Source organism: Vicugna pacos, chromosome 1 (genome assembly GCF_048564905.1).
Source record: "Vicugna pacos chromosome 1, VicPac4, whole genome shotgun sequence".
Classification (NCBI taxonomy): Eukaryota; Metazoa; Chordata; class Mammalia; order Artiodactyla; family Camelidae; genus Vicugna; species Vicugna pacos.
The window spans coordinates 766984-911162 of NC_132987.1; the positions used below are offsets into that span (position 1 = coordinate 766984).

The window sequence follows — 144179 nt, forward strand, 5'->3', positions numbered from 1 at the left end:
CACATAGCTTGAACGGAACACAAAGTTTCTTTTCAGTTGCAAACTCCACTCCATACATATATATGGGGAGGTACCAGCTCCAACTCGGTTTTATAGTGAAAACGGCAGGCACTTCAAACCGGCACTAGGAAACAGTCTGAGAATGCAGAGTCAGTGTTTCACCTGCAACCCGTTCCCTTTGTGCTGGATGAACGAACGTCTCTCCACATGCTCAGTTCTGAGAGATAAGTGTGTGTGAAAGCCGTCCTTCACCTAGCTTGAAGGGAACACAAAGTTTCTTTTCAGTTGCCAACTCCACTCCATACATATATATGGGGTGGTACCAGCTCCAACTCGGTTTTACAGTGAAAACGGCCGGCACTTCAAACCGGCACTAGGAAACAGACTGAGAAAGCAGAGTCAGTGTTTCTCCTTCAACCCGTTCCCTTTGTGCTGGATGAACGAACGTCTCTCCACAAGCTCAGTTCTGAGAGATAAGTGTGTGTGAAAGCCGTCCTTCACATAGCTAGAAGGGAACTCAAAATTTCCTTTCAGTTGCCAACTCCACTCCATACATATATATGGGGAGGTACCAACTCCAACTCGGTTTTACAGTGAAAACGGCAGGCACTTCAAACCGGCACTAGGAAACAGACTGAGAAAGCGGAGTCAGTGTTTCTCCTGCAACCCGTTCCCTTTGTGCTGGATGAACGAACGTCTCTCCACATGCTCAGTTCTGAGAGCCAAGTGTGTGTGAAAGCCGTCCTTCACCTAGCTTGAAGGGAACACAGAGTTTCTGTTCAGTTGCAAACTCCACTCCGTACATATATATGGGGAGGTACAAGCTCCAACTCGGTTTTACAGGGAAAACGGCAGGCACTTCAAACCGGCACTAGGAAACAGACTGAGAAAACAGAGTCAGTGTTTCTCCTGCAACCCGTTCCCTTTGTGCTGGATGAACGAACGTCTCTCCACATGCTCAGTTCTGAGAGATAAGTGTGTGTGAAAGCCGTCCTTCACCTAGCTTGAAGGGAACACAAAGTTTCCTTTCAGTTTCAAACTCCACTCCGTACATATATATGGGGAGGTACAAGCTCCAACTCGGTTTTACAGGGAAAACGGCAGGCACTTCAAACCGGCACTAGGAAACAGACTGAGAAAACAGAGTCAGTGTTTCTCCTGCAACCCGTTCCCTTTGTGCTGGATGAACGAACGTCTCTCCACATGCTCAGTTCTGAGAGATAAGTGTGTGTGAAAGCCGTCCTTCACCTAGCTTGAAGGGAACACAAAGTTTCCTTTCAGTTTCAAACTCCACTCCATGCATATATATGGGAGGTACCAGCTCCAACTCGGTTTTACAGTGAAAACGGCAGGCACTTCAAACCGGCACTAGGAAACAGACTGAGAAAGCAGAGTCAGTGTTTCTCCTGCAACCCGTTCCCTTTGTGCTAGATGAACGAACGTCTCTCCACATGCTCAGTTCTGAGAGCCAAGTGTGTGTGAAAGCCGTCCTTCACCTAGCTTGAAGGGAACACAAAGTTTCTTTTCAGTTGCAAACTCCACTCCATACATATATATGGGGAGGTACAAACTCCAATTCGATTTTACAGTGAAATCGGCAGGCACTTTAAACCGGCACTGGGAAACAGATTGAGAAAGCAGAGTCAGTGTTTCTCCTGCAACACGTTCCATTTGTGCTGGATGAACGAACGTCTCTCCACATGCTCAGTTCTGAGAGACAAGTGTGTGTGAAAGCCGTCCTTCACCTAGCTTGAAAGGAACACAAATTTTCTGTTCATTTGGAAACTCCACTCCATACATATATACGGGGAAGTACAAGCTCCAATTCGGGTTTACAGTGAAAACGGCAGGCACTTCAAACCGGCACTAGGAAGCAGACTGAGAAAGCAGAGTCAGTGTTTCTCCTGCAACCCGTTCCCCTTGTGCTGGATGAAAGAACGTCTCTCCACATGCTCAGTTCTGAGAGATAAGTGTGTGTGAAAGCCGTCCTTCACCTAGCTTGAAGGGAACACAGAGTTTCTGTTCAGTTGCAAACTCCACTCCGTACATATATAAGGGGAGGTAACAGCTCCAACTCGGTTTTACAGTGAAAACGGCAGGCACTTCAAACCGGCACTAGGAAACAGACTGAGAAAGCAGAGTCAGTGTTTCTCCTGCAACCCGTTCCCTTTGTGCTGGATGAACGAACGTCTCTCCCCATGCGCATGTCTGAGAGATAAGTGTGTGTGAAAGCCGTCCTTCACCTAGCTTGAAGGGAACACAAAGTTTCCTTTCAGTTTCAAACTCCAATCCATGCATATATATGGGAGGTACCAGCTCCAACTCGGTTTTACAGTGAAAACGGCAGGCACTTCAAACCGGCACTAGGAAACAGACTGAGAAAGCAGAGTCAGTGTTTCTCCTGCAACCCGTTCCCTTTGTGCTAGATGAACGAACGTCTCTCCACATGCTCAGTTCTGACAGATTAGTGTGTGTGAAAGCCGTCCTTCACCTAGCTTGAAGGGAACAAAAAGTTTCTTTTCAGTGGCCAACTCCACTCCATACATATATATGGGGAGGTACAAGCTCCAACTCGGTTTTACAGTGAAAATGGCAGGCACTTCAAAACGGCAGTAGGAAACCGACTGAGAAAGCAGAGTCATTGTTTCTCCTGCAACCCGTTCCCTTTGTGCTGGATGAACGAACGTCTCTACACATGCTCAGTTCTGAGAGATTAGTGTGTGTGAAAGCCGTCCTTCACCTAGTTTGAAGGGAACACAAAGTTTCCTTTCAGTTGCAAACTCCACTCCATACATATATATGGGGAAGTACCAGCTCCAACTCGGTTTTACAGTGAAAACGGCAGGCACTTCAAGACGGAACTAGGAAACAGACAGAGAAAGCAGAGTCAGTGTTTCTCCTGCAACCCGTTCCCTTTGTGCTGGATGAACGAACGTCTCTCCACATGCTCAGTTCTGAGAGATATGTGTGTGTGAAAGCCGTCCTTCACCTAGCTTGAAGGGAACACAAAGTTTCTTTTCACTTGCAAACTCCACTCCATACATATATATGGGGAGGTACTAGCTCCAACTCGGTTTTACAGTGAAAACGTCAGGCACTTCAAACCGGCACTAGGAAACAGTCTGAGAACGCAGAGTCATTGTTTCTCTTGCAAACCGTTCCCTTTGTGCTGGGTGAACGAACGTCTCTCCACATGCTCAGTTCTGAGAGATAAGTGTGTGTGAAAGCCGTCCTTCACATAGCTTGAACGGAACACAAAGTTTCTTTTCAGTTGCAAACTCCACTCCATACATATATATGGGGAGGTACCAGCTCCAACTCGGTTTTATAGTGAAAACGGCAGGCACTTCAAACCGGCACTAGGAAACAGTCTGAGAATGCAGAGTCAGTGTTTCACCTGCAACCCGTTCCCTTTGTGCTGGATGAACGAACGTCTCTTCACATGCTCAGTTCTGAGAGATAAGTGTGTGTGAAAGCCGTCCTTAACCTAGCTTGAAGGGAACACAAAGTTTCTTTTCAGTTGCCAACTCCACTCCATACATATATATGGGGTGGTACCAGCTCCAACTCGGTTTTACAGTGAAAACGGCCGGCACTTCAAACCGGCACTAGGAAACAGACTGAGAAAGCAGAGTCAGTGTTTCTCCTTCAACCCTTTCCCTTTGTGCTGGATGAACGAACGTCTCTCCACAAGCTCAGTTCTGAGAGATAAGTGTGTGTGAAAGCCGTCCTTCACATAGCTTGAAGGGAACTCAAAATTTCCTTTCAGTTGCCAACTCCACTCCATACATATATATGGGGAGGTACCAACTCCAACTCGGTTTTACAGTGAAAACGGCAGGCACTTCAAACCGGCACTAGGAAACAGACTGAGAAAGCGGAGTCAGTGTTTCTCCTGCAACCCGTTCCCTTTGTGCTGGATGAACGAACGTCTCTCCACATGCTCAGTTCTGAGAGCCAAGTGTGTGTGAAAGCCGTCCTTCACCTAGCTTGAAGGGAACACAAAGTTTCTTTTCAGTTGCAAACTCCACTCCATACATATATATGGGGAGGTACAAACTCCAATTCGATTTTACAGTGAAATCGGCAGGCACTTTAAACCGGCACTGGGAAACAGATTGAGAAAGCAGAGTCAGTGTTTCTCCTGCAACCCGTTCCATTTGTGCTGGATGAACGAACGTCTCTCCACATGCTCAGTTCTGAGAGACAAGTGTGTGTGAAAGCCGTCCTTCACCTAGCTTGAAAGGAACACAAATATTCTGTTCATTTGGAAACTCCACTCCATACATATATATGGGGAAGTACAAGCTCCAATTCGGGTTTACAGTGAAAACGGCAGGCACTTCAAACCGGCACTAGGAAGCAGACTGAGAAAGCAGAGTCAGTGTTTCTCCTGCAACCCGTTCCCCTTGTGCTGGATGAAAGAACGTCTCTCCACATGCTCAGTTCTGAGAGATAAGTGTGTGTGAAAGCCGTCCTTCACCTAGCTTGAAGGGAACACAGAGTTTCTGTTCAGTTGCAAACTCCACTCCGTACATATATAAGGGGAGGTAACAGCTCCAACTCGGTTTTACAGGGAAAACGGCAGGCACTTCAAACCGGCACTAGGAAACAGACTGAGAAAACAGAGTCAGTGTTTCTCCTGCAACCCGTTCCCTTTGTGCTGGATGAACGAACGTCTCTCCACATGCTCAGTTCTGAGAGATAAGTGTGTGTGAAAGCCGTCCTTCACCTAGCTTGAAGGGAACACAAAGTTTCCTTTCAGTTTCAAACTCCACTCCATGCATATATATGGGAGGTACCAGCTCCAACTCGGTTTTACAGTGAAAACGGCAGGCACTTCAAACCGGCACTAGGAAACAGACTGAGAAAGCAGAGTCAGTGTTTCTCCTGCAACCCGTTCCCTTTGTGCTGGATGAACGAACGTCTCTCCCCATGCGCAGGTCTGAGAGATAAGTGTGTGTGAAAGCCGTCCTTCACCTAGCTTGAAGGGAACACAAAGTTTCCTTTCAGTTGCAAACTCCACTCCATACATATATATGGGGAGGTACCAGCTCCAACTCGGTTTTACAGTGAAAACGGCAGGCACTTCAAACCGGCACTAGGAAACAGACTGAGAAAGCAGAGTCAGTGTTTCTCCTGCAACCCGTTCCCTTTGTGCTGGATGAACGAACGTCTCTCCCCATGCGCAGGTCTGAGAGATAAGTGTGTGTGAAAGCCGTCCTTCACCTAGCTTGAAGGGAACACAAAGTTTCCTTTCAGTTGCAAACTCCACTCCATACATATATATGGGGAGGTACCAGCTCCAACTCGGTTTTACAGGGAAAACGGCAGGCACTTCAAACCGGCACTAGGAAACAGACTGAGAAAACAGAGTCAGTGTTTCTCCTGCAACCCGTTCCCTTTGTGCTGGATGAACGAACGTCTCTCCACATGCTCAGTTCTGAGAGATAAGTGTGTGTGAAAGCCGTCCTTCACCTAGCTTGAAGGGAACACAAAGTTTCCTTTCAGTTTCAAACTCCACTCCATGCATATATATGGGAGGTACCAGCTCCAACTCGGTTTTACAGTGAAAACGGCAGGCACTTCAAACCGGCACTAGGAAACAGTCTGAGAACGCAGAGTCATTGTTTCTCTTGCAAACCGTTCCCTTTGTGCTGGGTGAACGAACGTCTCTCCACATCCTCAGTTCTGAGAGATAAGTGTGTGTGAAAGCCGTCCTTCACCTAGCTTGAAGGGAACACAAAGTTTCTTTTCAGTTGCAAACTCCACTCCATACATATATATGGGGAGGTACAAACTCCAATTCGATTTTACAGTGAAATCGGCAGGCACTTTAAACCGGCACTGGGAAACAGATTGAGAAAGCAGAGTCAGTGTTTCTCCTGCAACCCGTTCCATTTGTGCTGGATGAACGAACGTCTCTCCACATGCTCAGTTCTGAGAGACAAGTGTGTGTGAAAGCCGTCCTTCACCTAGCTTGAAAGGAACACAAATTTTCTGTTCATTTGGAAACTCCACTCCATACATATATATGGGGAAGTACAAGCTCCAATTCGGGTTTACAGTGAAAACGGCAGGCACTTCAAACCGGCACTAGGAAGCAGACTGAGAAAGCAGAGTCAGTGTTTCTCCTGCAACCCGTTCCCCTTGTGCTGGATGAAAGAACGTCTCTCCACATGCTCAGTTCTGAGAGATAAGTGTGTGTGAAAGCCGTCCTTCACCTAGCTTGAAGGGAACACAGAGTTTCTGTTCAGTTGCAAACTCCACTCCGTACATATATATGGGGAGGTAACAGCTCCAACTCGGTTTTACAGTGAAAACGGCAGGCACTTCAAACCGGCACTAGGAAACAGACTGAGAAAGCAGAGTCAGTGTTTCTCCTGCAACCCGTTCCCTTTGTGCTGGATGAACGAACGTCTCTCCCCATGCGCATGTCTGAGAGATAAGTGTGTGTGAAAGCCGTCCTTCACCTAGCTTGAAGGGAACACAAAGTTTCCTTTCAGTTGCAAACACCACTCCAAACATATATATGGGGAGGTACCAGCTCCAACTCGGTTTTACAGGGAAAACGGCAGGCACTTCAAACCGGCACTAGGAAACAGACTGAGAAAACAGAGTCAGTGTTTCTCCTGCAACCCGTTCCCTTTGTGCTGGATGAACGAACGTCTCTCCACATGCTCAGTTCTGAGAGATAAGTGTGTGTGAAAGCCGTCCTTCACCTAGCTTGAAGGGAACACAAAGTTTCCTTTCAGTTTCAAACTCCACTCCATGCATATATATGGGAGGTACCAGCTCCAACTCGGTTTTACAGTGAAAACGGCAGGCACTTCAAACCGGCACTAGGAAACAGACTGAGAAAGCAGAGTCAGTGTTTCTCCTGCAACCCGTTCCCTTTGTGCTAGATGAACGAACGTCTCTCCACATGCTCAGTTCTGAGAGATTAGTGTGTGTGAAAGCCGTCCTTCACCTAGCTTGAAGGGAACAAAAAGTTTCTTTTCAGTGGCCAACTCCACTCCATACATATATATGGGGAGGTACAAGATCCAACTCGGTTTTACAGTGAAAATGGCAGGCACTTCAAAACGGCAGTAGGAAACCGACTGAGAAAGCAGAGTCATTGTTTCTCCTGCAACCCGTTCCCTTTGTGCTGGATGAACGAACGTCTCTACACATGCTCAGTTCTGAGAGATTAGTGTGTGTGAAAGCCGTCCTTCACCTAGTTTGAAGGGAACACAAAGTTTCCTTTCAGTTGCAAACTCCACTCCATACATATATATGGGGAAGTACCAGCTCCAACTCGGTTTTACAGTGAAAACGGCAGGCACTTCAAGACGGAACTAGGAAACAGACAGAGAAAGCAGAGTCAGTGTTTCTCCTGCAACCCGTTCCCTTTGTGCTGGATGAACGAACGTCTCTCCACATGCTCAGTTCTGAGAGATATGTGTGTGTGAAAGCCGTCCTTCACCTAGCTTCAAGGGAACACAAAGTTTCTTTTCACTTGCAAACTCCACTCCATACATATATATGGGGAGGTACTAGCTCCAACACGGTTTTACAGTGAAAACGTCAGGCACTTCAAACCGGCACTAGGAAACAGTCTGAGAACGCAGAGTCATTGTTTCTCTTGCAAACCGTTCCCTTTGTGCTGGGTGAACGAACGTCTCTCCACATGCTCAGTTCTGAGAGATAAGTGTGTGTGAAAGCCGTCCTTCACATAGCTTGAACGGAACACAAAGTTTCTTTTCAGTTGCAAACTCCACTCCATACATATATATGGGGAGGTACCAGCTCCAACTCGGTTTTATAGTGAAAACGGCAGGCACTTCAAACCGGCACTAGGAAACAGTCTGAGAATGCAGAGACAGTGTTTCACCTGCAACCCGTTCCCTTTGTGCTGGATGAACGAACGTCTCTCCACAAGCTCAGTTCTGAGAGATAAGTGTGTGTGAAAGCCGTCCTTCACATAGCTTGAAGGGAACTCAAAATTTCCTTTCAGTTGCCAACTCCACTCCATACATATATATGGGGAGGTACCAACTCCAACTCGGTTTTACAGTGAAAACGGCAGGCACTTCAAACCGGCACTAGGAAACAGACTGAGAAAGCGGAGTCAGTGTTTCTCCTGCAACCCGTTCCCTTTGTGCTGGATGAACGAACGTCTCTCCACATGCTCAGTTCTGAGAGCCAAGTGTGTGTGAAAGCCGTCCTTCACCTAGCTTGAAGGGAACACAGAGTTTCTGTTCAGTTGCAAACTCCACTCCGTACATATATATGGGGAGGTACAAGCTCCAACTCGGTTTTACAGTGAAAACGGCAGGCACTTCAAACCGGCACTAGGAAACAGACTGAGTAACCAGAGTAAGGGTTTCTCCTGCAACCCGTTCCCTTTGTGCTGGATGAACGAACGTCTCTCCACATGCTCAGTTCTGAGAGATAAGTGTGTGTGAAAGCCGTCCTTCACCTAGCTTGAAGGGAACACAGAGTTTCTGTTCAGTTGCAAACTCCACTCCGTACATATATATGGGGAGGTAACAGCTCCAACTCGGTTTTACAGTGAAAACGGCAGGCACTTCAAACCGGCACTAGGAAACAGACTGAGAAAGCAGAGTCAGTGTTTCTCCTGCAACCCGTTCCCTTTGTGCTGGATGAACGAACGTCTCTCCCCATGCGCATGTCTGAGAGATAAGTGTGTGTGAAAGCCGTCCTTCACCTAGCTTGAAGGGAACACAAAATTTCCTTTCAGTTGCAAACTCCACTCCATACATATATATGGGGAGGTACCAGCTCCAACTCGGTTTTACAGGGAAAACGGCAGGCACTTCAAACCGGCACTAGGAAACAGACTGAGAAAACAGAGTCAGTGTTTCTCCTGCAACCCGTTCCCTTTGTGCTGGATGAACGAACGTCTCTCCACATGCTCAGTTCTGAGAGATAAGTGTGTGTGAAAGCCGTCCTTCACCTAGCTTGAAGGGAACACAAAGTTTCCTTTCAGTTTCAAACTCCAATCCATGCATATATATGGGAGGTACCAGCTCCAACTCGGTTTTACAGTGAAAACGGCAGGCACTTCAAACCGGCACTAGGAAACAGACTGAGAAAGCAGAGTCAGTGTTTCTCCTGCAACCCGTTCCCTTTGTGCTAGATGAACGAACGTCTCTCCACATGCTCAGTTCTGAGAGATAAGTGTGTGTGAAAGCCGTCCTTCACCTAGCTTGAAGGGAACAAAAAGTTTCTTTTCAGTGGCCAACTCCACTCCATACATATATATGGGGAGGTACAAGCTCCAACTCGGTTTTACAGTGAAAATGGCAGGCACTTCAAAACGGCAGTAGGAAACCGACTGAGAAAGCAGAGTCATTGTTTCTCCTGCAACCCGTTCCCTTTGTGCTGGATGAACGAACGTCTCTACACATGCTCAGTTCTGAGAGATTAGTGTGTGTGAAAGCCGTCCTTCACCTAGTTTGAAGGGAACACAAAGTTTCCTTTCAGTTGCAAACTCCACTCCATACATATATATGGGGAAGTACCAGCTCCAACTCGGTTTTACAGTGAAAACGGCAGGCACTTCAAGACGGAACTAGGAAACAGACAGAGAAAGCAGAGTCAGTGTTTCTCCTGCAACCCGTTCCCTTTGTGCTGGATGAACGAACGTCTCTACACATGCTCAGTTCTGAGAGATATGTGTGTGTGAAAGCCGTCCTTCACCTAGCTTGAAGGGAACACAAAGTTTCTTTTCACTTGCAAACTCCACTCCATACATATATATGGGGAGGTACTAGCTCCAACTCGGTTTTACAGTGAAAACGTCAGGCACTTCAAACCGGCACTAGGAAACAGTCTGAGAACGCAGAGTCATTGTTTCTCTTGCAAACCGTTCCCTTTGTGCTGGGTGAACGAACGTCTCTCCACATGCTCAGTTCTGAGAGATAAGTGTGTGTGAAAGCCGTCCTTCACATAGCTTGAACGGAACACAAAGTTTCTTTTCAGTTGCAAACTCCACTCCATACATATATATGGGGAGGTACCAGCTCCAACTCGGTTTTACAGTGAAAACGGCAGGCACTTCAAGACGGAACTAGGAAACAGACAGAGAAAGCAGAGTCATTGTTTCTCCTGCAACCCGTTCCCTTTGTGCTGGATGAACGAACGTCTCTCCACATGCTCAGTTCTGAGAGATAAGTGTGTGTGAAAGCCGTCCTTCACCTAGCTTGAAGGGAACACAAAGTTTCTTTTCACTTGCAAACTCCACTCCATACATATATATGGGGAGGTACTAGCTCCACCTCGGTTTTACAGTGAAAACGTCAGGCACTTCAAACCGGCACTAGGAAACAGTCTGAGAACGCAGAGTCATTGTTTCTCTTGCAAACCGTTCCCTTTGTGCTGGGTGAACGAACGTCTCTCCACATGCTCAGTTCTGAGAGATAAGTGTGTGTGAAAGCCGTCCTTCACATAGCTTGAACGGAACACAAAGTTTCTTTTCAGTTGCAAACTCCACTCCATACATATATATGGGGAGGTACCAGCTCCAACTCGGTTTTATAGTGAAAACGGCAGGCACTTCAAACCGGCACTAGGAAACAGTCTGAGAATGCAGAGTCAGTGTTTCACCTGCAACCCGTTCCCTTTGTGCTGGATGAACGAACGTCTCTCCACATGCTCAGTTCTGAGAGATAAGTGTGTGTGAAAGCCGTCCTTCACCTAGCTTGAAGGGAACACAAAGTTTCTTTTCAGTTGCCAACTCCACTCCATACATATATATGGGGTGGTACCAGCTCCAACTCGGTTTTACAGTGAAAACGGCCGGCACTTCAAACCGGCACTAGGAAACAGACTGAGAAAGCAGAGTCAGTGTTTCTCCTTCAACCCGTTCCCTTTGTGCTGGATGAACGAACGTCTCTCCACAAGCTCAGTTCTGAGAGATAAGTGTGTGTGAAAGCCGTCCTTCACATAGCTAGAAGGGAACTCAAAATTTCCTTTCAGTTGCCAACTCCACTCCATACATATATATGGGGAGGTACCAACTCCAACTCGGTTTTACAGTGAAAACGGCAGGCACTTCAAACCGGCACTAGGAAACAGACTGAGAAAGCGGAGTCAGTGTTTCTCCTGCAACCCGTTCCCTTTGTGCTGGATGAACGAACGTCTCTCCACATGCTCAGTTCTGAGAGCCAAGTGTGTGTGAAAGCCGTCCTTCACCTAGCTTGAAGGGAACACAGAGTTTCTGTTCAGTTGCAAACTCCACTCCGTACATATATATGGGGAGGTACAAGCTCCAACTCGGTTTTACAGGGAAAACGGCAGGCACTTCAAACCGGCACTAGGAAACAGACTGAGAAAACAGAGTCAGTGTTTCTCCTGCAACCCGTTCCCTTTGTGCTGGATGAACGAACGTCTCTCCACATGCTCAGTTCTGAGAGATAAGTGTGTGTGAAAGCCGTCCTTCACCTAGCTTGAAGGGAACACAAAGTTTCCTTTCAGTTTCAAACTCCACTCCGTACATATATATGGGGAGGTACAAGCTCCAACTCGGTTTTACAGGGAAAACGGCAGGCACTTCAAACCGGCACTAGGAAACAGACTGAGAAAACAGAGTCAGTGTTTCTCCTGCAACCCGTTCCCTTTGTGCTGGATGAACGAACGTCTCTCCACATGCTCAGTTCTGAGAGATAAGTGTGTGTGAAAGCCGTCCTTCACCTAGCTTGAAGGGAACACAAAGTTTCCTTTCAGTTTCAAACTCCACTCCATGCATATATATGGGAGGTACCAGCTCCAACTCGGTTTTACAGTGAAAACGGCAGGCACTTCAAACCGGCACTAGGAAACAGACTGAGAAAGCAGAGTCAGTGTTTCTCCTGCAACCCGTTCCCTTTGTGCTAGATGAACGAACGTCTCTCCACATGCTCAGTTCTGAGAGCCAAGTGTGTGTGAAAGCCGTCCTTCACCTAGCTTGAAGGGAACACAAAGTTTCTTTTCAGTTGCAAACTCCACTCCATACATATATATGGGGAGGTACAAACTCCAATTCGATTTTACAGTGAAATCGGCAGGCACTTTAAACCGGCACTGGGAAACAGATTGAGAAAGCAGAGTCAGTGTTTCTCCTGCAACACGTTCCATTTGTGCTGGATGAACGAACGTCTCTCCACATGCTCAGTTCTGAGAGACAAGTGTGTGTGAAAGCCGTCCTTCACCTAGCTTGAAAGGAACACAAATTTTCTGTTCATTTGGAAACTCCACTCCATACATATATATGGGGAAGTACAAGCTCCAATTCGGGTTTACAGTGAAAACGGCAGGCACTTCAAACCGGCACTAGGAAGCAGACTGAGAAAGCAGAGTCAGTGTTTCTCCTGCAACCCGTTCCCCTTGTGCTGGATGAAAGAACGTCTCTCCACATGCTCAGTTCTGAGAGATAAGTGTGTGTGAAAGCCGTCCTTCACCTAGCTTGAAGGGAACACAGAGTTTCTGTTCAGTTGCAAACTCCACTCCGTACATATATAAGGGGAGGTAACAGCTCCAACTCGGTTTTACAGTGAAAACGGCAGGCACTTCAAACCGGCACTAGGAAACAGACTGAGAAAGCAGAGTCAGTGTTTCTCCTGCAACCCGTTCCCTTTGTGCTGGATGAACGAACGTCTCTCCCCATGCGCATGTCTGAGAGATAAGTGTGTGTGAAAGCCGTCCTTCACCTAGCTTGAAGGGAACACAAAGTTTCCTTTCAGTGGCAAACTCCACTCCATACATATATATGGGGAGGTACCAGCTCCAACTCGGTTTTACAGGGAAAACGGCAGGCACTTCAAACCGGCACTAGGAAACAGACTGAGAAAACAGAGTCAGTGTTTCTCCTGCAACCCGTTCCCTTTGTGCTGGATGAACGAACGTCTCTCCACATGCTCAGTTCTGAGAGATAAGTGTGTGTGAAAGCCGTCCTTCACCTAGCTTGAAGGGAACACAAAGTTTCCTTTCAGTTTCAAACTCCACTCCATGCATATATATGGGAGGTACCAGCTCCAACTCGGTTTTACAGTGAAAACGGCAGGCACTTCAAACCGGCACTAGGAAACAGACTGAGAAAGCAGAGTCAGTGTTTCTCCTGCAACCCGTTCCCTTTGTGCTAGATGAACGAACGTCTCTCCACATGCTCAGTTCTGAGAGATTAGTGTGTGTGAAAGCCGTCCTTCACCTAGTTTGAAGGGAACACAAAGTTTCCTTTCAGTTGCAAACTCCACTCCATACATATATATGGGGAGGTACCAGCTCCAACTCGGTTTTACAGTGAAAACGGCAGGCACTTCAAGACGGAACTAGGAAACAGACAGAGAAAGCAGAGTCAGTGTTTCTCCTGCAACCCGTTCCCTTTGTGCTGGATGAACGAACGTCTCTACACATGCTCAGTTCTGAGAGATAAGTGTGTGTGAAAGCCGTCCTTCACCTAGCTTGAAGGGAACACAAAGTTTCTTTTCACTTGCAAACTCCACTCCATACATATATATGGGGAGGTACTAGCTCCACCTGGGTTTTACAGTGAAAACGTCAGGCACTTCAAACCGGCACTAGGAAACAGTCTGAGAACGCAGAGTCATTGTTTCTCTTGCAAACCGTTCCCTTTGTGCTGGGTGAACGAACGTCTCTCCACATGCTCAGTTCTGAGAGATAAGTGTGTGTGAAAGCCGTCCTTCACCTAGCTTGAAGGGAACACAGAGTTTCTGTTAATTTGCAAACTCCACTCCGTACATATATATGGGGAGGTACCAGCTCCAACTCGGTTTTACAGTGAAAACGGCAGGCACTTCAAACCGGCACTAGGAAACAGACTGAGAAAGCAGAGTCAGTGTTTCTCCTGCAACCCGTTCCCTTTGTGCTGGATGAACGAACGTCTCTCCACATGCTCAGTTCTGAAAGATAAGTGTGTGTGAAAGCCGTCCTTCACCTAGCTTGAAAGGAACACAAAGTTTCCTTTCAGTTTCAAACTCCACTCCATGCATATATATGGGAGGTACCAGCTCCAACTCGGTTTTACAGTGAAAACGGCAGGCACTTCAAACCGGCACTAGGAAACAGACTGAGAAAGCAGAGTCAGTGTTTCTCCTGCAACCCGTTCCCTTTGTGCTAGATGAACGAACGTCTCTCCACATGCTCAGTACTGAGAGATAAGTGTGTGTGAAAGCCGTCCTTCACCTAGCTTGAAGGGAACACAGAGTTTCTGTTCAGTTGCAATCTCCACTCCATACATATATATGTGGAGGTACCAGCTCCAACTCGGTTTTACAGTTAAAACGGCAGGCACTTCAAACCGACACTACGAAACAGACTGAGAAAGCAGAGTCAGTGTTTCTCCTGCAACCCGTTCCCTTTGTGCTGGATGAACGAACGTCTCTCCACATGCTCAGTTCTGAGAGATAAGTGTGTGTGAAAGCCGTCCTTCACCTAGCTTGAAGGGAACACAAAGTTTCCTTTCAGTTTCAAACTCCACTCCATGCATATATATGGGAGGTACCAGCTCCAACTCGGTTTTACAGTGAAAACGGCAGGCACTTCAAACCGGCACTAGGAAACAGTCTGAGAACGCAGAGTCATTGTTTCTCTTGCAAACCGTTCCCTTTGTGCTGGGTGAACGAACGTCTCTCCACATCCTCAGTTCTGAGAGATAAGTGTGTGTGAAAGCCGTCCTTCACCTAGCTTGAAGGGAACACAAAGTTTCTTTTCAGTTGCAAACTCCACTCCATACATATATATGGGGAGGTACAAACTCCAATTCGATTTTACAGTGAAATCGGCAGGCACTTTAAACCGGCACTGGGAAACAGATTGAGAAAGCAGAGTCAGTGTTTCTCCTGCAACCCGTTCCATTTGTGCTGGATGAACGAACGTCTCTCCACATGCTCAGTTCTGAGAGACAAGTGTGTGTGAAAGCCGTCCTTCACCTAGCTTGAAAGGAACACAAATTTTCTGTTCATTTGGAAACTCCACTCCATACATATATATGGGGAAGTACAAGCTCCAATTCGGGTTTACAGTGAAAACGGCAGGCACTTCAAACCGGCACTAGGAAGCAGACTGAGAAAGCAGAGTCAGTGTTTCTCCTGCAACCCGTTCCCCTTGTGCTGGATGAAAGAACGTCTCTCCACATGCTCAGTTCTGAGAGATAAGTGTGTGTGAAAGCCGTCCTTCACCTAGCTTGAAGGGAACACAGAGTTTCTGTTCAGTTGCAAACTCCACTCCGTACATATATATGGGGAGGTAACAGCTCCAACTCGGTTTTACAGTGAAAACGGCAGGCACTTCAAACCGGCACTAGGAAACAGACTGAGAAAGCAGAGTCAGTGTTTCTCCTGCAACCCGTTCCCTTTGTGCTGGATGAACGAACGTCTCTCCCCATGCGCATGTCTGAGAGATAAGTGTGTGTGAAAGCCGTCCTTCACCTAGCTTGAAGGGAACACAAAGTTTCCTTTCAGTTGCAAACACCACTCCAAACATATATATGGGGAGGTACCAGCTCCAACTCGGTTTTACAGGGAAAACGGCAGGCACTTCAAACCGGCACTAGGAAACAGACTGAGAAAACAGAGTCAGTGTTTCTCCTGCAACCCGTTCCCTTTGTGCTGGATGAACGAACGTCTCTCCACATGCTCAGTTCTGAGAGATAAGTGTGTGTGAAAGCCGTCCTTCACCTAGCTTGAAGGGAACACAAAGTTTCCTTTCAGTTTCAAACTCCACTCCATGCATATATATGGGAGGTACCAGCTCCAACTCGGTTTTACAGTGAAAACGGCAGGCACTTCAAACCGGCACTAGGAAACAGACTGAGAAAGCAGAGTCAGTGTTTCTCCTGCAACCCGTTCCCTTTGTGCTAGATGAACGAACGTCTCTCCACATGCTCAGTTCTGAGAGATTAGTGTGTGTGAAAGCCGTCCTTCACCTAGCTTGAAGGGAACAAAAAGTTTCTTTTCAGTGGCCAACTCCACTCCATACATATATATGGGGAGGTACAAGATCCAACTCGGTTTTACAGTGAAAATGGCAGGCACTTCAAAACGGCAGTAGGAAACCGACTGAGAAAGCAGAGTCATTGTTTCTCCTGCAACCCGTTCCCTTTGTGCTGGATGAACGAACGTCTCTACACATGCTCAGTTCTGAGAGATTAGTGTGTGTGAAAGCCGTCCTTCACCTAGTTTGAAGGGAACACAAAGTTTCCTTTCAGTTGCAAACTCCACTCCATACATATATATGGGGAAGTACCAGCTCCAACTCGGTTTTACAGTGAAAACGGCAGGCACTTCAAGACGGAACTAGGAAACAGACAGAGAAAGCAGAGTCAGTGTTTCTCCTGCAACCCGTTCCCTTTGTGCTGGATGAACGAACGTCTCTCCACATGCTCAGTTCTGAGAGATATGTGTGTGTGAAAGCCGTCCTTCACCTAGCTTCAAGGGAACACAAAGTTTCTTTTCACTTGCAAACTCCACTCCATACATATATATGGGGAGGTACTAGCTCCAACACGGTTTTACAGTGAAAACGTCAGGCACTTCAAACCGGCACTAGGAAACAGTCTGAGAACGCAGAGTCATTGTTTCTCTTGCAAACCGTTCCCTTTGTGCTGGGTGAACGAACGTCTCTCCACATGCTCAGTTCTGAGAGATAAGTGTGTGTGAAAGCCGTCCTTCACATAGCTTGAACGGAACACAAAGTTTCTTTTCAGTTGCAAACTCCACTCCATACATATATATGGGGAGGTACCAGCTCCAACTCGGTTTTATAGTGAAAACGGCAGGCACTTCAAACCGGCACTAGGAAACAGTCTGAGAATGCAGAGACAGTGTTTCACCTGCAACCCGTTCCCTTTGTGCTGGATGAACGAACGTCTCTCCACAAGCTCAGTTCTGAGAGATAAGTGTGTGTGAAAGCCGTCCTTCACATAGCTTGAAGGGAACTCAAAATTTCCTTTCAGTTGCCAACTCCACTCCATACATATATATGGGGAGGTACCAACTCCAACTCGGTTTTACAGTGAAAACGGCAGGCACTTCAAACCGGCACTAGGAAACAGACTGAGAAAGCGGAGTCAGTGTTTCTCCTGCAACCCGTTCCCTTTGTGCTGGATGAACGAACGTCTCTCCACATGCTCAGTTCTGAGAGATAAGTGTGTGTGAAAGCCGTCCTTCACCTAGCTTGAAGGGAACACAGAGTTTCTGTTCAGTTGCAAACTCCACTCCGTACATATATATGGGGAGGTACAAGCTCCAACTCGGTTTTACAGTGAAAACGGCAGGCACTTCAAACCGGCACTAGGAAACAGACTGAGTAACCAGAGTAAGGGTTTCTCCTGCAACCCGTTCCCTTTGTGCTGGATGAACGAACGTCTCTCCACATGCTCAGTTCTGAGAGATAAGTGTGTGTGAAAGCCGTCCTTCACCTAGCTTGAAGGGAACACAGAGTTTCTGTTCAGTTGCAAACTCCACTCCGTACATATATATGGGGAGGTAACAGCTCCAACTCGGTTTTACAGTGAAAACGGCAGGCACTTCAAACCGGCACTAGGAAACAGACTGAGAAAGCAGAGTCAGTGTTTCTCCTGCAACCCGTTCCCTTTGTGCTGGATGAACGAACGTCTCTCCCCATGCGCATGTCTGAGAGATAAGTGTGTGTGAAAGCCGTCCTTCACCTAGCTTGAAGGGAACACAAAATTTCCTTTCAGTTGCAAACTCCACTCCATACATATATATGGGGAGGTACCAGCTCCAACTCGGTTTTACAGGGAAAACGGCAGGCACTTCAAACCGGCACTAGGAAACAGACTGAGAAAACAGAGTCAGTGTTTCTCCTGCAACCCGTTCCCTTTGTGCTGGATGAACGAACGTCTCTCCACATGCTCAGTTCTGAGAGATAAGTGTGTGTGAAAGCCGTCCTTCACCTAGCTTGAAGGGAACACAAAGTTTCCTTTCAGTTTCAAACTCCAATCCATGCATATATATGGGAGGTACCAGCTCCAACTCGGTTTTACAGTGAAAACGGCAGGCACTTCAAACCGGCACTAGGAAACAGACTGAGAAAGCAGAGTCAGTGTTTCTCCTGCAACCCGTTCCCTTTGTGCTAGATGAACGAACGTCTCTCCACATGCTCAGTTCTGAGAGATTAGTGTGTGTGAAAGCCGTCCTTCACCTAGCTTGAAGGGAACAAAAAGTTTCTTTTCAGTGGCCAACTCCACTCCATACATATATATGGGGAGGTACAAGCTCCAACTCGGTTTTACAGTGAAAATGGCAGGCACTTCAAAACGGCAGTAGGAAACCGACTGAGAAAGCAGAGTCATTGTTTCTCCTGCAACCCGTTCCCTTTGTGCTGGATGAACGAACGTCTCTACACATGCTCAGTTCTGAGAGATTAGTGTGTGTGAAAGCCGTCCTTCACCTAGTTTGAAGGGAACACAAAGTTTCCTTTCAGTTGCAAACTCCACTCCATACATATATATGGGGAAGTACCAGCTCCAACTCGGTTTTACAGTGAAAACGGCAGGCACTTCAAGACGGAACTAGGAAACAGACAGAGAAAGCAGAGTCAGTGTTTCTCCTGCAACCCGTTCCCTTTGTGCTGGATGAACGAACGTCTCTACACATGCTCAGTTCTGAGAGATATGTGTGTGTGAAAGCCGTCCTTCACCTAGCTTGAAGGGAACACAAAGTTTCTTTTCACTTGCAAACTCCACTCCATACATATATATGGGGAGGTACTAGCTCCAACTCGGTTTTACAGTGAAAACGTCAGGCACTTCAAACCGGCACTAGGAAACAGTCTGAGAACGCAGAGTCATTGTTTCTCTTGCAAACCGTTCCCTTTGTGCTGGGTGAACGAACGTCTCTCCACATGCTCAGTTCTGAGAGATAAGTGTGTGTGAAAGCCGTCCTTCACATAGCTTGAACGGAACACAAAGTTTCTTTTCAGTTGCAAACTCCACTCCATACATATATATGGGGAGGTACCAGCTCCAACTCGGTTTTACAGTGAAAACGGCAGGCACTTCAAGACGGAACTAGGAAACAGACAGAGAAAGCAGAGTCATTGTTTCTCCTGCAACCCGTTCCCTTTGTGCTGGATGAACGAACGTCTCTCCACATGCTCAGTTCTGAGAGATAAGTGTGTGTGAAAGCCGTCCTTCACCTAGCTTGAAGGGAACACAAAGTTTCTTTTCACTTGCAAACTCCACTCCATACATATATATGGGGAGGTACTAGCTCCACCTCGGTTTTACAGTGAAAACGTCAGGCACTTCAAACCGGCACTAGGAAACAGTCTGAGAACGCAGAGTCATTGTTTCTCTTGCAAACCGTTCCCTTTGTGCTGGGTGAACGAACGTCTCTCCACATGCTCAGTTCTGAGAGATAAGTGTGTGTGAAAGCCGTCCTTCACATAGCTTGAACGGAACACAAAGTTTCTTTTCAGTTGCAAACTCCACTCCATACATATATATGGGGAGGTACCAGCTCCAACTCGGTTTTATAGTGAAAACGGCAGGCACTTCAAACCGGCACTAGGAAACAGTCTGAGAATGCAGAGTCAGTGTTTCACCTGCAACCCGTTCCCTTTGTGCTGGATGAACGAACGTCTCTCCACATGCTCAGTTCTGAGAGATAAGTGTGTGTGAAAGCCGTCCTTCACCTAGCTTGAAGGGAACACAAAGTTTCTTTTCAGTTGCCAACTCCACTCCATACATATATATGGGGTGGTACCAGCTCCAACTCGGTTTTACAGTGAAAACGGCCGGCACTTCAAACCGGCACTAGGAAACAGACTGAGAAAGCAGAGTCAGTGTTTCTCCTTCAACCCGTTCCCTTTGTGCTGGATGAACGAACGTCTCTCCACAAGCTCAGTTCTGAGAGATAAGTGTGTGTGAAAGCCGTCCTTCACATAGCTAGAAGGGAACTCAAAATTTCCTTTCAGTTGCCAACTCCACTCCATACATATATATGGGGAGGTACCAACTCCAACTCGGTTTTACAGTGAAAACGGCAGGCACTTCAAACCGGCACTAGGAAACAGACTGAGAAAGCGGAGTCAGTGTTTCTCCTGCAACCCGTTCCCTTTGTGCTGGATGAACGAACGTCTCTCCACATGCTCAGTTCTGAGAGCCAAGTGTGTGTGAAAGCCGTCCTTCACCTAGCTTGAAGGGAACACAGAGTTTCTGTTCAGTTGCAAACTCCACTCCGTACATATATATGGGGAGGTACAAGCTCCAACTCGGTTTTACAGGGAAAACGGCAGGCACTTCAAACCGGCACTAGGAAACAGACTGAGAAAACAGAGTCAGTGTTTCTCCTGCAACCCGTTCCCTTTGTGCTGGATGAACGAACGTCTCTCCACATGCTCAGTTCTGAGAGATAAGTGTGTGTGAAAGCCGTCCTTCACCTAGCTTGAAGGGAACACAAAGTTTCCTTTCAGTTTCAAACTCCACTCCGTACATATATATGGGGAGGTACAAGCTCCAACTCGGTTTTACAGGGAAAACGGCAGGCACTTCAAACCGGCACTAGGAAACAGACTGAGAAAACAGAGTCAGTGTTTCTCCTGCAACCCGTTCCCTTTGTGCTGGATGAACGAACGTCTCTCCACATGCTCAGTTCTGAGAGATAAGTGTGTGTGAAAGCCGTCCTTCACCTAGCTTGAAGGGAACACAAAGTTTCCTTTCAGTTTCAAACTCCACTCCATGCATATATATGGGAGGTACCAGCTCCAACTCGGTTTTACAGTGAAAACGGCAGGCACTTCAAACCGGCACTAGGAAACAGACTGAGAAAGCAGAGTCAGTGTTTCTCCTGCAACCCGTTCCCTTTGTGCTAGATGAACGAACGTCTCTCCACATGCTCAGTTCTGAGAGCCAAGTGTGTGTGAAAGCCGTCCTTCACCTAGCTTGAAGGGAACACAAAGTTTCTTTTCAGTTGCAAACTCCACTCCATACATATATATGGGGAGGTACAAACTCCAATTCGATTTTACAGTGAAATCGGCAGGCACTTTAAACCGGCACTGGGAAACAGATTGAGAAAGCAGAGTCAGTGTTTCTCCTGCAACACGTTCCATTTGTGCTGGATGAACGAACGTCTCTCCACATGCTCAGTTCTGAGAGACAAGTGTGTGTGAAAGCCGTCCTTCACCTAGCTTGAAAGGAACACAAATTTTCTGTTCATTTGGAAACTCCACTCCATACATATATATGGGGAAGTACAAGCTCCAATTCGGGTTTACAGTGAAAACGGCAGGCACTTCAAACCGGCACTAGGAAGCAGACTGAGAAAGCAGAGTCAGTGTTTCTCCTGCAACCCGTTCCCCTTGTGCTGGATGAAAGAACGTCTCTCCACATGCTCAGTTCTGAGAGATAAGTGTGTGTGAAAGCCGTCCTTCACCTAGCTTGAAGGGAACACAGAGTTTCTGTTCAGTTGCAAACTCCACTCCGTACATATATAAGGGGAGGTAACAGCTCCAACTCGGTTTTACAGTGAAAACGGCAGGCACTTCAAACCGGCACTAGGAAACAGACTGAGAAAGCAGAGTCAGTGTTTCTCCTGCAACCCGTTCCCTTTGTGCTGGATGAACGAACGTCTCTCCCCATGCGCATGTCTGAGAGATAAGTGTGTGTGAAAGCCGTCCTTCACCTAGCTTGAAGGGAACACAAAGTTTCCTTTCAGTGGCAAACTCCACTCCATACATATATATGGGGAGGTACCAGCTCCAACTCGGTTTTACAGGGAAAACGGCAGGCACTTCAAACCGGCACTAGGAAACAGACTGAGAAAACAGAGTCAGTGTTTCTCCTGCAACCCGTTCCCTTTGTGCTGGATGAACGAACGTCTCTCCACATGCTCAGTTCTGAGAGATAAGTGTGTGTGAAAGCCGTCCTTCACCTAGCTTGAAGGGAACACAAAGTTTCCTTTCAGTTTCAAACTCCACTCCATGCATATATATGGGAGGTACCAGCTCCAACTCGGTTTTACAGTGAAAACGGCAGGCACTTCAAACCGGCACTAGGAAACAGACTGAGAAAGCAGAGTCAGTGTTTCTCCTGCAACCCGTTCCCTTTGTGCTAGATGAACGAACGTCTCTCCACATGCTCAGTTCTGAGAGATTAGTGTGTGTGAAAGCCGTCCTTCACCTAGTTTGAAGGGAACACAAAGTTTCCTTTCAGTTGCAAACTCCACTCCATACATATATATGGGGAGGTACCAGCTCCAACTCGGTTTTACAGTGAAAACGGCAGGCACTTCAAGACGGAACTAGGAAACAGACAGAGAAAGCAGAGTCAGTGTTTCTCCTGCAACCCGTTCCCTTTGTGCTGGATGAACGAACGTCTCTACACATGCTCAGTTCTGAGAGATAAGTGTGTGTGAAAGCCGTCCTTCACCTAGCTTGAAGGGAACACAAAGTTTCTTTTCACTTGCAAACTCCACTCCATACATATATATGGGGAGGTACTAGCTCCACCTGGGTTTTACAGTGAAAACGTCAGGCACTTCAAACCGGCACTAGGAAACAGTCTGAGAACGCAGAGTCATTGTTTCTCTTGCAAACCGTTCCCTTTGTGCTGGGTGAACGAACGTCTCTCCACATGCTCAGTTCTGAGAGATAAGTGTGTGTGAAAGCCGTCCTTCACCTAGCTTGAAGGGAACACAGAGTTTCTGTTAATTTGCAAACTCCACTCCGTACATATATATGGGGAGGTACCAGCTCCAACTCGGTTTTACAGTGAAAACGGCAGGCACTTCAAACCGGCACTAGGAAACAGACTGAGAAAGCAGAGTCAGTGTTTCTCCTGCAACCCGTTCCCTTTGTGCTGGATGAACGAACGTCTCTCCACATGCTCAGTTCTGAAAGATAAGTGTGTGTGAAAGCCGTCCTTCACCTAGCTTGAAAGGAACACAAAGTTTCCTTTCAGTTTCAAACTCCACTCCATGCATATATATGGGAGGTACCAGCTCCAACTCGGTTTTACAGTGAAAACGGCAGGCACTTCAAACCGGCACTAGGAAACAGACTGAGAAAGCAGAGTCAGTGTTTCTCCTGCAACCCGTTCCCTTTGTGCTAGATGAACGAACGTCTCTCCACATGCTCAGTACTGAGAGATAAGTGTGTGTGAAAGCCGTCCTTCACCTAGCTTGAAGGGAACACAGAGTTTCTGTTCAGTTGCAATCTCCACTCCATACATATATATGTGGAGGTACCAGCTCCAACTCGGTTTTACAGTTAAAACGGCAGGCACTTCAAACCGACACTACGAAACAGACTGAGAAAGCAGAGTCAGTGTTTCTCCTGCAACCCGTTCCCTTTTTGCTGGATGAACGAACGTCTCTCCACATGCTCAGTTCTGAGAGATAAGTGTGTGTGAAAGCCGTCCTTCACCTAGCTTGAAGGGAACACAAATTTCTTTTCAGCTGCAAACACCACTACATACATATATATGGTGTGGTACGGGCTCCAACTCGGTTTTAGGGTGAAAACTACAGGAACTTCAAACCGGCACTAGGAAGCAGTCTGAAAAACCAGAGTAAGTGTTTCTCCTGCAACCCGTTCCCTTTGTCCTAGATGAACGAACGTCCCTCCACATGCTCATTTTCATGTGTTTGTGTGTAATATTTTCCGTTCACTTATCTTGTTTAGACATGAAAAATTCTTTTCATTGGGAATGTACAGTACATTCGTATATATGGGTTAATTCTACCTCCTACAATATTTTATTTCGATAACTGCATGTAATTCTGAACGGTACTTGAAAACTGATTTAGTATCCTGAGTCAGTTTTTCTTCTGCAACCCGTTTCCTTTGTGCTACATGAACGAACTTCTCACTACATGAGTAGCTCTGAAATATATTTTGTGTGAAAGCCATCCTGCACCTGCTTCTTTGGAACACAAGTTTTTTTCAGTGGAATATACGCTGCATGTATATATATTGAGAGATTCTATCTCCAATACCGTTTTACTCTGAAAACTGCATGAACTGTAAACTGACTCTAGAATACCGATTGAGAACGCTGAGTAAATGTTCCTACTGCAAACCATGTCTTTTATGCTAAATGAACGAATGTCTGTCCACAATCTCAGTTCTAAGAGGTAAGTGTTTGTGTGAAAGCCGTTTTTCAGGTTTCTTGTTTGGAACAGTAAGTTTCTTTTCAGTTTGAATAAACGCTACATACTTTTATGAGGGTTGGTTCTATCTCCAACTTTAATTTAAAATGAAAACTGCATGAACTTCTAGCCAGCATTACGAAACATACTGAGAAAAGAGGATAAGTGTTTCAACTGCAAAACATTCCCATTATATTTGATGGTCGATCGCCTCTCCTCAGGCTCAATTTTGTGAATTATGTGTGCATAAAAGTGGTCTTTCACCTATCTTCTTGAGAACATAAAATTTCTTTTCATTTGGAAAACTGTACATACATATATATGGGGACGTTCTTGCTTCAACACGGTATTACAGGGAATACTGCATGTAATTCAAACCGACGCTAGGGAGCATACTGTAAAACCAGTGTAAGAGTTTGTACTGCAACCAACTAACTTTATACTAGATGAACGAACTTCTCTCCACATGCTCAGATCTGAGAAATAAGTGTGTGTGAAAGCCGTCATTCACGTAGCTTGTTGGGAACACTATGTTTCTTTTCAGTTGCAAACAACACTATTTACATATATTTGGGGCGGTAGTAATTCCAACTCGGTTTTACAGTGAAAACTGCATGAACTTCAAACCGGCAGTTGAAAACATACTGAGAAACCCGAGTACATGTTTCTACAACCCATTCCCTTAATGCTAGATGATCGAACGTCTCTTCACATTCTCAATTCTGACATTTAAATGAGTATGAAATGTGTAAATCACATAGCTTTTTGGGAACACACAGTTTCTTTTCTGTGCGAAACTGTGTGAAATTAATATATTTTGGGAGGTTCAAGCTCCAACTCGGTTTTTCAGTGTGAAGTACATGAATCTCCAACCGGCCCTAGGAAAACATACTGAGAATCCAGAACAAGTGTTTCTACTGCAACCCATTCCCTTCATGCTAGATGAACGAACATCTCTCCACTTGCACAATTCTGAGAGTTAAGTGTGTGTGAAAGTCTTCTGTCAGCTAGCTTGTTGGGAACACAGTTTTTTATGAGTGGGTAAATTCACTACATTTGTAGAAATGTGGAGGTACTACTTCCAACTCAGATTTACAATGAAAACTGCATGAACTTCAAACCAGCACTAGGAAACATACTGAGAATACAGTGTAGGTGTTTCTACTGGAAACCATTACCTTTATGCTAGACAAACGAATGTCTCTCCACATTCTCAATACTCAGAACTGAATGAGTGTTGAAGCCATCCTTTACCTACCTTGTTGGAAACCCAGAGTTTCAGTACAATGGAAACTACGCTTCTTTCATATATATAGGGAGTTACTAGCACGGACTTGGTTTTACACTGCAAACCACTTTTATTTGAAACCGGCTTTGAGAAACATGCTGACAACTCAGAGAATTTGTTTCTGTATATCACTTAACCTTCAATGCTGGATGAAAAACGCCTCTCCACAGGCTTACTTCTGACATCTGAATTTGTTTTGGAGACTTCCTTCACCTAACTTGTTGCAAAACCAGAGTTTCTGTTATAGGGGAACTGCACTAGTTACATATCTAAGGGAAGGAACTTGCTCCAACGTGTTTTTCACACTAAATCGCTTTTACATTGAAAACGGCATTAGGAAACATGTTGAAATTTTAGAGAGTGTGTGTCTATATTACCTCTGCATTTTATGCTGCATGAAGGAACTCCTCTGAACATGCTCAATTTTCATAACTGTATGAGTGTGGAAGCCGTAATTCACCTAGTTTGTTGGAAACCCATAGTTTCAGCCCAATATAAACTATGCTGTTTCCATATATATCGGGACGTACTAGTACGAACTCGATTTTACACTGCAAACTGCCTTTACTTGAAAGCGGCTATGACAATCATGCTGAGAAATCAGAGTAACTGTTTCTGTATGTCCCTTAACCTTCAATGCTGGATGAAGGAATGCCACTCCATAAGTTCATGTCGGATATCTAAATGTGTTTTGAAGCCGTTCTTCAAATAACTTGTTGGAAACGCATAGTTTCTGGTATAGAGGAATTAAGCTGCTTACATATCTAACGGGAGGCACTTGCTCCAACTTGGTTTTCCACAGCAAATCGGTTTTACATTGAAAACGGTGGTAGGAAACCTGCTGAGAAGTCAGAGGGTGTGTGTGAAGAATACCTCTGCATTTTATGCTGCATGAAAGAACGTATCTCCACATGCTCAATTTTCAGAGCTGTATGATTTTCGAAGGCATACTTCACCTAGGTTGTTGGAAACCCTGAGTTTCAGTTAAGGTAAACTAAGCTACTTTCATATATATAGGGACGAACAAGCATGACCTCGGTTTTACACTGCAAACGGCTTTTAGTTGAAACCGGCCTTGAGAAGCATGCTGAGAAATCGGAGTAAATGTTTATGTATGTCACGTAACTTTTAATGCTGGATAAAAGAACGTCTCTTCACAAGCTCACTTCTCACATTTGCATTTGTGTTGGAGCTGTCCTTCACCTAACTAGTTGGAAAACCAAAGTTTCTTGTATAGGGGCACTACGCTTCTTACATATGTAAGGGGAAGCACTCGCTCTAAAGTGGTTTTCCACAGCAAACTGGTTTAACATTGAAAAAGGCGTTAGGAAACATGCTTAGAAATCAGAGAATTTGTGTCTAGAATATCTCTGCCTTTTATACTGCATGAAGGAACGCCTCTCAACATGCTCATTTATCAGATCTGTATGAGTGTGAAAGCCGTTCTTCACCTAGCTTTTTGGAAACCCAGTGTTTCAGTCCAGGGTAAACTGCACTTTCCAATATATGTGTATGTACTAGCACGAACTCGATTTTTCACTGCAAACTGCTTTTACTTGAAACCGGCTTTGAGAAACATGCTGAGAAATCAGAGTACTTGTTTCTGTATGTAACTTAACCTTCAAGGCTGGATGAAAGAAGCCTCTCCACAAGCTCACTTTTGACATCTGAATTTCTCTTGGAGCCGTCCTTCACCTTACTTGTTGGAACCCCAGAGTTTCTTGTATAGGGGAACTAAGCTACTTACATATGTAAGGGGGGGCACTTGTTCCAACTTCGTTTTCCAGATCAAACCGCTTTTACATTGAAACCGGCGTAAGAAACATGCTCAGAAATCAGAGAATGTGTGTCTGGAAGTCCCTCTGCCTTTTGTGCTGGATGAAAGGACGCCTCTCCACATGCTCAATTTTCAGGAATGTAGAAGTGTGGAAGCCGCCTTTCACCTAGCTTGTTGGAAACCCAGATTTTCAGTCCAAGGAAAACTTTGCTGCTTTCATATATATGGGGACGTACTAGCACGAACTCAGTTTTTCACTGCAAACCACTTTTACTTGAAACCGGGTTTAAGAAACATATTGAGAAATCAGAGAACGTGTTTGTACATCTCACTCTGCCTTTTATGTTTACTGTGAAATGCTGGTTTCAAAGAAAAATCACTTTGCTTTGGTAAACTGCTTTGAATCGAGTTCCTGCGCTTTGATATGTAAATTGGGTAGTTCCCTTATTCCAGAAACTTTGGTTTTCCAACATGTTAGGAGAAGGACGTCTCCAACACAAATTCAAATGTCAGAAGTGATCTTGTGGAGAGGCATTCTTTCATCCAGCATTGAAGGTTAAGTGACATACAGAAATAGTCACTCCGAATTCTCAGCAGGTTTCCTAATGCCAGTTTCTAAGGAAGAGCGGTTTGCTGTGGAAAACCGATTTGGAGCGAGAGCCTCTGCTTAGATATGTAAGCAGCGAAGTTCCCCTAGACCAGAAACCCTTGTTTTCGAAGAAGTTATGTGAAGAATGGCTCCAACTCATGTTTAGATGTCAGAAGTGAGCATGTTGGGGGGCGTTCCTTCTTCCACCATTGAAGGTTAAGTGACATACTGAAACACTCACTCTGATTTCTTAGCATGTTTCTGAAATCCGTTTCAAGTAAAAACATTTTTCAGTGGAAATGTGAGTTGGTGCTAGTTTGTCCGCATATATATGAAAGCAGCGTTGTTTCCCTAGTCCAGAAATTCTGGGTTCCCAACAAGCTTGGTGAAGGACGGCCTCCACACTTATACAGATCTGAAAATAGAGCATGTGGAGTGGCGTTCTTTCATCCAGCATAAAAGGCAGAGTGACATGTAGAAATACATTCTCTGATTTCTCAGCATGTTTACTGACGCCGGTTTCAAAGTTAAAGCGGTTTGCTTAGGAAAACCGCGTTGGAGCGACTGCCTCCTGTTATATATGTAAGTAGCGTAGATCCCCTAGACCAGAAACTCTGGGTTTCCAACAATTTAGGTGAAGGACAGCTCCAACACACATTCAAATGTCAGAAGTTATCATGTGGAGAGGCATTCTTTCATCCAGCATTGAAGGTTAAGTGACACTGGAACACTTTGATTTCTCAGTATGTTTTTCAGAGCCGGTTGCAAGTAAACGCGGTTTGCAGTGAACAACCGTTTTGGTACTAGTGCATCCCCATGGATATGTATGTAGCGTAGTTTCCCAACCCCAGAAACTGTGGGTTCCCAATTAGCTAGTTGAAGGACGGCTTCCAAACTCATACATATCTGAAAATTGGGCATGTGGTGTGGAGTTCTTTCATACAGCATAAAAGATGGAGTGACATAGAAACACTAACTCTGATTTCTCTGCATGATTCTAAAAGCTGGTTTCAAGTAAAAGCTCTTTGGAAAGGAAAAGCCACCTGGAGCTTGTGCCTCCACTTATGTATGTAAGTATCGTAATTCCCCGAGGCGAGAAACTCTGGGTTCTCAGAAACATAGGTGAAGGTTGGCTTCCACTCACATGTGTTTCCAAAATTGAACAAGTATAGAAGCATTCCTTTATCTCACCTAAACAGCAAGGCTACACCTCAAGCACTTTCCATGATTTCTCTGTATGTTTACTTGAGTAGATTTAAAGTTAAAAGCATTTATCGCTCAGAAACCTAGTTAGAGCTTATTCCTGCTATTATATATATCGGTCGGGCAGTGCCCCAAAACCATAGTTCTGTGTTTCCAGCAGTGTTGGTGAAGGATGGCTTCCACACACATTCGGTTTTCTCTCCTCCTCACTCTTCTGCTTAGACATCAATGCAGGTTGTGTATTGTGGAAGCCAAGGAAATTTTTTTCATTTAGGATCAGCCTCGGAGAAAACTGAGACCTGCTTCTGCTTCTTTTCCCTGCTAGATTTCCTCTTGGTGCATTTCCAGTCCTCACGAGTGAGTTCCTTTAACCAAGTAATTATTTCAAAAAAGTGGGCAGGTTTCCATAGGGCCATTACTTCTTTTATATTCTTGTTTTTTAATACCTCTCTTCCATCTCTTTATCTCCAGGTGTCTTATTTCTATGTCCTTTGGTTTGGGCTGATGGCTAATCAGCATTAGTGTAGAAATTGTTGCTTGGTATTACTGATCTAGATTCTTTCCATGGATATTTGATTTATCATTGGATTTTAGGGAAGATAGTTTCTTTAAAAAAATTCTGGTAAGTAACTTGTGGGGGATTCTGTTTCTCTTGGTCTAGAATTATAATGCTTAATTTCTTAATAAGTGATACTTTCATAGAGCTCAAAATTCCAAAGGTTTGAGTGTCACCACTGTCCCGAAGCCTTTCAAACTTTTCTTTGGGGGCACTTAGAACTGAGTGTGTGTGTCCTTCTGGACTTAGTTTAGCCTGAAATGAGCAATGGCAAGTACCCCCCATTTTACACAAACAACAGACGACTTTCACAAATTGATACCTTTAAAAATATATGAACTGTAATGTTGTAGAATTTTACAAGAGGCAGTGACCTTCAGGGATGTCAGCAATGGAGGCAGAACAGTTGGAGGGACAGCAGGTGCTCGTGCTCAGTGGCTGAAGTCACACAACATCCATGGCCACCTCTGGTTAACCTTATATAGTTGGTGCTGTCTGCAGGCTTTCAAGGCTGTGCCCCCCTCCCCACCAAACATATATATTAGGAAAAGTGGTGAGCCTCAGTATGAGAAACAATAAAGAATTTGTAGGGGAAATTGAGTTTATTGTTTTTAAAAAGAAAAATTAGCATCCAGGTAGTTTAATTTCAGCTCCTAATAGACTGATGTGTTGACATTCACAAGGATGCGTAAACACATGCAAGATCATGGGGCAGGACCAGAGACTCTGAAGCAGCAATCACCACACACAACTTTCACTGCTGTCCTTGACTGCCTTATAGAATTACTTGATTAAGAAAAGGCCATAGATGTTAAATATCATCATTTTGAGAAACCAGTTCTTTTGAAATCTTATATACTAATGTAACTGAATTGGATAAAGAAATGCTAAATGTGTAATAAATTATTCAAAGAGGTAATGATTACTGAAAACACCACAAATTGAAGAGGACCACAGCATAATGGACATATATATTTTAATGATCTGGAAGAATCAGCTCAGCAGTGTATTCAAGACATCTACAGATGATGTCAAAAGGGGGTGTTCTTGGATAGCTTTTTGTGAATGTTAGAGTGAAGTCAGGGTCAGGTACACAAATTTAGTTTAAAAGCAAAAGGTGAAACAGATTTCTTTTCAAAAATCTATTGTGTCTGGTTAGAAATCATCAAATCCATGGGTCAAGGGAAGGAAAAAAAACCTAGTGACCACGTGACTGTTTCAGGAGCTGGTAGTAAAATGACAATTGACAATTGGGTAAATTAGATATGATCTTGATGTCCAACTGACCGAAAGATTTTTAGTCCATGTGCCAAAAATTTATCAAGGAATAAATAGTGATCTATGTTTTGTCAGCTCTGTTATCCCCCCTTCAAGCCTGCATTGTGATTGGGAAACTAAGAACTTTGACTGCACGGAGGGGGATTTTCAAAAATGGAGTGTCCTCCGACCGAGAAAATAAAGAAAATTTAGCCGTACACTGTAGAGACACAGGGAGATCTGTTGAGCCAGATGACACTTGCTTTACTGTCAACTAGTAGGAGGTGCAGGTTTTGATGACTTGGGTACCACGTTGCTGCCTTTCTTAAGATATTGCCCATGGCTCTTGAGAAGCGATTAAGTGGGGCTAAGGAATTAGCCTCCGAGTGCCCTTTGCCATGGACGTTGTCTCTATTGTCCATTTTTAAGTTTTAGCTTAGACAAGTTGCAGTGTCTTACCAAGTGAGGTACAGACATTAAGTGCATCTTGAAGCACACGGCTCTTTCCTCCTCACTGCAGCAGAGAACCTCTGCATTGGAGCATCCTGAGATGTCATCGATGGTCATTTTTCATGTTAGGAATCAGTAAGGATACTATGTCCACATGGATGAGGAGGGTAAGATTTCAGTCTCTAAAGTGGTAATGATGGGTTGACCTTTTCACTTAAAGAGTCTCACACCAACAAATGCATGTCTGTTCTGGACCAAGAAGAAACAAGTGTTTGAAATAGAATAGCTTGAAAGGTCAGTGGGACATATCAGGCATCTTCTTCATGTCTTCAAGTTCGGGTGTCAAACATGGGTTTCCTATCCTGAGTGATACTGACAATTTGCCGTGTTCTGTGCCTCATGTATATCAAAGGCTTTCCTAAGTAAAGTGTCTAGAAATGGTAACATTCTTGATATGTGTTAAACTGGGGGAGATGAAGGAATTAAAATTAGTCCCTAATGTGCATTGATTTTTCTAAAGACATCAATTTTGTAGAAACTTTTGAAGAATTAAAGTGACAGAAAATTGCAAAGCACCTTCTCCTTCTGGTAGAAAACTGTTCTGTTTTCCTTTTTTGATGAATGTGACATAGAATCAGTACTACAATTGTTTGTATTGTACTTAGTGTTTACAGAGTGATTCACAGATATTCTCCTATTTCATCTGTGCAATGACCTCTGGAAGATAAGATTTCCTAGTTATGCTTTTTAATGTCTATTTCTTAACTGTGTCTAAAAGCAGATTGATTGATCTCCATTTGCTCAGTTTAGAAGGCTGGACTGATTAATTGTGTCAGAACATTCCAGGAGGCAGAGGAAAGGAAGAGACATGGGTTCTACAATATGGAAGCTGTTCCTGAAATGATTTGACCAGCAGTCTTATCCCTTTTTCCCAAGGTCGGAAAAAAAACACAACCCAAGACAAGGAAAACAGGGAGCCCATGTGACTCCAGCCTTGTCACGTAGAGTCATGGCTGTCCTTCTGTGCCTTGGAGAGGAGGATGCTTTTGGTCTCTGTTCTACAAATTCTGTTTTGCTTTATCTCCACAGTGTCTTGTTTTATTGGCATATGCTGAAATGATTTACATTTCATAGCATTAAAACAAAAATCAAGATCTCTTTATCATTTATTAACTATTTGGTAAATAGTTTTTGGTGAATATTTAACTTTGTTATTAGGTCTTACCATGGCAATGTACAACACTTAGTTCTCCAGATAACAGCAGTGGCTTAAACATGCTAAAATTGTATTTCCCTCTTACATAAAGAAGTCAAGCAATCGGTAGCCCAGGGCTGGTTTGCATGATGGCCCCTGGGTCAGAGAACAAGATGCCTGTTATCTTCAGCCCATCAACCTGATGGCCCAAAGTGACTGCCTGAGGGTCAACCATCAGGTCCACATTCCAGGCAGCAGACAGGAGGGAAGAAAGGTGCTTCAGTTCCCTTTTGGGATGGTTCTGTATAGTCCCAGGTAGCTTTCCTGCTTTTATCTTGCTTTAGACAGAGGGCTGAGAGACAGCTTGCTATGAGGTAAGCTCAGTTGTGGACCAGCCATCTCCCTCAAGGGGAGGGGAAGGAGTGGGCGGGGAGGAACCTATCATCCTGCACGTGGTGTAAGACACCACGATGAGCCGCCGGGGACCTCTGCAGTCCGTCCATTGCTTCGGGCTGCACTGAGCGATTGGTAACGGTTGAGATTTTCACGTAGAGGTGCGTGTATGCTCGGTTCATTTAAACTAGTGGCTACCAGAGCATGTTGGAGAACACATTTGTTCTCACCTTCTAGCCAGTGACCCTCCCGGCAGGATTCTGTCCTGCTGTTCATTTCCACGTTATTTTCCAAGACTTCCGGAGGAAATGTAAGCAGCCTGATGCTCAAATGCTTTTCTGTGTGATTCCCCCCTTGTTCTTTGAAGGAACAATAAATTGCCTAGAGAAGAGTGGACCAAATTCCAGCCCTGCAATTCTTTAAAGCTCTGAGATTTGGTGTTAGAAAATAGAAGAAAATTCCAGAAACACCCTTAAGAAACATTATTTCTTTCAAATGTGATTTGGAGCAGCAAAGGACAATATATTTTATAGAACAATTTTTAAGACAACTGAATTGGCAGTAAGTTCACATAATGAAACTTCCAACAAGTCTTTATATTTCTCCTGGAAATTCCTTGGTTCTTGGTGTAAATTATTAATAATATCAGCTTTCTATTCTTTCTCTTCCTGTAGTTGTAGAGTTAACGTGAAAATAGCTTGTTGTGTCACTGAGAAAGCCTCCTGGTCAGCCTTCTAGTTAAACAGCTCGTGTGCGTTTCGGTGGCAGGTGTGCTAAATTGTAGTTTTCAGGCACTTGAGGGATGCCTATCACACCAGCACTGCGGAAGCCTATTTCTCACCCACGACCAGGTGAGACCCTCCTTTCCTCTGCTGCCTCACCCAGGACCCCACATTCTGGTTCTTTCTCATGACCCATTTTCATAAAGTTCACCCTGCACCAGCTGAGCAAGTCTTGGTTTCTCAAAGACCAGGATCTTAGTTCTAGGCTTTCTGTTAAAGGACAGTGTATAAAATCAGGCAAATTTATATGTCTTCTGAGGCCTCAGGATCTCTGCAATTAAAACAAGAACTTGAGTTACAATAATTTTCTTTTCCACTTCTGAATTTCTATAACTCCACACAATAGCTTTTTTATTAATTAGCTAAAATTTTTTCCAGAATATATTTTCCTAAGATTCACAAATATCTGTTAATTTATATTTAAAAATGCTATATTTAAGAAATGGAATAATTATTTACTTTTAAAAAGTAATTTAAGTCAAGAAATGTTTTATACTGAATGTTTACTATGAGTTCAAGTATGTAAGCTTCATTTTTGTGGTACTGTCAATAAACCACACAACGTGAGAGTTGTGGGTTGTTTTATCTGGGGCAAAATGAGAACCAGAGCCCAGGTGTCAGCATCTCAGAGAGCTCGGAGGAAGTGCTCTGAAGAGGAGGGGGAGCTCAGCATTATATGGGATTTCAGTGAAGGGGGATGTGCAGTCAAGTATACGTTAAGGCAGAGGCTGCTGCTAGTCGAGGAGCAGGTGTCTCTGTTAATGATTTTAGTGCTTTTCTAGATAGGAGGAGATGAAAGAATTTGGGCTCTTAAAATTTCCTGAAAATGTCTAACTATCTGAAGGCTTTTCTGCCCATTTTCCCAGAGCACAGAGCACCCCATTCCTGATCTCCACCCTGAAATACTTGCAGAGGGTGATGAAGGTCAGCAGCTGCAGTGGCTCATGACTTAATCAAATCAGAGGCAGATGACAAGTGCCAATTTTTAGTTGACAATATGTATATATTGTAGGAAAAAATGTTACTTTCCAACCCTAACCCTGTTTTACTTTCAGAGATCAACTGATAACTGTTAGATGACTTAAGTCAGACGAGGGGTGAAGGAGTCATCTCTTGAGCCGGCCAGTGCTCTGTGTCAGCCTCCTTGATAACATTCAATATTCTTTCTGTTCAAACAGCATGCATCAGATTTTATGAAGTTTGGAGCCTGTCCTGAGCACATGGGGTCTGGAGGTGGCCCTGTTCCTGTGGTCTTTGTTTATTCTGTGAATTATGGTGTGAATCTTTATGTGCCCAAGCTTCATCATAATTTCAAACTTTAAGAATTTAAATATGGGAGATGGATGCCAAGTTCTGGGAATAGATTTTCAGGATAACAGCCAGGATTGGTAAAAAGTAGGGAGAATGGATACAACCTTTAAAAAAGAAAGGTTATTTTACAATTTCTGGCAGGTAAATTAAAGTCCTTGTTGGGATTCTATCAGGAATGTTTAATTGGGAGACCTACCTCCCATTTTCATGAAATAAAATAATTTTATTTTTTGTTTTGTGCCTGCTGTCTAGCAAATAATTATCCCCTTTGCATATAGTTTTATCGTTTAATCTCTACAAAGATTCCCTGGAGAACACACGTGTCACAGGTGAGGGAGCCAAGATCATCCACGGTAGGTGGCAGGAAGGCAGATGGGCTGGAGGGCTTACCCTCCTTCAGGCTGAGACAGAGAAACCAAGGCTTACTGACAAGAGTGTTGCTGAAGTGGTTTATTTAATACTTTGCTTCCTTGATGAATTGGATCTCTTGAAATTGTTTATGACTGGCTTATCTTCCCCTCTCTTCTCTGCCTCAGGACTTCTCGTAAGTAGTATGAATTCAGCCTGAACTGATTCAGGAAAATCAGAAAATAAAAAAATTAGCCCACACAAAATGTCTGCTTGGCCCCCGTAATTCAGTACTTCCTAAAACTCTCAGAAACGCAGGGAAGGTGTGTTACCTCGGGGACTGAGTGCATTTGAAGTATGAGAAATATAAGTGTGATCTGCTAAAGGCACAGGCTCTATAGACAAAGATCCGGGTTTAGATCCTGGCTCCATCAAGTACAGGATACATGACCACCCAGAGCCTCAATTTCTTCATGTGTTAAATGGGCTGATGGAGCTCTCCTCCAAGCGGTCAGGTCAAAATGAGATGATCCGAGTGGCTCTCAGGCAGGATGTTTGGCAAAGTGCTAGCTGCTCTTGCTGCTTTATAATGTCTTCTTAGGTAATTCCGTTGTCCATTGGCTTGCGAATACCTACTCATTTGATTTAAGAAAAATAGCATGTCTTAAAAATTTTAAAAATAAGGAATGAAGATTTACTGATTAATACTGGGTGTATTTTTATAGGTCATTTAAAAAAAAACTAGGAGTTCTCTAAAGAGAATTTATTCAGTGTGCCTAGAATATGATTCAGTTAAAAATGATTTTCTTTTAAATACTTTTCAGAAATTTTCTGAGATATTTTTTCTTGAATAGTAGTTGAAGATTTCTGAGGAGGTTTTACATTCAGAAAAGTTTATTCTTGTAGCAATTGACACATTAAATAAATGATTCATAACCCTGGACAGCATAAAGCCCTGGCTTTTTTTTAATATATATAATTTTGCTGGTTAGTTCTATGACATTTTATTGGGTAGAAGTATCTCCCATTTCCATTTCACAGGCAGAGAAGATGAGTCATACAATACTCAGTATACAAGAGCAGCAGAGGCTGATTAATTTGGGCAGAAGAGTAAAAGGGTGTGGAGAAAAAAATCCTTGATTCTCAAACTGGACACATTCTGCGGTGTTGTGCAGCTGAAACGGTTTTGATTTTGCTTCTGGGTTATCCTAGGTTTCAGCGCATGTGCCTGGAAAGGTCTCTCGGGCAAAGATGGTTATTTAAGAAGGTTGTCATTGTATTTAAGAAGGTTGTCATTGTAAATGCTCTTAAGAAGATTAAACAGATTCCACAGCAAATAAATGAACATGTTTGGAAGGTTTTCCACTCTCAAGTAATTTCCAGAAAACAGACATGATTCACTTGCTAAACCAAACACACAGTTATAATAATGAGCCTGCCTCACATGACTGGACAGCACGGAGGGAGCCTCATCTATTGGCGGGGGTTATGCTGCAGGAACCGCAGCTGAAATTTTAATTAGAATTTATTTCCAGCGAGTGTTGCTTCCGCGTTTTTCTCCCCAAAACAAGGAATCGCCCTCCTTGCCTGGCCATTAGTCTGCAGAGCCCCGAGGCTAACACACTTCCCTGCGCATCAGGAGGCTGATGGAGCCAGTTTGCTTAGACACACTTAGCTACACTCGCAGTGGGGATTATCAGTCTCTTCTGTGTGTTGACCTCCACGTGCAGGGGAGAAAATCGACTTTTGCTGCCGATAAACGCTAATTGACTACCAGTTGTTTCAGAGGGACTGTGATGTTGAAAACTGGTGTCCCTTTCATTTTTATATGTTGGATGATGACAAATTGCGTGGCGACACCCCCATTGTAAGTACACCCACCAGGGAGGGGGGTGGAGTTTGGGTCTGTGTGTTTTAGTACTCAGATCCTGGCACTGGTCAGCTTTCAGTGTTCTCGCTGGGTTTGGGAGACTGTTTCTGGAGCGATTTCTTTGGCTTCCAATAAATTTGCACAGCCGTCTCCTTCAGTCGAGTTCTGATGAATTGAGTTGGGAGGGGCATGTGAAATTGGGGAGGGCAGAGAGGTGCGATGAAAACTAGCCACCATCTGGTTACCTCTCATTTTTTCTGGGCCAAAATACTTGTCTTCTTTTCTTTTCTCCTCCATCCATCCCTTCAGGTCAGGGAGTCGTCTTCAAGAATTTCGTCCTAAAATGAAAAGTAATGATGAAGGCAGTGTGTATCTGTGGTTGATTTCATTTGATTTGGGTTCATTGTTAAAGATTTTCTGGTGAGGTGTTTATGAGCTCTTAAAAGCTTGAAGAGCAGCAATACCAAGGAGAGAAAGTCAGAGAAACGTGTCAGTGGCCCCTGTGAGTTCTGGGGGACGAGGGAAGGAGGTGGGGCAGAGGCAGCACCGTGGCCTCCCCTGCAGCCCTGAGGGCAACGTGCGCATGTAATGCCAGCGTCTGTCACCATGTGTTCTAATAGGACTCCCAGTAAAGGAATGCGTGGAGATTTGGGGAGGCCTTACCTTTTACCCTCTTGTCAAACATCTTTAATGCTGACTGTATTTATTCACGATGACACAGAGATCACCTGCAGAGCTTGAGGGAGCAGTGCTTGCTTCCTGTCTTGCCCGCCCCAGGCTCACTCATCAGACTCCTGATTCTTGCAGGCACTGCAGTGTCCGTGGGGGGAGCTCTGCTCCTGGGGGTCTCTGCTCCTTTGGTGGGAGCTCTGCTCCTCGGGGAGCTGGGCACGGGAGAGGTCACATTGGAGCCAGTCGCACCAGCGCTGATCCCTCTCCACGTGTTGAGCCCTTTGTGTAAGTAGTAGAGGTGGGATCCGGAGTCTTCCTGTGTCTATGGAGTTCTCCAGCAAAGCCAACTTGGAGGAAAGAAAGAAAATGCCTATTTTTCCATGACTGTGTCCTAAGGGTTTAAAGTTCTCTGCGGAGCACATGTGAAATCTCATTCAGTAAATACTCTGGGTCTTGACTCTGACTTGTCATGAATTTGGCATTCTCATAATGTTATTTCTCTTAAAATATGTCTAAGCAATCATTTTTGTGTGATGGTTATGTGTGTGTAAGTGTCCTGAAGAAACTGTTGTGGATGGAAGATTGGGCATCAGTTGTACCAGAAAGGCTGGTGGCCCTGGGGGCTGCTTGAGCTCCGCATCATATGTTACCAGCAGTCTTTCATATTGCATCTTATTCCAGAGCTCACCAGGGCTCCCATCTCTCACTATGTGTCTTGAGAGAATATTTGTTCAGAGGGGAGGGGACAGGGTGCTTCCAAGTCTGGGTTTTCGGGTTCCCTGTCTAAAGGTGGAACTGGCACAAATCCTTTATTCATGGAGTAATGAAGCCCCCCAGTCTCGTGGCTAATTGGGCCTCCCTGTCCTTCTTCATGTGAGGAGCCAGAGGGCTTGGGTTAGGCCCCCAAACCTGTTTTTGGTGAGCTTTCAGCCCTATCACACAACCTGGGTTGTCCCGTTTCAGTCACATGACTTTGATTTTTGCAGGTTGATGTGACTCCTGGACAGTGCCTGGGACTTCCAGGTTTCCCCTACAGTAGGGGCACTGAAGAAAGTTCACCCCATAAGGTGTGTTTGGGGGCATCGAGGACAAGTAGGGACCCACAGACAGATGTCTGGATGGGTGACGATCAGGCCCGAATCTTGGAAGAACAGAGATTCCATTACTGTTTTAACAGTGAAATTGAGGGAGTAATTCTGGAAGGTCTGATGCAACTGAGATTAAAATTATTATATGGTTTTTATTGTTAGCAGTAGTGGTTTTTAACCCTTAGACCCAGTCCCCCCCATTTATAATAAATATTTTGTAACCTGTCGGAGCCAGCCGACAATCGATCAGGTCCAGAAACCTGTGCTGCAGGACTGAGAAAAGAAAGACAAGACTAAAAGGTGGGGTTGAGAGGGTCTCACTCTAGCCCGCAAGACGCTAGGTCAAGAGTGGACCTCGAGTTTATTTCAGGCGGTTCTTTTATATGATTTTAACCCATTAGTTCATACATTCCTGCACGTAGGCAGGGTTATTGTTTTAGGGTACGTTACAATGTATACTAAGATCATTAACTTAAAGACATCATTATTATTTACTGTTCCCAAAAAACCGGATCAACTGTTCCAAAAACCAGGATCATAAACCCAAAATCATAAACTTATGTATTGTTCCTCTAGGCTAACATTGTGACTTAAAAACTAGCATCGTGACTCGTGTATATTTAACTCAGGTAATTGTTCTTTAAGTAAAGATCACTAACTTGTGTGCCGATTGTATCTCTCTTTCCAAAAGTCTCTTGTGACTTAATGGCTCAGGATGTTCCTCAGGCACTTAGCGCACCTGGTGCATTCTTCAAAGGGGTGGCGGAACAGAGATTGTTCTGACTCAATTGACCTTTGAGCCGGGCGCCGCGCACTGTGGGAGTTTAGGCCCAACCTTTGTGCTCGGCAGCCTCAATCTCAGAGCCTGGCGCCCTGCACTTTGGGGTTTTACGCCCAGTTTCTGTGCTCGGCAGCCCTCCGTCACGAGTGGCTCCCCACAGTAACCTTTCTTTTCTGGTGCCCAGAAGTGAACGTCATAGAAAATGTAACCTAACTATAAATATGATAAACAAATAGACAGGTAGATGGAAAGATGTGGTACCTAAATTCTTATATTATGGGGTATTTTATATTCTATGCTAATTAGTAACCTCTCAGGACAAAAGGCACATACAAAGGGAGTCACTTCTAATAAACTATTTTTCCAAGACTTACCTAACTGGGAAACAAGTGTCTTCACAATGTTAGAGCACCTCCCAGGCCCCGGGGAAATCTCCTTGTCAGAGTTACACTTGCTGATGGTGTCCCGTGCCATGTGCAAGCAGATGCGGTTCGGAAGCTGCCCGGAGGCGGACTCCGGGGATTCCTTCTCCGTCGCAGCTGTGAGGGAGCCTTCTCTTTCCAGACCACAACCACAGAGGAGATTTTAAATCTCTGAAAACTGCCATACCAGCGTATATCACAACCCTCACAAGATATGTTGAATAAAGTAGAAAACTTTAAGTGACTCCTTTAGGATAGAACGAGGGTATAAAAGAAATAATGAATTAAAAATTCTAGTGCCCGAATAAGTGCTACATTACACTGGCTGCATTATAAGGTTAGACAACTTCATCACCAATTTACATACCACATCTTGTAGTTAGATTTTATTTATCTTTTTTTTCTAAAGGAAAAAATCATTTGTTGAGTTCTTGTGTCAGAGGTGACGAGCAGATAGCAAGTGTAAAACCGGGAATCGTGATGCTGGTCAGTCTAAGACCATCTCCGTCACTGCACAGATCATCTTTACTCATTTTACTGCACTTTTTGGAATCACCTTCTCACTTGGAAAAACCCCTGTGTCAGTTGGATTTGTTAGTAAAACAATTCTTTTTCTTACCTAGAACATCAGTGATGTTTTCAAGATGATAAAAAAAATTTATCCATGGCATTTAAACAGTTGCTTGTTCTTGTAATTCATGGATCACAGTCTCATATTTGTCACAATTGGAGAACTGTGTTTTCTGTGTGCAAATTCTCATTGCTTTGGTGACGCAGGGACATGTGTCCTTACTTGATGGAGTATGATTGTTGTTGTTTGCATTCTCTCCCTAAATCTGGAGTCCTGTGTTATGTTTCCTGTTAACTTAAAGAATAGGAATGTTGTTATTTGTCTAAATATCTAACCTCACACCAGTGATGCATATCAAATTGGTCCAAATAGGAATTCCAATATTAAATGAGACAGTAATTTCACAACCCACTTTCCCAAAAATTTGGATTCATGGTTCAATTATACCAGGGACATTACCTGTTTTAATTGAATCAATCATTGCTTTCTTCAATAAAATTTTCCATTCCATCTGCTCTTTTGGTTTACTGATCTTCAGTGTTTCATTTGCTTTCTTTCCCAAAAATATGTGATTTTGGCTTTTGTCATTGAAAATCCTTGCTGGTTTTGCTACCTCATGCTGGAGAGGAAGGCTTGTGACTGTTTTATAGTCACTGGTTTCATGGTTGTATGAGTGCTAATGCCACCTTGCAGGGGTGTGGAGACCTAATGAATTGTGTACATAAAAGGCTTAGTCTACACTGAGTGCAGGGTTAGTGTTCGCAGCCCATGTCATCAGTATCATAATTAATCCATTACAATCATCCTCTTTTAATCAGTGTTATCCTTCTAACGTCTCCAGGAGAGGAAATGTTTTAGTCTAAATGCAAATCTTTGCCTAACTTTCAGTCAATTCAAAACCTTTAAAGCTTTGCTGTCAATAGGACTGTGTGCCTGCTATCCCTACTTCTGCTCCTCCTGACCCAGGACGCGGTCCCCACGGCTGATGATCCACGAGACACTGGATTCTTGATCCCATGGCTCTGTGTGTTCTGAGACATCTGGAGACTTCAGCACTGTTTTAGGGGCATTGGGTCCCACCTCTTCATAGCATTGATGAGATGAGATCTGTGGGTCCACACTCATTCTTGAGTGTACGGTGCATTTTTTCTGGAACCAAAACTACCCCACCGTGGCAGCACTGCTTTGACCACATGCTGGGACAGTGTGTGCTTGTCAGTTCTTGGGTTTAAATTTTCTGTTCTAACTTCTAAAATGGGGTATAATGACAGATACAATCCATGTAAACAGAAGTTCTGTGGGGTTTTCAGCAACTTCTAAGAGCATAAATATTCCTGAAGCAACTAACCTTCCTCCCAAGAAGTGAGGAGCAAGCCGGCAAGTCCTGGGTGACTGTGGCGGCCAAGCTGTGCAGCCCAGGCTGCTCACTGAGGCGCAAGGAGAAAATCTTAAAAACCTACTTCCATGTTGTCTTTCACAGAATCTCAGAAATGAACGTTTTAATATCTAAAGAGGGGTGTTTTTTTAAATAAATTTCTTATTTTTTTCCTTTTTCAGTTTTAGTAGGTAGAATTAATACAGTTCAATTTCACATCCACATATTGCATGTAAATACATGTATAGAGTATACTGCATTTTTTAGTTTACATATATGTACTAATTACTGTTTCTAAGAACAGATTACAGCTTTAGATTTTTCAAATTACAGTTACCAGAGGAATAAGGACATCTACAAAAGAATAATAAACAGAATATGGTAATCCAATCACAAAGGACAGTCAGATGTGCTTACATATATTCAAGAAATCAAAATAAAATTTAGTTCATTTGTGGTCTTATTATTATTGCTATTAATTTTAGATTCCCTATAAATGAAGTCATGTGGCATTTTTCTTTCTCTTTCCACCCCACTTCACTTAGAATGACAGTCTTCAGGTCCATCCATGTTGCTGCAAATGGCATCTTTTATGGCTGAGTAGTATTCCATTGTATATATGTATCACCTCGTCTTTAGCCAGTCATGTGCTGATGGACATTTGTGTTGTTTCTATGTTCCTTGTTCTATGTCCCTTCTGGCAACAATTATGGATTTTAAATATTTTCGACCTTAAAATCCTTCCTGAAGGAGATGTGGTAACTGGAATCAAAAACAGTTACAGCACAGGATTTTGTGTGATGGGCACTGGGAGCTTGGTAGAAAGGTTGGCAGAAAGGATTTCAGATTCTGATCAAATGATTCCTCCTCTTGTAGCCCTGCTGACTGCCTCTCTCACAGCCTGCCCTACAAATCTGAACAGTCCCTTCTGTGAATCCTACTGTATTGTGCACAAATTTTCTCCAATTGGTGTCATCCAGCAGGGACCTTAATTGAGGCACCCAATCTCCTGTGTTGGTTTCTTCCATCAGCCCTTAACTTCCTTGGGAGCCAGGACTGTCTCATTTCCCCAAGGATCCCTAATGCCTAGTGAGATTCCTGATACAGCTGGGACTTAATGAGCACATGGGTCAAATGGAAAAACCTGATCAAAGAAAAGGCCCTCATATTTCAGACATGCCTACTTGAGTACATAGGGTAAACTGACATGTCTTCTTGGATTTGCTGTCAAATACTTCAACAAAGGACAAATAAAAGGACAAAGGTCTCAATAAAGGAAATATGGAAAAGTTTGTGAATTCCTTAATCTGGGTGTTGGGCTTACTGTACTATACTTACTGATGTATACTTAAGTTAGTTTATAATTTTACTGTCATTAGCGGAATACCAAGTATTGATACGTATAAATTGAAATCCTTAGAACTGACCAAACTTACCCCACACAAAATCCTTAATATCCTAGTAGTTTGTCTTACAGAAATCTTTTCCCACAAAGACAGGAAAAAAGGGAAAGGCAGATCCGTGCAGTATTTCCACGTTGTCAAAAGACCAAAGGCCGACACAAAAGAAGCGATTGTAAAAAAGATAAAGAGGCTGAAATCAATGTCCGGAAAACCTAGCTAAGAATCCTAAATGGCCCAACTTAACTAACCTCAGCCCTGCCGCATCAAGAATGGGGCAAATAGCACTTAGTGGATTTTTTTTAAATAAATAAACAATGATCCAGTTCCTACCACAGGCAATTATGATAAGACTGAGTATAAGTTCTAAAAACAAATAGTGTACAAATCATAATTTCTACTCGATTCAAACTGATTCTTCTATAAAATTTGAATCTTTTTATTTTTAATACAGATTTGTGGCATATGACCTAGTGATAAAATTTTCAACTGGCTTGTATTTAAAAAGTTCACCATAGTGAGAGTTTATTACATCAACTATTCCTTTTTGGGAAACCCATGTGCCTTGTCACTCTCTTTCATAAGATTTCCTGTGGAAAATTCAATCCTTCATTAGGAAAAGGCTGAGAAATATATCTCATGGAAAACCATCATAAACTGCAACACAAGAAAATGAAAATGACAGTGAGCAGCCCGTGAAGCCGGCAGACACACACAGAGCACGGCTGTGTTCCCGCCTCGACATTCTGTAACCAGCAGGGAAAATGTGCATTTCAAGAAATAGACATAAAATATTTTCAGGAACTTAGCACACAATTTCCCTTTCAGGGTTTAGTGGGCTTCCATTTAATTCTATGAGAATTGTTTAAAACAACAGAACAACAGCTGAGATAGGGTTTAAAGTAACTTTTATATCTTAGTGAAAATAAAGCCAACTGATAGTTATCATTTTTACTTTATTTGATCTCACTATCTTACTTTACCTCCCCAACCTGCTCCACAAAATGACGGTGAACATCCCTGCCTGGGTCAGAATTCTAAGTAGAATGTACCAATCACATGGAGGTGTGCTTTGTTGTTTTATTTTTCAAAACAAACAAGTTTCATTCATGTGATTTAATAATTGAGATCAGAAACAAAGTCTACTCAATAAATGGCAGCCAACACATTTCGTCATAGTTGCTCATCAGGTTTGGCCCCACGTTACACACTTTTACATGGAAATGTGCCATGTGCTGTCATGGGAAATGGTGAATGGGGATAGGGCCTCTGCTCTCACAGGGCACACAACCTGGTGGGAGAGGCAGTGTTCAATCATTGCCCTTTTTTTTAAATGTACTTACAAATTATGGGAAATGCTATTTAAAAAGCACAAAATGAGTCAATGAAAGTGAAAAATACAAGGACAATATTTAGGCTGAGGGAAGACAGGGAAACTCTTTGAAGAGCTGACACTCCACTGAGACCCAAAGGACAACTCTGGTGCTGCAGGTGAAGGGCAGGGACACACTGATAAAGGGCTGATATCCAGAATATACCAAAATTTCTTTAAACTCAACAAGAACGATAAATAATTTGATTAATAACTGAGCAAAATGCCTGAACACACACCTCATCAAAGAAGAAATCTAGATGCCAAAGAAGTCTATGGAAAGATGCTCCACAGCATGTGTCATAAAGGGGATGCCAACTGAAACAATGTGGTACCACTGCACACATGTCAGAACTGCCAAAACGCAGAACACTGACAGCACCAAATGCTGGTGAGGATGTGGAGCGTCAGGAATTCTCATGCATTGTTGATGGGAATGTAAAATGGCCCAGATACTTTGGAAGACAGTCTGGTAATTTTTTACAAAACTAAACGTACTCCTAACATATGATCCGGCAACTGTGTTCCTCGGTGTTTACTCGATGAAATGGAAACTTATGTCCACACACAAATCTGCATATAGATGTTAATAGCAGCTTTATTCATAATCACCAGAACTCAGAAGCAACTAAGCTCTTCTTCAGTAGGTGAATGGATAAACTGTGGTCCAGACAGAAAATGGACTATTATTTGGTGCTAAAATGAAATGAGTTATCAAGGCATGGAAAGACACGGAGGAACCTTAAGTGCATATTACTAAGTGAAAGAAGCCAATCTGGGAAGGTTCTGCAACTGTCTGATTCCAACTATATGGTGTTCTGGGAAAGGGAAAACCACAGAGACTAAAAGATCAATGGCTGTCAGAGGCTAGAGGGGAAGGAGCAATGAATGAGGTGCAGCACGGAGCATTTTAAGGTCACTAAGACAGACTACTCTGTATGATGCTGTGATGGTGGATACATGTCATTGTACATCTGTCCAAACCCACAGAGTGCACACCACCAAGTGTAAATCCTAGTGTCAATTATGGGCTCTGGGTGATGATGACGTGTCAGTGTTGGTTCACCCATTTTCACAAATGCACACTCAGGTGCAGGTGTCAATAGTGAGGAGGCTGTGGGGACAAACTGCAGTTCATACACCCAATCCAGCCCCAGTCACCGCTGTGAGTAAAGCTCTGTGGGTGTGTGGACTGTCTGGCTGCTCTGGCATCTGAACAGCAGAGCTGAGCAGCTGCACCAGAGATCAGGAGGTTTGCAGACCCTGAAATATTTACCCCCAAGCTCTTGACAGAAAAAGTCTGCTGTGCCCTGTTCTACACGAATCAATATTCACCCTGATGAGACAGGACAGCAGGGACCAAACCAGGCATGGTTAATGGGACTGATGCAATGTTTTAGTTCCAACACTTTGCTGAAGTCCTGCAGGTCCAGCGACAGACTGTAGCCAGGAAGCGTCTGCAGAAGGAGTCGGTAGCAGGCCTTCCCACCAGGCTCTGGGATGCCGGGGGCCGCGCGCTCACGGGGGCCACCCGCTTGAAGGAGGTGGACTTGCAGTGGAAGCCGATCAACTCATAGAGCTCGGAGAGGAGGCTGCACTGCTGAATTCTCTCCTCGGAACGCTGAAGCACAGGGAGAAAAGCAACAAGCATCTGAACGAAACATGTCAGTGAAAAAAGACCCGTAAAAAAGGTTTTCCCTTAAAACAGAGACCCGATGACACAGGAAGAGGAAGGCTGACTTCGTGCACTGATGGGACCGGATGCAGAAACGCAGGGAAGCAGTGCTGTGCAGACGCTCCAGACCCCCTCCGGGCCCCACCTCTCCGCGTTCCGCCTGTCCTTTTACTAGAAATGCCCCTATTCCCTGAAATAGAGGAATCTGCTACCTAAACATGGGACACAGAGAAGGGAAAGAGGAACAGGAAGGGAAAGTAAAGGAACAACAGTTCATCTAGTCCCTAGGGTTTGGGCGGGACTTTCACCAAACACACAACTTCTCAAAGCACAGAGCGCACAGTGAGAGGCTGACAGAGTGACTGTGACTTCTTCTCCTTAAGCACCAGCTACCTGCCAGCACACGCTGCGCCCGTTACTGAATCATTACAATCATCTCAGAAACTATTACTACCCCGGCTCACAGGCAAGGAAATCTGAAACTCGGGGAGGAATTATTATCATCCTGGACAAAGTCCCACAGACCAGAAGTGTCAGAGCCTCTGGCAGACCATGGACTAAAATGCTCCTCATCACCACGGGCCCTCAGCCTCAGGCTGAGGCCACGTCAGGTCTGCACGGGCCCAGAGCACAAGTCTGTGGGACAGGGAATGCTCCCACTCGAAGTGCCAGGCGAAGACCCTCAGGAAGCTATGTAATGAAACCAAATCCCCAAACTCATTTCCAACCCACTGCCCTGTCCGGGAGGACTGCTCGGCAGATCTGCACTGTCACCTGTGCACAGGCTGAGCAAGGGGCCCAGACAGGGACGTGACGTCCCAGTGGAAGTGGCTCGGGGATCGCTTCATCACAGGACAGACTTTCCCGGCTTCCAACGCAAATTCTCCATTCCATTTCCAACTGGAAAGGAAGTTTAGACTTGCTTTCCTCTCCAGAAACAAAGAGAGTGGTAACATCAGTGGGAAACTCAAGACTGAGGAAGAGTCTCCTGGCCATTTGGAAGGATAGGCCGGGGAGGGAACAGAGACAGGGATCAGAAAGACCTGTGTTCCAGTCCAAAGTCTGCACGTCAGTCGCTTTGACAGTTTCCTTTTTAATACAGGTGATAAAGTCTAATTATGATTGTTGGGAAAACTAAATGAAATAACGTATTCCACTAGCATAGGTGTAAAATCCTCCATGAGTGCTCCAGAAATGGACGTGATCGTGGTTAGTTACTGTCTGCCAATTCTTGTGTGGTAAGCTCACATCAGCCAACCAGAGATGTGCCAGAGAATGCCTCACCAGCCAGCAGCCTTCTCCAAGTTGGAAACTCACAGTGTCCGAAGAGCAGGCAGTGGTGGATACTTTGGGGCACTCTGGAGGTAGCACTCCAGTGATGACTTTAAAAAGCTGGGGAGAATTTAGGGGACCATACAGTTCAAATACAGAAAACTCATTCCATGTCTACAAATACTCATCTCTAGCCATGATGATTCAGAGAGTAAATACACATTCAAACTTACAACATTTTCCCACATAAGTGCCTCAAAACAATTTGGAAAGAATGTAACTTTCTTCTCTAGATCACACAGCGGGGATTACAAGGTTTGTACTGACAGCCCTACTTGTAAATCATCTGCAAACGTAACTGGGTCCAATACCAGTCATCATCTTTCGAAGAGAAGGATGGAAAAGAGCAAAACCAAGCTAATACGCTCCAGTCTTTTGTTTGGTTACGATGTCACAGAGGAGACGGACAGCTCAATAAGGAACCACTCTGCCGTGATCACGGAGCCTGGGAGCGCGATGGGCGGCAAGATGTATGATGCAGCAGTAGCTGTGCCCGAGCTTCTAGGCAGGTACCAAGACTCACCTCGACAAGGTATCAAACGTTTATGCCCATGTCCTCATCACCTGACATGTATTAAAGAGAAATGAAAACATATGAAAGGCCAATACCCTTGGTGGGTACACCATCCAAAGAGCAAAGTCACAATTTGACAACTGGCCATCATTGTTCCCTGGGATTCATTCTTGGAAAACCTTAAAAGCCACTCCTCTGTCCTCAAGAAGTGCTGCCTACTTGTCCTATCTTTGGCTCAGGGATACAGCGCGTTCACGTGGACTTTAATGTCTGCACAGATTTGACTGTCTTTCTCCAGGTTCACTTGTCCATTCTGAAGAAGCCTGAGTTAAGTCCATCTTCCATAAGATCAACTCCCTCCAGTGACAACTCAAAGAGCCTGCAATTACAAGCCAACTGAACAGGACTGTCCTCAGCTAAAAATATCACCCACCCTTCACTGCTTTCTTAATCTCCTTTCCTGGCTAATTGCAACAGACCAACAACACCCTCCACCAAGTTCCCCAACTATGTCAAATAGAAATTAAGGTCCATTAAAAAAAAGAGACAACTCCATAGTCAACTCTGAATTCCTAGCATATAAAAATGTCAATAAATAGAACTATGATTATTGCTTCTTTCTTTTAAAACCTTTCTGGTTATTTAAGTGAGACCATGGAAGGGAGGTATTTGGGTCCAGTATCTTGATCTAGAAGACTCTGGAGGCCTTTTTTGGAATGGCTGTCCACTGATTCATTCAAAACACAACTTCTCTTTCCGGGAGGAGCTAAGATTTTCTGCCAGGAGTTTGTGGTCACTCTCATGCCATAACAGCTTTAAACTAAACCCTTACTTTGTATATGTTATTTTAACCCTCTTCGAAAAAAAATTGACTTTCATTATTTCTTTGCCTTGAGGAATACATTTTTTCTTTTGTTTCAAATTCACCCTTTTGTAAAGCAGGATTCTAAGGATGTGCTTGGCCTTACATAAGAACAGCCATCCAACACCCAGTGTGAGAGGCCTCGGGCTGACCTCCTGCCCTTTTGCCAGGGCAACTGAATCTCAGTTCAGGAGCCAACCGGCACCCCAGGGCTTCTAAGGCTCACGTATCTCCCAGAATCCCTGCTTTCTGGTTTGTCTTGGCTTCTGAGGATTTCCCCTCACTTTCTTGACAATTAGCCTTGCAGCTTGAAAGATGAAGAAGGAAGGTTTTATTTCTTAATCTGCATTTTAAGGAACTTATGTAATGAAGGTTTTCACGAGTTTTTGAACCCTCCATCGCCGAGACAGAAAACATACAAGATATTTTCTAAATTTAGCTATCATGTGCATCTTTTCTTTGCTTTTGTTTTCTTAACTGCTAACAGATATTTTTTAATTAAAAAATAAAATTAGGCCCCAAATAGGATAGAAAATTGAAGGGGCAAACAAAATTAAAGGGCAAAGACAGTAAAATGATAAGTACTCTACAAAGTTAATAGAATACATACACTATGGATCAGATCAGCAATTCTCAGTAACAGCTAATTGAAACCTGACCATGAGGTAAAACGTCTCTCCTGTCAGGACATGGCCTAAAGAAAATAGAATTAAACCAACAAACTAAAATTCTAAGTCTGGCAAGGTAAAGAAGTCTACCAGCTAAATGTCTCTTCTTCTGGAAAAGAGGGAGACTCACCAGCTCTTTTCTGTGGAGCCTGAGCCCAGGGAAGGGCGGTGAAGTGAGCTTCATAAGTACCCAATTAGCAAAGTGAGTGATGAATAAAGAGACGTGAGCTTTGATGACAGATACTACTATTCACTTGTCCTGTCAAGTATGACTTCATGCTCAGTGATCAATACCTTGGCGTCCTCAGGGATTGAGATTATAGGAAAATGCAAACCCCGGGATAAGACCTCCTCTGTGAGCTCGTGACACTGCACTTAGATGTCTCAAGGGCACCTCCAATTCCACCTGCAAAGAGCTGACTTCACGGTGCTCCTCCAATAGCTGTCCTGCCCAGGGCCCCTGGTCTGGGGGCAATGTCTCCCTGCCTCTCCCAGCTCAGGCCCATCACTCACAGATGTGACTGGACCCCTCCTTCAGGGCCCAGATATCCTCAGTCACCAAGTCCCACCACCCACACCTGACCTACCAGGTACTCACTGGCACTCACTCAGCACTGACTCTGTGCTGCGGACCACGCTGCACACTCTGCACAAGTTATCTCACTGGATTTCCACAGCAGTCCTGGGAAGTCGGTACATCACTGCTTCAATTGATTAGGTAAATTGTTTCACTTCCTTGAGTGCGTCATCCAAAGTGACATGGCTACTGAGCCACAAACCTGGGACTAAAAATCACTTGAAGACTGAACACTGCTACACCTCACAGCCACCCTACTCTGACTCACACATCATCTCCTACCGAGCCTTCTAAATGTTTCTAAGCATTCTACAAGACAAAAGTGATCTCCGAGAGCACCCAACTCCCCTACTTAAAATCTGTCAATGACGGTCCACTGCCCTTAGGAGAATGCCCCACCGGGCCTGAGCACAACCCAATGGCCCAGCATCCGCGTTCCCTATGCAGCCGTGCCACCTCACCCACCATGTAGCACTACATGTGCCGTGTGCAGACAGGGATGCTGATTCCGTACAACCCGGGGCTCGTCTCAAACAATGATCACCCTCTTCAGTGGTCACCCTCTAAAATGCTGACTCTCAGAAAAATGTTTTCTCAGGACGAATCAATATCTTTTTCCTTACAACTTCCCATCATTGCTAATGAGCTCCCCACAAAACAGAGAAGACTTAATCCTCAGTCTCCTTATCTGTAAAGTGTGAATAACAAGGAAATATGAGAGGTTTTAAGAGAAATAATCTTCATGTGAGGCTGAGGGACAATTCCCAACATACAGTAAGCACTCAATATGTGCTTACTTAATATTAATAAGAATAGATTCCATTCCAGCCACCTTCAATCAATGCTTTATGGCTTTGTCCGAAAGACCACCAACAAACTGTTCGGCAAACCGCTTTGAACAGATCAGCACAAGCGTACTGGGAGAGGTAAGCGCTGACTCCATTTACAGCTGCAGCCAACCAGCACTACGGGGCGGGGGCAGTTTGCTCAAACTCTTACATGTTGCTTGAGAATTTAGTTGTAGTTATTGAATAAAGACAGGTATTATTTCCTCAAAGCTCCTGAAACATAAATCTTCAAAGATTTATGTAAATTAGGTTTCAAGTACAACACACACACTAGAAATCATTTGAAAATTTTACTCTTAGATCCTCTGCACATCAAAAGGTCATGTTCTTAATGTATCTGACTAAATACACTGAAAGGATTGTTTAAAAGAAATTAAGATGAACCATCCTGAATAAGCTCTCAGTATCATCTGCACAAAGCCCCACCCAAGGGTCTCATTTCTCACGTCCACATAGGTGTTCAGGCAGCTTAACCTAGGTCTTGGTTTCTTATAACACAGGGATGGGAAGAATTGTGGATAGATTTATGTAGCAAATACAAATGTAGTGTATTTGCTGTGTAGGAATCCTAGAAATAAATAAATTGTTATATAGTCCCACCCTTAGGAAGCTCAGCCTTTCCATTTACAACAGCATTAAAAATAAAATGAGAGATACATTTAACAAAATTTTACAAGATTTGTACATTGAAAATTTTGAAGTATCACCAAAAAATATTGAAAAGATCTACATATATGGAAGGCATCCTATGTTCATGAAATGGTAGACAATATTGTCAAAAATGTTAAGACTCCCCAAAGTGATCTACAAATTTAATGGAATCTCTATCAAAATTCCAGCTGACTTCTTTCCAAATATTGAAAAACTGATTCCAAAATTCATATGGAACTACAAGTGGCCCAGGTCAGCCAAAACAAACTTGAAAAAGAAGAGCAAAGTTGGAGGAATCACTCAAAGGTTACTACAAATCTATAGTACTCAAGTCATTATGGTACTGGCATAAGTTTGGATGCATAAATCAATGAGACACAATAAAAAATCCAGGGTGAAAACTTAAATTTACAGTCAGTTTTCCACAAATATTCCAACAACACTCCATTGAAAGAATAGTCTATTCAACACATGGTGCAGAGACACCTGGGTATCTGCAGGCAAAAGAATGAATCTGAAATCTGGACCCCTGTATTTTATATAACAAATAAATGTTAATTCAAAATGGATCACAGACAGAAACGTAAAAACTAAATGTATAAATTTTCTAAAAGAAGACATAGTATAAATCTTTGTGGTCATAGTATAGGCTATGGCTTCCTAGATACAATACCAAGGGCACAAGTGATTAAAGAAAAAGCAGATAAAATTGACTTCATCAAAATTAAAACCATTTGATACAAAGGACATAATCAAGAAAGTGAAATGAAAGAGGAAGGGGGTAGCTCAAGTGATAGAGTGCGTGCTTGGCAAAAATAAGAAAAAAGAATAAATCTAATTACCTCCCCTATAAAGAAATTGTTTTATTGTTTAAAAAAATTAAAGTGAAACGACAGTCTGCAGAATAGGAGAAAAATTTTGCAAATCATATATCTAATAATAGGCTAGTATCCGGGATATAAACAAACGCTTACAACTGAACAATACAAAGAAAACTGACACAATTTTTAAATTTGCCAAGGATTTAAATAGATACACAATTGGCCAATAAGCATATGAAAAGATGCTCAACATCACTAGCGAAATCTAAATCAAAATGAGATCTCATTTTACACTCACTAGGATGGTTATAATCAAATCATGGACAATAACAAGTGTCGGTCAGGAGGCAGAGAAATGGGAACCCTCAATATGCAGCCGTTGGAAAGGAGCAATGGTGCAGCTTCTTTGGAAAAGCCTGGTGTTTCCTCAAAAGTTTAGAGTCATATGGCTCAGCAATTCGACTCCTACATATAGAGTCATCCCTCAGGATCCTCTGGGGGTTGGTTTCAGGAACATCCCACCCTGGATACCATAATCCAAGGATGTTCGAGTCCCTTTACAATCAGCCATCTCGATCCATGGAGAGGAAACTACAGATATGGTGGGCCAACTGTACAGCCAACAGAATGAAAACATATTCTCGCAAAATCTTTCACATCAATATTCATAGCAGTATCATTCAGAGTAGCCAAAAGTTACTAACAATATCCATCCATCAATGAATGGATAAACAACATTATTAAGAATAGGCCCACAAACTTTTGGTCATTGAATCTTTGACAAAGGAGGTGAGAACATACAATGGAGTAAAGGCAGCCTCTTCAGCAAATGGTGTAGGGAAAACTGAACAGCTGCATGTAAATCAATGAAGTTAGACTACTCCCTCACAGCATACACAAATATGAATTCAAAATGGATAAAGACTTAAACATGTAGACAAGAGACTATAAACCCCTTAGAAGAAAACATAGGCAAACATGTGACATATATCTCAACAATGTTTTCCTAGAGCAGTCTACTCAAGCAATAGAAATACAAGCAAAAATATACAAGTGGGATCTAATTAAACTTACAAGCTTTTGCACAGCTAAGGAAACAGTAAGCAAAACTAAAAGACAACCTACGGAATGGGAGAAAATAGTTGCAATAAATGTAACTGACAAGGGCTTAATTGCCAGAATATGTAAACAGCTTTTATACTTAATAAGAAAGAAAAACAAACAATTCAATTCAAAAATGGGCAGAAGTCCTAAAGAAACATTTCTCCTATGAGACATACAAATGGCCAATAGGCACATGAAAAAATGTTCAATATCATTATCAGAGAAATGCAAATGAAAAGTGCAATCAAGTACCAACTCTCACCAGTCAGAATAGCCATCATTCAGACGTTCACAGACAATAAATACTGGAGAGGCTGTGGAGAATTGGGAACCATCCTACACTGTGGTGGGAATGCAGTTTGGTGGAGCCATTTTGGAAAACTGTATAGAGGTTCTTCAAAAGACAAAAAATTGACCTCCCATATAACCCAGCAATCCCACTCATGGGCATATATCCAAAAGGATCTGTAATTCAAAAAGACACCTTCACCCCAATGTTCACAGCAGCACTGTTTACAATAGCAAGACATGGACACAACCTAAATGTCCAGTGACAGATGACTGGATAAAGAGGTTGCAGTATATTTGTCCAATAGACTACTATTCACCCATAAAATAATAATAAAATAATGCCATTTGCAGCAACATGAATGGACCTGGAGAATGTCATTCTAAGTGAAGTAAGCCAGAAAGAGAAAGAAAATTACCATATGAGATCGCTCACATGTGGAATCTAAAAAAAAAAAAAAAAGCCAAAGAAACAAAAAGATAAACTTATCTACAGAACAGAAACAGACACAGAGACACAGGAACCAAACTATGGTTACCAGAGGGGAGAGGGTGTGGGAAGGAATAAATTGGGAGTTCAAGATATGTAGATACTGAGTATGTATAGAATAAACAGCAAGATTACACTGTATAGCACAGGAGAATATATTTAATATCTTATAGTAACTTATGTTCAAAAAGAATATGAAAATGAATACAAGAATGTTACTATTTAACTGAAGTGTTATGCTGTACACAAGAAACTGACACAACAGTATAAACTGGCTAGACTTTAATGAAAACATTTTTAAATGACCAAAAACAAAAAAAAAGAAGAAGGATATTATCAAACAAAAAGAATAAAGTACTGATTCAGGCTGCAATATGGCTGAAACTTGAAACTTTATACTAAAATAAGCCAGACACAAAAGGCCAAATAGTGCCCTTTAAGGTGAACAGTATCTAAGCGTTTATTGTACTACTCCTGTAAATTTTCCGTAGGTTTGAATTCTATCAATATCAAAATAAAATGTATTATTCATTAAAAACATAAAACACTTCCTCACAGGAGGGCTTTAATTGTTAAATGCAGAAATGCATGTAAAGTTTGGAACAACACTTTGCATGTCCACAGTCAGTATTGTCAATGCCAATCAGAAGGTGGTGCCATCACTGATGAGTGCTGCCTCCACTCGCTCCCCTGCAGACAGTTGTGAGGGCTTGAGCTCTGACAGGCAGGGTGAGCGTGAACCTGGGTCAGACACAGCCACGTCCCAGACTCTGCGTTACCCAAATTTCTTATACAAACTGCAACATGAAATGTAAACACGCTAGAGGGATATATCATACAACACAGGGAATACAGCCAATGTTTTTCAGTAAATATAAATGGAGCATCTATTGTACACCTGAAAATTATATCATATTTTAAATCAGCTATATCTTTATAGAAAATTAAAAACTAATTTAAAAATGTTATCACTGTAATATCCAATTCGGTTTTTAAGTAACTACTAAACAGCTTAGAATGTATAAAATCATTTAAGTGTGCTGTTTGTTTACATATTTGTTTACTTTCAGCCTCCTGCTAAAAGAGAAATTAATCAATTTTTTCAACACAGCTTAACAACCATAACAAAAAGGCAAAACTGAGAGTGAAGAGAAAATGGAGATTCAATACTTAAATGAAACAAGGGGTAGATAAAGTCATAAAAATGGATTCCATGAAGTCAGGGCAAGTGTTAAAGTCCGACTAGAAATTCAGCTGTAAGATTCTTGGCAGCTAAAGCAAAAAGAAAATGATGATGGGGCGCATGGTAGAGCGTGTGCTTAGCATGCACGGGGTCCTGAGTTTAAGCCCCAGGGCCTCCACTAACAGATAAATACACCTAATTACCTACCACCCCAAAAGAGCCCCAAAGAAAAGAAAAAGAGAAATTTCTTTCACAAAAAACCCTGATATTAAATTTGGATTAAATACTTAAAGAAGAAAAATAGAAAAGATAAGTGACACAGTGAAGGAAAAGCCCAGCTGGGCTAACAAGCTAAGTCACATATCCAAGTGTGATAAGTGTCGGTTTACTCATCTAAGTTTTGCTGGGCTAACTTGTAAATCTGAAGTTTAGTGTCAGTTTACTGGGCTAAAAAGCTAACTCATAAATCCAAGGTCAACAATTGTCAGTAACGTGATCTGTTCCAAATTGATATGCTTCAGTGTACTGATTCCTTGCTTTTTGTTGTTTGAGCCTTATTGGCTAATAGCCCCATACTTGTAATTAACCCTATAAAACCTCATGTGCACGTCTTGGAGGTGCTCAGAGCTTCAGAAAAGAAGCCCCTCTGAGCCCGCCTGCGTAGTAAATCTCAGTACTCCCACCCTCCAAGTGGTGCTTGTTTCTTGGCTGTCCTGTTGTTTCCGTAACAACACAAGCGATAATGCCCGTGACATAAATGTGCGGTGGCTACTGGCAGGTCCCCATGTCTTACGTGGGAAAATCTGAAACATCCTTCTCACCACTCAGAGTCATCATAAGCCCATCCTACACCTCCCGCTGTTAAATGCAGGAGCACAGGCAGGGCCCGGCCTTTGCTCTCTCTGTGTCATCACAGTGAGACAGGATGGAAGGGGGCAGAGCAGAGACATTCTAGGAAGGCCACAGCAATTAACAACAAAATGGTGAAGGATTCAACCCCCAATAGGCCTGGAGGCTCAGGATGAAGAGATTTAACTTCTAGCAGAGCTTGAGCTTCATTAAACACCCATTGTAATAGTAACATTGTGAATAACCCGGCCCCAGGCACCAAGGCAATTCCAAGGCTGGCCACAAAAGGTCACAGGGTGGGAAATGGCTAACTCGCTGGGAATCCCGGCCCCTTGCCCTAAGGCTGGTCCTTCTACTTATTAGCATATGAAATCACCAAGCCCAAGAAAGCCAGCAACACAGCATCACCTAGCGGGCATCCCTCTCGCTCCCTCTTCGGGGAAGGCCCACATTCAAGTCTGTGGAGTGTGAACCTAGTTTTAATCTGAGCATGAAACCCCCACACGTCGTGATGTTTCTCTTGCCTTTCAATGTATCTCTCTGAATAAATCTATCTACCCAACACTGGCTTGCTCTTGAATACTTTACTGCATGAAGAAAAGGAACAAAATCTGGTGGGGCACATCCCAGGGGCTAAACCAAATCCTGGGACACAGCCCTTCTCATGCCCCACGTTTTTTTTCTTGTATCAAAAGGACTGGGTTGTGAAGGGAGCTCTGAGGCACCAGCTAAGGGACAGGAGCAGCCAACAGGGCTCCAATTGGCGGGCAGCCTCTCCCCCAGCAGGGGACTTGGGGTCGGCCCGGTTCTCTGTGTTTCTCTGTTGTGCTGACACCCCAGCCAGAGAGCGTTCTCCTTGGCCTGTCCCCACAAAACCCTTCTCTCCAAAATACAAGCATAACATGTCACAATCCTTTTGTTCAACCAGGAAATGTTCAACCCTCTTTTCCCTCCCCAGTATAGTACCAAACTGTTCTCCCTCCCATCCCACCACTTCTTTCTTTGTGAGAAGTCTGCACTCTCCTCACACCATCCTGAACGCAGGTGCCTTGCTGGCTGGGACCGAGATGCTTCTTTCTCACACACCCTGCGTCCTTTCACTTTCCCCTTTCTACCTTAAAATAGCCTTTCCTGAATCACCCACTCCTCTGATTCTGACTTTCACAAAATACTGAGTTTGCAGTCACTTTGTGCATACCTCCCAGGTTTTGGCTGGGTTTCCTTCCCAAGATCTTCATTAAGGAGCTGCATCAAGAAGTTTAAACAGGCTAGTCTTACATCGGAGCGGAGGAGCCTGCATAAAATTAAAATGGCTTTGAAGAGAGAGTTAACCAGGGGCAGAGAGGTCACAGGTCGTAGTCAACAGTATCATAAGGCAAAATGTTCTTCAAAGGCTAAAAGTGGCTTCTGAACGCGGAGTCGGCAGGGAAGAGATGCCAGGAAGTGAGTAGGGTGAGTGACACACGATACGCTACCCCAGCTGGGGAAGAATTGGATTTTTTTCTAGTTTTTGAAACAATTTCTTACTACCTTTTTCTCTTATTGTGACATAGCATTTTCTATGAATTAAGAATATCAATGTCAGTCATTTGGGCTGCTTGGGTGAAGCTACACGATGCCATTCACATGGCTGGGATATGACAGCCACACCAGTCTAGGTGGAAAGACCAGTGGGGTATTTCCAAGGTAATCACGGGCATGCAGCAAACTCCCCAGTTTCAATTACCTCATCTCAAAGGTGGGGCCAATAAAACTACCGAGCAAAGTGCGTGATGAATATGGCCGACATCTTTTACTAGGTAATTGCCCGTGACAGCTGCAGCTGAATGGGGAATGATTATGATTAACAAGGTCCTGTCTACCTGGCCACACGCGCCCTGCCTTCCTGCCTTGGTGCAGCAGCAGAGCTTGTATAGCTGAGATGAACGCCCCCAGAGCAGCCCCGACGGGAAAGCTCCCAGCTCTGCACGACGAGACGTGATCCTTTCCTTCTCAGAGCTGATCGCAGTTTGCAGTCGTCTGTTTTTATATTTATCCATTTTCTAACTGCCTCTCCTCCAGAGTTTTTGCTCAAGCAGCACAGGGCCAGATGTGTCTTGCAGCCTGCCGGATATTCTGGGCTGGGAGACAGCTGAACCCACATCTGGCTCTGGTGCTGAACGGAGAGAGCAGAAGGCCCAGGGGCCCATGCTGAACCGAGGCCCCTGCACCCAAAATTATGGTCTGAGTTTGGGCAAATAACACAGTGTTTTTTACCCTGAGATTCATCATCTGTCCATGAAAATAACTGCCCATGTCACGTAGAGTTTCAAGGATTAAAGGAAATCACCAAATTCACAACCTAGCCAAGGGGCTACCAGTGCGTCCTCAATTGACATATGCTGCCTTTACGGCTCTGACACACGCCAAGCGTGGCGGCCGCACACAGTGAACACTGCTTAGTGCAAGTGTGTTAAGTGCTTCATGTGTGCTATAATACACTTTAGAATTTACAACAATCCCAGGAAGAAACGAATATTATCGCGCCCATTTCACGTATTCACCAACAGGTTAAGAGAGGTTACATTCTAGTCCAAGGCCCTGTGGTGATGAAATGGCGATTTAAACCAGAATCTGGGCCCAGGCCTTGGCTCCATCTCTCTCCCATCCACCTGACCACTTGCCTATGAAATCCACCTGTCCAATACACAAGTTTACAGCCGGCCAGCTCTTAAATGCAATGTGTGCCACCGTTTGTCAATGTTGGTTAATTACCATAAACTGTTCTCAGAAACCACTACAGAAAAGAAAGTTGGACTTAAGGAATTCTGCATTGCGTTCTCCTTTAATGTGCAGAAACCCTTCCCTACACCACTAAATCGTTTTGTATGCTTCCTCCAAGTTTATATTTGCACACAGCTTACTAAACTAGAAGGTACCTGCAGTAATTCCATCTCGGTTGCTTTCCAAGTTTTCAGATTATCCATAATCAGCCCGTGAACGAAAATACCACAATGTGAATGAAAATACTGCAACCATGTCAGTAAACAAAGAATGCTGAAACCAAGTCATTAGCGACTGCCGCCACCCCCCAGCGAGGACAGGCCTGCAGCCTAGCAACTCACAATTGTGCCCACTTAGCAGACTCAGAATAAGAAAGGACAGGATACTTGCCCTAGATAGCTAGGTGCTTGTCTAAAGAATGAATTCAATGAGCCCAAAATATTTGCTTCCTCCCATACATAGAAAAGCACTAAAGTCTTGACCATGAGATACCTGGCTTTCCTTAGATAACAAGCAATCTTTTATTGTTCCAAACCTGGTCTTTGTTGTAAAGCTCCTATATATCCTAGCTCCTCCGCAACCTTTTTGGAGTAGTCCCTCAGAGAGATCTGACAGGCTGTCATCCCAGCTCGAGTCCTCCCGCCAAATAAAACATAACTCTTAACTTTTAGGCTGCACATGTATTTCAGTCAACAGTTGTGGACACCATGAAGGGACCCACGGCAGACTTCTCTCCACCTGGATTCTCCAAGTAACTGGAGCCTTGGTACCAGCAGTGGCCCTTTGTGCCCATCAGCCTCCTCGGGGAGTCCAGATGAATTTGGGTGACTCTCTCATGTTTCTCGGATCTCACATACTGGCTGATGATCTTGAGTTTTATCTGGCGCTGTATCCAGGTACGTGGCCCTCAAGTTGAAAGAAACTGGGGTGAATTACCCACCCAGTGGAGACATACTGGGTGGGGCCTGGTTGAATGATAACGGGAAAAACCCACCTTGAGGAGACGTCTGAAGTGGGACTGGTGGAAACATATGAGGAAAATACTCACCCAGTGGAGATGTCCCAAGTGGGTCCAAGTTAAAAGACACTGGGTTCAGGACTGAGTGGTTAAGTAAGAGCCTGTTATAATATTTTCCTCAATTTGGTTACATCCATTGAATTTTTCAGGATAAAAGTAAAACTCTTATGAGGAACATTTCAACTCCAAAAATGAGGCCCTCCTCCTGGCTGGTAATAGCTTTCTCGGGTGACAGAGAATCTTGCAGGAGTGGTAGAGGCAAAGACTTCATGCCATAGAGTTGTTTCTGCGGGAAATCTTACTAGCAAATTTATTCTGAGAACCCGACCTTACAATGGGGAATAGAACTTTCAAAAAAATTAAAAACAGAAAAGAAATAAAAAGAAATGACAGATTGCCAGCCTCCAACTGTTACCCCAGCCAGGTTTATATACGTACAAAACTTACAACATTAATTGGGAATTAGAAAAAAAAAACTCACTCTGAAAATAACTAACCAGGCCTGATAAAAACATTTTTTGGAATTCTGACATTATAAAAACAAAATCCCCTTTAGGGGTAACTTGGATTTCTCTTCCTGTGTCCTTGAAATGTAAATGTCTTATCTTTCTCTAGGTGTTTTAAGTGTGTGTATGTATGTGTATATATGTGTACTTTTTTTTAAAGGGAACCTTGGACTCTGCCATACAAAAGGTAGAAGTATTTTGTACATATGGTGGCCACGCAAATAAATTGGATTCTAAGCAATTCTTTGTACCAATATTCAGATATTTTACCATCTTAAATTTTGTTGCATCAGCCTGGACCACAAAGGCCTTTAGCTTTTGGAGAGTAAAACTTTGAAATTTATTTAGGCAACACCCCCACTCTCATGTGGAAGGGCCCCTTCAACTTATTGTTTTAAAATCACCACATATCTATATTATATATATATATATATATAAATATATATATATATTTATATATATATACATAAATTGATGGCCAAATGATGGATCCTTTAATTTGGAAAAACTTTTAAATTTGTGAAAGTTGAAAGAGATCTCATTATAAACATCTGTTTTATTGGTACCTATTAAAATCAAGTTTAAAGGTAGAAAAATATATCTAATGTTTAACCTTAGAACTTAGTTAAAAAAAAATACTGGTTTGAAAATCTACATTTGTGTTTTTCCTTTCCGATAAATGGTTCTGGAGATGCTAATATAAACTTTGAATAATTAATGTTAATTAGTTTGAATAACTGGAAAAAGTATCGTAAAAATGTCAAAAAAAAAAGATCAGGGCTTATCACAAATGGATAAATATTTTTATATAGTTATTTTGAATGAGGTAAATAAAATGGATATTTTTGGATACAAGGTTTTGATACAACACTATGTAAAGTTAAAAAAAAAAGAGGCCAAAGAGATCACCTACTGCTCCCCAACATTAAAGTTCAAACAAGTCCGTTTTATTTACCACAGTTTAAAATATATGTATGTATAGACTGAAATACTTGAACAATGATTGGGACAACAGACCAATTAATCAAATTAAAAATTGAAAATGGCCTAAGCTCTTTGGGTGAAACTTGGGCATCCTAGAGACTTTTCTATAAAATTAGATACAATGCCCCCCCAAAAAAAGGCTTCTGGCACTCCTTCTAGAAATAAGAATTATTGATTAAACCTAATAAATATAAAAATTAAAGGTATAAGATTTAATAAAATTGAGATAAAAGTTTGTAAATTTGGTATATTTAAATGGTCTTTATATAAACCTTTTGCTTAATTATGTTGTGGGATAGATATATTTCAATGGAAAAACGCTTCCCCTTCTTGGTATTATAAGGCTGGGCACATATCTGTCCCTCAGAAAATATTAATTGAACAAAGTAAAGGAAACCAGTAGAGTTACATGAGCCGTTCAATATAATGTAAAACTGAAATCTAATATTCAGTGCCTAATAAAAAATATAATAAAAGTTTTACCCTGGGTTTAACTAATAACTCAAGGAAAAGAGACCTTACTAAATGCCTTATGCAAGCTTTGGAAGACATGATAAAGTAAACCTTAAAGTTTTAAAACATGGAATTCTTTGTTTACAGCTCTTCTCATTGGTAAAAACATGCCAATTAAGGACATAAAATTGGGTCTGGGTGACAGAGCAGTTCTCTGGGGACCTGGAAGGGAGTGTCTTTGTCTTGCAGATCAGAAATGTAAATACAGCAAACAGTGACCTAGGACTGAGCCTAATTAATTAGCTCAATGAAATAGAACATAAGGCCAAGAAATTTTTGGCATTTTAGAACTCAGAACTCTGACGGGTCCTTCAGACTTTGTCAAGCAATCTTAACTGTCAATTTCATAAATAGTAAGGCTTAGTGATTTGAGCAAGCAAATTCAGCTTACTCCAACTATTATTATACCTATCTTATAAGTAAGTTTTAAAGTTAAGCTATGAGATCTCTTGCTTTTGTCTGTTTATAAGCCTGCGTACACATTATAGATGTGAGATATTTCTACTGTTAAAAAAGAAAAATCAATGTCAAAGAGCTCTGCTTAATTGATGTAAAAAATAAGAGCTTAAAAATTAAGTATTTTTAAAATAAAAACTGAACAATTTCACTTTCAGCGTTACGTGAAATGGAAAATATTCAATATTAAGGTAATATTTGATATTGTTTAGTTTAAGTATGTTCTAATTAATATAGACATCTTTAAAGACATCAATATTAAGTATAATACCTTTACTGTACCTAGGTTTAATGAAAGTCAAATAAGATCCTGTTATCTGTTGCAGATTTGTCAAAAAAAAAAATAACAGTAATGTGATGTGGTAAAATTTTAAGGAAATTAAATGCAAATGAGATGAGATTTTTGGGTAAATTTTTAAAATATATCTTTAAAATGTATGCTTAAAATAATCTGTAAATATTTGGTATCTTTAAATTCCAGATTTGTGCTAAATTAAGTTAAATGATAGGATTTTATTAAATAGCTATGCCATTTTCAGATAAAATAAGATTGAAAGATGAATTACTTAACATTTAACTTCCTCTTACAGTGAAACTAAAGGTGTTTAGAAATATTAATAAATGGTTGGTGCCACCCTGAAATAGTCTCTATTAGTAAGGGAATGATCTCAGTATCCTACCAAAGTAATATAAATGTGTAAAGGAAGACATAAGAATGGAATTATATTTTGTTAATGAAACATAGTGAATTTCTCCTGAAGCTGGTTACTTCTGAATGGAAGAGAAAATAAGGGACACACTAATATGAGTATAGAAAGCTGTGGAAGCTTGTGGAAGAGGAAACCTGAGGAAAGAGTTTTGTACGTGGTTACAATTGGCTAAGTTTAGAATCAAATTGGGCAAAGTAAATGAATCTTAGAAGTAAGCTGGTACAAGAATAGATTTGGTTTTCTCTCTGTTAAGAGGAAAAACTTTTCTTAAAATGTTAGTCCACCTTCAGTAACAGATTGTAAAACTTCTTAGCTGATCTGTTCTACCTTTACCTTTGACGTATTTTCTTGTTAATGAATAAGTACTACTTTACAGTGATCTATATGTTTATCTGAAAAAGTGTTCTGAAATCTTTAAAAAGATCCCCAAGTATCAATTTTTACTTAAAGTTCTTTTAATCTCCAGTTAAGTATGGGATGCTACAGAGGGCCCCTGAAACATCCCAAGGAGAGATTTTGAACTAGTAAGTTTCATTTGCCATGTTAAATATCATGGTATTGTCAAATGAATCATAAATCTTCTAAGGTTATATTGAATGAGAAAATATTATTAATATAGATACTGTAGAAATTATATGGACTCCCTAAAATTCTGGTATATCTGAAATGTTAAAAGTGATAATTCTGGGTATAGTGACTAGGTTTCTTTATAGATTATTGTGTAATGGTGTTTAACCATGCTTTTAAATCTTCTGTCATATATAGACAGTTAATTGTTTTCTTCTGATGACTTTGAAAATGCTTGCTCTTCAAGGAGATTTTCTGATTTCTAATAAATTTCAAACTATAGCACTGAACTAAACAGGGTAAGAAATTTTTAACGTGTAATGAAAACTCTGATTAAAATGATTAGTTATGTGGGACTGAGTAAGCTGATGGATATGGTTACAATTTTTGATTTTGTTTGAAATGCTACTGGTTTTAACCTGTTTCCCATTCATAAAGAAACTCTTCCTCTTAGGCTAGTTATGAATCACAGAAATTTGATAAATTATACCTATGTAAGCAGACTTGAAACAGTTACCTTTTCTCTATATATGATCGCTCAAGAGACTAAAAACTCTTAGGTCCCCAGTGGCTCTATGAGAAAAATGAGGAAGATCATCTCCTAACAGATATAGGAATCTCAAGGTATTTTAAGGATTTTAAAGAGAATAGAATTTACCTAAATCTGAAAGGCAGAAATCCATGACAAGCCCTTGACATGGCTTTCCTGGCCTTAGCAAATCTTATTAACATTCTACCCTGAGACACCGTATTAAAACTTCCAACACAGCCAATTTAAAAAACCCTATATGATCAAATAATCAGACTTTACAGGTAAAGAAATTAATCTTGATTTAGCTGTATTTGAGAAAAATGAGTGTAAATTTAGAGAGAAAATAAAACTTTATTTTAGTGGATATTAAATTCTAGTTCTGTTAATCGAGGTCTATATTTACTAAGACACTTCCCAAGTCATTCCTTGCTGTTATGTCAATTTCTGTACAGTTTAACTGAATTATGAAAAGGATACACTAGGTTTGTATCTGAAGCTCAGTAACCTATCTTTGGGTTAAGTCCCAATGCCCCATGACCTGCAGCCAGGGGATTATACACACTGGAACAGGCATGACTTAAAGAACTGTCTCCAACCTGAACGGAAGGACACTTTTTCAGGTACTCTAAACTAGACCATACACACCAAAGCTGAAGGAAACGGACTGTCGGATTCATTTCCTATCAGAAACAGCCCCTGCAGTGCACTGCTAACCTTAAAACAATGCCCAAATGGAGAAAAAGCTACCAGGCCAGGATCAGTAGGAGACAAGATTTGAAGTAGACAGCTGACCCAAGACACCAGACCAAGCTTGTATAACAATTACTTTGACAATTTCTCCTAAGTTTGATTATGAACTACTCCAATTGTTAAGTTTATGGTAAATTACCATGTATAGTACTTCTATGTTACCTTGGTGGGTTTCCTTACTCCAGCGCTCCAACTAGGTAGCCCTCAGAAACGTTATTTAAAAAGAAATTATAGTTATATTTAGGCAACTGTTGATCTGACAAGGTGAGAGACCTCATCTGGCCAATTAATATCTGCTCTGACCCTGACCATAAATATGAAATTTCTCATAAGATCAGTCGAACTCAATCAGAAATACAAGCAAAATTTTATCCCAAAAATATAGCTTCTCGACTATTAAATTCTTACTCGTGACTTCATTAACGTTACTAGCTTTATTACTTATATCCTGTCTATTTTATAAAATTGTCTGTTACATTTCCCAATGTGTAACTAGGCCTACAAGATTGATGATGGCTAAACATCTTGAAGAAATAGATACAATTTATAACTCTGCACAAAATAACTGTAATAGTGTGATTCTAGGTATGGGAATTAGCAATGAACGGTAAACATTTCCTGGATCAGAACAGACTAGTAAGACAGGCGATCCAGAGAACTTTTAGTATCAACAGGGCCTGATAAAAAACCTAACACCTTGAATGGCAGCTCAGAAAATTCTTCACCTGAAGTAGGAATGAGTCATCCTAGCACCGTGGGACAAAATTCGTCATGAAATGTCTCTCAAAATATTGGTCGAATTTAGGAAAAAGGGGGAGTACTGTGAATGAAAATACTACAATGTGAATGAAAGTACTACAACAATGTCAGTAAACAAAGAATGCTGAAACCAAGTCATCAGCGGCTGCTGTCAACCCGCAGCGAGGACACGCCTGCAGCCCAGCCTCTCAGCAACTCACAGTGGTGCCCTCTGAGTGGATTCAGAATAAGGAAGGACAGGATAATGTCCCTAGACAGCTAGGTGCTTGCCAAAGAAATGAATTAAATGACCCATATGTTTGCTTCATCCCATACATAGAAAAGCACTAAATACTTGAACTTGAGATATCTGGCTTTCTTTAGATAACAAGCAACCTTTTATTGTTCCGAGTACCTGGTCTTTGTTGTAAAGCTACTATTTATCCTAGCTCCTCCCATACCTCTTGGAGCATTCCCCCAGAGTGATCTGAGGGGCTGCCTTCCAGGCTCGAGCCCTCCCGCCAAATAAAATATAACTATTAAATTTTAGTCTGAAAGATTATTTCAATGAAGTCCCAGAATAAACACAACTCATCAATTCTGTAATGGAACGCACTGAATCAAGAACCAAACGCGTGTTCTAGTATAGAAAAACTACGGTTTCCTCTTTCTTCCTGTCATTGTACAATCTCACCAGAAGTCATTAGTTTGCTGTCTGCTCAGTTGGCAACCAAACTGAGAGAAGAGTCAACTCAACAGAGCGCCCTGCTGGGGTGAACCCCCCGCAGAAGCACAGCGGGCTGCCTGCCCTCCCGCACGCTCTGCTGACCCCTAGTGTCCTCCGTGGAGACCAGGCCAACAGAACTGCTCCAACAGCTGCAAAGTCCCACACATTAAATAAAAGCATTTTATTTTATACTATATGTTACGTATATACTCATTTCTGAAAACAGCTTTGCCAGAAGCCCAAATCTTCAACATTAATCTGCAAAGTCAAATCCGGTCCCCAAGGGAAAACAAGTCTTAAGACGATGCTAAGGCCTCCAAAGTCCTCTCCACGACCGTCAACAAAACTGACTGCAGGTCTGCAGCTGCAGGCGGTTACATGTCCATTTTTAAAGCACTCCCCCTGCCCTCGGGTGCTATAATGTCCCTCTAAGCCCTCCCATCTCAGGGTAAGTGCAGCCGCAGCAGAACCTTGCAGGGCAGCACTGACAGGACTAGACAAAAGGATCAGAGCTAAACTAAGCCTTCTGATGACATGAGCTTGTCACTCTGTCACTTTACAGATGAAGGTATATATATAGAGATGTGGGGTGACAATGATATTGCTCAAAGTCACACAGCTAATAAGTGGCAAAGTCTATAACTCTGCTCCTCCCTCTGGCGTGATGCCCCAGCTGGGAGGCCCACAGATTTCTCTCCTGCCTGCCTGACCAGTCCTTCCCTATCTCTCATAACCCACCACAGTGTCTGATCCTAGCCTGACTTTTCGGCACTTTTTCCCTCCAGTCTGGCAGGAAGAAGGCTGCTCGGGCCACTGTATGACTTCCGGCTTCCCAAATCCTCTGTGCTCAGGCTGGTCTTGCCTGTGCATCCGGTCCCCTGCTCAGAGGCTCTTCCTCCCCTGCAGGAGGAAGTTTCCACTCTCTGCAGGGACACCCCCTCAGGGAAGCCCTCTTCTCGCCCTCAGCAGGGCAGGTGTCCCACGCCACATCCCGAGCTGCCCCATTAGGACAGCGTGTGCCCAGGTCTGCTAGTCAGAACTACAGCCTCAGACCCAGGGATTATGCCCGGGCCACCCTGCAAACCTACTGCCCGCCTCACAGCCCCCAGCCAGCAGGTCACCTGGAAGTCACAGCAAGTGCCCCACCCAATCCAGAAGCCTCTTCATTTGCCAGCACCGCTGATGACTGGTCTCCAAACTTTGGTCAGTTTTGCAAAAAACAGCACCTTCTACTGTGAACCAGGGGTTTTCGCTTCTGCTCCCCATCCTTAATGGAAACGTCAAGGGAAACCAAAAGTCCTTTTCTCAACACTTTTCTGATGACACCCTCCCACCCACAATATTCACATGCTCAAGAGATTTGCGTCCACATGATTTTGTTTCCCTAACGGTAAGTGGCTCCAAGTACTGCAGGATTTTTTCTTTTTTGAGGGTATTTGTACTCAGTTTATCGGCTTTAATCTGTTTTTGTCTCTCTCTTAAGTATCCCTAGCAGTTATCTATTCTTACTCCCTTCAGCAGCCTCCCTCCCAACATCTAGTCTAGGAAATCAGCTGTGATGAGGGGGCCGGGGGCAGTCACAGAACATGCAACTAAGGTACAGAGAGCCTACATAATTTGCCCAAGAAGATCAGCTTCAACCCCCCAACAGTGTGTGTCACTTCCCTCTGTTTAACCCTTATGATAAGCAAGCTAACTTTTTGTAGATTATGGTTATAAACAGATGAGGTATCAAAATAAATACAAGGACACACATCAACTCTAAGATGTTCATTAACTCTACTATTTTGTTTCTATTTATTTTATTTCAATTAAAAAATAATTAAGAACTTCTGCAGTCAATATAGCAAAATGTTACTGGGTTTTAATCTAAAATATAGAAGTGTTAAGTGTGTCATTACTCATCCTTATTTGTATGTACACAAGACAAAATGATTTGAAGGTCTCTCTCCCCTCCCCCTACTCACTACTGGCTCTCACCAGAGCTCCCAGAGCATACATCTAAGAACCTTTCACTTTACCCACAGCTGAACTCATCAGTTTTCCCCCAGAAATCCCTGTGCAGCTTTACCTCCTCAGAGCACAGCAGGACCATAATTTACCTCATTAATCCACCCAGAAACCTGGGTCTTACTCAATCCTACCTTCAGAGACAGCATTCATTGTTTCCTTTTTACCATCTAAACATGCCTTCAATCTGTTCGCTTTTACCCACTGACCATCCCACCGCTCAAGTGGAAGCCACCAACACTGCCCACCTGGACTCACGAGTCTCCCAAGTGGCCCCACAGCCACTCTCCCCTACTTGAGACAAATGGGATTGTGTCACTCCCGTGCTTTCTGGAGTCTTTCCAAACCCACTCTTCTAAGAAGAAACTCCAATTTCTTCACCTGGTGAAGGTCTTTGCTATGAAACTGTCAGCTCAGGGAGAGCAGGACACGCCCTCTTCCCTCAGACCCACCCTCTGGCAGAGCATCAGCTTGGGAGGACCTGCTGAGCTACACCTGCCTGTATTCTAAACCTGGTTTTGAGTTCTTAGCAAACTGCTTCACTTATCCATACAAATCCAAGGTAGATTAGAAAGATTTTAGATGTTGAGCTAGACTACTGATTTGAGGATTTTGCACTAGCAACCTGCAAGGACATGTTCTAATGATTCTGTCTTCTTAAAACCATACCCAGATTTAGGTAGTATTTGTGGAATATCTTCCAAGTAACTGGGACTGTACTTTTACAAACTTTATGTTTTATAACATGAACATCCCGGACAGGGTCACAAATGGAACAGCCTCACAAGTGACGGAAGACAGGTGAGAGGCATATAGCAACAGGTCACAAACATGGTAAGAGAAAAGTTGTTTCTCCAACCCCCGATAAAATTCCTCCAAGAACCGAAAACTCTGAATTTTGAAAGTAAAATTCTATCATATAAAGAAATGAAATAAATAATCCTCTTCATTAGGGTTTCAAGATCTGACTGAAGAATTTTTAGCATGCCATACTGAATCCTAGCACAGAAAAATCAGATGGACTAGTGGTGAGTATTTTCCAGGTAAACGGCAGTAATTCCTCCACTTGTAAGGGGACACACACTCACTTGACGAAGGTGATTGTAAACCACATTCTGGAGAAATTCAAAAGATTCTGTCACCGCTTCAAGATGGTGATGACACGGTAGGACGGCTTGGATGCATGCTTCTAACTGACTCACCGGCATTCTTGCACTGCAGGGGGAAAAGGAGGCCCCCATTCAACAGCAGAGATGTTGCTGTCATGTCTCCCAGGCCGTGCCTCGGGGACTCAGTGCCCTGTAGCAGCCTGGCACCAGGCGAGGACCTGCAGACTGGCCCACCCAAGCAGGAGGGGCACTGTGTTTGAGAAATCCCATCTCCGATGGGAGCAAGAGGGGCTGGTGTGGTTGTGTGAACATATAAATGCTCATTGAAATACACCTGCATACATTCAAGTGATACAATTAACAGTAGCAGGCTATTAAACAAAATTTCAATTGTCAGAGTTAATTTTACCATTCCTTTCGTCTTGTCCCCTGCACTCTGAGACAGGCTTAGGCTCTCTCACACCTGCAGCTCTGATGCAATAGTTGTGAAGTTATTTTACTTTGCTGCAAGTGTCTTCACTCCCCGTGTCGCTGTGACTGTCGTCTCTTAACACAGTCAGATGTCTTCCTAGATCTCTCCATGAGTTCCTTGTTCCTGCTTCTCAGATCCTGAGATAAAGAACCGGTGAAGGCACATGACTAGAAAAGGCACTGTGGACTTGACCAAAGTCCTCAGTGAACCCCTAGGTGAGTGCTACTCACCCCTTACCTTCGATTCTCAAGGTTCTGCCCAGGGTGACATCCAGACCGGGAGAGAGTTTTGGGCCCAATTAATAGCTGTGTGGTTTGGGTGCGGGGACAGGTGCAGGAGCTGGTTCCGGAGCCGGGCTCCTCCCCACCTATGCTCCTCTCTCCCCCGCTCCCAGGCCCCCAGGCTCCCTGATCTTCTGTCCGTCTCATCTACTCTACTCCCAGCCCTTTTCCTCTTCCTTTTTTCCCTGATTATCCCCAGCTGGAGTGATTTTTCCATCACAGTATCTGAAAAAATTTCCTGCAGCTGAAAAAGAGGTCTCCAGAGGTCAATGCCCATATGCTGGTTCCTGAAGAGAGCCCCTGGCTAGGGGGACCCTCACCAACACTCACGGGGCATCAGACATGTTGCAGGGTCGGCCACCCCCAAGAAGAATTTGCTGTGACCCCAAGGCACACACAGCATCCCTGCTCACAGAACTGTAGTTGGCCCACTTATCCGTAATTAAGAAGCAAAAACAAAAAAATTGCTCATGTTTCTTACTAAAATTATTTATGAGGTGGAAAAAGAAGTTGTAATACAAAAGAACAAATTTGACTCCATGTTAGATATGTTCGTTTGGCTTTAGACCTGTACCCTGTTTTCTAGTCTCAGACTTGCTATCTCTGAACCTTTTGTAAAAGATAGTTGCCTTCAGCCTGAAATATCCTGGAGAGCCTATTCTCCGGGCTCTGATCTTTAAGGATGTTAGCTCTTCTACACTTACGTAGAGATGGCAAGTTGCAAAATAGAGAATAACCTATTTTTTTTAGAGGTTTTACGGGGACACCATGATTTGACCCACATGGACAGCTGCAAGAACAAAGGATTTCAAGGACAAACAATTCGTACAGTAAGAAGTTTGCAACAACCAACCACACCCCCGCCGCTTTTTACTATAAAAGGAGACTGAATTCTGACTTGAGGAAGACAGTTCTCCTGCATATCAATATGCCATCTTCTGGGTCTGCCAGCTTTTCAAATAAAGTCACTATTCCTAACTCCAACATCTCATCTCCCGATTTATTGGCCTGTCATGCAGCAAGCAGATCGAGTTTGGACTCGGTAACAAAATGACTGCATTGGAGGTAGTATGTCTCCATTGTTTCCTCATTTCCAGTATGTCACACCCTATCAATTTTACATGCTGTTTAACAACACGACCAAAAAACCTATTATACGGAATTGATTCCACGGAAATAAAGTTATTTCTTCTCCTTCAAAACTATTTTTTTCTATTTTATTTTGTTGCTTATTGAAAAGAAAATAAAAGACAAATCATTTTATTTCACATATTTTTATAGCTACATATTTAAATACTAATAAGATTTAAATTACAATAAAAATTGTTCATATATTAGTATAAAGATAGATACACAATCAATGCAGATTAGGAAAGGAGTTGATATTTACTAAAAATCCACTGCACATCCAGTCTTTTACAAGCATATTTTGGAACATAAACTCTATTATTCAGGGGTCCCCCACCCCCATTCTCACTGCCGAGTCCCTTAGTAATCAACTACCAAAGCACCAGCATAGAACCACACGATCACTATTTTAGGTATAAATGAGGGAATTAGCTCATTCAATTCTAAACTAGAAACCTTAAAATACATACTGAACTTATTTACAGATAAAGAAAATTGGACACAAAAAAGAACAGTTTCTCCCCCACATCACAAAGATAATAACTGGTAAAGGCAAGATTTGAGCTCATCTGCCTGATTCTAAAAACTAAGGTGGAAAACCCTTTGACTGGAGTGGTCCAGCAGCACAGCCTATCACCCTATCTTTGTTCATATCTAGCTTTAGACAGCCTAAGACAGCACCTCATTCCTATGGAACTCGAGGGCAAATGATAACAATAAGGATTTTATATTCAGTAGTTTCTTATGTCTCATTTATTTAAAGTGTCAGCAGGTCAGCAGAAAACTCTGGGAAATATGAGTGGGTCCAGAGCTTTTTGTTGATAAGAAACTCATCTATCAGGACAGAGTGACCTTCCCATGAGAGGTCTCATGGACATAAACTAAAGGCAGCTGAGCAATAAAAAGTAGCATGACCCTGGAACTCAAGCAAGAAGGAACCCTGCCATCCCCTGCCCAGTTGCCACTTCAACCACGTGGACACAATGGCAGAAGACCCAAGTTCTTGTCAAAGTTACATCATCATGGATATTCACCCATAAATAGTTATGACTCCATGCTCTCTTAAGTCCTTTCCAACTCAAATATGATGACACCAATATCTCACCAGAATCTCTATGTCTCCACTTTCTCTCTTCTATTAGGAGACTATATCTATGGCCACAAAGCAGAAATCCAATTAAAAACACCATGCACGAAGCCTGGTGTATGTCTGCGTAAGAGACTTTGTCCTCACGCTCAGTGAATGAAAAGTCAGAAAAAGTAGTCCTTCTCCCTCTGCAAGTGGGAGGTAGCCTGATTGTGTGTGTGTGTGTGTGTGTGTGTGTGTGTAAATCAAATACAATCAAGTCTGTGATGTGTAAAGGTTTTTTTTAATGTCACTGTCATTTCATGGGTATGAGCCAACATTTAAAGTAATTTGAATCTAGTGTTCTGAGAGTCTCATTCTCTTTTGGTGGAAGAGGGGAACGGGGAAAGGAGAAGAGGAAAGAGGTAAATGAAGCAAAGGAGTAAGAATATTGCTAGGGAAAGGCAAGACGTTAATTTTGTTACTACTTGCATCACACACAAATTAGGGACTGGCTTCCCCCATGTCTTGTCAAGCACTAACTTGCAGAAGAAGAGGCGACAGCCCATTTCTCACTGAGATTATGACTGTACGTGGCATCTTATAGACACAAATTATTTACCCTGATCAAACACTCTAGCAGCAGGCCGTAATTCTCCTATTTTGAGAGACAAGAAAACAGGAATTCAAAGAGGGTATATAACTTGACAAAAGTCAGAGGACCAGTAAACTAAAGAGGATGAATTCATACTCAGATCTGAATGCAGAGTCTGAAATTCCCACTCCCAGGGCTCGAAAATCCTTAACACACAGGCTCCCCAGCTCCCCTGCATTGTTCCCGGCACCAAGCATTTCCCATGGCGATGGTCTCCAGTTCTCAGACACAGCACATTTTGCAGCCAATAACCTCCATTCGACCTTGATCATCTACCAGCCTCGCCCACCAGGCTTCACCATACATGCAGGAAAGCTGGCTTTCAAGTGCATACAAAACCACCCCTGGACTGACCTGGGATCTTCCGTGGCTTTTCCAGCGAAAAGGCAGCCATAAAACTGCTCACAGTTTGTACATGAGCCCCACTACCTCTCTCCATCTGTCTCCACACCTATACTACTTAGCTATGACCATTTTGAGAATCTTGGAAACAAATTTTTAAAAACAGAAAAGAAAGGATTCTGCAACAATTACTTAATATTTGCAATTTTAAAGTACAAGTTACAAAGTGAGTATTTACAAACCGATTCTGCCTTCCTATGTGTCAGTTTTAACAGTTACAAAATATAATAGCAAAAAATTCTCACTTACAAAATTAACAAAAACTTCAACAATAATCTGGAATAAACGCAAAAACAATGCCCATGTTGTACATGGAGAAAGTACAGGACTGGTGTGGGGTAAACTAAGATGTGTAAATTTAGAGACATCAACATATTTTATGGAGGAAAGCAGTTTTGTAAAGATGTACGTTCTCCTAAAGATAATTCAAAACTTACTTAAATATCCTATGATAACCCTTATCCTTTTGTTTTTTAACTTGAAAAAGGTATTTTAGAATTCTTCAGGAATAATAAAGTCATAATACTAGCCCAGAAAATTAGGGACGGAAAAAAGAATCAAAAAAAATCACACTGTCAGATATTAAATAAATTTTTACAATATGTAAGATAGCGCTGGATTAAGAAAGTAAAATTGACAGAGATAAAACATGAGCTCAAAAAGAGACTCTAGTGTACATAAGTATTTTTTACAGGTGGGGTTTCAAGTCAAAGAGAAAAATATGAATTCAATAATTGTCCTGGGACAATCAGAGAATCACCTGGAAAAAGAAATTCTATTCCAGTCATATTGACCACAAGAAAACTTACAGAAAGTGATGTAAATGTTAGAAAGTACTAATAACAGCAAATACAAACCTTTGCTCATATTAATTCAACTTCTCCTCACTATGACAAGTACTATTATCATCTCCATCTTAGAGACTAAAAAAACCTACAGGGGAGATTTATACCATTATAAGAACGTATTTCTAAGAATAATATCAAGGATAAAACCAAAAAGAAGACATTTACAATCTTAAGATTATTTTGGGCCACAACAAAGATAAACCTACTGAACAAAATGAAAGGCAAGAAATGACAAGTAAAAGCTCTGTGATACATGCTGATGAAGACAAGTGGTTAATGTTGATAACATACAAAGATCTGTCACAAAGCAACCAGAAGCTCCCTCACTTAAATGTTTGCAAAGGACAAAATGATCATTCACTTTTTAAAAGTCAGATGGCTAATGAGTGAAAAATGCTCAATACTTCACTGGTCATCAAATGCAAACTAAAACAATGAAAAAACACTTTGGCTCATCATATTGCCAAACATTTTTTAAATATATTCTAGCTAGTGTCCATCTGTGGGAGAAAAAACTGTGTGAGATCTTTTTGGAGGATGACATGTCAATGGATATGTAAACTCTGAAAAACGTGTGTACACACAGACTCAACTCCACTTTTAGGAATCGTTTCATTTAGAAAAAAATCAGTTCAAAAATATGTACTCATCAGAGCATTTACACAGCACTGTATACAATGGTGAGAAGAAAAGCGGAAGTGAAATCATATCCAGGGATAGAGAATTGGTTACATAAGTTATTTTACATCTTTTCATTCCCCACTGGAGAAGGAATTTCTAGTCACTTGAAAGGAGCCTGTGATGTATGTAATTGTCACATCCAGGGACTAAATTTTCAGAATCCTTAACTAAACGAATACTCATACAAGGTCACAGGAATGTTTGTACAAGAAGGATGCCAGTCAAACATACTTTCTGACGGTGGAAATTGGAGAAAACTTAAGTGTCCATCATCAAGGCAATGATGCGGCAAATGAAGGTGAGCTGTGGGCGCTAAGGGGCCAGCGTTTCGGCGTGGCCCAAGGCCTTGTCCACAGCACTCTCCCACCAAAGTTGTCCTTGCACAAGAGACCAAACCTGCACATCAGGAGACCCCTGTATCTGAAAGGACCGGGTGAGTCTGGAGTGGGAAGACGTTTATGATATATACCTGAGTGAATAAACCGAGCTTCAGAAAACATATAGTATGGCTTTATTTTTCAATAAAGTATATATACACACACATATACATAGATTTCTCATATACGTGTCTGTATGTATGTGTATATATATATGACATTGGCATAAAGTCATGAAATATATACTCCACATTATCAGCAGTTTTTACTCTCAGGAAAAAAGGGGAAGGGATGTAGGGGCCTTTTGGTACAACCACAGTTCTCTTTTCAGTATATCAGTTAAGTATACTTGGAATTTAAAGTTTATTTAAGTCTGAAGTAAAATGGACGATGCCTCCAAAAGACAGAATGCTATACTGGTCATTAAAAATCATGCCAGGGGAGATAGAATATTGTAGAAAAACGTGTAATAAGCCGAATGGAAAATGGAGGTCTCCACATAGAAATCAGGCATAGAGAGCTCGCTGGTTTTTATGACAGAGGTAATACACATTGATGAAAAGAACAGAAAATAGATGTTAAAGTGTTAATAATTATCTCTGAGTAGTGGGACCAGGATAGACACTTTTGCCCCTTTTTTCAGACTTTTATATTAAATACACATTATTTTTCATCTGAAAAAAGCATTTTTAGATGTCTAGTAAAACACATTGATAAACATGCACGAGTACTTACCAAAACAAATAACTAGGAGACACCAGAGCAGCGTCACACAATGTAGAACGGGCGATCCTGAATAACACCATGCAGTTACATAAGGACCCACAAAGTGAGAGCACCTGCTGTAACAGGGCGTGGCCCCCTTCTAGTTGTCAGCTGTGTCTTCAGGGCTGAGGCAGTTCTGAACACGGCCAGTGTCAGTGCTGGTATCTGGATGGATGCCACTGGAGGTGAGGACACCTGCAAGCCGAGAGGAAGAACAAAAATCATCCTCTGCTTTTTCTGTCTTGTTTCTTTGTTACTTTAAAAGAGAGGCATAAATAAGATAAAGAATCTTCCCTACTGAAATTTCAGTACTGAAACCGTTTTTAAAGTGTTCACAACTTATATTCTGCCTATAACTGTCTTTTCAAAAAAGCATCATATTTATTAAATGTTAATTAACTCAGTTAATTATCTGTTGAAACCCATTAAAGAACATGAAATGAACTATGTAAAACCACCACGCTGCAGTGACTAGCTCAGCTGTCTTGACGGCAGTGCAGTCAGCCCCCACCATCCCGTGGCCCTGAGCTCCTGATGCTGGTAAGAGAGCACGCTGCCTCCTCAGATGGAGAGAAACGGTGAAAGCGTTTTCTGAAATCTACAGCACTGACAAAACATAACTGACAAATCCCAGGCTCCTTGGAGGCTGTCATTTTCTGCTTCTGGCCAACACCCGTCAATGAGCAGAAGCACCTCTTCCTGAGCCATGGGACTCACGTGGGAAGCAGTTTTGGAGAAATTTCCAGGTATAGAATGTAACCAACTATACATAGAACTCTCACAAAAGAAAAGATGCAATACTCTGGTATTGGAACACACTCAAAATATTCTCCTAAGCCTTAGTAGATGGAAAGTCTGGGCTTCTCCTCAGCCACTTATTAATTTCACAGCCAGTGAGTATCTCCCACAAACCCTGTTTCCCTGTGTCTGCTGGGAGCCTGAGGCACACTGCTGCTGTCAATCTTATAAGTCATAGGGCAGAGGCGTGTGTCTCATGCCTGCAACCCTCACACAGGGTCGCCTCCTAGCCTCACTGTCTGAACTTGGCCCCATTTTCTCACCTGCTTATTTTGGTATCTGTTTTTCTGTAAGCTGCCTGAAATGCGTTTTGGAACAAGTCAGAAGAATCAGTGGGTAGGTAAATGGACTGAAGGAAAGGTCAACAGAAAGAAGAAACAAAAGGGGAAGAAAGAAAATTTCCTATGCAAAACCCTCTTCTAGTCAGGGAAGGAAACCACCACGGAGAATTGTGAAGAGGCAGGTAGCTTAGGACTATTTCCTGGATTCCATGAAAAGTCACACCAAGAGATGAGAGGGTAGAATTATAAATAATAAAAGAAACACAGCATGCATGGTTGAAAAATATATCTACAATATGTACTTTATAATGAATAGATTAAAATCAGCAGGGCCCAATAACACAGTCATTGGTTATTCACAGAAGTGAGAATCCCATCTCCAATCCACAAGGCATCCCTTTGGAGCAGAGAGTCAACACGGGGCGGTCACAAAGCCGTCACCACAAAAGCTATGCTATCCTGCACTTACGAGGAACGAGCAGCTGTGCTCGGGCTGCCAACGCGCGTTATTTATCCCCCACAGCACCTCTACGGGGGGGGGACACCTAGCGAGCCCCGTCTCTGCAGGACAGAAAACAAGTCCGTGAAAGGCTAAGCCGACCTACCAGTTCTCCATCTCACAGGACTGGTCAATTCAGAGCAGGACTCGAACTCGGGCCCACGTTTGTAACCACAGTACTACCGTACTTTATGCCCTTTTTGTGTGTATAATACATTTGTTTCTGGCATGAAAGGATATGTAATAAACGTTCGGTTGTTTTGTCTATCTCATGAGCTCACAATCTTTATATTTTTGAACTGTACTCTTTTCCCCTGGAGAAAGAACGGAAAGAGCACGTGTCAGAATGAGTTTGGGCTCCATTCTTTATCTGTTACCTCATCTCATCCAATTCCCCAACCTTGGAGAAGGAGCAAATATTCTCTTCATTTTAAAGAGAGGGCTCCAGTGATGGTGACTTACTCAACTCGAAAACGAAGGCTGGGGAAAGGCACATGCAGCAACCAGAGCAGTATCACCTGTAGGAAGGCAAAAAGAGCTCAGGGGAGGGCTCAGGGGATCAGGTTTATTTAATTTCATTCGATAAAAGAATACCACAGTCTAAAAATACTAGCATGCAATGTATTTGCTCTTTCTTGACATCTAAAATGTTTCCACAGCCCACATGTAACATTATCGTGAACTAGTGAAAGGAAGAGTCCACAGACAGGGAAAATCAATGCCACAGGCAGGCTGAAACCCAAGCTGGAGGAAAGGAAGAGAAAGGGCATAGATAAGAAGAGGGGAAATTTTGGGAAAAAGACATTATCACAAGGACTCTCAAGCATCATCCAACAATCATATAATCATTCATTCAAGAGAGAGTTACTGACGTCCTATTTTGTGCAAGATTTTACAGAGGGCAAAGAAAGACCACAGCGTCCATGGTGGCAGCAAGTGGCGGGGCAATAATACAATTCTGATCCCGGTACCTTGCACACTTGTACTCAGTATAAAGGCAAAAGAATAAAGTAAAATAATACTATGTAAACTCTACGCATTTTTGAAACAAAATTAAAGAAGACCTAAATACCTGGACAGACACACCACGCACATTCATGGATGAAATGACAGCGCTCTTGGTATGGCAGTACTCCCCAGAACGATCCATATACTCAACGTGGTCTCGATCACAATCCCAGCGGGCTCCTCTGCAGTAACTGATTAGCTGCTGCTACAATTCATATGGGAATTCGAGGGTCTCAGTAAACAAAACATACTTGAAAAAGAAGAACAACATGAGAGGACTTGTAATTCTCAATTTCAAACCTTACAACTGTATCTCCAGGTGAGATTAGAGAACATTTTTAAGTTATTACTGAGTTTATCCTTATTTTCTAAATTCTGTACCATGAATATACCTGTTAGAATAAGAAAAATAAAAAGTAAGGTATATTTTAAAACATGCACACCAATACATTCATGGGAAAAATTATTTTAACTATAAAGAGGTAAATAAATATCTAGTGAAAAAGGACTACTTAAAAACAAGTGTGCATATACAATTTTCATTATTTGAAAACTGAAAAGCACAAACACATCAAGTTACTAGGGAGACCGGTGAAACATACTAATAGTTCTTTTCAAAAATTCTAATTGAACAATGAAATCTCAAGAAAGGCAAAATCCTAATTGGCAGCCAACTGCAAACACATGGAGAGCAAAGGCCTAGAAATCACAGCTCCTTTAACTCTGCTACTAACTCAATAGGAGAGGAAATTCCTCACTGAGGGGACAGTGGAATCCCATGCATAAGACAGGATACACAGTACAAACTGCAGTATTAGGGGAGTGAATTTCTTAGGAGAATTCTAAAGTTACAACATTGCTGAAAAACTATAAAAACACTGTCAGACAGATTAAAACATACAGTCATATATATTATATAGAAACATATGAAGCCTGCTCCCATGTTGCATAAAAATACAAACATATTTGTTCATTTTTAATTTAATTTTAATTTAATTTAATTGTTCATTGTTAATTTATCCCAGTTGGAATATTTCAACTAAAACAAGTAATCAATACTACACTCCTCTTGTCAAATCTACTTGATAAGTTATTCTGCTATATAACCACAAAGTGTCTAAGATAGATCTAAAATTAGTGAAAAAGATCTTTGTATGGTTCCTTGAATTCTTCTCAAAATTCCAAGCTTAATTTTAAATACTTCTGAGCAGTATTTCTATACTATAATAATATAGTATTTCTATATTATCTATTCCCTTATAAAATGAACAACACAGTCTACCGTCAAAATTTTGTCCTTACAATGATTCACGAGCACTGTATCCTCACAAAACTGCTGGACTGAAAGGCACTATCCAGACACTGTGACCCAACAAATGAAACACATGGAAGACAGTGACCCTATTATGGAGGGCTTATAATCTGTGTCAACACCGGGGTTTTTATTTGATTGCTTTTATTGGGTAGCAAAATAAAATCAATCAAATACTTCCTTCTTTGAGCATTCTGTAAGTCATGACTGTTTTTAGTGTCATGAGCAGGAAAGACTTAAGCATGATTTGATTAGGTCAACTAGCGACAATCATCACTGGAGAGTGAATAATAAAGAAGTTAACTGATAGCAATGCTTCTGCCTACATGAGACCTAAAATAAACCTACACTGGTTTCCGAAAGGAAAATGAGGAGATGAGGTCCCCAATGAGAAAACAAACTAACAAGAAATCTAAAAAGGAAAGACGTTTTCATTAACGATTCCAGGCAGTAGTGGAGCATGGTGGTGAAGAGCACAGTTGCTGGGGACAAACATGAGGGTCTGAAATCCCACAGCAGTGGGTAGCTGTGACACTGATATTTCAGTGAAATTTTTTGCATCTCAGTCTCCTATCCATAGACTGGGGACAACAACCACACCCATCTCTTAGAACGGCCCTACGAATTAAGTCATTTTAGATATACAAGTTTAAATAAAATAATTCAGATTTTAAATAATACCCCAAAAGCACAAGGAACAAAGAAAACAGAGATAAATTGGAGTTCATCAAAATTTAGAACTTTGCTTCAAAGGGCACCATCCAGAAAGTGAAAAAACAACACACAGGAGAAAATTTTTTCAAATCATTTATCTGATTAGGAATTTGTATCTACAAATGTAAAAAAAAACAAAAAAAAAACAAAAAAAACAAAAAAAAACACACACAAAAAAACTCCTACATCTCAACACTAAAAAGGCAACTCAATTGAAAGGTGAATAAAGGATCTAAAAAGGTATTTTTCAAGGAAAATATACAAATGTCCAATAAGCACAATGAAACGATATTCAATATCATTAGCTGTAAGGGAAATGAAGTCAAAACCACTAGGAGAAACCGCTTCACACTCCCTACAATAGGTAATAATAAAAAAAAGAATAACAAGCACTAATGAGGACACAGAGGAAGCGGAGCGCACAGCCCTTACTGGTGAGGATGTAACACAGCATGGCCACTTTGGAAAACAGCCTGGCAGGTCCTCAGAGAGTTGAACGTTTGGTTTCTGAATGAACCAGAATTCTGCTATCTGGGAACACACGTAAGAGAACTGAAAACAAATGTCCACATAAAAACTCCTAAAGGAATGTTCACGGCAACACTACTCATCACAGCCAAAAACCAGCAACAACCCAAATGCCTATCACGTGATGAATGCGTAAACAGTGGGGCCCAGCCATACAGTGGAATATTACTCAGCAAAGCAAAGCATAGAGCACTGACCCAGGCCACAACCTGGACAAATATTGAAAACGCTACTCAGTGTGAAAGAAGTCAGTCACAATAGACGGCTCCACTTACAAGAAGTGACTCGATTTACATGAAATGTCCAGCTCAGGCAAACCCACAGAGAGAGAAGAGTGGCTCCTTGGGGCTGGGGGAGGATGGGAAGATCGGAATGACTGCTTATGCGTACAGGGCTTCCTGTTGGGGAGATGAAAATGTTCTAAGATTGACTGCAATGCACAATTCTGGGCATAGAGTAAAAACCGCTGTACATTTTAATGGGTGAATTGTATTAAAACTGTTAAGAAAAAAAGCACCTCGGGCCAGTACCTTCCATAGTAAATGCAAATTGCTAACTTTTGTTAGAGGAAGAAGAAACTGTCCTCAGCATGAAAGCAGGAGATCAGCAAATGTGAGTTAACCGGAATTGGACAAGAGCATTTCACTTCAAACAGTTGCTGAGTGTACATGAAATATTCAGAAATATGAAAATCAGTTTGACATCACGAAGAAACATTCTGCTTCAAATGCAGATCAAGTGTTGGGCAAGCCCAGCAGCTACAAAAGAACAGAGAAGAAACTTGGTTCTTAAAACAAGTACCAGAGCCAACAAGGAAATCGTGGTGAGGAAAGTAGGCAGCCGAAAATCTGGAACAGTTTGCTACAAATAATTTCTCCACTGAAAATTTAAAAATAAAATGAAACTGATAAAATGCTCTGTTGACCTCACGTGAATGGGCTTCCTACGGTGCTCGACTGTACTGTAACCCCGATTGAGAGACTCAGGAAAATCACCATGGCTCATGAGAGTCCCCAAAGGACTGCCCACCAGCACGCTGACCACTATCAAGTCTGCCGGGGTTGTATTGCAAAGAAGAGACCAACTTCTGGAACGCACAGCAAATGTTGACAAGGGAAGAAAAGGCTGCAGTCAGTCCTGGGACAGAGGCCCTCTGAGCAGAGGCCAGAATGCTGCAGGTGAACTGCAGTGGCCCTGGGGCAGGAAGGGACCACGAGGGAGCAGATCTCAATTCTCTTCTCTCTCTCCATCTGGTAGGAGAAATAAAGCCTGCATCATTCTCACCTGGAACTGTGGGTTCTGGCTGGCAGAAGTCTTACAGATACAGAATGATTATTCAAGACTCTGTGGAAAAAGTCAAGAAATCGAGAGGGAGTTGGGAGCCAACTCCAAGAGCCTCTCAAATTCTCCCATATTTATTGTGTATAATCGTAGGAAAAATTCAGTAACATTTGTGTGATAGTAAGGAGGAACTTCGGAAAAGACAGGGTGAGGCAGAGATTGTAGAATACACAATGACTAAAAAGGATTTGTTTAATTTTAACGAAGTAATGAGGTGAGGGGACAAGATACATTTTTAGATATGTGAATTACAAAGCAGACCACCAGACCAGCCAGGTCCTTGTTTTGGGGATAATAGACTTTCTAACAGCACACAAGCCCAGCGTTTATAGCTAAGGGCCTCGGTCCTTGCTTTGCAACCAGCAGAGTGCTATCTAAAACCTCAACTATGCAAGAGAAGCATTGTCTCTGCTTTTTAAGGCAAGGAGGCTGGAGAGAGGATGCACAGGCACTTGCTTGCAAAGCAGTTTCAAAGCATATTTCTTTCTTCTTAAAGTTCACAGGCGGCTGGGGTGTGTTACAATTTGTTAACCCAATCATGGGCTCCCACATGGAACCATTATGGAGGACACCCTAGGATGACAAATCCTGGCTGTCGGTCTTTTCTTGCCAGCTTCAGCCACTCTAGCCGGGTCTAGACATATCAGTGAATAACGATCCTACAGAACCACCCACACTCTTAACTCCTGGTGCTTGAAACTTAATATTAGCTCTACACAACATACCATAGAAAAGTTTTAGAAATAAAAGTTATTATAATCCCTTTTTATCTCATCATATTAATGATTTTTCAAATTGCTCTAAGCAGTTTCTACTTGATAAAGCACCTAATTCTGCAGGTGAATTCAGTAAATTCATTGGGCATACCTAGCCAACTTGGGCTCGCTAAATTTTATTAGTCAAATACCGATAAACTTAATTGAGTTCCTTGTTTATCAATTTCAGCCGGGAGGAGAGGGAGTGTCACTCTTTTCCTCAGCCCAACATCAACACTTTTCTCATCAACTCAGGCCTCCTGAAAACAAAACAAAGCATTTGTTTCTCTTCCACTCTTTCCACAAACCCAGCAGGAAACATCAGCCTGGAGAAAGAATTCAACCCAAATGTTAAAACAAAAATTAATAAACCTGAAGCAACTCCATCTCCGAATCATGATAAACAATGACATGAGAGTAAGTGTGTCAGGCACAAAGCATGCGGGAGACTGACCACCTGATTTCTATTCTTCAAAGGAAGGAAGGTTTTCGTATTTTTTATTATCATTCTTTGTCATTGTTTCTGAATATTCCAGAACATAGTTTATGAAATAAATATGCACTGCAATAACAGACTTTCATTTTATCAATTACAGAAGGCATTCAGAGGGGATAGGAAAACCCACCTCTGTAAAAAATACAAAATTTCTTCCCCTGTGAAGAACACGTATACAAAATGCAACAGAGAATTCAAATTCTTGTGCAGAGGAGCAAAAGCCACAGAACCAAAGTAAAGTCATTACAATGAGTCAATTCAAAATTCACTGGACAAACATGATCAATGCATTCAAATAATATTAAAGGCACACTGCTAACCATTCACTTAATGATCTGCAGGCTAGAGGAAGAATTTCCCCCTTTAACCGACAACAGAAATCAATAGGTTGCCCCAACAAACAAGGACCAAAGAACAATCAGGTTTTTAACAGTTCTGATAAATCAGCATGTTGTAAAGATCAACATCCAGAAATTTTAAACATTCATTCAAACCACAATAAAACCAGCACTTAAAAGAAAAAGCCATAGAAACTAAGCACATAGATCATGTACATAGATCAATGAGAATTTCTTGTACCACTGGAAGAAAGAAAAGGCAATAGCCTTTTACTTGAAAAATAAAACTATTTTAAAGATAACTGCTTAAACACATTTCATCATTCATGTTGCCTTGAAAAATCTGAGGCACTTGTATCTAATCAGAAAAGCAATTCTGAGTAATAGTTGGTTACAATTCAGTGCCAGTTTGCTTTAGAAGAAAAGAGAAAAGAAAAGCTACTGTATCTCATATCCTGCACAAACTGTGAAGTGCCTCCTTGCCTCTTTCTCCTCCCATTATCTAAGCTCATGCTCCCCAACCCTTCTGAAACAAGTATGAGAACCTCTTATTCCCACCAATATGCCAAATGACAAAAGAATATCAATTTATTTGTGTAAATATATGCCTACACCTCAAACTGGAGGAGAAAGGTATCCGAAGTCTATATGGAACTTATTTCTACCTTCCTGAAATCACACACACAAACGTTCACACAGACAGACACTTACCCCTGGATTACTGGGCACTTCACAAGCTTAGTACATACAAGTTCTAGAAGATAACTTTTTAGTTAGTTTAAAATACAAAACTGTCACCTTTTGAAAGCCTTGATCATCTGCTACACCATCCAAATACCAAAGAGACCCAATTAGCCTTCTCTGAAGAATGAAATTTCCCTTGATGAAAAAACAGACCCTTAGAATTACTGGATCAAAGATTCGTGTTTATCACTACCTATGATCGTTTTTAAGCACAATAACAGATTCAGAAATTTATGTCTCAGCAACATTTATTCTTATTGAAGTAGCATACATTTTCAAATGTCTATATAGAGACTAGGTCCCATGATGGTGTTTAAGAGCTATTTTGTGTATAGCAATATTTATTTTCAAGTGCAGACAAGGAGGGTGTGTATTACTCAGTTGTAGAGCATCTGCTTAGCATGCACAATGTCCTGGCTTCAGTCCCCAGTACCTCCAAAAAAATAAATAAAAACAAGTGCATATATAAAAATAAGAAAAAAGTTATAAAAAATGGAGACTAAAAACCACTGCAATCTAGGTGCTACAATTATACTAAAAACAGTGTTTCTATCAAATATTGACTATATGCCAATCACAGAGACAACCACAAATCACACCCGACCACCATCACGTGTGATTCTCAGCAACCCTACTAAGAAGGCACGGAAGAGAAACCCGGCGCTGCGGATGAGGGGACGGAGCTCGGAGGAGCTGGGGACGCTGACCGTCCTGCTCCCCGTGACACCACGTCAACCCAGGGCAAGCGCTGACGGAGCTGCACTGAGGGGACACCCGGCTGCACGGAAGTTTGGGGCACTGGGGAGTCCCAGAAAACACTAAAAATTGTTCAGTGAAAAACCAGCTCAAATATATTACACTGTGCCGCATCCTTTAAAAAGGGAACATGACTGAGACCTTTTTGATGCCTCCGGTCCTTTCTGCCATCATCAATTATTTGCCCTCTCAGCACGACCAGTGATGAACTAGACCCCATATGAAGTGCACTCAGATGGAAGAGCTTTTAAAGTTATTTTATGAAGTTTGTAAGACTCTGTCTATGCCTCACACAGGTGGTCATCCATCACTTCTCACCGGTGTGGACGTACCACCTGAAATCACTCCTTTCTGCTTTTTAAAATCCCTTCATCTACTCCAGAATTTTCAACAGCAATGAAGCAGCTCAACCACAGACAATGGACAGCTTTTCACCAAACGGACTTGAACAGCCCATCGGACTACCTGGAAGCCCTTTTCTTCTATTAAACCCAATTTCAGGTACTTCATCATTTTCTAATTGGTGGACTTGGCCTCTGACTGGTTAAATAAGAGAGCTCCTAGCCTCACATCCGGGTGTGGGAGAGGACCCTGCTTTTGGGGGAAATCAGTGCAGAAGGCGGACATCCTCCAGCCAGGTCTGCATGGGTAGAAGTGCCACAAAGTGCTCAGAAATTATACCGTCAGCACCCCTGGGCTCCCATGGACTGGTTTCACATTAACCAAACCCATGACACACTGATGCAAGAAAACCAGAAACTTAACTTATTAATGTAACAGAAGATGTGAAACTATGAACCAGACTGAAATATCAGAGTTCAATCATGAGTACAGTTTCTCCTCCATGGCCCAATCACGGGCAGGCAGTCACATGGCAAGCGTGGACAGAAACAGAGCAGTAAGGGATTCAAGATAAACTCAATGGACTAAATTTCTGTTGTAAGACCAGATATACTGCCTGGAAAACAATTAACGCCAATCACAGTGCACTCTCCGTGGACAGTGGCCGAGACACGACTATGAGCACCTGTGTAACTCTCCTTTCCCTGTCCTTTCTGGGCTAAATGATGCACAGAGGTACAGAGATTCAGGGATGCAGATAACGCTAAACACCCAAAGCCCATCTCTGGGAGCCTGAAAACCAGACAGCCAGGGTTTCAATACCACCTCTGCCACTTGCTAGTTCTGTGATTTTGGACAAATTACTTACCCTCTGCGTCCCTCAATGTGAACACTGTAAACCTGGGATATAAATCAAACCTTCCTTACTCGCTTGTTGAGAAGATTGAAGGATTCATTTCTGTAAAACACTCAGAAAAGAATGTAGCACATTTTTGGTGCTCAACAAACGTCAACTTAATATCAAAGTGATTTACAAGTCTCCCTTCTAATCATCTTATGTGTTTCCTGGCTAGTCTAATTCCCAAAGAAAATCCTTATTTCTACTTTCATAAACTCTTGGGGAGCACCCTTCTCTTCCATCTGACCACCTGTTTAAACCGAGGGAGGTGATGCTTCCTAACCACTCCTCTGGGCCATGGAGTGTGCTTCTCCCTTCATACTCCTGGCCCCTGGCCCACAGTTAGCCCTCCTCACACTAACAGAGTGAGGTGTGAGTCCGGGGAGACAAGCAGGGCATTTGTAACCCTTCCTTTCCCTCTAGTGTTGGCCACCCTTCAGAAGCACCCGGCATGCTCAGCTCCATGGCAGGACAGCACTGTGCATGAAGGGGCAGGTCCTCTCAAGGGAAGGCTCGCTGTGGCCCAGAGCAACATGGGACAGCATGAGTCTCTAATACTGGGACACAGTATCATGACACGGATTTTCCCACAGACCTAAAGTTCATGGAGAACTTGGCTTCATCAGTAACAATGAAGACATTTATTACCTGTCTACTCTTTTGTGTCATCTCTCAGTTGGCTGTTGGAGACAACATGTGTATAAGTATTGGATCTCCTTAAGCTCCAACATATATGAAGTAACAAATACTTCTGTGGCTTAACGTTGGTTCAGGGCGACTGTGTAACAGTGCTTACTCTGTTGATGCTTAATTATGGGTATAGGAACTATGGAACCTCCTCAAATATCTTTCATCATAAAAACAGCTCTTCTTATTTTCCTGTTTCTTAGTAATTGCCAAAGACTCAAATGATGGCTTCACCCAATACAACACCTAAAATTTATGAGCCCTCTTGACATAGCCACTGTGGTAAACACTTTACATAATTTCTAATTCTCACAATTCTACAAAGCAGATACGAATGTCCCCATCTCACAGATGAGGGAAAAACTCAAAACGAACTGATTCAGGCTCACGTGGCTTAGTGGCAGCGCGTGCATACAAACCCAAGTCAAAAAACTACACACCTTCGTATATGTACCAAATCTCCTACCACCAATTAACACACAGAGGCGGGGTCAATACTCAGGGAACTCAATACACTTTTCAGCTTTAAGGTGCTCCAGAGGCCGCTTCTAGCTGTTTTATAAAATCCCGGCTCACTGGTTTCTAACACTGGAAGACAAGACCAATTTTTCCATTGTTTGCACAGCAAGTCTGAAATGTTCACAGTGACATGACAGAAAAATCTAAGATATAAGCAGAATAATTTTTCCAGGTAGACAGACATAATGGACATTGGGCTATTCTGAAGCATTAAGCAAGTAAATCAAAATAAAATAACGCTGTTTAACCCTTCTTTACAAACAGGAAGATTAAGACTTAAGAACGTGCAACAGCGCCACCTATGGCTACAACGACCTTCCAGGTTGCCGGGAAAGATGCAACACAAAAATTGCCTGTAGGATCAGAAACGAGAATCAGATAACTAAAAGCTTATGTAGCACATACTGCATTTTGCTTCTGGGGAAGGGAGGGGTATTCATTATTTTATCTGATATTGCTAATACTCCTGATCATAAACAGAAGGCATAGGCTCATGGAAACTCATCTTAGAAGAGGAAAAAATCCAGTCCACCCTCTTCATTTTACTGGAGGGAAACTGAGACATGGGAACTGTCCTCTTGGCAATCGGAAGCAAAGCTCTCCTAGGCCTCATGTCTTGCACTGTACAAAAACCAACAGATCTATACTATGCCTATATTCATAAAAGTCACGTTTGTATTTTTCAAACATTAGGTTATCTAAGTATCTTACAAAATACTTCTCAAAGAGCCAGGATATGATACAAGTTTCTTGAAATACAAAAACATTTATTTACGTAATAAAACAGCACGAGCTTTATTATCTCTATTAAAAAAGTGACATGTCAAATCAATGTTTTGATATTTTAAACCTGTTAAGAGTGCAGAAAAAAATCAAAATTTTCTTTAATCACAAATGAGAGAAGCTTATTCCCTGAAAATGATCAATGTGGATTTTACTAAACTTAATAGGTCTCGTCAGAATCCCACGAATTTAAATTTCTGAGTGGATGGTTACACGGCAACATGAATTCGGAGTTGTAACAATATATATTCTGTTTAAATAATCTTCAAGGTCATCTGATTAAGGCAATTTAACTAGTCCATGTCTCACTAGAATGATACAGATTTCAGTAAAACTTCATACTACACTAAAAAAAATGAATCCTTGTTAGTTTAAACCATATTCAAATATATCATATATATACACATTGAATATGCATCAGAAATAAGCGACACTATTTAGTATTCAGAGTTGATCCCTCTAAGATATCTGTCATTGTGACAGCACAGTTTTATTAAGCACCTCTTGGGTTCCTTGTATACAAGGCGTCTAACTCTCACAGTCAGACAATGTAAACGATATTTCTCCAATTTCACAAATGAGGAAATGTATTTAAGCCATGAAAACAACTTACATATTCATCAACAGGAAAGAAAAGAGTAAAGATTTTACTTACAGTATTCACTGACAATCTTTTCTTCCATATTAAGACTACATAAAACAAATTCAGTCTTTGTAAGTGTTTCTGACAATAAGGGCCACTAGAGAAAAACAAGTAACATCATTATCAGTGGTTGGACTTTCAAAGCCCACTTCTCTTTTGCACTATAATTATTTTTAATGTTTTGTTTTCAGTGCTTACAGAGCACTAAAATAAAAGAAATTAACTTTTTAAGAAATTAACTGAGAATTAAACATTTGTGAAAATGTACAATTTTAATTTATGCCACTCTGTCTCACATTCTCAATGGTGTCTCTCCTTTGAAGGCCTCATCAGGCTGAGATCACTAAAATCGGCCATTTATGGAGTCACAGGATTTCGGGTAACTACTCAACAGGAGGCTGATTAGAGGAGCAATTAAGAACGCATCCTGTGCAGCCTGGGTTCCAGCACCGAGCTAGCCACCACCACCTGCGTGTGATTTGGGACAAGTTGCTCCATCTCTCAATCCCTCAGCTGCAAAAAAGGAGACACTGATACCTACCCTCAAACACCTGCTATGAAGTAAAACATGAGGAAAGCATTTTAGCCTTAGGTAGGTGTCCACTCAGAGTGAGTTTGGTCATTATGATGATGAGGATGGCTGTTAATAAATTAAGATAGACCAAAAAGGAGAAATCACCTTAAAGGAGAAACGTTTTAAGTCAATGAGCATTTATTTTTGGATGGATTGCAGAATATTCTTTTGATTTTTTTAATAAATTATGTTTTGTCCATTAATTATAGATTTACAGATTCATGGACAAGTCTCCAGAAAAAGAATTAGAGGCCTCTAACCTCTGAATACTAAGAAAGTAAAGTTTAAAAAAAATCAGGGGGAAGATTATACCTCATTTGGGAGAGTATGTGCTTAGCATGAATGAGGCCCTCAGTTCAGTCCCTAGTAACTCCATTTAAAAACTTTGTTTTTTAAAAAATGGCAAATTAAAGAAAAAAGATGGAGGAATACAGAATTTTTTAGAGACTCATCTCAGATTTAAGATGAGGGAGAAACCATCCATTTCTCAGAAGAAATCTTGAGAACTATGTAAACTGGATCTGAGATGTCTAGTCTTCTAACATTATTCATGAATTCATATCACCAAGTCTTAAAACTACCTGATAATTCACAGTGGTGATACTGATCATAACAGATGCCAACACGGATTGAGCTCCGGATAGTACTGCTCTGTTCTGACATCTCTGCCCCTGAGGAATCACCAGGCTAACAGCACTAAATTTTGTCATTCATGAGCATCTCGTGTACGTCCTCCATTTCTGCTTCTCACTCTCCCCTCACCAGCCCCTCTGAGGGAAGCACTGTTATCATCTTCCCCACCAGCAGATAAGGCCACTGAGGCACAGAGTCTAAACCCGTTACAGGCCAAATTGACATTAAAGGACGTCTGTATTTCTGCTGTTTTGCTTTTGACAAAGGAATCTGAGATATCAATTCAAGATAGACTGTTAAATTATCAAGTCTGTCAGGTCTTCACCTCAAAGAGCATATACTATAAATTCCTGATGTAGGATGAGGCTGCCACCACAAACTGACTCAGCTTGAAATTAATATCCAAGATAAAGCAGCGTATACATGTAAATATTCACGACTGTCAACTCCGCTCATGGGTCTGGGCCCTTCACTGCCTGAACGGGGGTGAAATCCCCACCCATGTCCGGGAGGGAAGCGCAGCTCTTCTCGGTCTCACCCAGGCTTCACGGGCAATTTCCCCATACAGACTGGCCTCAAAGATTAAAAGCTCTCAAGATTTTTACACCATGCAAAACTAAAAGACATTTCTGCAGATGGAGCACTTTTCCAGGCTTAAACATTTTTTGCCTACACTCAGCAAGGGGGAACAAAGAAACATGACTCTACAAAGTCTCTGACCCTCACCACTTACAGGAGTAAAACGGCCACAGCACAAGATGACCATTCACATTGCAGGATGAGAACAAAATAAAGCCGCCCTACAACAGGCCCTCCCAGAGACAGCATCAACAGTCTTCTGCACACTCACGGTTGTGCAGCCCTCACCACCATCTATTTCCAGAACACTTCATCACTCCAAAAGATTCCCCCTGTCACTAGCAGTCACTCCCCAACCCCCCTCCATCCAGCCCCTTCCAACCATCACCTGCTCTCTGCCTCTGCATGTGCCATTTCTGGGCATTTAAGATCACTGTAATCAACAATATGTGGCCGTTTGTGTCTGCTTCCTTTCACTTAACGTGGTGTTATCAAGGCTTGTCCATTTTGAAGTGGTATCAGCATCTCTCTTTTTTTTTTTTTGAAAACGTTAAAAATTATCAGAAGGTGGTAATTTCTATCAAAAAGAGCAGAGTGGAGCATAAGTGATTGGGTTTCAAAGGGAAAAGGGCGGTTTGAACAGCCGGGGTGGACTTCTCAAAACAGGTGGCCTTTTTCATTTTCCTCTTTTTCTTTTTCTTTTTTATTCACTCTTACGTCTGAATAATGTTCCACTACATGGAGATACTATATTCTGTTCATCCATTCAGCAGTTATGTATGGACGAAGTCCAGAAGAATGAGTGTAAGAGGTGACTATCATGGATGGCATTTAAGCAAAGGGCAAGATGTGCTTTCAAAAAAAGCCAGCAAACAGAGGCACAAGGAAATTCAGTGCGTTTCTGAGCAAAGTGCGTGCTTGCTTTGGCAGGACTTCTGTGCAGTGCTGGGGAGGATATTGGCAGGAATCACGGTGAGGGAGTCACCTGAGAAGACTCCCCACTGCAAGCAGCTCAGCCAATTCTCCTCCCTCATTCTGTATTGTTAGAGCCATGTTTCTAGGTTTCTCTTATTTCAAGTAATAGCACTTTAACAGCAATTCTGATCATCTCCATCAGACCGCATTACCTCCAAGCCACAGAAAATCATTCACTGACCGGAGCAGCTCCAGGACATAACGGTGATGGATAGGGAGTCCTACAGCATCCCAGCCTGCAGGCACAAACCCCACATGTGCCCTGGTGATGTCCGGAAAATAAAATGCATGGAAATATCTCACTGCTGGTACACGACATCTGCCCTCAAATTGCCCCAAAATCATGCTGGCAAAGCACTACTCAACCCTCTCACTACAAAAAAAAAAAAAAAAAAAAAGAAAGAAAAGCTAAGAAGGCAAGTTTAGGCTCTTCCATTGAAAATCAGCAACCATCACTGCCAATAACTGAGCTGGAATGCTCCTGACTTTGAAAACCACTGCGCAGTTACTTTTCAAACGTGAAACTCATATATGAATTCCACATAGATGATATTATAGTAGGATTTTTCTTTTCAAAATTTCCAGTTGCAGCATTAGCACAAGAAAGTTTATGTTTCAGTTTTAAAAAAAATCAATTATCCTCCACTTTCTTAATTTTGAAGTTATTAGTATTTTATAAATGGAGCTATGTTGCGTATTATAAACCTACTGTTTCATTTCTGCAAACAAGACCATTATGACCTCACTATTTTAGAGCAAACTTTAACGGTTCTTTGAGAGGTGGGGCCTGGGGCTCTCACTAACAGCTCTTTAAATAATGACAAGGATGTGCTCTTAAGTAATGCAAAGGTTCTAACTCCACATTAGCTCAGAAAGCAAAGAAACTACACCAAAGACTTACTTTAACAGTTGTATATATTCCTATACTTTGAATATTAAAGTTCTTAAAAGATATGATTTTTTTTAAAGACAACAGCTGTATTAAATTTCCTCTCACCAAGAAAGCAATCTTTATCATGAATAAAGACCCCTATGGATATCGCAATGACAGGACGTTTCTAGCTAAGTGAACATCCAGATCTGAACACAAACCTAAATCCTATCATATCTCACTCGAATTAGCTCAACAACGTCCTGGGATACCCTGGAAATTTGCTCTTCTTTTCCAAATGTTGGCTGAGCTAAAATCATCACACAAGGCAGGGAAGGAGAGAAGAGGAAAGTCCACCTGGTGGCCTCAATCAGTTTTCTTCCTGCCACAAGCTGCCTCTAGGGCGGCCCCGCTAACACGCCCTCCCCATAAGGAAATCCTGCATCCACACTGCCCCTGCCATCCCCAAGCAGCCCAGACGCCCCTCTCCCTGCGTGTGAATGGTCTTCTAATGACCCCCCAGTTGGTGGCACCCTCCCCCTCTTCCCTGCTACACACAAACACACACACACACACACACACAGAGCCACGGCAGCCTTCACAAATTACAAATTTGATTACATCACCCCCACTTCAAACCTTTCAGAGTCTCCCTGGTGGAATTCTAGCCCCACCCCATTCACTGCTCACCCAGACTCACCTCAGTACACAGGTCCCCAGTGACCTCAGGGGCCCCCTGACCTGCTACTACTTCCCACTTGCATCCAGGCTCATTTTGACTGTTTCCCAGGGAAGCCTTCCCTCCCTCCAAACTCCACAATTTGTTCCCCTGTTCCTAGAACATTCTAGGTTAAGTCAACTTCTGACACTGCTAAGCTCTCAAGAAGCAAATACATTTTGCTTACTAATGTGGCTCGAACCTCTCTCCCCTAGACTCACAGAACTGTGCGTGTTATGAATAAATGAATGACGGGGTGGGTCTCAAAGGGACAGACACCTGTTTCGCCCGTTCCGACCCTTCTGTCTGTAGAATATCAGAAGCAAAACCAGAAGTATCTTTCCTGACGATCACTTTCTAATGACACCCTTCACTGCCTACTGTGTCAGTTCTAGTAAAACCCAATTTCTTCCAAAGCCGTCCACCCCGGACACTCTCCAGTGTCCTCCCCCGCAGGGGCACCTTCCACCCTGGACCACACAGGGCATTCTCCCCGGGTCCCCACACCAAAAGCCTCCAGGCCACTGCCCGGGCTGCACCTGCGACCTGAGCCACATTCTTGACTCCTTCTCCTGGCTGACACTTACTCTGTCCTCACAACTGAATGTAGGGCCCATTTCTTCCAGGAAGTCCTCTCTGATAATGTCCTTTAGGGCTTGGCTGGGCTCCATATATAGCAGTAGTACATGGTGACCAACAGGGTGTTTGCACGCTTCTTTGAGACCACGAAATCTTGGGGGCCATGTGGGAAGGAGTGAGAGATTACAAGAGGGGTGGGGGAAGCAAAAAGCAAAAATCACAGCCCAAGTCCCAAATTCAAGGATACTTTCTCAGAAAAAAGTATAAACTATTTCACACTTGTGCAATTTGGCTACTATTTTTGTGGCTTGTGGACAGCATGGGTTTGGTGTTCTAGTCCAAAGCCCAGATTACATGCAAAGAAATGTATCTATTCATATCCAAAGGAAACCAGAGCTGCTTAACAACAGTTTGCAGTTAGAATTGAAAGGAAATTTGATAAAGGCAATCTCTCTCTCACTCTTCTTACTTTTCTGGCATCATATAATTTTAGTAGTATTTGCGTGACTAAGAGATGGCTACAGCGTGTGATTCTGCACTGGAGTGTTTGGGGCTGAGGGAGCCCAGATTATATTCACTGTGTAAATGCAATCACACCAACACACTGATAGGTGCCGTGTTGGTGAAGCTGATGTTCCAAACCGGGCAACCTTATGTTGTAAGAGAACTCTAAATAGAAAGTAAAAAATGCAATGTTCTATACTCAATTTCATTTGTTATATGGGCCATTAACTGATAGTATATCTTGACTAATGAAACCCAAATATAAATTGTCAACGTCGATTTTCTTCATGTGACCGTTTTATGCTAACTTTGGATATCAAACCCACACTCCATAAGTAAAGCTCAGGCTTACGCTGCAGCACAGCTACATCCCGTGGAAGAAAGCCAATGAAGGGATAACTGGACAGTTTCCCTTCAGAAGCTGCTAAGTCTGACTTTGCACCTGTACGTCATTTGCGCCCACATCATCATCAAAGGAGTAAGACCTTACCTCTGTGGGGCAAAAAGCACTGCGGTGCTTCAGAAGCATCAAAGAACGCTGAGCTTTGTGAAACAGTCCTGAGACACTTAAATCGCACTTTTTCTGAAACGCTCCAAAACTGACCCACTTCACCATTCCAGGTATAACAGGGAGGTACCGGAATTAGTAGAGAAAACTTGCCCTTGAAGTCTGACAAGGCCCTGCTTGAATCCTGCTACAGCATTTACTAGCCACTAAACGGACCAATTCCTTAACCCCTGTGAGAAGGCTTCCCAATCTGCAAAACGGGGTTGCCACCGCCCACCAGTGAGGCATGGATGTGAATGCAACATGCAAGTAAGGCGGACGACTGGTACCTGACACGGGGCCTGGCTAGTTTCCCTCCGCTGACCTTCTCCCCCTTTAAACTTGCACTGTTCCCCCTGGTAAGGGTGAACCCCCGGAACACACTGCCCATATCTTCTGTGTATCCCCGGATACATGCCTTACCCTTAGGAGGCCAGAAAAACTGCCTCCTCCCCAGTCACTATCAATGTGCTTAAGATTCTGGGAATTTTTTTCTCTCGTTTTCAGGGAGACTATTCCAGAACTTTCCAAACACCATATTCCAGGTTGGCTCCCTTGCCAGCGCCCATCCTTTCTCAACTCAGAAACTCTGTATGATTGCCTTCTGTTCATGGGAAAGCGAGTCTGGTAGGATGGGGACTCCCAAGGACTCCCCCCTTCCTGACAGGTGAGTGTGACTACCTTGTCCCCACTCCCCACTTTCCACTCCAACTCCAGCTTCTAAGAAGTCTACCCTCCCAGACCCTGCAGCCTCTGTATCTTCCCAAGACACACACCTGGCCACCACCCTCCCTTCAGATTTCTTCCTGGCTGGCCCTGCCCACACCCCAGCCCCTTAAAGATAAAAGACATTGCTCTGAAAATCGCAAACGCCGCTGACTGACACACCAAAGCTGCATGGTCTGGGCTTTCCTCCAACACAGGCACAGCCCTGCCCTCCCTCAGCCTAAGTCTGCACCTCTCGAGATGATCTAATTCACATGCAAGGCTGTGAACACCAGCTAAGAATAACGACTCCCAACGTGAATCTCTAGTCCGGCTCCTTCACCTGAGCCCCAGGCTCATAGACACGAGTGCCTATTTGAAGTCCTAACTTGAATGACAAATGGCATCTTAAAAATGACAAATGTCCACCATTTACTCTGGAATTCGATTCCTGGCAGATACCTCCCAGGCTCCCCATTTTAGTAACAGCCCCAGCACCCACCTAGTTGTTTGAGGTCACATTCAATTTCCCCTGCTCCCTCCCCCTAGCCCTGCCTTGGAGTCAGTCCTATTATTTCCGTCGCTAAGCCCATCTCAAGTCTGGTTCTGCAAGGAAAATGGCCGGAACCCCACAAGCTCACAGCATGGTGGAGTGAGTCACAGTCCACCGAAGGGTGCTCCCTGGACGGGGAGGCATCTCCTGGTACGGGTCACCTCAGAAGGCACTGGATTCTCACAAAGGAGGCCCAGGAGAAGGGACTCAAGGTTCTCCCGTGGTCTGAGCTTTGAAGGGCCCGAGGTCTAGGGGATCTCCTAATTAGCCGACACAATTGCCAGTCAGCAGATGAGGATGGAGGATCCCAGGATAGGCTGTTCTCAATCCGACCCCTGGGCTTTCGGGAGCCACGGGAAAGGCCTGTGTCCAGGGCATAGACCAGCCATCACAGATCCCAGCCTACATTTGTCAACCCGGACAGCCTGGACTCCATCTACTTGCGACACTTACATCTGTTCTGTTCCCCACACAGAATGTGATGGACTCATTCAGATATTCTGACCTGTCTCAAGCGAGAGAAATTCAGTGAAATATGAAGTGTCCACATTTGGACCAGAGCATGAAAGGAGAAACAAGGCCTCATGGACAGCATGATGGTGGTGGCGTAACTCTTCCCCCAGGTGAGATATACCAGGGTAGGAGTAAGAATACAAGGTCTTAGGTCGGCCAAAGCATCTTCCTTCATGGTTGACTGGGGTGTTGGGGACTCACTACCACAAACTAACAACAAGGCCGTCAGTGGTGGACATCAGCTGCAAGAGACACAGAGTCAGCTATTTTCTGCAAACATGGGTTAAAAGTAAAGGCCAGGGCAGGGAGGCCTGCACGGCTGCTGAGGCAAACCACAGACCTGGCTCTGAATGCCCACTGGCTGAAGCAGAGAGGAAGCTACGGTCCCCTTTAGCAGTCCTTGTGTCCACCAGATCCAGGTGAGCCAGCTACTAAGGAGAAGGCTTTGTAGTCCTGATACTCAGAAGAACCAGCGTCGTAAAGGGAACAAATGAGCGGCATGGATTTTACACCCAATTCTGCCCCTTTTGGAAGGCAAAGTAAAATAAATGGCATGGGGAAGTTGAATGCAAAAAAAAAAAAATTATATAACAAAACGATGACTGCTTCCTCCAACAGCGTACCCTGCAGCTGCTCACGCCCGAGCCGTCCACTTCCCCACCAGGGACCGCCAGCCAAGCAGCGCCATCACGCACGTCAAACAGCGACAGCCAGGAACCACGTGCTGAGCACGTTTGTGTAAAAGCAGGAATCGAGCAAGATCCTGCAGAATTTGACTTTCCAAGTTTAAATACTCCATGAAAAGAATCCCTCAGCAACCGCCTAAATCAATTCGCATCTCACTTCTTCAAAACACTCAAACAAATTTAATAAGGGCGCATTTGTCACCAAATATAAGGAGGACAAAACAGGTTCCTCAAAGTAAGGATTTTAACAGGTATCAAACTCCAGTGGGTGATGGGCTAACAAAGCAAAAATTGCAAAAAACTAGAAAATAAAACGATGACTAGGATAATACATGGATCAAGGCAGTCATTAAGTTTTTGCTTTTTAAAGAGACGGAGACAGTACGGAGGGCAATCTGGATATTTCCAATGCAGGGTGTGAACAGCCCACATTTTCAGACGCAACAACATGCTCACTGGGCTGTACAAGAGAAAAAGAAATAAAGAAAAAGGAAAAGAGGAACAAGAGAAAATTAGAAACACACAAAAACAAAAATGCTTTTTACAGCATGTACAAGAATTTACGTGAGTGTGTGAGGCCAGGGACGCAGGGACGGTGAGACCCAACCTCACCTCCTGATCCAGGGAAGGTAGTGGCCTGAGGGGAGCGACGCTGCCGGGGGAGCTGAACGTGGTCAGTGCCCCAAACCAAAACTCCACCTACATGCGTCTAGGAAGATTTAGAGCTACAAATTGTGGTCACATTTCAGGCTGGAAAGTTTTACTCAATTCCACCAAGAGTAGCAGGAGAGAATTAGGCTCTGCCCCTGCACCAAAGCATTGTTTAAAAAATTAATGACTGTGGAATAGTAAAGGCAACAATGGAGTAAAAATGACTGGAGGAGAATGTGCTTGACCCGAGCTCACTGGCCGCGTTATCTCACTGACTTTAAGAAACTGGTTAAGCTCTTATGGAACCAGAACAGACAGACCCACAAGGAGGGAGGTTAATGCGCTGCTGTATTTGATGCCGAGAGCCATGCCTGGTACACGAGGTTCTCGGTAAACAGTGTTGACAATGTCAATCACTATGTGCTAAGCACACATCCAGCTACTCCGCCAAATCCCAAGGGCAGACTTCAAAAAGCAAAAGCAAGCAGGCATTCTCTGGTGGGTCTGCAGGCTCACAGCCAAGCAGTTGCTGAGCAAAAATGTCACCAGTGCCTCCTATGACAAAAGAAAAGGCACTGGCTGGGGGGCTGGGGCAGGGCTCCAGGCTTCCACTGCTCACCCACCAGGCTGTCCAGGGGGAGAAGGTTGTCGCTGCTTACGTTGTACCGTTGCACCTACCTTGACTGATGCCTGGGGCCTCAGCAGGAGGTGACATGTGAAGTGAACGGAGCCAGCCTCGGTGTAGCACAGTGCTGGCAGCTATGCCACCAACAGTGCCCAGGATCCTAAACATGCCAGCTCATTTCCAAGAAGCAGAAGGGGAGTGCGGGTGTGTAGGTCACAGGGCCCTGTGAGGACAAGTACAGATCATGGCCACGACATGCCTTGCCCCTTCCTTAAGCCATAGAGGGATGTCCGGGAGGAACAGGAAATTCATCCAGAGCTCGCTAGTGGGGCTCTCGCAGGAGGAACTCGGGTACCATGTGCCTCTCACTGACAGGGCTGGTCTGGACATTCTTTTTATCAATTCTCTAGCATTTTCTCCTCCAACTTACCAACAACCAGAAAGTAGGATCTGATCTTAGGTAAGTTCAAGAAACACAGAGCACCGCTTTCACAGCGGGCCTGGCAGCACGTGCCAATTCCTCGGACCGTCATCTGTGGGACCGCCATGAGCGCTCTAGCGCTCTCCAGACTCAAGGCCCGAGGCCGTAGGCCGGGGGAACACAGCTTCCCTCACTCTCCCCAGCAAAGGGGGACCACCTGTCGGCAAAGGCATCTCACCCTCTTCTGCCAGAGGAACAGCACGATAGATACACGGGGAAACAGAGCTGAAGTTGGGGGGTAGGCAGCCCAGAAGAGCTCGTCTGTACTTTCGAGGCAAAGTGGGGCCGTTGACTTAATCACAGGGACAAAGTGATGATGAACATTTCCCTGCTCTGTCCCATACTCCATGATAAGCCTTTCCCTGCGTAAGGAGTTCATTTGGAAGTCCCTGGCGGTGTTTCTGATGTCCTAACATTGCATGCTGGCTGTCTGACAGGAAGAGAGGGCCTAAGCCGAACAGGTGCTGGGCCTGGGAGGCAGGAGACACTGGCTCCAGCCTCAGCTCAACCAGCACCCCGTTCTGTCTCTCAGGATTCAGCATCTCATCTATAAACAAAGGGATGAGACTGTCTCAGGACAGGCTGCCCAACAGAAATGAAATGAGAGCCGTGTAAATGAAGTTTCCCAGTTGACACACTTAAAACGGTAAACAAAGGAACAAACCAACAAACAAAAAACAAATACTAGAAACTGATTTTAAGAACAGATCATACTTAATCTACTGTATGTAAAATAGTATCATTTTGACATGTAATCAATATAGGAAGTGACAAGATAGTTTATATACTTTTACTAGACAAGCCTCAGCGTCTGATGAGCATTTGACCTACAGCACATCTCAGCTCAGACCAGCCTCCTCCCCAGCGCTCCTAGCATCAGTGGCTGTGGATAATCTATTGGACAGCAACTCCAGGGGTCCCACCATGGTCCTGGCTGAAAAGCGGGATTAAGTGTCCACACTAACCCTAAAAGGAACTCTCTGAAACAAAGGCGGATTCACATTGAAATGTCTGTAAACTGGCGGGCTTCACCTCCCTCAACCCTTGGCTACAAGACAGCCCTCTTCCTTGCTGATACCTTTCTGAATGTAGGGAAGCAATCCGGAACACAGCCTTGGTGGACTGGCCTCCAGGTAAAATTACCTGCTGTCTGTGTCCTGTCCCATGAAGTCCTCTTTCTCAAACGGGATGCAGAGGAGGGGGATCTTGTCCCCAGATTTCTTAGGGGCCCTATCCAGCCTCTTGGACTTGGGCAAGATCAAGAGTGACTCAGTGAAGTCCTCGATCCTCTTCTCCACCACCCTGCATTCCTCGTAGTTTGAACGACAAGTCGGTACGTGGCTGCTCGGTTACCTCCCCATGCAGCACAGAGACCAAGAGCTGAGAGTCATTAAGCGTGGTGCCATACAGCTCCTCTACACGTGGAGCTCCTCGAAGGCCTTGGCTGAGAGACAGTCGGTAATGGTGACAGGGCCCACGACCTTGCGGTGGGTATGGAAGCCGCTCCACCCATTCTCGGGCACATAGTGGTTCCTGTAGTGGATACAGAGTGCCCACTGGGAGCCGCACGGGCTGATACGGCTCACCAAGGAGATTTGCTTATAGATGCAAAAGAAATTCTCCTCTGAAATGATCCCCATGTGTTGGACCACAACGGGAAGTGTCTGGTGGTCCTCAGCACTCTGCACGTAGTCAGGGATGCCCATGTTGCAGGCCCTGCTGAGAGGGGAGAAGAGATTGAGGTACATACTGTGCTGTGGGTTGCGGGCCTCACTGGGTTGCGGTGACCTGGTGTGTACCAGCCAGAAGGCAAGGGAAGCCAAAGCAAATCCGGGGACACAGTTTGTCCTCAGAGTCTGCACATGGCTACTGTAGCTCGGATCACACTACCCAGATTTGGCCTCGGCTTCCTGCCCCTGCAGAGAAGGGTCATTTCTTATTTTCTGTTTCCAAGCACCGAGCAAGTCCCTGATGCAAAGTCACTGCTCAAAAATGCTGAATAAAGAAATGAACAAAGGATCTGCTTTCCCCAACCCCCTCCAGCAGAAGATAAAGAAAAGTACTGGAGTAGGATCAAAAGATCTAGATTTCTATCCAATTTATTTGAATCCCTAAGCTTCATAATAATGGATAAGAAAATTTGCCTTGGGGAGGAAGGTACAGTTCAGTGGTAGAGCACTTGCTTATCATGTACGAGGTCCTGGGTTCAAACCCCACTATCTCATTTTAAAAAATGAAACAACTAAATACACCTAATTACCCTCCTCAAAAAATATTTTTTAATTCAAAATTCAAAAAACAAAATGCAATTGACACAACACTGTAAACTTGACTATACTTCAATTATAAAAAATCCTTGCCTTACAAGAATATGTCTGGATTAAGGAAGTTTGCAAATGTAAAATGCCTAGGGTACCACCTGCAGAAAAAGAGGTGACTGTGCAAATTTACTATCGCTTAGTTATGAGCTATATTTCCTTTGGGGTGTTATAACCTATCAGAGCTAATTTTCTGAGATTAAAAAAAAAATTACCTGATTCTCAGTACTGCTGAAGAATCAGATAACCCTGTAAAAGCATCTGACCCACAGAGGTTACTCAATAAATGTTTGTTGAATGAATGAATAAACAAGCAAACTGAATGCTGCTCCCTGCCACAGACCATCATAATGGTACTGCCTGTAAATCCCAAGCTCAGGTTCCATCCGTCTCTACATTAACCATGTGGGTGACCTGGGCAGTCCTGAGTGATTCTCTAAGCGCCAGTTAAATCATGAATAGAAATGAGGGCAATAACACAAACCTCAAATTGTTAGTGAGTCAGTAATGAATTGTACCTCAACTTTGCATGATGGAACCATTCAGGAAAACTGTGCAAAGTGTCCATAGGCCCTCTCCATATAATCTCTTACAACCACATGGGAATCTACATTACATCTCAAAATAAAAGGTTTAATTTTTTAAAGAGTTTATTGAGGTTAAGTGAGCTCACTGTCTCAAATAAGGGACACAGAGTACAAATAGGACAATGCCCAGCCCATGAGATACACTCAGTTAATATTCCCACTGAACCCACTGGTACCTCCAACTTCAGAGAACAAAGATGGGTCCACGTGGCAATAGGCCACTGCACCTGAAGCTAAGAAAGCTAACAGTGCCCACATCCAAGAGCCCTGTCACCACCCTTGTTCTAACTTTCTATTTGTAATTTTTTACTTTTTATAAAATAGATACTCCCAATTGCATAGCCTTCATCTGACCAGATATCATGATGGCAGCCCTTCAAAATCTGACAACAAAGATCATGAAGGCAGCCCTCCTTGGTGAAACAATAAAATGAAAAGCCATTTCCACAAGACCTTTGTGTAAATCTACCATGGAACTTCATCCTGGACTGATGAAGAGGGCTGGGGAGGAGGGGGCAATCACGGGCAAAGAGAACTATGGGCCACCTGTCCCACGATGGACTTTAGACTCAACCCTAACCCTCCAGGAACTTCAAAATACACACCGACACAGTGCTATGGACAAGATTATTTTTTAAACAAATCCCTGAATCCCTAGCAGGTCTTGTTTCTACCGAGACACAAATGGATTCTGTGTATAATGTTTCACAAAAGCCCTAAAATATTATCACCCCAACTTGACACATCAAGAAACTGAGGTAGAGAAGTTTATCACATTGTACAAGATTAGAGAGAGGCCACGTCAGACACCGTATTTAAATCCAAGCCCCTGCTCCAGTGCTCACACTAGAAAGTGTGACATACTGCCCCTTTCCTGCCCTCTCCCTGCAATAAATCTCTGAAGTCTTTTCTGTGCCACCTGGAATCACAATCACATCAATTTCCCAGAAAGAGCTATGTCACTCCTTGGAGAAATTATCAAAGTCTAAAGGGTTGTGTTGAGAGGAGAGATTTGCATTTTCCGTTTCTCATAGGGACCACGGCTTTGAAAGAAACTGATAGCACTTATCTAGTCTAAGCCGTCATTGTGCAGAGAAAGAAACGGAGGCTGAGAAGAGATGAGGAAAGGGCCTTATTAACAAATATTCCCTCAGCGCAGCACCGAGCCAGCCCTGGGCACTTCTGGGGGAGGATCTGGGAGGCAAAGGAGAAAGAGTGTTAGAAAAAGGAAAGAGAAGAAGCATAAAAGGCCCTGTCTCTACACCACCATAACATGAAATTCCACCAAATTACCCAGTATGGGTGCAGCCAATATTAAGGTGGGCTAAACAGGTTATAGAACCCTGGAATTCTCAACCATAGTGGAAATTCCAACATTTACTGTGCTTTTTTCCCAGTTCAAGCATCAACTCAGTGGGCACTCTCTACCAGGGACTACACGAGGCCTGGAGTTCTCCCAAATACAGATCTCTATTACCCCGTGTGAAAACCACATAAAGGCCACCAGAAGAAAAGTGCCCACAGATAAGATGGAATTACTGAAACTGAAAGCAGCCAAAGAGCATATATTACTAGGAAAAACAGTGCTCCTAGAAATGGACTCATGGACATAGAAAGCAAACTGTGGTTAGCAGGCAGGAAAGGGAGGATTAACAGATACACAGTAATAAATATAAAATAAATGACAAGGACCTACTATATAGCACAGCGAACTATATTCAATTTCTTGTAATTAGTTGTACTAAAAACAATCTAAAACATATGTATATACATATGCATATGTTTATAACTGAATCTCTGCTGTACATCTGAAAATAACATTGTAAACTGACTACACTTCAATAAAAAATAATTTAAAAAATAAGTAAAAATAAAAGCAACGCCATTAAAAAAAAATAAAGGAACACTCCAATCCCCTTAGCTGTAGGTGGTGGAGCATTCTGGTTCCAAGCACAAAGTCCACTGGATCACTCCAGCACTGACTGTCACCCTTTCTGACCATCAGAGAATCACTTGGCTTCACTGAGGTTAATTTTCTTTTCTGTGAAAGGCTACAGTTGCAACTAACGATGTATAGAACCCCATCATTCACAAGTCCAACAAGTAGTGAGGACTTCCCATGGGCCTGGCTCTGGACAGATGAAAAGATAGGGTCCCAGATATATTCATGGGTAGAAGAAGTTTATGCCATAAAGACATTAATTCTTCCTGTTTTGATAGACAGATTCATTGCAATTCTGATTAGAATTCCTACCAGATTTTTCATGGAATGTAACAAGTTAATTTATGGTCAGGAATAGCCAAGAAACTTCTTAAGAACCACCACTGGGAAGGGGTGGATAGGTCATTCATTTCCACTGGTCTTTCTGAAGTGATGAAAACGTTCTGGAATAATAATGGTTGCACAACTGTGAATATGCTAAAAGCTGCTGAATTGTACCATTTAAACGGATGGACTTCATGGTGTGTGAACAATATCACAATAAAGCTGTTATATGAAAAAATATTTCTTGACAGTTATTTTTCCCTTTATACCACTTGTCTGCCCCACAATTTAAGGAAAACAAAAAACCAAAACAAACCAAACTGTGCCAGGAGCTCTTTAGGACTGCAATGTCCCTAGGTCTCCAACACCTCTGGTGGCGCTGTTTCTGTTAACCCACCCAAACTGGGCTGGGCTCTTTAGCAAATGTAACTATCTTTTTAAAATCGACGGTCACAAGTTTCACCCTGGGAGAGGGAAGGAAGGAGGATGACACAGCCTCATGCCTTCAGCTCATTTTTAACTGAACCAAGCCCTGCTTTCACCACTGTAATCCCTCTCAGTATAAAAACATGTGACATCAACAAGCACCGCCATCATAACACCTGAAAGTGTTCAAGGTACTTACCTTCCTCAGAAACACTGAGGAAGGAGACAGAAGCTCGCTCAGCACTGATGCTCCCTTTTTCCGACTCCACCAGGAGAAGCTGGGCGTCACAGCCTGAGGCTCCCAGACCAGGGAGCAGTGCCCACACCGCTGAGCTGGTCCTCAGGGAGCGGGAAAGGGAGAGGAGTGCAGCCCCGGGGTCGCGGGGCAGGGAATGCGGGGGGGGGGTGGAAACGCGGGCTGCATCTCCGCTCGGAGGCCAGCCCCAGCCCCAGCCCCAGCCCCGTCTGCGTGCGCACACCCCGCGAGCCCAGGACGCAGCCCGCCCAGGGGCGGGGACGGGCAGGCGGCCAAGGACAGGCAGCCAGGGAAGAGAGAACTCGCGGGCGGGAGAGGGGGAGGGGACGCCAGCCGCGGACTGAGGGTAACCCGGCTGGGTGAGAGGCGGCAGGTGCACACCTGGCCCTGGACAGCTGTGGCTGGGGCGCAGGGGCAGGTGGTGCCCTGGGGGCCTGGCCCTAGCAATTCAGCTGAACAGATGCTGACTGGCTCCCTGGGGGGCTGTGACAGGCGGACCGCCCTCCCGCAGCCTCCTGAACCCTTTCTTGAGATCCCCCCACCTTGCAATTCCACAGCCAGAGGCCCCGGCCCCAGGCAGGAGCCAAAAGCCTACCGGGCAACAGAGCTGAGAAGCCTTTGGGCAGATCCCCAGCTCGAAGATGGAGCTTTCAACCAGCTGACCAGCTGGCACCGACTGCGCATGCACAGGAGGGCCAGCGATCCGCTCTGGGATCTGCGAGAGAAGGTGGGGCAGCGAGGGAGGGAGAAGATGGGAGCAGGTGGAGAGGAGGGGAAAAGTGGTGGGAGACAGATGGACAGGAAGAGCAGAGAGAACTGAAGGATCTGGAGAAGGGAGGGTCATAGCGGAGATGGAGAGAAAAAGATTTACCTCTGGGGCACCCCGAAGGAGGCTGCAGACCTGCCTCTGTACCCTTCTGTAACCCTTCAAGGCCCACAGCTCAAGTTTTACCTCCCAGATCCAGCCCGCCATCCGATGCTTCTGCCGAACCCCTACCGGTATCACATCCGTTGCCCCCACGCGGAGCTGGGTTTCCTGTTGCTCTGGGAACCAAGCACCCGCAGGTGTTGTCGCTCAGAACTACCTTGGGAAGAGTACATACTCCCCTTTTACACGCCGGGAAACAGGCAGGCACGATCTCAGCCTTAGCTCCACTGTCACAGGTGTTGGGCTGGCGGGGAGCGGGGTGGTACAAGAACAGAGCCCCAGACAGAGCAGACTGCCTGAGTGTTGGTGCATAGTCCCCATCCCTCCTGGGTAAACCACACCCCACCCTAGTGGAAACATCAAGGGCTCATAGTTGTTCCCTGGGTGTGGGAGAGCTGCCCTCATGTGAAGGAAAATACAGCTGGGCTAACAAGCTAAGTCACAAATCTAAGGGTGATAAGTGTCGGTTTACTGATCTAAATTCTGCTGGGCTAACTCCTAAATCTGAAGTTTATTGTTAGTTTATTGGGCTAACAAGCTAACACATAAATCCAAGCTCAACAAGTGTCAGTAATGTGATTTATTACAAGTTGATAAGCTCGAGTGAACTAATTCCTTGCTTTTTGTTCTTTGAGCCTTATTGGCTAATACCCCCTTACTTGTAATTAAGCCTTTAAAACCTCATGTGCACGTCTTGGAGGTGTTCAGAACTTCGGAACCGAAGCCCGTCTGAGCCCGCCAGCATAATACATCTGAGTACTCCAACAATCCGAGTGGTGCTTGTTTCTTGGCTGGCCTGTTTCCGTAACACTCAGCTCCAGTGCCCAGCTTTCTAGGTAGATAGGAGTGTTACCAATTCCAAATTCATTCTCCTCAGTGCAGGACAGGCCAATAACTTGGGAGACCAGGTGTTGGGGCATGGAATAGCAAGTTTCTGTAGACCTAGACGGCAAACTATTGTCCAGGAAAACCATCTCCCCAAGTCCCAATTCAGGCTCATTTCCTACGTGCTTTGTTGTTGCAAACTTCTTGGTGTAGGAATTCCTTCTTGTTAGATTCTTTTGTTCTTGCAGCTATCTGCCTGGGTCAGATCCCTGTAAACTTCCAACAAAACAAACGTTATTTTCTATTCTGCAATTTGTTATCTTTTAATGAATGAAAAAGTGTTAAATATCCTTAAAGGTCAGAGCCTTCCGAATAGGCTCTTCTGTATATATTAGGCTCTAAGCAAGATTGTTTTACAAGTAAGATGAAGCCCAGGGACAGAGGAACAGATCTATTATAGAGTCAGATTTGTTCTGTTCTATTATCCGGGCAGAAGCCACTTGAGGGTTTAATTCCCTTTAAGTTAAAAATAAGTAAAACGTTAAAGGAATTTACATACATAGGTGGGAATGTGCATAGCATATCTGGAAAAGCACCCAAAGGTTAGTAAACAGTGGCATCTCCAGAGAGGGCTGAAAGAACAGAGGATGAGGGAAAACTTCTTTCACTTGTGTATTTTTGTGCTCTGAGTGTTTTTTAACCATTTGCTTGTATTTCTTTTTCAGTTAAAAAAATATGTGTAATGGAGCAAAGGAGTAACTAGCTTAGCAAATACAGCAGCCATGGAAACACTGAGTCATCACTTTTGATTTAAGCCCGAAAGCACTTATTGTCTCTCTCCAATGTGCTCAGTGCTGTCTTAAGAATTCTTTTATTATTATTATTATTATTATTATTATTATTATTATTATTATTATTATTACTATTATTATTATTTTATGAAATAATAACATGGTATACCTCACACCTGCCCATGGCTCATGGAAAATCAACTGAGTTTTTATTGAGTTGTTTTCCAAGGAGTAGAGATGAGTTATAAACAGAACACATCTTCAGGGCAAAACAGGCGGAGTGCTTCTCCAGCAGGCCAGACAGCTATGAAGGGTTTTCAATAGAGTCGTCCAGAAGCTGAGAGAGAAAGACTCCAGGACACTACAAAAAGCTGCCCAAACTGCCTTCTCCATGGCACTACTGAAATAGGAAAGGGCAAATCTTACTCCATATTTGATCTGTTCCTTTGATTTTAACAAAGCCAAGTTAATACACTCCGGTATTTTCATGGGTTATGATGTCACAGAGGAGATGGACAGGTCAACAAGGAACCACTCTGCCGTGATCACGGAGCCGGGGAACGGGATGGGCTGCAAGATGTATGACGCAGCCGCAACTGTGCCCGTGCTTCTAGGCAGGTACCCAAAGTCGCCTCGACAAGGTGTCAAATACTTGTGCCCACATCCTCATCAACAGACATGTATTAAAGAGAAATGGAAACATATAAAAGGCCAATACCCTTGGTGGGTACACCGTCCAAAGAGCAACGTCTCAGTTTGACAACTGGCCATCCCGGTTCCCTGGGATTCATTCTTGGAGAACCTTAAAAGCCACTCCTCTGTCCTCAAGAAGTGCTGCATATTTGTCCTATCTTTGGCTCAGGGATGGAGCACGTTCAAGTGAATTTTAATGTCTGCACAGATTTGACTGTCTTTCTCCAGGTTCACTTGTCCATTCCAAAGAGGCCTGAGCTAAGTCCATCCTCCGTAAGATCTATTCCCTCCAGTGACAGCTCATTGAGCCTGCAATTAAAAGCCAAGTGAACAAGACTGTCCTCAGCTAAAAATATCACCCACCCTTCACTGTTTTCCTAATCTCCTCTCCTGGCTAATTGCAACAGACTAATACCTCCCTCCACCAAGATACCCAACTATGTCACTTTGTCTCCCAAAAAAGAAAGTAAAGTCCATAAAACAGGAGACAACTACATAGTCACCTCTGAATTCCTAGCATATAGTAATGTCAATAAATAGAACTATGAGTATGGCTTCTTTCCTTTAAAACCTTTCTGGTTATTTAAATGAGACCTTGGAAGAGAGGTGTTTGCGTTCCAATATCTTGATACACTAGACTCTGGAGGCCTTTTTCGGAATGGCTGTTCACTGATTTATTCATAACACAACTTCTCAATCAAGGAGTAGCTCTGCTTTTCTGCCAGGAGTTTGGGGTCACTCTCATGCCAGAACAGCTTTAAACTATATGCTTACTTTGGATTTCTTATTTTTTCCCTCTTCCAACATAATTGACTTTCCTTACTTTCTTGCCTTGAGGAATTATTTTTTTCCTATTTCACCCTTTAGTAAACCAAGATTCTCAGTATGGGCTTGGCTGATAATATGATCAGCCATCCAACTCCCAGTGTGAGAGGCCTGGGGCTCCCCTCCGCACTCCTGTCAAGGCAACTGAAATTCAGTTCAGGAGCCAACTGGCACCCCAGGGCTTCTAAGGCTTGCGTATCTCCTAGAATCCCTGCTTTCTCGTTTGTCTTGGTTTCTGAGGATTTCCCCTCAATTTCTTGACAATTAGCTGTGCAGCTTGATAGATGAGTAACGAAGGTTTATTTCTTAATCTGCATTTTAAGGAACTTGTGTAATGAAGGTTTTCACTAGTTTCTAGAAACCTCCATTGCCAAGACAGAAAACAAACTAGACATTTTCTAAATTTAGCTTTCATGTGCATTTTTTCTTTGCTTTTGTTCTCTTAACTGTTAACAGACATTTCTTAATTTAAAAAAATAAAGCCCCAAATACTATAGAACATTGAAGGGGCAAACAAAATTAAAGGGCAAAGACAGAAAAATGATAACTACCCTACAAAGTTAATATAATACATACACTATGGATCAGATCAGCAATTCTCAGTAACAGCTAATTGAAACATAACCATGAGGTAAAATGTCTCTCCTGTCAGGACATGGCCAACAGAAAATAGAATTAAAACCAACAAACTTATATCCTAAGTCTGGCGAGGTACAGAAGTCTACCAGCTAAACGTGTCTTCTTCTGGAAAAGAGGGAGCGTCACCAGCTCTTTTCTGTGGAGTCTGAGCCCACGGGAGGACGGTGAAGTGAGCTCTGTAAGCACCCAATTATCAAAGTGAATGATGAATAAAGAGACGTGAGCTTTGATGACAGAGATGATACTACTATTCATTTGTCCTGTAAAGTATGTCTTCACGTTCAGTGATTAATATTTCGGCATCCTCAGGGGTTGAGATTATAGGAAAATGCACAGCCCGGGCCCAGACCTCCTATTTGAGCTCGTGGCACTGCACTTAGATGTCTCAAGGGCACCTCCAACTCCAGCAGCAAAGAGCTGACTTCACGGTGCTCCTCACATAGCCGTCCTGCCCAGGGCACCTGGTCGGGGAATAAAGACTCCCTGCGTCTCCGAAATCAGGCCCATCACTCACAGATGTGAATGGACCCCTCCTTCAGGGCCCAGGTATCCTAAGTCATCGTGTCCCACCACCCTCACCTGACCTACCAGGTACTCACTGGCACTCACTAAGCACTGAATCTGTGCTGGAGACAACGCTGCACACTGTGCACACGTTATCTCACTGAATCTCCACAACAGTCCTGTGAATTGGGTACATCACTGATTTAATTGATTAGATAAATTGTTTCACTTCCTTGAGTGCGTCTTCCAAAGTGACACGGCTACTGAGCCACAAGCCTGGGACTGAAAATCACTTGAAAATTGAACACTGCTACACCTCGCAGCCACCCTACTCTGACTCATCACATCACCTCCTGCCAAGCCTTCTAAATGTTTCCAAGCATTCTGCAAGACAGAAGTGAACTATGAGAGCACCCCACTCCCCTACATAAAATCTGTCAATGACGGTCCACTGCCCTTAGGAGAAAGCCCCACTGGGCCTGAGCACAGCCGAATGACCCGGCATCCGCGTTCCCTGTGCGGCTGCCCCGCCTCACCCTCCACGCATTTCTACACGTGACGTGTCCAGGACAGGGATGTTGAATCCGTACAACCCAGGGCTTGTCTCACTCGAAAAATCATCACCCTCTTCAGTGTTCATCTTCATCATTGCTGACTCTCAGAAAAATGTTTTCTCAGGATGAATCAATATCTTTTTCCTTACAACTTCCCATCATTGATAATGAGCTCCCCACAAAAGAGAGAAGACATAATTCTCAGTCTCCTTATCTGTAAAGTGAGAATAACAAGGAAATATGTGAGGTTTTAAGAGAAATAATATACATGTGAGGCTGAGGGACAATTCCATCATACAGTAAGCACTCAATATGTGCTTACTTAATATTAATAAGAATATATTGCATTCTAGCAACCTTCAATCAATGTTTTATGACTTTGTCCAACAGACTACTGACAAACTGTTGGACAAACCCCTTTGAGCAGATCAGCACAAGCGTACTGGGAGAGGTAAGCGCTGACTCCAGTTACAGCTGCAGCCACCCAGCACTACGGGGCGGGGACAGTTTGCTCCAAATCTTACATGTTGCTTGAACATTTAGTTGTCGTTAGAGAATAAAGACAGGTTCTTTAGTCAAAGCTCCTGAAACATAAATCTTCAAAGATTGATGCAAATTAGGTTTCAAGTACAACACTCTCACTAGAAATTATTTTAAAATAATAGTCTTAGCTCCTCTGAACATCAAAAGGGCATGTTCTTAATGTATCTGTCTAAATACACTGAAAGGGTTGTTTAAAAGGAATTAAGAAGAAGCCATCCTGAATAAGCTCTAAGTATCATCTGAACAAAGCCCCACCCAAGGATCTCATTTCTCACTTCCACATAGGGGTTCAGGTAGCTTAACTTGGGTCTTGGTTTCTTATAACACGGGGCAGGGAATAGTTGTGGATAGATTTATGTAGCAATATAAACCTAGGGTATTTTCTGTGAAAGAATACTAGCAATAAGAAGATTGATATATAGTCCCACCCATAAGAAACTCAGCCTTTCCATTTACAACAGCATTAAAAATTAAATGAGAGATACATTTAACAAAAATTTACAAGATTTGTACATTGAAAATTTGAAGTATCACCAATATAAGTTTTAAAAGATTTACATATATGGAAGACATCCCATTTTCATGGAATGATAGACAATATTATTAAAAATGTTAAGACTCCCCAAAGTGATCTACATATTCAGTGGAATCCCTATCAAAATTCCAGCTGACTTCTTTGGAAAAATTGAAAAACTGATCCCAATATTCATAGGGACGTGCAAGGGGCCCAGGACATCCAAAACAATCTTGAAAAAGAAGAGCAACGTTGGAGGACTCACTTTAAAGGGTACTAAAAAGCTACAGTACACAAGTCAGTATGGTACTGGCATAAGTTTGGATAAATAAATCTATGAGACACAATAAAAACCCAGGGGGTAAAAACTTACATTTACAGACAGTTTTCCACAAGGGTGCCAAAAACACTCCATTGAAAGAATAGTCTATTCAACAAATGGTGCAGGGACACCTGGGTATCTGCAGGCAAAAGAATGAATCTGGAATCTGGACCCCTGTATTTTATATAAAAAAAAATTAATTCAAAATACATGACAGACAGAAACGTAAAAACTAAACCTATAATCTTTCTAATAGAAGACAAATTATAAATCTTTGTGGTCTTATGACAGGCTTTCGTTTCCTAGATACAGTACGAAGAGCACAAGTGATAGAAGAAAAAAGCAGATAAACTGGACTTCATCAAAATTAAAACCCTTTTCCTATAAAAGACATCATCAAGAAAGTAAAATGACAGGGGAAATGGGTATCTCAAGTGATAGAGTGCGTGCTTAGCAAGAAAAATAAAGTAAATCAATACATCTAATTACCTCCCCTGTAAAGAAATTGTTTTAATGTTTAAAAAAAACTATAGTGAAAGGACAATGTGCAGAATAGAAGAAAAATTTTGCAAAGCATGTATCTAAATAGAGAGAAGTATCCAGGATATATAACAAATGCTTACAACTAAACAATAGAAGAAAATAGACCCAAATTTTAAATTTACCACGAATTTAAGTAGATATACAAATGGCCAATAAGCATATGAAAAGATGCTCAGCATCACGAGCCAATTCAAAATTAAAATGAGATCTCATTTTACACACACTAGTAAGGTTATAACCAAAACATGGACAATAACAAGGGTCATTCAGGAGGCAGAGAAACCTCATATGTAGCCAGTGGAAAGGGACAATGGTGCAGCTTCTTTGGAGAAGTCTGGTATTTCCTCAAAAGCTTAGAGTTATACGACTCAGCAATTCCACTCCTACTTATAAAGTCATCCCTCAGTATCCTTGGGGGGTTGCTTTCAGGAACACCCCACCCTGGATACCATATCCAAGGATGTTCGAGTCCCTTTACAATCAGCCATCTGGATCCATGAAGAGGAAACTACAGATATGGTGGGCCAACTGTACAGCCAACAGAATGAAAACATATTCTCACAAAGACTTTCACATCAATATTCATAGCAGTATCATTCAGAGTAGCCAAAAGTTACTAACAATATCCATCCATCAATGAACGGATAAACAAAATTACCAAGAATAGTCCGACAAACTTTTGGTCATTGAATCTTTGACAAAGGAGGTGAGAACATACAATGGAGTAAAGACAGCCTCTTCAGCAAATGGTGTAGGGAAAACTGAACAGCTGTATGTAAATCATTGAAATTAGACTACTCCCTCACAGCATACACAAAAATGAATTCAAAATGTGTTAAAGAATTAAACATGTAGACAAGGCACTATAAACCTCCTAGAAGAAAACATAGGCAAAACATCTGACATACATCTTAGCAATGTTTTCCTAGAGCAGTCTACTCAAGCAATAGAAATATAAGCAAAAATATACAAGTGGGATCTAATTAAACTTACAAGCTTTTGCAAAGCTAAGGAATCAGAAAGCAAAACATAAAGACAACCAACCAATGGAATGGGAGAAAATAGTTGTAATAAATGAAACTGTCAAGGGCTTAATTCCCAGAATATGTAAACAGCTTTTATACTTAATAAGAAAGAAAAAAAAACAATTCAATTCAAAAATGGACAGAAGTCCTAAAGAAACGTTTCTCCAAATAAGACATACAAATGGTCAAAAGGCACATGAAAAAATGTTCAATATCATTATCAGAGAAATGCAAATCAAAACTGCAATCAAGTATCACCTCTCATCAGTCAGAATAGCCATCATTCCGAAGTTCACAGACAATAAATACTGGAGAGGCTGCGGAGAATTGGGAAACCTCCTACACTGTGGTGGGAATGAAGTTTGGTGGAACCATTGTGGAAAATTGTATAGAGGTTCCTCAAAAGACAAAAACTTGACCTCCCATATGACCCAGCATTCCCACTCCTGGGCATATATCCAAAAGCATCCATAATTCAAAAAGACACTTGCACCCCAATGTTCACAGCAGCACTATTTACAATAGCAAGACATGGAAATAACCTAAATGTCCACTGACAGATGACTGGATAAAGAGGTTGTAGCGTATTTGTCCAATAGACTATTATTCAGCCATAAAAATAAGAATAAAATAGTGCCATTTGCAGCAACATCAATGGACCTGAGAGTGTCATTCTAAGTGAAGTAAGCCAGAAAGAGAAAGAAAAATACCATATGAGATCGCTCACATGTGGAATCTAAAAAAAAAAAAAAGCAAAAAACAAAGAAACAAAAAGATAGACTTATCTACAGAACAGAAACAGACACAGGGACATAGAAACCAAACTATGGTTACCAGAGGGGAGAGGGTGTGGGTAAGAATAAATTGGGAGTTCAAGATTTGCAGATACTGAGTATGTATAGAATAAACAGCAAGTTTATATTGTATAGCACAGAAGAATATATTTAATATCTTATAGTAACTTATGTTTGAAAAGATTATGAAAATGAATACAGGTATGTTCCTATTTAACTGAAGTTTTGTGCTGTACACAAGAAACTGACACAACATTATAAACTGACTAGACTTCAATGAAAATATTTTTAAATAGACCAAAAACAAAAAAAAAAGAAAAAGTATATTATCAAACAAACAGAATAACGTACTGATTCAGGCTACAATATGGATGAAACCTGAAACTTTATGCTAAAATAAGCGAGACACAAAAGGCCAAATAGTGCCCTTTAAGGTGAAATGTATCTAAGCGTTTATTGTATTACTCCTGTAAATTTTCCGAGGTTTGAAGTCTATCAATATCAAAATAAGTGTATTATTCATTAAAAACATAAAACACTTTCTCACAGGAGGGCTTTAATTATTAAATGCAGAAATGTATGTAAAGCTCTTGGAACAACACTTGCGCGTCCACACACAATCACTGCTGTCACTGCCACTCAGAGGGTGGTGCCAGCGCTGATGAGAGCTGCCTCCACTCGCTCCCCTGCAGACAGTAGTGAGGGCCTGAGCTCTGACAGGCAGGGTGAGCGTGAACCTGGGTCAGACACAGCCACGTCCCAGACTCTGCATTACCCGAATTTCTTATACAAACTGCAACATGTAATGTAAACATGCTAGAGGGATGTATCTTACAACACAGGGAATACAGCCAATGTTTTACAGTAACTATAAATGGAGCATCTATTGTACACCTGAAACTAATATCATATTTTAAATCAGCTATATCTTTCTAAAAAATTAAAAACTAATCTAAAAATGTTATCACTGTAATATTCAATTTGGTTTTTAAGTAACTATTAAACAGCTTAGAATGTATAAAAGCATTTAAGTGTGCTGTTTGTTTACATATTTATTTACATTTAGCCTCTTGTTAAAAGAGAATTTAAACAATTATTTTAAACACAGCTTAACAACCATAACAACAAAAAGGTAAAACTGAGAGTGAAGAGAAAATGCAGATTCAATATTTAAATGAAACCAGGGGGAGATAAAGTCATAAAAATGGATTTCATGAAGTCAGGGCAAGTGTAAAAGTCCGACTAGAAATTCAACTGTAAGATTCTTGGCAGCTAAAGCAAATAGAAAAAGATGATGGGGCGGGTGGTAGAGCGTGTGCTTAGCGTGCACGGGGTCCTGGGTTTAAGCCCCATGGCCTCCACTAACAGATAAATACACCTAATTACCTACCCCCCAAAAAGGGCCCCAAAGAAAAGAAAAAGAGAAATTTCTTTCACAAAAAACCCTGATATTAAATTTGGATTAAATACTTTAAAAAAATAAAAAGAAAAATAGAAAAGATAAGAGACACTGTGAAGGAAAACCCTAGCTGGGCAATCAAGCTAAGTTACAAATCTAATTGTGATTAGTGTAGGTTTACTGATCTAAGTTTTGCTGGGGTACATGGTAAACCTGATCTTTAGTGTCAGTTTACTGGGCTAATAAGCTAACTCCTAAATCCAAGGTCAACAATTGACAGTAACCTGATCTATTCCAAATTGATAAGTTTCAGTGTACTGATTCCTTGCTTTTTGTTGTTTGAGCCATATTGGCTAATAGCCCCATACTTGTAATTAACCGTATAAAACCTCCTGTGCACGTCTTGGTAGTACTCAGAGCTTCGGAACAGAAGTCACTCTGAGCCCACTTGCGTAATAAATCTCAGTATTCCAACCCTCCGATTGGTGCTTGTGTCTTGGCTGGCCTGTTGTTTCGGTAATAACACAAGTGATAATGCTCGTGAGATAAATCTGCGGTGGCTGCTGGCAGGTTCCCATGTCCCAGGTGGGAAAATCTGAAACATAGCTTCTCACCACTCAGAGTCATCATAAGCCCACCCCCCACCTCCCGCTGTTAAATGCAGGAGCACAGGCAGGGCCAGGCCTTTGCTCTCTCTGTGTCATCACAGTGAGGCAGAATGCAAGGGGGCAGAGCCCAGCCATTCAAGGAATGTCACAGCAATTAACATCAAAATGGTGAAGGATTCAACCCCCAATAGGCCTTGAGGCTCAGGATGAAGAGATTTAAATTCTAGCAGATCTTGAGATTCATTAAACACCCATTGTAATAGTAACATGGTGAATAACATGCCCCCAGACACAATGGCAGTCCCAAGGCTAGCTACAATATATCACAGGGTGGGAAATGGCCAACTCCCTGGGAATCCCAGCCCCTTGCCCTTAGGCTGGTCCTTCTACTTATTAGCATATGAAGCCACCAAGCCCAAGAAAATCAGCAACACAGCGCCACCTCGCGGTCACCACTCTCTCTTCCTCTTCGGAGAAGACCCACACTCTGTCTGTGGATTATGTACCTACTTTTAATCTGAGCATCAAACCCCCAAATCTCGTGACGTTTCTCTTGCCTTTCAATGTATCTCTCTGAATAAATCTACCTTTACTCAACACTGGCTTGCTGTTGAATTCTTTACTGCACGAAGCCAAGGAATAAAATATGGTGGGGCACATCCCAGGGGCTCAACCAAAACATGGGACACAGCCCTTCTCATGCCCAACGTTTTTTTTTTTCTTGTATCAACAGGAGTGGGTTGTGAAGGGAGCTCTGAGGCCCCAGCTAAGGGAACGAAGCAGCCTTCAGGGCTCCAATTGGCGGGCAGCATCTCTCCCAGCAATGGCCTGGGGCTCTGCCTGGTTCTCTGTGTTTCTCTGTTGTGCTGACTCCCCAGCCAGACAGTGTACTCCTAGGCCTGTCCTCACAAAACCCTTCTCTCCAAAATACAAGCATATCATGTCACAATCCTCTTGTTCAACCAGGAAATGTTCAGCCCACTTTTTCCCTCCCCAGTAAAGTACCCAACTGTCCCCCCTCCCATGCCACCACTTTTTTGCGAGAACTCCGCACTCTCCAAACACCATCGTGAAATCAGGTGCCTTGCTGGCTGAGACCGAGATGTTTCTTTCTCACACAGCTTGCGTCCTTGCACTTTCCCCTTGTTACCTTAAAAAAGCCTTTCCTGGGTCACCCACCCCTCTGATTCTGAACTCACAAAGTGCTGAGGTTGCAGTCACTATGTGCACACCTCCCAGGTTTTGGCTAGGTTTCCTTTGCATGATCTTCATTAAGGAGCTGCATCAAGAAGTTTAAAGAGGCTATTCTTACATCTTAGCGGAGGAGTCTGCAAAAAATTAAATGGCTTTGAAGAGAGAGTTTACCAGGGACAGAGATGTCGCAGGTCCTAGTCAAAAGTGTCATGAAGCAAAATGTTCTTCAAAGGCTCAGAGTGGCTTCTGAACGTGGAGTCGTGGAGTCGACAGGGAGGAGGTGACAGGCAGTGAGTGGGGTGAGAGACACAGGGTACACTCCCCCAGCTGGGGGAGAATTGGTTTTTTTCCAGTTTTCCGAACAATTTCTTACTACCTTTTTCTCTTATTTTCACATACCATTTCCTACGAATTAAGCATATCAATGTCAGTCATTTGGGCCACTTGGGAGAAGCTACATGATGACATTCACAGGGCTGGGACATGACAGCCACACCAGTCTAGGTTGAAAGACCAGTGGGGGTATTTCCAAGGTAATCACGGGCATGCAGCAAACTCCGCAGCTTCAATGACCTCATCTCAATGCTGGGGCCAATAAAACTACCGAGCAAAGTGCGTGATGATTATGGCCGACATCTGTTTACTAGGTAAGTGCCCGTGACAGCTGCCGCTTAAGGGGGAATGTGTACGATCAATGAGGCCCTGTCTACCTGGCCACTCGCGCCCTGCCTTCCTGCCTTGGTGCAGCAGCAGAGCTTGTTTAGCTGAGATGAACGCCCCCAGAGCAGCCCCAACGGGAAAACCCCCAGCTCTGCACGGCGAGGCGTGTTCTTTTCCTTCTCAGAGCTGATCACAGTTTGCTGTCGTCTGTTTTTATGTTGATCCCTTTTATAACTGCCTCTCCTTCGGAGTTTTTGCTCAAGCAGCACAGGGCCAGTTGTGTCTTTGTTCCCACGGGATATTCTGGGCAGGGAAACAGCCAACCCCACATCCGGCTCTGGTGCTGAATGGAAAGGGCAGAAGGCCCAGGGGCCCATGCTGAACCGAGGCCCCTGCACCCAAAATTATGGTCTGACTGGGCAAATTACACAGTCTTTTTTACCCTGAGATTCCTCATCTGTCCATGAAAATAACTGTCCATGGCACACAGAGTTACAAGGATTAAAGGAAATCATCAAATTCAGAACCTAGCCAAGGGGCTACCAGTGCATCCTCAAAAGACAAATGCTGCCTTTACGGCTCTGACACACGCTAAGCAGGGCGGCCCCACACAGTGAACACTGCTAAGTGCCAGTGTGTTAAGTGCTTCATGTGTGCTATAATACTCTTTTCAACTTACAACAATCCCAGGAAGAAACAAATATTATCATGCCCATTTCACAGATTCTCCAACAGGTTAAGAGGGTTTACATTCTAGTCCAAAGCCCTATGGTGAGGAAATGGCGATTTAAACCTGAATCTGGGCCCAGGCCTTGGCTCCATCTCTCTCCCATCCACCTGACCACTTGCCTATGAATTCCTCCTGTCCAATACACAAGTTTGCAGCCGGCCATCTCTTAAATGCAATGTGTGCCACCATTTGTCAATCTTGGTTAATGACCATAAACTGTTCTCAGAAACCACTACAGTAAAGAAAGGTGGACTTAAGGAATTTTGCCTTGCACTCTCCTGTAATGTGCAGAAACCATTCTCTACGCCACCAAATCCAAATGTATGCTTCCTCCATGTTTATCTTTGCACACGGCTTATTAATGTAGAAGGTACCTGCAGTAATTCCATCTCGGTTGCTTTCCAAGGTTGCAGATTATCCATAATCAGTCTGTGAACGAAAATACTACAATATAATTAAAAATATTGCAACCATGTCAGTAAACAAAGAATAGTGATACCAAGTAATTAAAGGCTGCTGCCACCCCACAGCGAGGACAGGCCTGCAGCACAGCGGCTGCAGCACATCACAATGGTGCCCACTGAGAAGACTCAGAATAAGAAAGGACAGGCTACTGGCCCTAGATAGCTAGGCGCTTGTCTAAAAAATGAATTCAGTGAGTCCAAATATTTCCTGCCTCCCATACATACAAAAGCACTAAATTCTTGAACTTGAGATACCTCGCTTTCTTTAGATAACAAGGAATCTTTTATTGTTCCAACAACCTGGTCTTTGTTGTAAAGCTACTATATATCCTAGATCTTCCTCATCCTCTTGGGAGCAGTCCCTCAGAGATATCTGAGAGGCTGTCATCCCAGCTCGAGTCCTCCTGCCAAATAAAACATAACTCTTAACTTTTAGGCTGCACATGTAATACAGTCAACAATTTTGGACACAATGAAGGGATCCAGAGCAGACTTCTCTCCACCTCGACTCTCCGAGTAACCGGAGCCTTGGTACCAGCAGTGGCCCTTTGTGCCCATCAGCCTCCTCGGGGGGTCCAGATGAATTTGTGTGAGTCTCTCCTGGTTCTCGGATCTCACATATTGGTTGATGATCCTGAGTTTTATCTGGCGGTGTATCCAGGTACGTGGGCCTCCAGTTGAAAGAAACTGGGGTGAATTACCCACCCAGTGGAGACATACTGGGTGGGGCCTGGTTGAAAGATAACGAGAAATACCCACCTTGAGGAGATGTCTGAAGTGGGGCTGGTGGAAATATATGAGGAAAATACTCACCCAGTGGAGACGTCCCGAGTGGATCCAAGTTGGAAGACACTGGGGACAGGACTGAGTGGTTAGGTAAGAGGCTGGTCTAATGTTTTCCTCAATTTGGTTACCTCAATTAAATTTTTCAGGATAAAAGTAAAACTCTTATGAGGAAACTTTCAAATCCAAAATTGGGACCCTCCTCCTGGCTTGTAACAGCTTTCTCGGGTGACAGAGAATCTTTCAGGAGTGTTAGAGACAAAGATTTTATGCCACAGAGTTGTCCCTGTGGGAAATCTTACTAGCAAATTTATTCTGAGAACCCGACCTTACAAAGGGGAATAGATCTTACAAAAAAAAATTAAAAACAGAAATGAAAAGAAAAAGAAATGACAGATTGCCAGCCTCCAACTATTACCCCAGCCAGGTTTATTTACATGCAAAACTTACAACATTAATTGGGAATAAGAAAAGAATAACTCACTTTGAAAGTAACTAAACAGGCCTGATAAAAACATCTTTTGGAATTCTGAACTTATAAAAACAAAATCCCCTTTATGGGGAACGTGGATTTCTCTTCCTGTGTCCTTGAAATGTAAATGTTTTATCTTTCTCTTGTTGTTTTAAGTGTGTGTATGTATGTGTATATATGCGTACTTTTTTTTTAAAGGAAAACTTTGACTCTGCCATACAAAAATTACAAGTATTCTCTACATATGTTGGCCACGTGAATAAATTGGGATTCTAAGCAATTCTTTGTACCAATTTTCAGATATTTTGCCATCTTAAACTTTTCTGCATCAGCCTGGACCACAAAGGCCTTTAACTTTTGGAGAGTAAACCTTTGAAACTTATTTAGGCAACACCCCAACTCTCATGTGGAAGAGCCTTTTCATCTTATTGGTTTAAAATCACTATATATATATATATAAATTGATGGCCATATGATGGATCCTTTAATTTGGAAATACATTTAAATTTGTGAAAGTTCAAAGAGATCTCATTATAAAGAGCTGTTTTATTGGTACCTATTAAAATGAAGTTTAAAGGTAGAAAAATATATCTAATGGTTAACCTAAGAACTTAGTTAAAAAAATCAAACTGCTTTAAAAAGCTACATTTGTATTTTTCCTTTCCGATAATAGGTTCTAGAGATGCTAATAAAAACTTAGAATAATTAATCTTAATTAGTTTGAATAACTGGAAAAAGCATTGTAAAAATGTCAAAAAAAAAGACTAGTGTCTTATCCCAAATGGATAAATATTTTTATATGGTTATTTTGAATGAGATAAATAAAATGGACAGTTGTGGATTTAGATACGAGGTTTTGATACTACACTACGTAAAGTTAAAAAAAAAAAGGGCCAAAGAGATCACCTACTTCCCCCCCAACATTAAAGTTCAAATAAGTCCGTTTTATTTACCACAGTTTAAAATGTATGTATATATAGACTGACATACTTGATCAATGATTGGGACAACAGACCAATTAATCAAATTAAAAACTGAGAAGGGCCTAAGCTCTTTGGTGAAACTTGGGCATCCTAGAGACTTTTCTATAAAATTAGATACAATGCACAAAAAAAAAAAAGGCTTCTGGCACTCCGTCTAGAAATAAGAATTATTGATTAAACCTCATAAACATAAAAATTAAAGTTATAAGATTTAATAAAATTGAGATAAAAGTTTGTGAAATTGGTATATTTAAATGGTCTTTAAATAAAACTTTTGCTTATGTTGTGGGATAGATAAATTTCAGTGGAAAAACGCTTCCCCTTCTTGATATTATAAGGCTGGGCACATATCTGTCCCTCTGAAAATATTAATTGAACAAATTAAAGGATACCAATATAGTTACATGAGCCGTCCTATATAAGGTAAAACTAAAAACTAATATTGAGTGGTTAATAAAAAAAATAATAATAGGTTTACCCTGGGTTTAACTTATAACTCAAGGAAAAGAGACCTTACTAAATGCCTTATGCAAGCTTTGGAAGACATGGTAAAGTAAACCTTAAAGTTTTAAAACATGGAATTCTTCGTTTACAGCTCTTCTCACTGATACTAAAATGCCAATTAAGGAGATAAAATTGGGTATGGATGACAGCAGTTCTCTGGGGACCTGGACGCGTGTGTCTTTGTCTTGCAGATGAGAAATATAAATACAAAAAATAGTGACCTAGAATTGAGCCTAATTAGCTCAACAAAATAAAACTTAAGGTCAAGAAATTTTTGGCATTTTAGAACTCAGAACTCTGACGGGTCCTTCAGACTTTGTGAAGAAATCTTAACTGTCTGTTTCATAAATAGTAAGCCTTAGTGATTTGAGCAAGCAAATTCAGCTTACTCCAACTATTATTATATCTATCTTATAAGTAACTTTGAAAGTGATGCTATGAGATCTCTATCTTTTGTCTGTTTATAAGCCTGCGTACACATTATAGATGTGAGATATTTCTACTGCTAAAAAAAAAGTCAAAGTCAAAGAGCTCAGCTTAATTGACCTAAAAAATAAGAACTTAAAATTAAGTATTTTTAAAATAAAAACTGAACAAATTGACTTTCAGCATCACATGAAATGGAAAATATTCAATATTAAGATAATATTTGATATTGTTTAGTTTAAGTATGTCCTAATTAATAGATACATCTTTAAAGTCATCAATATTAAGTATAATACCTTTACTGTACCTAGGTTTAATGAAAGTCAAATAAGATCCTGTTATATCTGTTGCAGATTTGTCAAAAAAAAATAAATGTAATGTGGTGTGGTAAAATTTTAAGTAAATTAAATGCAAATGAGAAGAGAGCTTTGGGTAAATATTTAAAATATATTTTTAAAGTGTATGCTTAAGATAATCTGTAAATGTTTGGTATCTTTAAATTCTAGAGTTGTGCTAAATTAAGTTAAATGATAGGATTTTATTAAATAGCTATGCCATTTTCAGATAAAATAAGATTGAAATATGAATCACTTAACATTTAACTTCCTCTTACAGTGAAACTAAAGGTGTTTAGAAATATCAATAAATGGTTGGTGCCACCTTGAAATAGTCTCTATTAATAAGGGAATGATCTCAGTGTCCTAGGAAAATAATATAAATGTGTAAAGTAAGATATAAGAATGGAATTATATTTTGTTAATGAAAAATAGCAAATTTCTCCTGAAGCAGGCTACTTCTGAATGGAAGAGAAAATAAGGGACACACTAATATGAGTATAGAAATCTGTGGAAGGCTTGTGGAAAAGGAAACCTGAGGGAAGAGTTTTGTACGTGGTCAGAATTGGCTAAGTTTAGAATCAAATTGGGCAACGTAAATGACTCTTAGAAGTAAGCTGTTACAAGAGTAGATTTGGTTTTCTCTCTGTTAAGAGGAAAAAATTTTCTTAAAATGTTATTCCACCTTCAATAACAGATTATAAAACTTCTTATACCACTTAGCTGATCTGGTCTGCCTTTACCTTTGACGTATTTTCTTGTTAATGAATTAGTACTAACTTACAGTGATCTATATGTTTATCTGACCAAGTGTTCTGAAATCTTTTAACAAGCTTCCAAGTATCAAATTCTAATTAAAGTTCTTTTAATCTCCAGTTAAGTTTGGGGTGCTACAGAGGGCCGCTAAAACATCCCAAAGAGAGATTTTAAACTAGTAATTTTCAATTGTCATTTTAAATAACATGGTATTATCAAATGAATCATAAAATTTCTACGGTTATATTTAATGAGAAACTTTTATTAATATAAATATTGTAGAAATTATATGGACTCCCTAAAATTCTGGTGTATCTGAAATGTTACCAGTGATAATTATGGATATAGTGAACAGGTTTCTTTGTTGATTATAGTGTAACGGTGTTTAACCATGCTTTTAAATCTTTTGTCATTTATAGACAGTTAATTGTTTTCTTCTGATGATTTTGCAAAATGCTTTCTCTTCAAGGAGATTTACTGATTTCTAATAAATTTCAAACTATAGCACTGAACTAAACTGGGTAAGAAATTTTAAAGTTCTAATGAGAACTCTCATAAAAAGAATTAGTTACATGGGACTGAGTAAACTGGTGAATATGGTTATAATTTTTCATATTGTTTCAAATACTACTGGCTTTTAACCTGTTTCACAGACATAAAGAATCTCTTCTCCTTACGCTAGTTATGGTTCACAGCAATTTGATAAATTATACCTATGTAAGCAGACTTGGAACAGTTATCTTTTCCCTCAAACTGATCCCTCAAGAGACTAAAAACACTTAGGTCCCCAGTGGCTCTATCAGACAAATTAGGAAGAACATTTCCTAACAGATATAAGACTATAAAAGTATTTTAAGGATTTTAAAGAGAAAAGAACTTACCTAAATCTGAAAGGCAGAAACCCATGAAAAGCTTGGCGTGGCTTTCCTGGCCTTAGCAAACCTTATTAACATTCTACCCTGAGGCTCCGTATTAAAACTTCCAACACAGTCAATTTAAAAAAGCCTATATGATCAAATAATCAGACTTAAATTGTAAATAAATTAATCTTCATTTGGCTTTATTGGAGAAAACTGAGGGTAACTTTAGAGAGAAAAAAGATTATATTTTAGTGGATATTAAATTCTAGTTTTGTTAATTGACGTCCATATTTACTACGACACTTCCCAGATCATTCCTTGCTGTTATGTTACACTGCTGTACAGTTTAATTGAATAATGAAAAGGATACTCTAGGTTTGTTTCTGAAGCTCAGTAATCTATCCTTGGGTAAAGTTCCAATGCACCATGACCTGCAGCCAGGGGATTATACATACTGGAACAGGCATGACTTAAAGAACTGTCTACAACCTGAATGGAAGGGCCCTTTATCAGTGACTCTTAACTAGACCATACACACCAAAGCTGAAGGAAACGGACTCTCGGATTCATTTCCTATCAGAAACAGCCCCTGCAGTGCACTGGCCTATAGAGCACTGCTCACCTTAAATCAATGCCCAAATGGAGAAAAAGCTACCAGGCCAGGATGAGAAGAAGACGACATCTGAGATAGACAGCTGACCCAAGACACCGGACCAGGCCTGTATAAAAATTACTTTGATAATTTCTCCTACCTTTGATTACGAACTACTCCAATTGTTAAGTTTATGATAAATTACCTATGTCTAGTACTTCTGTGTTACATTGGTGGGTTTCCCTACTCCAAGGCTCTAACTAGATAGCCCTCAGAAATGTTATTCTCAAAAGAAATTTTAGTTCTGTTTAGGCCACTGTTGATCTTACAAGGTGGGAGACTTCACCTGGCCAATTAATACCTGCTCTGACCCTGACCATAAATATGAACTTTCTCATAAGATCAAACTCAATCAGAAACACAAGCAAAATTTTAACCCAAAAATACAACTTCTCGACTATTAAATTCTTACTCGTGACTTTATTAACGTTACTAGCTGAATTACTTATATCCTGTCTATTTTATAAAATTGTTGTCTCTTACATTTCCCAATGTGTAACTAGGCCTACAAGATTGATGATGGCTAAACATCATGAAGAAACAGATAAAATTTATAATCCTGAATAAAATACATATAATATTGTGATTCTAGGTATGGGAATGAGCAATGAAGGGTAAACACTTCCTGGATCATAATAGACTAGTAAGACAGGTGATCCAGAGAAATTTTAGTATCAACAGGGCCTGATAAAAAAACTAACACCTTGAATGGCAGGTCAGAAGATTCTTCACCTGAACTAGGAATGAGCCATCCTAGCACCGTGGGACAAAATTGGTCATGAAATGTCTCTCAAAATATTGGTCGAATTTAGGAACAAGGGGGAGAACTGTGAATGAAAATACTACACTGTGAATGAAAATTCTGCAACCATGTCAGTAAACAAAGAATGCTGAAACCAAGTCATCAGCAGCTGCCGCCATTCCCCAGCGAGGACAGTCCTGCAGCCCAGCCAAGGCAGCCACTCAGAATGGTGCCCTCTGAGCAGACACAAAGTAAGAAAAGACAAGATACTGGCCCTAGATAGCTAGGTGCTTGCCGAAGGAATGAATTCAATGACCCAAATGATGCTTCCCACCATACATAGAAAAGAGCTAAATACTTGAACTTGAGAAAACTGGTTTTCTTTTGATAACAAGCAATATTTTATTGTTCCAATTATCTGGTCGTTGTTGCAAAGTTTCTATATATCCTAGCTCCTCCCCTACCTCTTGGGAGCAGTCCCTCAGAGTGATCTGAGAGGCTCTCATCCCTGCTCGAGTCCTCCAGCCAATTAAAAGAAAGCCCTTAACATTTAGGCTAAACGTTTGTTTAAATGAAGTCCCAGAATAGACACAAGTCATCAATTCTGTTATGGAACACACTGAATCAGGAACCAAAAGGATGTTTTAGTCCGGAAAAACTCCGGGTTCCTCTTTCTTCCTGTCATTATACAAACCCTGCAGAACTCATTAATTTTCTGTCTCCTCTTCTGGCAAACAAACTCATAGAAGAGACAACTCAGCAAAGCGCCATGCTGGGGAGAACCCCCCCGCAGCAGCACTGCAGGCTGCCTGCCCTCCCGCACGCTCTGCTGACCCTTGGTGTCCTCAGTGGAGACCAGGCCAACAGAGCTGTTCCCAACAGCTGCACAGTCGCACGCGTTAAATAAATCATTTGATTTTATACGATATTTTACGTATATACCCATCTCTGAAAACAGCTTTGCCAAAAGCCCAAATCTTCAACATTATTCTGCAAAGGCAAATCCGGTCCCCAAGGGAAAACAAGACTTTAGATGACGTTAAGGACTCCAAAGTCCTCTCAAGGACCGACAACCAAACTGCCTGCAGGTCTGCAGCTGCAGGCGGTTACATGTCTATTTTTAAAGGACCCCCCTCCTGTATTCGGTGCTACAATGTCCCTCTACGCCCTCCCATCTCAGGGTAAGAGAAGCCGCTGCAGAACCTTGCAGGGCAGCACTGAGAGGACTGGACAAAGAGGATCAGAGCTAAACTAAGCCTTCTGATGACACGAGCTTGTCACTCTGTCACTTTACAGATGAAGATATATAGAGACAGAGGTGGGGTGATATTGCTCAAAGTTACAGAGCTAATAAGGGGCAAAGTCTATAACTCTGTTCTTCCCTTCGGCGTGACGACCCAGCTGGGACGCCCACAGGGTTCTCTCGTGCCTGCCTGACCAGCCATTTCCTGTCACTCATAACCCACCAAATTGTCTGACCCTAGCCTGCCTTTTCAGCATCTTTTCCCTCCAGTCTCTCAGGAACAAGGTGGTTTGGGCCACTGTATGACTTCCGGCTCCTGGAAACCTCCGTTTTCAGGCTAGTCTTGCCTGTGCATCCGGCCCCCTGCTCAGAGGCTTTTCCTCCCCTCCAAGAGGACGTTTACACTCTCCGCAGGGACACCCCCTCAGGGGAGCCCTCCTCTCGGCCTCAGCAAGGCAGGAGTCCCAGGTCACATCATGAACTGCCCCATTAGGACTGGGGGTGCCCAGGTCTACTAATCCGACCAGCATCCTTAGAGCCAGGGATAATGCCCGGGTCACCCTGCAAACATACTGCCCGCCTCACAGTCCCCAGCCAGCAGTTCACCTGGAAGTCACGGCAAGTGCCCCACCCAATCCAGAAGCCTCTTCATTTGCCAGCACCGCTGATGAATGGTTTCCAGCCTTTGGTCAGTTTTGCACAAAACAGCACCTTCAACTCTGAAGCAGGGGGTTTTCGCTTCTGCTAACCATCCTTACTGGAAATGTCAAGGGAAATGAAGAGGACTTTTCTCAACACTTCTATGATGACACCCTCCCACCCACAATACTCATATGTTCAAGAGCTTTGGATCCACGTGATTTTGTTCCCCTTAAGCTAAGTGGCTCAAAACACTGCGGGATTCTTTCTCTTTTGAGGGTATTTGTACTCAGCATCTCGGCTTTAATCTGTTTTTGTCTCTCCCTTCAGTATCCCTAGCAGTTGCCACCTCTTACTCCCTTCAGCAGCCTCCCACCCAACATCTAGTCTAGGAAATCAGCTGTGATGAGGGGCCCGGGGGCAGTCACAGATGATACAACTAAGGCACAGAGAGGCTATAAAATTTGCCCAAGACGATAAGCTTCAACCCCAAACAGTGTGTGTCAAGGCCCTCTGTTTAACTCTTATGCTAAGCAAGCTAACTTTTTGTAGATTATGGTTATAAATAGATGAGGTATCAAATACATACAAGGACACACATCAACTCTAATATGGTCATTAACTCCACTATTTTGTTTCTTTTTCTTTCTATTAAAAAAAATTAAGAAACTCTGCAGTCAGTATAGCAAAATGTTACTGGGCTTTAAATCCCGAATATAGAGGTGTTAAGTGTGTCATTACCCATACTTATTTGTATGTTCACAAGACAAAATGATTTGAAAGTCTCCCTCAACTCCCCCTACTCACTACTGGCTCTCACCTGAGCTCCCAGACCACACATTTAACAACCTTTAACTTTACCCACAGCTGAACACATCAGTTTTCCCCCAGAACTCCCTCTGCAGGTTTCCCTACTCACAGCAAAGCAAGATCATGATTTACCTCATTAATCCACACAGAAACCTGGGCCTTACTCCATCCTACATTCACAGACAGCATTCATCCTTTCCTTTTTACCAACTAAACATGCCTTCAATCTGTTCGCTTTTACCCACTGACTGTCCCACCGCTCAAGAGGAAGCCACCAACACTGCCCACCTGGACTCACGAGTCTCCCAAGGGGCCCCACAGCCACTCTCCCCTACTTGATACAAATGGGATTGTGTCACTCCCACGCTTTTTGGACTCTTTTCAGACCCACTGTTCTTAGAAGAAACCCCAAGTTCTTCACCTGGTGAAACTCTTTGCCATGAAACTGTCAGCTCAGGCAGGGCAGGACCTGCAGTCTTCCCTCGGACCCACCTTCTCGCAGAGCATCAGCTTAGGAGGACCTGCTGAGCTACACCTGCCTGTATTCTAACCCTGGTCTTGAGTTCTTTGCAAACTGCTTCACTTATCCATACAAATCCAAGGTAGATTAGAAAGATTTTAGATGTTGAGCTAGACTATTGATTTGGGGATTTTGCACTAGCAACCTGCAATGTCATGTTCTAATGATTCTGTCTTCATAAAACCACATCCAGTATTAAGGAGTATTTGTGGAATGTCTTCGGAGTAAAAGGGACTGTACTTTTACAGACTTTATGTTTTATAACATGAACAACCCGGACAGGGTCACAAATGGAACCGCTTCACAAGTGACAGAAGATAGGTGAGAGGCACAAAGCGACAGGTCGCAAAGGTGGTAAGAGCAAAATTGATTCTCCAACCCCCCAAAACATTCCTAAAAGAAACAAAAATTCTGAATTTTAAAAGTAAAAGTCTATCATATAGGGAAATGAAATAAATAATCCTCTTCATCAGGGTTTCAAGATCCCACTCCAGAGTTTTAGCAGGCCATACTGAATCCTAGCACAGAAAAATCAGATGGACTAGTGGTGAGAAAGTTTCAGGAAAACTGCAGTAATTCCTCCACTTGTGTAAGGACATACCCTCACCTGACGAAGGTGAATGTAGAACGCAATCTGGAGAAATTCCGGAGCTTCCAGGCTCCGCTTCTGAATGCCGAGGACAAGGACAGCTTGGAAGCATGCTTCTAACTCAGTCACCGGCATTCTTACACTGCAGGGGAAACGGAGGCCCCCAGTCAAGAGCAGAGATGTTTCTATCGTGTATCACAGGCCGTGCCTCTGGGACTAAGTGCCCTGCAGCAGCCCGGCCTCAGGTGAGGACCCGCAGCGTGGCCCACCCAAGCAGGAGGGGCACTGTGCTTGAGAAAGCCCATCCCCGATGGGGGCAAGAGGAGGGGCTGGTGGGGTTCAGTGAACCTGTAATTGCCCACAGAAATATGCCTGCATTCATTCAAGTGATACAAACAACAGTAGCAGTCTATTTAACAAAATTTCAATTGACAGTGGAAATTTTGCCATTCCTTTCCGCTTGTCTCCTGCACTCTGAGACAGGCTTAGGCTCTCTTACACCTGCAGCTCTATGCAATATTTGTGAAGTCATTGTACTTTGCTGCAAGTGTCCTCGCTTACCGTTTCACTTTTTCTAGCCTCTCTTAACACAGTCGGATATCTTCCTGGATCTCTCCCTGAGTTCCATGCTCCTCCTCCTCAGATCCTGAGATAAAGGACAAGTGAAGACACATGACCAGAAAAGGTACTGTGAACTTGAACGAAGTCTTCAGTGACCCCCTAGGTGAGTGCTGCCCACCTCTTACGTTCGATTCTCAAGGTTCAGCCCGGGGTGACATCTAGCCCAGAGAGGTGGCCCAGGCCAATTAAAAGCTATGTGGCTTGGGTGCGGGGTCACATACAGGAGCTGGTTCCGGAACCAGGCCCCTCCCCACCTCTGCTCCTCTCTCTTGCGTGGCCCCGCTGCCAACAACTCAGGTTCCGTGATCTTATGTCCTACTCTTCTACTCTACTCCAAACCCTTTTCCTTTTCCTTTTTTCCCTAATTATCCCCAGCTGGAGTGATTTTTCAATCGCAGGATCTGAAAAAATTTCCTGCAGCCGAAAAAGTGTTCTCCAGAGGTCAATGCCCATATGCTGGTTCCTGGAGAGAGTCCATGGCAAGGGGGACCCTCACCAACACTCACGGGGCTTCAGACATGTTGCAGGGTCGGCCACCCCCAACAAGAGTTTGCTGTGACCCCAATGCCCGCACAGCATCCCTGCTCACAAAAATATTGTTGGCCCACTCATCTGTTATTAAGAAGCAAAAATACAAAATTGCTCCTGTTTCTTACTAAAATTATCTATGAAGCTGAAAACGGAAAAGAAATAAAAAAGAAAAATTTTGACCCTATGTTAGATCTGTTCCTTTGGCTTTAAACCTGGGCCCTGTTTTCTAGGCTCAGATTTGGTAGCTCTGCACTATTTGTAAAAGAAAGTTGCCTTTAGCCTGGAATCTACAGGAAAGCCTATTCTCCTGGCCCTGATCTTTAAAAATGTTAGCTCATCTGCACTTCTGTAACGATGGCAAGTTGCAAAACAGAGAATAACCTTTGTTTTTTTGGAGGATTTATAGGGGCACCATGATTTGATCCACATGGACAGCTGCAAGAACAGCAGATTCAAAGGACAAACAATTCATACAGCAAGAAGTATTCAACAACCAACCACAACCCCGCCCCTTTTTAGTATAAAAGGAGAATGAAATCTGACTTGAGGAATTTGGTTCTCCAGGATATCATTCTGCCATCTTCTGGGTCTGCCAGAGTTTTAAATAAAGTCACTATTCCTTGCTCCAACACCTCATCTCCCGGTTTATTGGCCAGTCATGCGGCGAGCAGAAGGAGTTTGGACTCGGTAACAAAATGACTGCATTGGAGGTAGTATGTCTCCACTGTTTCCTCGTTTCCAATATGTAACACGCACATCATTTATGATCTAGTGCAATTAATTCATCAAAGACAACCACAAAAAGAAATTATACTCACCTAGCTATCAACACTGACGTCACAACCTGTCAAATTTATATGCTGTTTAACAACACAACGGAAAAACCTAACATAGGGAGTTGATTCCATGGAAATAAAATTATTTCTACTCCTTCAATAATTTTTCTTTTCTTTTCTATTTTATATTGTTTTGCTTATTGAAAGGAAAATAAAAGTCAAATCATTTTATTTCACATATTTTTGTTATAGCTACATTCCTTAAATACTACAAAGAGATTTAAATTGCAAAAAAATTGCCCATATATTAGTATAAAGTTATATACACAATCAATGTGGATTAGAAAAGGAATGAACATTTACTAAAAATCCACTTCAATCCAGTCTTTTACAAGCATATCCTGGAATATAAGCTCTATGATCCAGGGGGCCCCACCCCCATTGTCACTGCTGAGTCCCTTAGTAATCAACTACTAAGGCACCAGCATAGAACCATGTGATCAGTATTTGAGGAATAAATGAGGGAATTAGCTCATTCAATTCTAAACAAAAACCCTAAAATAAATACTGAACTTATTTACAGATAAAGAAAATTGGAACCCAAAAAAGTAAAGTTACTTCCCCAAGGTCACTAAGCTAATAACTGGTAAAGACAAGATTTGAACTCATCTGCCTGATTCTAAAAACTAAGGTGGAAAACCCATTCGACTGGGGAGGGTCCAGCAGCAGAGCCTATCACCCTATCTTTGTTTAGATCTAGCCTTAGACAGCCTGAGACAGCACCCCATTCCTATGGAGCACGAGGGCAAATGATAATAATAAGGATTTTATATCCAGCAGTTTGTTAGGTCTCATTTATATAAAGTGTCAGCAGGTCAGCAGAAAAACTCTGGAAAATATGAGTGGGTCCAGAGCTTTTTGCTGATTAGTAACTCAGTCTATCAGGACATAGTGACTTTCCCATGAGAAGCCACATGGACATAAACTAAAGGAAGCTGAGCAATGAAAACTAACAAGACCCTGGAACACAAGCAAGAAGTATCCCTGCCATCCACCACCCAGTTGCCTCTTCACCCGCGTGGACACGAAGGCAGGAGACCCAGGTTTTTGTCTAAGTTACACCATCATGGACTCTCACCCATTAAAAGTTTCGACTCTATGCTGTCTTAAGACCTTTCCAACTCAAATATGATAACATCAATATCTCAGCAGAATATCTATGTCTCCACTTCCTCTCTTCTAATAGGAGAATATTTCTATGGACACAAAGCAGAAATCCAATTTAAAAAACTATGCTCTAAGCCAGGCGAAATTCTGCTTAAGAGACTTTGCTCTCACACTCAGTAAATGAGAACTCAGAAAAAGTGGTCCTTCTCCCTCAGCAAATGGGAGGTAGCCTGATGTGTGTGTGTGTGTGTGTGTGCACATGTGTGTGTGTTAATCAAATACAAGTAATCAAAGACAAGTCTGGGATGTGTACAGATTTTTTTATGTCACCGTCATTTCATGGGGATGAGTCAACATTTAAAGTATTTTGAATCTAGTGTTCTGAGATAGTCTCAGGCTCTTGGTGGAGGAGGTGAAAGGGGAGAGTAAAAGGAGGAAAGAGGTACATGAAGCAAAGAAGTAAGAATACTGCCAGGGAAAGGCAAGACGTTAGTTTTTTTCTTCCTTGCACCACATACAAATTAGGGACTCGCTTTCCCCTGATGACTTATCGAGCACTGAGTTACAGAAGAAGAGGCGACAGCTCATTTCTCACTGAGCTTGTGATTGTACGTGGCATCTTATAGACACAAATCATTTACCCTTATCAAACATTCTAGCAGCAGGCCGTAATTCTCCTGTTTAGAGAGACAAGAAAGCAGGAGTTCAAACAGGATGTATAACTTGACAAAAGTCAGAGGACCAGTAAACTAAAGAGGATGAATTCAAACTCAGATCTGAATGCAGAGTCTAATCTTCCCACTCCCAGGACTGGAAAATCCTTAACACACAGGCTCCCCAACTCCCCTGCAGTATTCCTGTCACCAAGCATTTCCCATGGCAATGGTCACAAGTTCTCACAGACACAGTGCTCTGTGCAGCCAATGATCTTGATCAGACCTTGATCATCTACCTGCCACGCCCACCAGGCTTCTCCATACAGGCAGGAAAGCTGGCTTTCAAGTGCATACAAAGCCATCCCTGGTCTAACCTGGGCTCTTCTGTGGCTTCTCCAACCTAAAGGCAGCCATGAAACTGCTCACAGTTTGTATATGAGCCACACTACCTCTCTCTATTTGTCTCACCACCTATACTACTTAGCTATGACCATTTTGAGAATCTTGGACACAAATTTTTAAAAACAAAAAAGAAAGGATTCTGGAACAAGTACTTAATACTTACAAGTTTAAATGACAAGTTACAAAGTGAGTATTTACAAACCGAATCTTTCTTTCTAAAAGTCAGTTTTAAGCATTTACAAATATAATAGCAAAAAATTCTCACTTACAAAATTGACAAAAACATAAATAATCTGGAATAAATTCAAAAATAATGCCCATGTTCTAAATGGAGAAACTTCAGGACTGTACTGAGGGGTAAAGTAAGAGGTGTGAATGTAGAGACATCAACAAATTGCATGGAGGAAAGCAGTTTTTTAAAGATGTAAGTTCTCATTAGAATAATTCAAAACTTACTAAAAATTCCCATAAAAACTCCAATCTGATTTTTTTTTAACTTGAACAAAATATTTTGGAATTCTTCAGGAATAATAAAGTCATAATACTAGACAAGAAAATTTGGGATGGAAGAAAAGAATCAAAAAAAATTCAGACTGACAATTATTAAATAAATTTTTACAATATGTAAGATATGGTGCTGGAGTAAGAAAGGCAGATTGACAGAAGGGAACCATGAGCTCAAAATTAGGCTCTAGTGTACATAAGTATTTTGTACAGGTGGGATATCAAATCAAAGAGAAATGTATGAATTAAATAATTGTCCGGGGACAATCAGAGGATCACCTGGAAAGAATAAGTTCTATTCCCCTCATAAGGACCACATGATAAATTACAGACAGTGATGTAAATGTTAAAAAGTACTAATAAGAGCAAACAAAATACTTTGTTCTTATTAACTCAACTTACCCCTACATTAACAAGTACTAATATCATCTCCATCTTAGAGATTTAAAAAAACCTACAGGAGAGAATTATTCCATTATAAGAAAGTATTTCTAAGGATAATGTCAAAGATAAAACCCATAAGGAAGACATTTACTATCATAAGAATATTTTGAGGCACAACCAAAATAAAAATCCTCCTGAACAAAATGAAAGGCAAGAAATGACAAGAAAAAGTTCTGTGATACATGTTGATGAAGACAAGAAGTTAATGTTCATAACATACAAAGAGCTGTCAAAAAGGAACAAGAAGCTCCCTCACTTAAATGTGTGCAAAGGATTAAAGGAATCATTCATTTTAAAAATGTCAAATGGCTAATGAGTGAAAAATGCTCAGTACCTCACTGGTCATCAAATGCAAAGTAAAACAATGAAAAAGCACTTTTGCTCATCATATGCACAAATATTTTTAATAGATATTCTAGCTAGTGTCCATCTGTGGGAGAACAAACCATGAGCAAAAATTTCGGAGGACGACATGTCAATGGATATGTAAACTCTGAAAAACGTACGTACACACTGACTCAACACCACTTCTAGGAATCGTTTCCTTTAGGAAAAAAAAAATTCAGTCCAAAAGGATGTACCCATCAGGGCATTTACACAGCACTGTTTAAAATGGTGGGAAGAAAAACGGAAGTGAAATAATATCCAGCAATAGAGAATTGGTTACATAAGTAATTGTGCATGTTTTCATTCCCCAATGGAGAAGTAATTTCTAGAGTCAAATGAAAGAGTCTGTGATGAATGTAAATGTCACATCCAGGGACTAAAAATCATATATCTAATAAGAGATTAGTATCCAGGATATATAACAAATGCTTACAACTAACCAATACAAAGAAAATTGACCCAATTATTAAATTTGCCAAGGAATTAAATAGATACACAATTGGCCAATAAGCATATGAAAAGATTCTCAGCATCACTAGCGAAATCAAAATCAAAAAGAGATCTCATTTTACACTCACTAGGATGGTTATAATCAAAACATGGAGAATAACAAGTGTCATTCAGGAGGCAGAGGAACCTCATATGAGGCCAGTGGAAAGGGACAATGGTGCAGCTTCTTTGTAAAAGCCTGGTGTTTTCTCTAAAGGTTAGAGTTATATGGCTCAGCAATTCCACTCCTACATATAGAGTCATCCCTCAGTACACTCTGTGGGTTGGTTTCAGGAACCCCCCACCCTGGATACCATAATCCAAGGATGTTCAAGTCCCTTTACACTCAGCCATCTGGATCCATGAAATGGAAACTACAGATATGGTGGGCCAACTGAACAGCCAACAGAATGAAAACCTATTCTCACAAAAACTTTCACATCAATATTCATAGCAGTATCATTCAGAGTAGCCAAAAGTTACTAACAATATCCATCCATCAATGAATGGATAAACAAAATTACCAAGAATAGGCCCACAAACTTTTGGTCATTGAATCTTTGACAAAGGAGGTGAGAACATACAATGGAGTAAAGACTGCCTCTTCAGCAAATGGTGTAGGGAAATCTGGACAGCTGCATGTAAATAAATGAAATTAGAATACTCCCTCACAGCATACACAAAAATGAATTCCAAATGGCTTAAAGACTTAAACATGTAGACAAGACACTATAAACCTCTTAGAAGAAAAGATAGGCGAAACATCTGACATACATCTCAGCAATGTTCTCCTAGAGCAGTCTACTCAAGCAATAGTAATACAAGCAAAAATATACAAGTGGGATGTAATTAAACTTACAAGATTTGCAAAGTAAAGGAAACAGTAAGCAAAACAAAAAGACAACCAACCTATGGAATGGGAGAAAATACTTGCAATAAATGAAACTGACAAGGGCTTAATTCCCAAGCTATGTAAACACCTTTTACACTTAATAAGAAAGAAAAGCAAACAATTCAATTCAAAAATGGGCAGAAGTCCCAAAGAAACATTTCTCCAATGAAGACATACAAATGGTCAATAGGCAAATGAGAAAATGCTCAATATCATAATCAGAGAAATGCAAATCAAAACTGCAATGAAGCATCACCTCTCACCAGTCAGAATAGCCATCATTGAGAAGTTCACAGACAATAAATGCTGGAGAGGCTGCAGAGAATTGGGAACACTCCTGCACTGTGGTGGGAATGCAGTTTGGTGGAGCCATTGTGGAAAACTCTATAGAGGTTCCTCAAAAGACAAAAAATTGACCTCCCATAAGACCCAGCAATCCCACTCCTTGGCATATATCCAAAAGGATCTGTAATTCAAAAAGACACATTCACCACAATGTTCACAGCAGCACTAATTACAATAGCAAGACATGGAAACAAACTAAATGTCCACTGACAGATAACTGGATAAAGAGATTGTAGTATATTTGTCCAATTGACTACTATTCAGCCATAAAATAATAATAAAATAATGTTATTTGCAGCAAAATGAATGGGCATAGAGAATGTCATTCTAAGTGAAGTAAGCCACAAAGAGAAAGGAAAATACTATATGAGATGGCTCACATGTGGAATCTAAAAGAAAAAACTAAGCAAAACAAAAAAGGAAACAAAAAACAAAGAAACAAAAAGATAAACTAATCTTCAGAACAGAAACAGACACAGAGACATAGAAACCAAACTATGGTTACCAGAGGGGAGAGGGTGTGGAAGGAATAAATTGGGAGTTCAAGATTTGCAGATACTGAGTATGTATAGAATAAACAGCAAGTTTATATTGTATAGCACAGAAGAATATATTTAATATCTTATAGTAACTTATGTTTGAAAAGTATATGAAAATGAATACAGGTATTTTCCTATTTAAATGAAGTGCTGTGCTGTACACAAAAAATTGACACAACATTATAAACTGACTAGACTTCAATGAAAATATTTTTAAATTGACCAAAAACGAAAAAAAAGGAAAAGGATATTATCAAACAAAAAGAATAAAGTACTTATTCTGGCTACGATATGGATGAACCTTGAAACTTTATGCTAAAATAAGCGCATCACAAAAGGGCAAATAGTCCCCTTTAAGGTGAAATGTATCTAAGAGTTTATTGTACTACTCCTGTAAATTTTCTGGAGATTTGAAGTCTATCAATATCAAAATAAAATGTATTATTCATAAAAACATAAAATGCTTCCTCACAGGAGGGCTTTAATTATTAAATGCAGAAATGTATGTAAAGCTCTTGGAACAACAATTTTCACGTCCACACACAATCACTGCTGTCATTGCAACTCAGAGGGTGGTGCCAGCGCTGATGAGAGCTGCCTCCACTCGCTCCCCTGCAGACAGTTGTGAGGGCTTGAGCTCTGACAGGCAGGGTGAGCGTGAACCTGGGTCAGACACAGCCACGTCCCAGACTCTGTGTTACCCAACTTTCTTATACAAACTGCAACATGTAATGTAAACATGCTAGAGGGATGTATCTTACAACACCGGGAATACACCCAATGTTTTACAGCAACTATAAATGGAGCATCTATTGTACACCTGAAACTTATAACATATTTTAAATCAGCTATATCTTTATAAAAAGTTAAAAAATAATTTAAAAAGTCATCAATTTAATATTCAATTCGGATTTCAAATAACTAATAAACAACTTAGAATGTATAAAATCATCTAAATGTGCTGTATGTTTACATATTTATTTACTTTCAACCTCCTGCTAAAAGAGAATTTAAACAATATTTTTTAACACAGCTTAACAACCATAACAATAAAAAGGCAAAACTGAGAGTGAAGAGGCAATGGAGATTCAATACTTAAATGAAACAAGGGGTAGATAAAGTCATAAAAATGGATTCCATGAAGTCAGGGCAAGTGTTAAAGTCCGACTAGAAATTCAACTGTAAGATTTCTGGCAGCTAAAGCAAAAAGAAAAAGATGACGGGGCAGGTGGTAGAGCGTGTGCTTAGCGAGCTCGGGGTCCTGGGTTTAAGCCCCAGGGCCTCCACTAACAGATAAATACACCTAATTACCTACCCGGAAAAAAGAGCCCCAAAGAAAACAAAAAGAGAAATTTCTTTTCCAAAAATCCTTGATATTAAATTTGGATTAAATACTTAAAAAAATAAAAAGAAAACTAGAAAAGATAAGTGACACTCTGAAGGAAAAGCCCAGCTGGGCTAACAAGTTAAGTCAGAAATATAAGTGTGATAAGTGTCGGTTTACTGATCTAAGTTTTGCTGGGCTACCTGGTAAACCTGAAGTTTAGTGTCAGTTTACTGGGCTAATAAGCTAACTCCTAAATCCAAGATCAACAATTGTCATTAACGAGATCTGCTCCAAATTGATAAGCTTCAGTGTACTGATTCCTTGCTTTTTGCTCTTTGAGTCTTATTGGCTAATAGCCCCGTACTTAATTAACCCTATAAAACCTCATGTGCAGGACTTGGAGGTGCTCAGAGCCACAGAACAGAAGCCACTCTGCACCTGCAGGCGTAATAAATCTCAGTACTCCCACCCTCTGTGTGGTGCTTGTTTCTTGGCTAGCGTGTTGTTTCTGTAACAACACAAGCGATAATGCCTGTGAAATAAATCTGCGGTGGCTGCTGGGAGGTCCCCATGTCTCACGTGGGAAAATCTGAAACATCCTTCTCATCAATCATAGTCATCCTCAGTCCACCCCACCCCTCCCGCTGTTAAATGCAGGAGCACAGGCAGGGCCAGGCCTTTGCTCTCTCTGTGTCATCACAGTGAGACAGGATGGAAGGGGGCAGAGCACAGCCATTCAAGGAAGGCCACAACAATTAACATCAAAATGGTGACGGATTCAACCCCAATAGGCCTTGAGGCTCAGGATGAAGAGATTTAAATTCTAGCAGATCTTGAGATTCATTAAACACCCATTGTAATAGTAACATGGTGAATAACATGCCCCCAGACACAATGGCAGTCCCAAGGCTAGCTACAATATATCACAGGGTGGGAAATGGCCAACTCCCTGGGAATCCCAGCCCCTTGCCCTTAGGCTGGTCCTTCTACTTATTAGCATATGAAACCACCAAGCCCAAGAAAACAAGCAACAAAGCGCCACCTCGCGTGCACCCCTCTCTCTCCCTCTTCCGAAAAGGTCCACACTCTGTCTGTGGATTGTGTACCTACTTTTAATCTGAGCATCAAACCCCCAAATCTCGTGACGTTTCTCTTGCCTCAGTGTATCTCTCTGAATAAATCTACCTTTACTCAACACTGGCTTGCTCTTGAATTCTTTAATGCATGAAGCCAAGAAACAAAATCTGGTGGGGCAAATCCCAGGGGCTCAATCAAAGCCTGGGACACAGCCCTTCTCATACCGCATATTTTTTTTTTCTTGTATCAACAGGACTGGGTTGTGAATGGAGCTCTGAGGCCCCAGCTACGGGACAGAAGCAGCCTCCAGGGCTCCAATTGGCGGGCAGCCTCTCCCCCAGCAGGGCCTTGGGGTCTGTCCGGTTCTCTGTGGTTCCCTTTCGTGCTGACTCCCCAGCCAGTGAGCGTCCTCCTAGGCCTGTCCCCATGGAACCCTTCTCTCCAAAATACAAGCACATCATGTCACAATCCTCTTGTTCAACCAGGGAATGTTCAGCCCACTTTTTCCCTCCCCAGTTAAATACCCAACTGTCCTCCCTCCAATCCCACCATTTCTTTCTTTGTGAGAACTCTGCACTCTCCACACACCATCCTGAACGCAGGTGCCTTGCTGGCTGGGACCGAGATGTTTCTTTCTCACACAGCCTGCGTCCTTTCACTTTCCCCTTGTTACCTTAAAAAAGCCTTTCCTGAGTCTCCCACCCCTCTGATGCTGAACTTCACAAAGTGCTGAGGTTACAGTCACTATGTGCACACCTCCCAGGTTTTGGCAAGGTTGCCTTCGCAAGATCTTCATTAAGGAGTTGCATGAAGAAGTTTAAATAGGCTATTCTTGCATCTGATTGGAGTCTGCATAAAATTTAAATGGCTTTGAAGTGAGAGTTAACCAGGGACAGAGATGTTGCAGGGCCTAGTCAAAAGTGTCATGAGGCAAAATGTTCCTCAAAGGCTCAGGGTGGCTTCTGAATGCAGAGTCGGCAGGGAGGAGGTGACAGGCAGTGAGTGGGGTGAGTGACACAGGGTACGCTTCCCCAGCTGGGGAAGAATTGGGTTCTTTTCTAGTTTTCCAAACAATTTCTTACTACCTTTTTCTCTTATTGTCACATATCATTTCCTACGAATTAAGCATATCAATGTCAGTCATTTGGGCCACTTGGGAGAAGCTACAGGATGACATTCACAGGGCTGGGACATGACAGCCACACCAGTGTAGGTTGAAAAACCAGTGGGGATATTTCCATGGTATAAACGGGTATGCAGCAAACTCCGCAGCTTCAATGACCTCATCTCAAAGCTGGGGCCAATAAAACTACCAAGGAAAGTGCGTGATGTTTACGGCCGACACCTGTTTACTAGGTAAGTGCCCGTGAGAGCTGCCGCTTAATGGGGAATGTTTACGATCATTGAGGCCCTGTCTACCTGGCCACTCGCGCCCTGCCTTCCTGCCTTGGTGCAGCAGCAGAGCTTGTTTAGCTGAGATGAACGCCCCCAGAGCAGCCCCGTCGGGAATGCTGCCAGAGCTGAACGGCGAGACCTGTTCCTTCCCTTCTCAGAGCTGATCACAGTTTGCTGTCATCTGTTTTTATGTTTATCCCTTTTGTAACTGCCTTTCCTCCGGAGTTTTTGCTGAAGCAGCGCAGGGCCAGGTATGTCTTGCGGCCTGCCGTATATTCTGGGCTGGGAAACAGCCGATCCCACATCTAGCTCTGGTGCTGAACGGAGAGGGCAGAAAGCCCAGGGGCCCATGCTGAACCGAGGCCCCTGCACCCAAAATTATGGTCTGACTGGGCAAATTACACAGTCTTTTTTACCCTGAGATTCCTCATCTGTCCATGAAAATAACTGTCCATGGCACACAGAGTTACAAGTGTTAAAGGAAATCACCAAATTCACAACCTAGCCAAGGGGCTACCAGTGCATCCTCAACAGACAAATACTGCCTTTCCGGCTCTGACACACGCCAAGCGTGGCGGCCGCACAAAGTGTACACTGCTAAGTGCCAGTGTGTTAAGTGCTTCATGCATACTATAATACTCTTTAGAACATACAAAAATCCCTGGAAGAAATGAATATTATCATGCCCATTTCACAGATTCTCCAACATGTTGAGAGGTTACATTCTAGTCCAAGGTCCTATGGTGAAGAAATGGCGATTTCAACCTGAATATGGGCCCAGGCCTGGGCTCCATCTCTCTCCCATCCACCTGACCACTTGCCTATGAAATCCACCTGTCCAATACCCAAGTTTGAAGCCGGCCAGCTTTTAAATGCAATGTGTGTCTCCGTTTGTCAATATTGGTTAATTACCATAGACAGTTCTCAGAAATCACTTCAGAAAGAAATGTTGGACTCACGTCCCTGCCCACAAAGAAGAGGAATTCTGCCTTGCCTTCTCCTGTAACGTTCAGAAACCCTTCCCATTCACCACTGAATCCTTTTGTATGCTTCCTCCGTGTTTATGTTTGCACACGTCTTATTAAAGTAGAAGGTACCTGCAGTAGTTCCATGTCGGTTCTTTCCAAGGTTCCAGATTATACATAATCAGTGTAATATCAAAATTTCCTGTGAACAAAAATACTACAATGTGAATGAAAATACTGCAACCTTGTCATTAAACAAAGAATGCTGTAACCAAATCATCAGCACTGCCGCCACCCCACAGTGAAGACAGGCCTGCAGCCACTCACAACGGTGCCCTCTGAGCAGACTCAGAATAAGAAAGGACAGATTACTGGCCTTAGATAGCTAGGTGCTTGTCTAAAGAGTATATTCAGTCAGCCCAAATGTTTGCTTCCTCCCATATATTGAAAAGCACTAAATTCTTGAACTAGAGGTAACTGGCTTTCTTTAGATAACAAGCAATGTTTTATTGTTCCAACCACTGGTCTTTGTTGTAAAGCTCCTATATATCCTAGCTGTTCTCAA

General features: G+C 42.4%; 1 long non-coding RNA gene across 1 annotated transcript; it reads right to left on the bottom strand.

Annotated features, from left to right (window-relative positions):
• Nucleotides 1-45680: 45680 nt before the first annotated feature.
• Nucleotides 45681-106204, bottom strand: LOC140699246 (uncharacterized). Its single transcript, XR_012077280.1, has 6 exons — nt 106172-106204; nt 90194-90278; nt 79390-79575; nt 78780-78835; nt 76710-76934; nt 45681-46440 (listed from the first exon to the last, which is right to left on the bottom strand). It is a non-coding gene; the product is annotated as an uncharacterized lncRNA (long non-coding RNA).
• Nucleotides 106205-144179: the final 37975 nt, after the last annotated feature.